This window comes from Heterodontus francisci, chromosome 2 (assembly GCF_036365525.1).
Source record: "Heterodontus francisci isolate sHetFra1 chromosome 2, sHetFra1.hap1, whole genome shotgun sequence".
Taxonomy (NCBI): Eukaryota; Metazoa; Chordata; class Chondrichthyes; order Heterodontiformes; family Heterodontidae; genus Heterodontus; species Heterodontus francisci.
Genome location: NC_090372.1, coordinates 137,702,789 through 137,846,967, shown reverse-complemented (window position 1 = coordinate 137,846,967; position 144,179 = coordinate 137,702,789).

Sequence of the window (144,179 nt, the reverse complement as noted above, 5' to 3'; positions counted from 1 at the left end):
TGTTTGCCTTTTTTTTATATAAAACCTATAATATTGTAGGGCTTTATTGTGACTTTGTCCACCTGCATCCTTCTCAACCTGTCTGCTGCCTTTGACATAATTGTCCACACCATCCTCCTCCAATGCCTCTCCTCCATCGTCCAGTTGGGTGGGACTGAACTCGCCTGGTTCCATTCTTACCTATCTGATCATAACCAGAGAATGAGCTGCAATGGCTTCTCTTTCTGTTCAACAACAACAACAACAACTCCCACAAAGTTACTTCTGGTGATCCCAAGAATCTATCCTTGGACCCCTCCGACCTTTCATCTGCATGCTGCCCTTCGGTGGCATCACTAAAAAACACAACTCAAATTCCACATGTACGCTGACAACACCCAGTTCTACCTCACCACCATCTCTCTCAACCCCTCCACTGTCTCTAAATTGTTGGACTACTTGTTTGATATTCAGTACTGGATGAGCTAAATTTTCCTCTAATGACATTGAGAAGTCTGAAGCCATTTGGATGAAGTCTAAGGGAACAAAATGGACATTAACAGAGGTGTATGGGGGCATAAAATCGGGATGGGACCTGTCCTACAGGAAGTCCAATGCCATTACATACCATCTTAATTTTGTCCATGGAAGCAAAGATAGAAGGCAGAGTTCTGATGGCGACATGGCGGGCAGGTAATTAAGATCGTTAACAGGCCAATTGAATGCAATTTTATGGACCGGATTGAATTTTGTAGACGGCACGCGGTTTCATGGGGTTTCAGAATCTCGCCTCTTTCAAGGAAGTGACATGGAAGCAGTAGGACATGTCTCGCTGCAAGGGGAGGCCATCAGGAGGGCAACCATTGAGGGCTTGGCAGGGCACGAAGGGAGGGCTGTGCTCATCGCATCGGGAGTGAGGGGAAGATTGGTTGAGCTGCAGGGGGGCGCCATTAAAAGAAGGGCAAAAGGCATGTGACATTTGGGCAAGGATCACAAGTGGGTGCAACAAGAGGGGGCCACTGGCAGGGAAGGACCACCTTTCTGGGAGAGGCTGAATTCATCCAAGCTTCGGGGGCCCTGTCAAAGACAAGGTGCAGCTGAGTGGGAGGGAGGTCCAGGCACCTGCAGTGGCACCACAACGGCCTGTGAGGCCACAGGAGAGTCAGCAGTGGTCTCTGGATGCTGGAGAAGGGTGCAGTGGAAAGAGAGAGGAGGCTGCCCCATGCAGAAGGAGGTACCCTCCAGAGAGGGTCTACAGGTCGAGGCTTATCTACCTGCGGATGTCCGAGTGCCAACGAATACTCCACCTCTCCATGAATTCTTGGTGTGCCGTGATGCAGGATGAGCTGTGCCCTGGGGACTTGGTAGGAATCCAATGCCAGTGGCCCTGAAGGTCACCATGGTGCTCAACCTCCACGTCACCAGATCATTCTAGGGATCCGCTGTGGGATCTTACAGTCAGCAGCATATTGGTGCATCAAGGAAGTCACCAGTGCCCTGTTCAGGAGGGCCAGACATCATTTGTGCTTCTGCACAGAACCCAATTCATAAGCTGAGAGGGCCATTAGGTTTGGGGCCATCGCTGGATTCCCCCAGGTGCAGAGTTTCATCGACTGTGGTCATCAAGGCTCCTGCACACCAGCCAGTGGCTTTCATCAACAGGAAGGGCTTCCCCTCCTTCAATGCACAACTGGTCTGCGACTGCAAACAGATCCTGCAGGTTTGTGTACACTTCCCGGGAAGTTGCCACGATGTCTACATTTTGAAGCAGCCCCAGGTGCCAGAGCTTTTCTGACCTCTCTCCTGCCTTCAGAGATGCATCCTTGGGAACAAGGGCTATCCACTGAAGACATGGCTACTGATGCCTGTGAGGAACCCACATGCAGATGTTGAGGGGACCTACAACACCTGCCGCAGGAAACGAGAGTAACCATAGGGCATGGGTCTGCTGAAGATGAAATTCAGGTGCCTGGATGGGTCCTATGGAGCCCTTCAGTATGCTCCAGTTAGGGTCTTCCATATCATCGTGCACTGCACAACCTGGTGCTATAGAGTGGGGAGCCGAAGACCAATGATGAAAGTAAAGAGGGGACTGCCTCCTCAGACCTTGCCGATGTCGAGTAGGAAGATGGGCAAGCTAGGTCAGATGAACGACCCCAGGTGCAAAAGGAGAGTGACTATGAGAGATGCGCAAAGGAGGCTTGCAATGCCCTCATACATTTGTTTCCTTTGATCCTTACCACCCCTTGTAGCTTCACCAATAAAGATCTACCTTCATGCAACCACGTTGTCGCCTTCCTTCCTTCAGGATGCATTGGCTTATTGAACACACAGTGGCGCAGTGGTTAGCACCGCAGCCTCACAGCTCCAGGGACCCGGGTTCGACTCTGGGTACTGCCTGTTCGGAGTTTGCAAGTTCTCCCTGTGTCTGCGTGGGTTTTCGCTGGGTGCTCCGGTTTCCTCCCACATCCAAAAGATTTGCAGGTGATAGGTAAATTGGCTGTTGTAAATTGCCCCTAATGTTGGGAGGTGGTAGGGAATATGGGATTACTGTAGGGTTAGTATAAATGGGTGGTTGTTGATCGGCACAGACTCGGCGCGCCGAAGGGCCTGTTTCAGTGCTGTATCTCTAAATAAAAATAAAAAATAAAAAAAGAGCAGATCTGCTGAGGTCCAGAATCGACACCTAACAGCATGTTCTATCAACTCCAGCCTCTTCATAGAGGCTGCAATGCAGTGAAGGGCCAAATGCTTGGTGAAGAGAAAGGGAGGGAGTCCATGCTTAGCAGAAACAACTTATTCACATTCTTATTGCAGATTACCATTTTGATCCGAAAAATACACTCACCCGTGATAACTACCACTACCAACAAGCCAGGGTATCAATGAAGAGTGCAGGAGGGCAGGCTAGGAGCAGCACCAGGCATACCTAACAATGAGGTGTCAACCCAGTGAAGCTACGACACACGACTACATGCATGCCAAACAGCAGAAGTATTATGCAATAGACAGAACTAAGCAATCCCACAACAAACGGATCAGATCAAAGCTCTGCAGTCCTCCCACATCCAGTCATGAATGGTGGTGGACAATGAAACAACTAACTGGAGAAGGAGGCTCCACAAATATCTCCAACCACAATGATAGGGGAGTCCAGCACATCAGTGCAAAAGACAAGGCTGAAGCATTTACAATCATCTTCAGCCAGAAGTGCCAAGTGGATGATCCATCTCTGAGATCCCCAGCTTCATAGACGCCAGTCTTCAGCCAATTTGATTCACTCCACGTGATATCAAGAAACAGCTGAAGGCATTGGATACTGCAAAGGCTATGGCCCTGACAACATTACGGCAATATTACTGAGGACAAGTGCTCCAGAACTTGCCGCGCACCGAGCCAAGCTGTTCCAGTTCAGTTACAACACTGGCATCTACCAGAGAATGTGGAAAATTTCCCAGGTATTCCTGTCCACAAAAATCTGGACAAATCCAACCCTACCAATTACCACCCCCCTCAATCATCAGCAAAGCAATGAAAGGTGTTGTCAACAGTGCTATCAAGTGACACTTAGTCAGCAATAATCTGCTCATTGATGCTCAGTTTGGGTTCTGTCAGGGCCACTTATTTCCTGATCTCATTGCAGCCTTAGTCCAAACATGGTCAAAAGAGCTGAACTCAAGCGGTGAGGTGAGGTGAGAGTGACTGCCCTTGACATCAAGACAGCATTTGACCGAGTGTGGCATCAAGGAGCCCTAGCAAAATTGAAATCAATGGGAATCGGGGGAAAACTCCCCACTAGTTGGAGTCATATCTAGCACAAAGGAAGATGGTTGTGGTTGTTGGAGGTCAATCATCTCAGTCCCAGTAGATAATTGCAGGAGTTCCTCAGAGTAGTGTTCTAGGTCTAGCCATCTTCAGGCTGCTTCATCAATGACCTTCCCTCCATCATAAGGTCAGAAGTGGGGATGTTCGCTGATGATTGCACAATGTTCAGTACTATTCGCGCCACCTCAGATACTGAAGCAGCTCATGTCCAGATGCAGCAAAACCTGGACATCATCCCGGCTTGGGCTGATAAGTGGCAAGTAACATTCGCACCACACAGGTGCCAGGCAAAGACCATCTCCAACAAGAGAGAATCCAATCATCTCCCCTTGACATTCAATGGCATTACCATTGGTGAATTCCCCCACTATCGACATCCTTTGGGTCACCATTAACCAAAAACTGAACTGGGCCAGCTGAATAAGTACTGTGGCTACAAGAGCAGGTCAGAGGCTGGGAATTCTTAGGCAAGTAACTCACCTCCTGACTCCCCAAAGCCTGTCCACAAGGCACAAATCAGGAGTGTGATGGAATACTCTTCACTTGCCTGGATGGGTGCAGATCCAACAACACTCAAGAAGCTTGACACAATCCAGGACAAAGCAGCCCGCTTGATTGGCACCCCATCCGCCACCTTAAGCATTCACTCCATCCACCACCAATGCACAGTAGCAGCAGTGAGTACCATATACACGATGCACTGCAGCCACTCACCAAGGTTCCTTTGACAGCACCTTTCAAACCCACAAACTCTACCACCTAGAAGGACAAAGGCAGCAGATGCATGGGAACACCACCATTTGCAAGTTCCCCTCCAAGCCACACACCATCGTGACTTAGAACTATATTGCCATTCCTTTACTGTTGCTGGAACAAAATCCTGAAACTCCCTTCCGAACAGCAATGTGGGTGTACCTACATTCCATGGACTAGTTTAGAGATACAGCACTGAAACAGGCCCTTTGGCCCACCGAGTCTGTGCCGACCACCAACCACCCATTTATAATAATCCTACACTAATCCCATATTCCTACCACTTCCCCACCTATCCCAATATTTCCCTACCACCTACCTATACTAGGGGCAATTTATAATGGCCAATTTACCTACCAACCTGCAAGTCTTTTGGCTTGTGGGAGGAAACCGGAGCACCCGGAGAAAACCCACACAAACACAGGGAGAACTTGCAAACTCCACACAGGCAGTACCCGGAATTGAACCTGGAGCTGTGAGGCGGCGGTGCTAACCACTGCGCCACTCTTTGCCGGCGGTGCTAACCACTGCAGCGGTTCAAGAAGGTGGCTCACCAGCACTTGCTCAAGGGCAATTAGGATGGGCAAGAAATGCTGGCCTAGCCAGTGACACCCACATCCCAAGAAAGAATGACAAAAAAACCCTGTGACTCTACATGCACTTCTTAATTCTTTATCATGCCCTCCTATATAGTGCTCCCCCTGCGCTGTCTGCTGAGGTGAAGACAGGCCGCTGACCTTGCTTCCCCAAGGCCACGGGTTACCTTGGCAGTGTCCTCTTGATGTCTTGGGTCTGGAGAGCCTCAGCATGCTGAGGGCCCCCTGTACAGAAGCAGTACCACCCTCTTTCAGCAGGGTTATGTTGGAGGAACTGGCGACACTGGCAGAGGGGCAGAGGAGCTGCTACCTACACCAGAAGCACCCTGAGAGGTGCCCCCAGCTGCGAGAGGCATCCGCTCCTCCACCCTAGCAAGGCAGACGTCTGCTTCCCTGCTGATCTTAGAGGACCCCTCTCCCCCACTTACCTTGCCACTGCTACTTTGAGCCCATGGTCAGGATGAGGGTATGCAATCTGTACGGATATCCTCCAGACACTAAGTGCTCTCCTGGATGTGGCTCTCCATCAGAGCTGGCAGTCTCTCACTGGAGGACGCCACTCATGCACCTCTCCATCTCGCTTTCCTCCTTTAAGTCAATCCTTAAAACCTACCTCTTTGACCAAGCTTTTGGTTATCTGCCCTAATATCTCCTTATATGGCTCAATGTCATGTTTGGTTGCATAATGTCCCTGTGAAGCACCTTGGGATGTTTATTACTTTAAAGACACAATATAAATACAAGCTGTTTTTATTCTGATCTAGTCTACCTGCTTCTACATTTTCAAGGATATGTACTTATACCCCTAGGTTTCCCTGGTCCCTGACACATTTCACCAACTTTTTGCTCAAATATACAATTTATATCACTAACAATCAGGAACACAGGAACACAAATCCTACATTAAACCAACTGCTACGACCAGGTGAGAAAGAGGTCTAGGATTCCCTTTCAGCCTTCACCTGGTCTTTCTGTAATCGGGTTTTATTTTGAAATACACTGTGTTTTTAGCTTCTCCTTGGTGAATCCTTGTTCACTGCTTTCCAATCATAAGTCAAAGAAATGAGCACAAACAGGTTTTCTTAGGTTTAAAGAAGAAAGGTGAAATTTTTATTACATTTAAACTTAAACTTTAATTCGGTCGATGCCTATGGATACACAACGCGCCCACGCTCGCATGCAAATGTGATACACACATGCAAACAGAGACAGAAAAGAGCAGAAGAAAAATAAAGTGAAAGATTTGAGGCAATATCTGAAGACTTGTTGTTACAGTTCTTCAAGCTCACTGTAGAGTCCTTGATTGTAGATAAATCTTATTTTTCATTGGGGCCAGTATTCCTCTTAAACCTTGTTCACTGTAAGAGACTTTTCTTTTGTGGGGTTCATGTGTCTTCAGTAATTTTTTTGGAGTTCCATGAGAAAGAAATGAGAGCAGGCAGACAGGCAGCAGGTCTTCTTCAGTCCAGGAGTAATGAGTTTTCTGCCAGTTCAAACACTGTCTCTCCAATTTAAAACTCTCAGTTCAAACTCTGCAATAGCTAGTTAGTCATGTGACTAACTGATCTGACCACGTCTGTGTGTGGATTGTATTGGAACAGGCAATAGATCCTTTGTTCTAAGCTGTGTCTGTTAATATGCAAAACTGTCTTTCCAGCCAGGGGCCTGGCAACCGCTTGTAACAGGCCTTTTCTTCTTCCCAGCAACAACTTGCTCCTTTTGGACCTCTCTCCCAGCCAAGCCTAGATGTACCTCTTGTCCAGCCTAGCCCCAACTCCACTTTCTCCCTGCATAGCCTCAGATCTTGGTAAATGCTTTTCCTTAAACCACCAGACCTCCTGCCTTTCTGGAGTTAGTGCCAGGATGTCCATTTTCCCACTGTTTGAATTGGACCTGTTCACATTTCTTGCAGGCTATGAACATACAAACAGGAAGCATATTACATCTGGCAAAACCCATTGAAGGCATCACAAATTTGGCCCCTAATCCCCTATATATACCTGGAGGAAACCAACGAACTAATAACTGTACAGGAGCCAGGTGAGTTACACCACCTGCCAGCAATGCTTTCCAGACTTCACCAATGTCTCATTCAGCATTTTCCTAATCATAGATTTAATTACATTCCACTATTCTTCTTCAAAATATCTTTTTTCCATTATATATGCTGTACTTATATTCTACCTTATATTCTATAACACTTCTATTGTTAGTAAACGGTCTCCAACTCATTACGAGCAACACCAATGGAGATCCATCAGTGATAAATCATGGATTAGACTGCCAAGCTGCAGTCTGGACATGAAACTGATATTGCAGATAAATCTCCTGTTATACAAACTTCTCAATTTTTCATTTCCATTGAAATTGATCAGAAGAAAAATAAACTAGTTTCTATAATGGGCAGCAGATCCGTAATGTCAGATTAATACCTCGGCAGAAAATGGAAAATTTTTCCTTGATATGCCATCCAGAAATTAGAAAGTAGCATAAAATGCACTGTGTATGAAACATGAGTTACTGGCTCTCAAAAATCCCTTTAAATCGTATATACCAAAGTGTGGCCTGATGCTTCAGCACTGAGACAGAAATGCGACTTTGCATTATTAAAACAATATGCTGCATCATCTATTGATAGGCTCCTAATGGCATAGGATATGGGCTTTTCTCTCAAACAAATGCACAACTCACTTTCCATGTTTTGAAATAAATCACTTTTCTTTCTATTATAAATATATCCTAAAACCTGTTCAAGATTAAGAAAGAGTTATGGCAAACAGAAAAGGAATGGTATTGACATATGTTTTTCTTTTTTGGGAGAATTCCAATCACAATTTTGCATAATTGGCAGGAGTGAATGTCTAAAAAGGATGTCAACAACTGAAGTGAGAATGAATCATATCGTGAAAAACAGGAATAACATTCAGAATAAATGATAAACAAATGACAAATAAAGCAAAAAGAAAAGGAAAAATTGTGTTAATAGCCTGATATGGTCATACATTTTCTTTAAAGATTCACCCAGCGTGACCTTGGTACCTAGCAAATGGTAAAATGATGAACCAGAAAACTGACAAAGCTATCTCTTAGCTCTTAGTTCTACTTCCAAAGAGCATATGAGAGCTTAGCAGTAGTACATGGTCTCCAAACAAACAAAATGGGGCTGGTTTTCGTGTTGGTTCACTGTTCAAGTACATGGTGGCAATGCAATATTAGCATATGCCCAACAATTGTTGAACTAAACCCGCTTGCATTTTGAGTTCAACTTGAGCACCAAATTGTGGATGAGCTTCAGGCATGAGTAACAATTAGAAACTCACCCATTAGTGAGTGAGATGAATAGACTATTTCTGTATTAAAGCATTCTAGGTATCCATGCTATTTCCTTATTGTACTGTGATGTTATGGACCATGCAGCAAAAGTGCTACATAATATTCTAAATCTCTTTAGGCACCAGTTTCTTTCCTTCACCATATTAATTGACGCACTCAGTGATGACTCGCATGATTTGCCTGCATCTCAGTGTATCTGTGTTTAGCAGATTTACCTGGCTGACGAAGAGTCAGGGCTGTAAAGTGTAACCATTGTATACCTGGAAGCTAAGCTGGCATTTTCTTTCCAGATCCAATAATGTTTGTCTAACAGATTGCCTAAAATAAAAGCATTATGACTTGTTGCTGGGAAAGTAGGAATTCACTGGCATGCACATGGTAACAGACCAGCTGAAGATTGATAGCCATACAGTCCTTAAGGTGATGAATGTAGCAATCCTCGACTCACATAGTGATAATGTGGACTTTGGGAAATCCAACTGATTGGAAAAACCCTTGGATTCTTTCCTGCTGTTACCAGTTGTTCACTGAGAAATAGATGAAGCTCTGGTGTTCAATGCATCAGTAACCTGTTTAATACATATGTAGACTGCAGACTGATGTCGCTGATGTCTACTGTGACAGCCTGAATAAGCTTGAGGTCACCTAAAGTTTCTTCAGTCTGTTACAACAGGCTGTGCCATACTTGTCCTACAGTTTCAATCCTGGTCAGCTCATCATGTACAGCATAGCCTGTCACAATTTCTGTGAAGAAGTGAGAGTTGCCATAGTGATAAGTGTGTGAGTCTGAGGAATCAAAACTTTCATACCTGTTGTTTGGCAGAAAGTCCTCCACTGTTTATTGCTTTGGTGAGTAACTTTAGTCCTCCTAGTCCATAGTCCAGCTTGCCTTGTCCCCTTCCATTCTTCCTCCTCTTCTTTGTCACCCAAGTAGCACAAAAAAGGAATTCCTGCAGGAGTAACCATTATCTCGAGGGGCAGGATGCTTTGAAAAATGGGTGCACTCTGAGCACTTCTGCAAATACCTTTCACCCACAGAAATGAGCACTAAAAAAACAAAATCAACAAGAATATAAAAAAACAATTTTAAGTTAAAAGTTGCTGGTTATCCTTTTCAATGCCTTTCCATTGAAGGCACAGCTGGGCAACTTGAGACAACCAACTTTTACATGTGAAATTAAAAAGCTGTGTACTCCTGCATAAAAGGTATAAAATGGAGTTGCCATCTTCATGACACCTATTTTTTGTGGGCGCTTCCAGTGCTTGAGCTATCACAACTGGAAATGCATCTTGTACACAATAAGCATTACTGATCATTACCCATTTTTTCTGTTCCACTATATCCCATGTCTACCTGTTTATGGGTAGCATTGGATATGGTAATTAAGTTCAGTGGCATTCAGCAGCACCTTCAATCAAGCAATTACTGCTGCCTAAATAGCTGAATCAGGCAGCCCTGGTCAAAAAATTCCAGGCTACATAAAATACATTTGCCCACTAGAAAAATTAGTCACCCCACAAACCTTCTCCTGACAAAATGATTTCAAGTTCATGATCAATTTTATCTATATACACTTGATGCAAATCTTTGTTCAAAACCTGTTAATGAATTAGTCACATTTATTTTTATAAATATTCATTTGTGAATTAAACACTTTCAAAATTTACGTATAAATAAATTACATTTTATTTTTGGAGAAAATGTTCTGCATTGAATTCCATCTTGTTCTCCCTCTTTCCTTCTTGAAAATTAATGTTTTGTTTCTTTGCTGTTTGCTGTTACCTAAAGCAACATTGAAATTGGCCCTAGTTTTCCCAGTGCCTAACTTGACATTTGAAAATAACATGCCCACGACTAATCCCTATTCTGCCAGGAGGAGCAGTAAATTAGATGCTATACATGTGCACCAGTCTCTCTTATATATCCATATTATAGCGAGGGCCAAAACTATTACAAAAACGCATTACAGTTAAACTCATTAGAAATGTCTGAAATTTAATTTCTATAAATCGCCTTAATTACTTGCTTCCACCATTACTTTGTCATTGCCTCTCTCCAAGAAATCTATTGTAATTCCATCATACTGTTGTTTTGTATGGTATGCAATACTATTCGTTTAAATGCCTCAATCCCATTTTAAAATAGCAAATTGAAAGCAGAATCAATGCCAAACGCCTCTTCCCCACTTCTAGCCATTTTCTTGTCCCACCTCCCACTGCACTTTTCATCCTCACCTCAGGCACCAGGGCCAGGATTTTCAATTGCCAGTGAGGTCAGGAAGGGGTCTGGGTGCAATTTGAGTTCCTGAAGGGCGCTACTTGATCCCACCGCCTACAGAACGTGAGGAATCTTTCAAAGGGAGGGCGTGAGGGGGTGGATCAGGGAACCTGATCACCTCCAATCAACAGCCCATTAAGCTCCTTGAGGAGCTTTTAGAACATTACAGCGCAGTACAGGCCCTTCGGCCCTCGATGTTGCGCCGACCTGTGAAACCATCTGACCTACACTATTCCATTTTCATCCATATGTCTATCCAATGACCACTTAAATGCCCTTAAAGTTGGCGAATCTACTACTGCTGCAGGCAGGGCGTTCCAGAAACTACCTCTCACATCTGTCCTATATCTATCACCCCTCAACTTGAAGCTATGTCCCCTCGTGTTTGCCATCACCATCCGAGGAAAAAGACTCTCACTATCCACCCTATCTAACCCTCTGATTATCTTATATGTCTCTATTAAGTCACCTCTCCTCCTCCTTCTCTCCAACGAAAACAACCTCAAGTCCCTCAGCCTTTCCTCGTAAGACCTTCCCTCCATACCAGGCAACATCCTAGTAAATCTCCTCTGCACCCTTTCCATAGCTTCCACATCCTTCCTATAATGCGGTGACCAGAACTGCACGCAATACTCCAGGTGCGGTCTCACCAGAGTTTTGTACAGCTGCAGCATGACCTCGTGGCTCCGAAACTCGATCCCCCTACTAATAAAAGCTAACACACCATATGCCTTCTTAACAGCCCTATTAACCTGGGTAGCAACCTTCAGGGATTTATGCACCTGGACACCAAGATCTCTCTGTTCATCTACACTACCAAGAATCTTCCCATTAGCCCAGTACTCTGCATTCCTGTTACTCCTTCCAAAGTGAATCACCTCACACTTTTCCGCATTAAACTCCATTTGCCATCTCTCAGCCCAGCTCTGCAGCCTATCTATGTCCCTCTGTACCCTACAACATCCTTCGGCACTATCCACAACTCCACCGACCTTAGTGTCATCTGCAAATTTACTAACCCACCCTTCTACACCCTCTTCCAGGTTATTTATAAAAATGACAAACAGCAGTGGCCCCAAAACAGATCCTTGCGGTACACCACTAGTAATTAAACTCCAGGATGAACATTTGCCATCAACCACCACCCTCTGTCTTCTTTCAGCTAGCCAATTTCTGATCCAAAGCTCTAAATCACCTTCAACCCCATACTTCCGTATTTTCTGCAATAGCCTACCATGGGGAACCTTATCAAACGCCTTACTGAAATCCATATACACCACATCCACTGCTTTACCCTCATCCACCTGTTTGGTCACCTTCTCGAAAAACTCAATAAGGTTTGTGAGGCACGACCTACCCGTCACAAAACCGTGCTGACTATCTCTAATGAACTTATTCTTTTCAAGATGATTATAAATCCTGTCTCTTATAACCTTTTCCAACATTTTACCCACAACTGAAGTAAGGCTCACAGGTCTATAATTACCAGGGCTTTCTCTACTCCCCTTCTTGAACAAGGGGACAACATTTGCTATCCTCCAGTCTTCCGGCACTATTCCTGTTGACAATGACGACATAAAGATCAAGGACAAAGGCTCTGCAATCTCCTCCCTAGCTTCCCAGAGAATCCTAGGATAAATCCCATCGTAATATGTCAGAAGGGTGAGAAGGTAATTTTCAATGGTGAGATCGCCAAACCCAAAAAGTCTGGTGCCTGTTAGTGCACAGATGTTGGGTTCAAAGTGGGTAGTTGCTCCTTTAGTCACAATGTTCCTGCCCTCTGGAACTCCCTTTTTCAGTATCTCAACTTTAAGACTTCCCTCCCTGTTTTCAACAACCATTAAAAGCACCGTTGACTGTACGTTTGTCCCTTCTTGACGTTTCAACTCATTCCATCTTCGCTGCCACCGGAGAATCCTTGGCATCAGGTGGCAGGGCCTTATCTCCAATGCAGAAGTCCTTGAGGCGGCCAACATCCCCAGCATATACACCCTACTGAGCCAGCGGCGCTTGAGGTGGCTTGGCCATGTGAGCCGCATAGAAGATGACAGGATCCCCAAGGATGCATTGCACAGCGAGCTCATCACTGGTATGAGACCCACTGGCCATCCATGTCTCCGCTTTAAAGGCATCTGCAAATGCGACATAAAGTCCTGTGACATTGACCAAGTCACGGGAGTCAGTTGCCAGTGATCGCCAGAGCTGGCAGACAGCCATAAAGGCGGGGCTAAACAGTGGTGAGTCAAAGAGACTTAGCAGTTGGCCGGAAAAAAGGTAGAAGTGCGAGGAGAGAGCCAACTGTGTAACAGCCCCGACAACCAATTTTACCTGCAGCGTTTGTGGAAGAGGCTGTCACTCTAGAATTGTCCTTTATAGCCACTCCAGGCACTGCTCCACAAACCACTGACCACCTCTAGGTGCTTACCCATTGTCTCTCGAGACAAGGAGGCCAAAGAAGAAGAAGAAGAAGAAGAAGCCTTTCTTCTGCCACTTGTGCATTATCCTGTAAAGTATTCTGAGATACCTCTCTGATAGAACACCTCTCGAGATATGTACACTGCTGTTGATTACACTTCTTGTGGTAGTGTGATTTTCAATTTATCTCCCACTTAAGTAGTTTGTGGGAGTTAGAACCATGACTTGAATCTCCATCACCTATGAAGGACAGACTTGTATTTATTAAAATACCCTGACACTGATATATATATTCTATATGTACCTACACATAGATATATAGGTACATGTAGAATCATAGAATCAGAAGCATAGAATGATAGAATCATAGAATGGTTACAGCACAGAAGGAGGCCATTCAGCCCATTATGTACATGTCAGAACTCTGCGAGAGCAACTTGTCTATTCCTGCTCTCCCGTCTGTTCCCCGCAGCCCTACAAATCTTTTGTCTTCAGATAATTATCCACTTCCCTTTTGAAAGTCATGATTGAATCTACCTCCACCATCCAGTCAGACAGTGCATTCTAATTCCTAACCACTTGCTGCATTAAAAAGTTTTCTCTCATGCCACCTCTAGTTCTTTTGCCAATCACTTTACATCGGTGTCCTCTGGTTCTCAACTTTTACGCCAATGGGAACAGATTTTCCCTTTCTACTCTGTCCAGACCCCTCATGATTTTGAACACCTATATTAAATCTCCTGTCAAACTCTCTTCTCTAAGGAGAACAGTCCCAACTTCGTCAATGTATCCTCGTAACTGTAGCCTCTCATCCCTGGAACCATTCTTGTAAATCTTTTCTGCACCCGCTCAAATGCCTTCACATCCTTCCAAAACTGTGGTTCCCAGAATTGGACACAATTTATAAACATTTTATGCAGGTTTATCATAGCTTCCTTGCTTTTGTACTCTATGCCTCCATTTATGAAGCCCAGGATCCCATATGCCTTATAACCACTTTCTTAACCTGCCCTGCCACTTTCAATGATTTGTGAACCCATACCCACAGGTCCTTCTGCTCCTGCACCCTCTTTAGAATTATATCCTTTATTTTATATTGCCTTTCCTTGTTTTCCTACCAAAATGTATCACTTCACACTTCGCTGCATTAAATTTTATCTGTCACGTGTCCACCCATTCCACCAGCCTTCACTATCGTCCTTACAGTTCACAATACTTCTAAGGTTTGTTTCAAACGCAAATTTTGAAATTGTGCCCTGCACACCCAAGGCTAGGTCATTAATATAGATTAGCAAAAGCAGTGATCCTAATACTGAAACCTGGGGAATTCTACTCTATACCTTCCTCCAGTCTGAAAAACAACCATTCACCACTACTCTCTATTTCCTGTCACTCAGCCAACTTTGTATCTCTGCTGCCACTGTCACTTCTTTTCCATGAGCTTCAACTTTACTGACAAGCCTATTATGTGGCATTTTATCAAATGCCTTTTGGAAGTCCACGTGCACGACATCCACCATCCTACCCCCATCAACTGTCTCTGATAGCTCATCAAAAAACTCAATTAAATTAGATTATCACGATTTGCCTTTAACAAGTCCATGCTGGCTTTTCTTAATTAATCCACATTTGTCCAAGTTACTGTTAATTTGGTCCCGGATTATCGTTTCTAAAAGCTTTCCCACCACCAAGGTTAAACGGGGTGGCCTGTAGTTGCTGAGTTTATCCATACACCCTTTTTTGAACAAGGGTGTAACATTTTCAATTCTTCAGTCCTCTGGTACCACCCCTGTATCTAAGGAGGATTGAAAGATTATGGACAGTGCCCCTGCAATTTCCATTCTTACCTCCCTCAGTATCTTGGATGCATCTGTCTGGTTCTGGTGACGTATCAAGTTTAAGTACAGTCAGCCTTTCTAATACCTCCTCTTTATCAATTTTTAGCCCATCCAGTGTCTCAACTACCTACTCTTTCACATGTGTAACATGTCCAACCTTTTCACATAAATCTGGTCCAGTAATGACAAGTATAAAAGACTAATGGTTAATGCGGGGAATTAACATACTTCAGTAATGATATTTATGAACTTAATAACCTATTGCATATTCATAGAATGAAAACTTTTACTGCGAAAGTCATTGTATGTATTTTCAGCGGGTGAATAGATAAAGGCAGGTAGTGCAAGTCAAGACATTAGGAAAATTAATGGCAAAGAAAGCCGCTTTGAGAGCAAAATTCTGCATGCCAGATTTTTGTTGTTAAAGTGGAATGACTTTCAGCAGCTGCCATGATGGACTAAGCATCAACATCGATGTCTGTTGGGCATAAAGCATAACATTTTGCCTTTAACTTTAGCTTGAACTAGCACTAAATCAAGAAATTACATTAAATTAATGCTTTTCGCATCTCCATAATACCCCAAAGTGCTTCATGTGATTTATTTTTGAAGGCAGTCCCTGTTGTTATGTGACAAAATGGGCAGACAGTTTTCACTCAGCAAATTCCCAATTACTTTTTTTTTTGTTCATTCATGGGATGTGGGCGTCGCAGGTGGTGGTGAGCTGCCTTTTTGAACTGCTGCAGTCCATTTGGGGTAGGTATACCAAAAGTGCTGTTAGGAAGCGAGTTGCAGGATTTTGACCCAGCGACAGTGAAGGAACAGCGATATGGTTCCAAGTCAGGATGGTGTGTGACTTGGAGGGGAACTTGCAGGTGGTGGTGTTCCCATGCATTTGCTGCCCTTGTCCTTCTAGTTGGTGGAGGTCGCGGGTTTTGAAGCTGCTGTCAAAGGAGCCTTGGTGCATTGCTTCAGTGCATCTTGTAGATGGTACACATTGTTGCCACTGTGCGTCGGTGGTGGAGGGAGTGAATGTTTGTAGATGGTGTGCCAATCAAGCAGGCTGCTTTGTTCTGGATGGTGTCGAGCTTCTTGAGTGTTGTTGGAGCTGCACCCATCCAGGCAAGTGGAGAGTATTCCATCACACTCCTGACTTGTGCCTTGTAGATAGTGGAAAGGCTTTGGGGAGTCAGGAGGTGAGTTACTCGCCGCAGGATTCCTAGCCTCTGACCTGCTGTTATAGCCAGGTATTTATATGCCTACTCCAGTTCAGTTTCTGGTCAATGGTAGCTCCCCAGGATGCTGATAGTGGGGGATTCAGTAATGCCTATGCCATTGAATGTCAAGGGGAGATGGTTAGATTGTCTCTTGTTGGAGATGGTCATTGCCTGGCACTTGTGTGGCGCAAATGTTACTTGCCACTTATCAGCCCAAGCCTGGATATTGTCCAGATCTTGCTGCATTTCTACATGGATTGCTTCAGTATCTGAGGAGTCACAAATGGTGCTGAACATTGTGCAATCATCAGCGAACATCCCCACTTCTGACCTAATGATTGAAGGAAGGTCATTGATGAAGCAGCTGAAGATGGTTGGGCCGAGGACACTACTCTGAGGAACTCCTGCAGTGATGTCCTGGAGCTCAGATGATTGACCTCCAAAAACCACAACCATCTTCCTTTGCGCTAGGTATGACTCCAGCCAGCAGAGGGTTTTCCCTTTGATTCCCATTGATTCCAGTTTTGCTAGGGTTCCTTGACGCCATACTCAGTCAAATGCTGCCTTGATGTCAAGGGCAGTCACTCTCACCTCACCTCTTGAGTTCAGCTCTTTTGTCCATGTTTGAACCAGCGGGAGCTGAGTGGCCCTGGCGGAACCCAAACTGAGCATCACTGAGCAGGTCATTGCTAAGCAAGTGCTGCTTGACGGCACTGTTGATGACACCTTCCATCACTTTACTGATGATTGAGAGTAGGCTGATGGGGCGGTAATTGGCCGGGTTGGACTTGTCCTGCTTTTTGTGTGCAGGACATACCTGGGCAATTTTCCACATTGCAGGGTAGATGCCAGTGTTGTAGCTGTACTGGAATAGCTTGGCTAGGAGCGCAGCAAGTTCTGGAGCACAGGTCTTCAGTACCATTGCCGGAATATTGTCAGGGCCTATAGCTTTTGCAGTATCCATTGCCTTCAGTCGTTTCTTGATATCATGCGGAGTGAATCGAATTGGCTGAAGTCTGGCATCTGTGATGCTGGGGACTTCAGGAGGGGGCCGAGATGGATCATCAACTCGGCACGTCTGGCTGAAGATAGTTGCAAATGCTTCAGCCTTATCTTTCGCACTGATGCGCTGGGCTCCCCCATCAATAAGGATGGGGATATTTGTGGAGCCACCTCCTCCAGTTAGTTGTTTAATTGTCCACCATCATTCACGGCTGGATGTGGCAGGACTGCAGAGCTTAGATCTGATCGTTGGTCATGGGATCGCTTAGCTCTATCGCATGCTGCTTATGCAGTTTGGCACGCAGATAGTCCTGTGTTGTAGCTTCACGAGGTTGACACTTCATTTTGAGGTATGCCTGGTGCTGCTTCTGGCATGCCCTCCTGCACTCTTCATTGAATCAGGCTTGGTCTCCTGGCTTGATGGTAATGGTAGAGTGGGGGGATATGCTGGGCCATGCGGTTACAGATTGTGGTTGAGTACAATTCTGCTGCTGCTGATGGCCCACAGTGCTTCATGGATGCCCAGTTTTGCATTGCTAGATCTGTTCGAAATCTATCCCATTTAGCACGGTGATAGTGCCACACAACACGATGGATGGTATCCTCAATGTGAAGGCGGGACTTGGTCTCCACAAGGACAGTGCGGTGGTCACTCCTACCAATATCATCATGGACAGATGCATCTGTGGCAGGCTGTTTGGTGAGGATGAGGTCAAGTATGTTTTCCCCTCTTGTTGGTTCCCTCATCACCTGCCGCTTACCCAGTCGAGCAGATATGTCCTTTTGGACTCGGCCAGCTCGGTCAGTAGTGGTGCTACTGAGCCACTCTTGGTGATGGACATTGAGGTTCCCCACCCAGAGTGCATTTTGTACCCTTGCCACCCTCAGTGCTTCCTCCAAGTGGTGTTCAACATCGAGGAGTACTGACTCATCAGCTGAGGGAGGGTGGTAGGTGGTAATCAGCAGGAGGTTACCTTGCCCATGTTTGACCTGATGCCATGAGACTTCATGGGGTCCAGAGTCGATGTTAAGGACTCCCAGGGCAATTCCCTCCCTACTGTAGACCACTTTCCCACCACCTCTGCTGGGTCTGTCCTGCTGGTGGGACAGGACATACCCAGGGATAGTGATTGCAGTGTCTGGGACATTGTTCGTTAGGTATGATTCCGTGAGTATGACTATGTCAGGCTGTTGCTTGACTAAACTGTGGGACCGCTCTCCTAACTTTGGCACAAGCCCTCAGATGTTAGTAAGGAGGATTTTTCAGGGTTGACAGGGCTGGGTTTGCCGTTGTCGTTTCCGGTGCCTAGGTCAATGCCGGGTGGTCCGTGCGGTGACTTTGTAGTGGTTAGGTACAACTGAGTGGCTTGCTAGGCCATTTCAGAGGGCATGTAAGAGGTAACCATATTTCTGTGGGTCTGGAGTCACATGGAGGCCAGACCAGGTAAGGACAGCAGATTTCCTTCCTTAAAGGACATTAGTGAACCAGATGGGTTTTTACAACAATCGACAATGGTTTCATGGCCATCATTCGACTAGTTTTTAATACCAGATTTATTAATTGAATTCAAATTCCACCTTCTGCTGTGGTGGGATTCGAACCCATGTCTCCAGTTCAATACCCTGGGTCTCTGGGATACTAGTCCAGTGATAATACCACTACGCCACCGCCTCCAATTTGTGTTGCAATTTCCCTCTTTCACCAGCTAGTGACGTGTAGGTACGATAGTCGACATTTAGGGATTTCATGTCACGCTTGCAATTATCCTTGAAGCGTATCTTTGGATGAAGGGCTACAGAAGATGGCTGCCAAGGGTCAGGTGTCTTTCAGAACATTGGCCCAGACTCAGAAGTATCTCAAGCCTCTGGAAAGTTCCAAATTAAATGATCATGGGTGGAGTACCTCCCTTGAATGGACATACCAAGATGAAACTATTTGTGGAACTCTCACCTCCTACTGTTTGAGGTCTGCCCCAAAACTCAATATCTATGATCCCAGACTCACTGTCTCCAAGCTCGAAACTTAACAAAGAGAGCTTTAAGAATACAGTTCAATCATAAATAGGTGTGAATGGCCACCATCTATCCCCATCGTGTAGCAATGGCTTCGACCTTCAAATCATTCTGGGTGAACAATAGAAGTATCGACGAGGTGGCCATTTGACCAAAACTAATCACAAATAACAAATCTTATTTCCTCCAAGCACCAGGGAGAGACTGAATCAGTCTTCAAACAACAGCTGGAGAGACAGCAAAAAAGGCAGAACACCTGGGCCTTGATACTGGAGACTACAACATCTTAAGATCTCCAAACCTGTTCCTTTACGAGTCCACCAGCACAGAAAATCAACTTCCTAGTATTGAGACAACAAGCAATGAACTTTGTGACCTGCTGAAAATTCATCTCTTTGAGAGAATCCTCCAACAACTTCAATATATGTCTCCAGCTATCGAATCCACCTAACTACCCTTCAGGATTGATAACGGATTCTTCACCGGGCCTGCAACCCATGACTTGCAAACTAATCCTTTGTTTGTAATTGGTAAAAGTGCACTATCCTCTTTAACAGCTTTCTTTCTAGAGCATGTGTGTGTGAGTGGTGAGTGAGTCTTTTGGGGTGAATGTGTGAATAAAAATAATCCTCTTTATTTCAACTCATGAAATGTGTGCTGCTGATTATTCAAATTGGCCATCCACTCAGTGGTTAAGAAACACACCCATCTTCCTTTTCAAAAAACACATTGATTACAGACAATAAAGGGAAGACAACTGGGGTTTCGGTTCTCTCTCAATTCTGTCCATAAGAAGAGTGTGAAAAATACATGTGCGAAAGACACAGATATTATGCAAATAAATATAGGGCAGTATTAGTTAACTGCTTTCAAGATGAGACGCACACATTACTTATCACTGTATCTGAGAAGGTATCTATAGCAGCTGCAAATTCATATCAACACTATTTGAGGAAGGTATCTGATGAGGGGCGTTTAAATACAGATACAGTGTCATAACAAAAATTCCCCCATTTTTAATAAAATCAGTATCACATGATTATAAGGTCGATCATCATTTAGTAGTTTTTGTTGATATCTTTCATAATGTACCATATTTTCATGTGAATCCCATTAAAAGTTAAATCAGTAACAGTATGAAATTTAGTTGCACTTAAAGCTTTCTCCCTGCCCTCGCTTATGCAATTTGCCAAAACGAATTGACTTGCTTATCATCACAGGTTGCAGACTAATCTTTCACTTTCATTACATATGTCCATTACTGCACAAAGGAATGTTACAATGGGACAAAATGCTATCAAGATTGCAGGAGAAAATCTGAAACATTTTTGGTAATTTACATGCTTTTTCATATTATATTTGTTAGTGTTATTGGGGAGGGTTTAAACTGACTTGACAGGGGTGTGGGAACCAGGATAAAATATCAGAGAGGAATACCAAGGTGCACCGAATACTGGGAGAGATCAATAGCACTTCTTTGGCCTCCTTATCTCGAGAGACAATGGGTAAGTGCCTGGAGGTGGCCAGTGGTGTGTGGAGCAGCGCCTGGAGTGGCTATAAAGCCCAATTCTAGAGTGACAGGCTCTTCCACAGGTGCTGCAGAAAAATTTGTTTGTTGGGGCTGTTACACAGTTGGTTCTCCCCTTGCGCTTTTGTCTTTTTTCCTGCCAACTGCTCAGTCTCTTCGAATCGCCACACTTTAGCTCCGCCTTTATGGCTGCCCGCCAGCTCTGGCAAACGCTGGCAACTGACTCTCACGACTTGTGATCAATGTCACAGGACTTCATGTCGCGTTTGCAGACTTCTTTAAAGTGGAGACATGGACGGCCGGTGGGTCTGATACCAGTGGCAAGCTCGCTGTACAATGTGTCTTTGGGGATTCTGCCATCTTCCATGCGGCTCACATGGCCAAGCCATCTCAAGTGCTGCTGACTCAGTAGTGTGTATAAGCTGGGGATGTTGGCTGCCTTGAGGACTTCTGTGTTGGAGATACAGTCCTGCCACCTGATGCCAAGTATTCTCCGGAGGCAGCGAAGATAAATGAATTCAGACGTCGCTCTTGGCTGACATACGTTGTCCAGGCCTCGCTGCCGTAGTGCAAGGTACTGAGGACACAGGCTTGATACACTCGGACTTTTGTGCTCCGTGTCAGTGCGCCATTTTCCCACACTCTCTTGGCCAGTCTGGACATAGCAGTGGAAGCCTTTCCCATGCGCTTGTTGATTTCTGCATCTAGAGACAGGTTACTGGTGATAGTTGAGCCTAGGTAGGTGAACTCTTGAACCACTTCCAGAGCGTGGTCGCCAATATTGATGGATGGAGCATTTCTGACGTCCTGCCCCATGATGTTTGTTTCCTTGAGGCTGATGGTTAGGCCAAATTCATTGCAGGCAGCCGCAAACCTGTCGATGAGACTCTGCAGGCACTCTTCAGTGTGAGATGTTAAAGCAGCATCGTCAGCAAAGAGGAGTTAGCACTAGAGCAGAGAATAGTAAGTTATTGGATGGGATCAGAATAAGGGGGAAAATAGCAAAGTCTAAATCAGGGTGAATGTGCATGTATGTGAATGCACGGAGTGTTGTTAATCAGATTGGTGAGTTACAGGCGCAGATTGATGTGTAGAAATAAGATGTTGTGGCTATAACAGAGACCTGGCTCAAAGAAGGGCAGGACTGAGTGTTGAATTATCCAGGATACATGGTGTTCAGGAAAGATAGAAAAAAATAAAAGGGAGAGGAGTGGTTGCATTGATTAAGGAGATCATTGCACAGCTGGAGAGAGAGGATGTCCCAGAGGGGTCAAGGACAGAATCTATTTCGCTAGAGCTAAGGAACCTTGCTCAGTGTAGTCTATAGACCACCAACTAGTGGAAAGGATGAAACTGATCAAATTTGCAAGGAAATTACAGAGAGATGCAAGAATCATAGAGTAGTTATAATGGGGGACATAATTATCCAAATATAGACTGGAATAGCAATAATGTAAAGGGCAGAGAGGGGTAAGAGTTCCTAGAGTGTGTTCAGCAAAATGTTCTACAGCAGTATGTTTCTAGTCAAATGAGAAAGGAGGCACTGAAGGACCTGGTTCTTGGGAATGAGGTGGGCCAAGTGGATCAAATGTCGGTAGGAGAGCATTTAGGGAAAGTGATCATTGCTTCATAAGGTTTAGATTGGTTATGGAAAAGGAAAAAAAGATCAATCTAGGGTAAGAATAATTACCCGGGGGAAAGCCAAATTCAATGGGATAAGAATGGATCTGGGCCGAATAAATTGGAATCAAAGGTTGAAAGGAGAAACAGTAGCTGAACAATGGGCTACCTTCAAAGAAGAGATAGTTCGGGCACAGTCAAGGTATATTTCCTCGAAGGGGAAAAGTGAGGCAACCAAATACAAAGCTCCCAGAATGACAAAAGAGGTAGTGGTGAAGATGAATCGGAAAAAATGTGCTTATGACAGATGTCAGGTGGATAATACAATGAAGAACCAGGCTGAATATAGAAGGTTCAGATGCAAAGTGAAAAGGCAAATAAGAGAAGCCAAGATAGAGTATGAAAAGAGTTTGGCAGCTAACATAAAAGAGAATCGCAAAGTCTTCTATAGGCATATAAGTAGTAAAAGGGTGGTAAAACGTGGAGTAGAGCCGATTAGGGACCAAAAGGGGCATTTACACGTGGAGGCAGGGGGAATAGCTGAGGTATTAAATGAATACTTTGCATTTATCTTTACCAAGAAAGAAGATGCAACCCTGGCCACAGTGAAAGAAGAGGTAATTAATACACTAGAAGGATTTAAAATTGATAAAGAGGATGTATTAGAAAGGCTATCAATACTTAAAGTCAAAAAAGCACCATGGCTGGATGAGATGCATCCAAGGATACTGAAGGAAGTGAGAGTGGAAATTGCAGAGGCACTGACCATAATTTTCCAGTCTTCCTTAGCCTCAGGGGTGATGTCAGAGGACTGGACAATTGCAAATGTTATACCCTTGTTCAAAAAAGGATATAAACATAAGCCCAGCAACTACAGGCCAGTCAGTTTAACTTCAGTGGTGGGGAAACTTCCAGAAACAAAAATTTGGGATCAAATTAATAGTCATATGGACAAATGCGGGTTAATTAAGGAAAGCCAGCATGGTTAAGGGAAAATCATATGTAACTAACTTGCTGGAATTTTTTGAAGAGGTACCAGAGAGGGTTGGTGAGGGCAATGCTGTTGATGTGGTGTACATGGACTTCCAAAAGGCATTTGATACAATGCCGCACAACAGACTTGTGAGCAACGTTACAGCTCATGGAATAAAAGGGACAGTAGCAACATGGATATGAAATTGGCTGAGTGACAGAGAGTGGGGTTACTGACAGTTTTTCGGGCTGGAGGAAAGTTTGTAGTGGAGTTCCCCAGGGATCAGTGTTGGGAGCATTGCTCTTCCTGTTATATATTAATGACCTAGACCTTGGTGTACAGGTGACAATTTCAAAACTTGCAGATGATACGAAACTTAGAACAATTGTGAACTGTGAGCAGGATAGTGCAGGACTTCAAAAGGACATAGACATGTTGGTGGAATGGGCAAACAAGTGACAGATGAAGTTCAATGTGAAGAAATGTGAAGTGATTCATTTTGGTAGGAAGAGCATGGAAATTAACTGAACAACAGGCCGCCCTCTCCTGCCTTCAGAACACAGCCATTGAAAGCTGCCAGTATCGAGGCGTGGCCTTTGTGCCTTGATGGAAAGGCAGCCATGACTAGCAATGCATAGCGGAAGAGATGGGAGCAGAGGTCATTGCCGGACTGTAATGCTATGCGCTCAGCATGGGTGAGCTGGATCTCGGGTGGCAGTACCAGATGAGCTGGGTTGTGGTTAGCAGTACCGGGTGAGCTGGAATTTGGTTGGCAGTACTGGGTGAGCTGGGTCTTGGGTGGAAGTAACATGTGATCTGGGTTTTGGTTGGCACTACCAGGTGAGCTGGGTTTAGGTTGGTAATACCGGGTGAGCTAGGTCTTGGGTGGCAGTTCTGGGTGGGCTTGGTTTCAGGTGTTCTGCAAGGGAGGCCTGGCTCTTGGATGTTCTGCAAGGAGGCACTGGGTTTTGTCTGGCAGCACCAGGTGCCAATACTGTTGGATGGCAGTACTGACTGTCCAAACAGTTGGGCGAGAGGGTCGGCTGCCCATACTACTGTGGGAGAGGGTTGCCTATCAGCAAGGGTGGGCACTGAGGGTCATTAGGGAGTCTGCTGAGAATAGTAGAAAAGGGAAAGCTGCCAAGGCAGTTTCGTCTGAGCAAGGACAGTGCTCTGGAGATCTTCTTATCATACATCTTGTCTTTTTGGACCCCCGTGGTGTGTGCAGTGCCTCCGGTGGAGGGAGGGCCAGGAGGTAGCTGTGCCTGCCCTGAAGCTCCACAATGAGAGCAACAGCAGCTGGCCATGCCAAGAAGGGCTCACCTGTGCCAGAGAGTGTACCGGACTCAAGTCAGCTACTTCCAAATATCCAAGCAGCATTGTCAGCAAAGACTATGCCTCTCCAGGGATGTTGACACTGACTTGTGCGCCCTGCTGCAGGACGAGTTGTGACCTATGGGATTTGGGGTCACCCTATGCCTGTGGCCTTGAAGATCACCGTGGAACTTAACTTTTTCTGCGTCTGAGTCATTGCAAGACTCCATGAGGGACATGTGTGGGGCCTCACAGGCTGCAGTCCACCGCTGCATCAAGGAGGTGACCAATACCCTGTTCAAGAAGACTGACGACTATGTGCTCTACTGGACCGACCCTGACAGTCAGGCTGAAAGAGCAATCGGATTCTGGGCCAGCGCTGGATTCCCCCAGGTTCAAGGTGTGATACATTGCATACATGTGGCCATCAAGGCTCCAACGGAGCTGCCAGCCACCATCATCAACAGGATGGGCTTCCATTCAATTAACATTCAACTGGTCAGTGAGCACCAAAAGCGTTTCCTGCAGGTCTGCGCCCGCTTCCCGGGAAACAGCCATGACGCCTATATACTTCTACAGTAGCAGGTTCCACCGCTTTTCAGGACTACGCTCGCCTTCAGGGATCAATTCTCAGGGGCTAGGGCTACCTGTTGAAGACATGGCTACTGAGGGCTGTGAGGGACCCTTGCACTGCAGTGGAGGAGAGGCACAATAATGCCACGCTTCAACCGAGTGACCATTGAGCAGGACGTTGGGCTGCCGACAGTGAGATTCCATTGCTTAGATCGATCCAGTGGAACCCTGCAGTATTCCCCAGCGAGAGTCTCACATAGTGCGATGGTCTACTGTGCTCTGTACAATCTAGCACTGCAGAGACGGGAGGCCTTGCATAACGAGGTGGACGGGGAGGAGAGTGATGAGCGGGAGCACTAGATATTGAACCCCTTGCACCGGAGGCCAGGCACAATGAACGACGGGCCGGGAGGCAAGAGACAATCTCATACTCACCCTTTAATAGCCACCATGATGGCCTCTCAGAGTAAAATCAATGAAGATTTACCTCAATGCATGCAGTCTTTCACCTCCTTTCTACTTGTCATCTATGCCTAGTGCCCAGCTTAACCATATCGCGAGTCATAGAGTGTCACAGCACTGAAACAGGCCCTTTAGCCCACCAAGTCTGTGCTGACCAACAACCACCCACTTATACTAATCCTACATTAACTCCATATTCCCTACCGTCTACCTACACTAGGGGCAATTTACAATGGCCAATTTACCTATCAACCTGCAAGTCTTTGGCTGTGGGAGGAAACCAGAGCACCCAGCAGAAACCCACATGGTCACAAGGAGAACTTACAAACTCTGCACAGGCAGTGCCCAGAACTGAACCCAGGTCACTGGAGCTGTGAGGCAGCAGTGCTAACTGCTGCGCCACTGTACTATAGATCATGGGAGACACTAATCAAATGAGGGCTGTGCCATCCACTAAGGGGGAAGGATTAAGGCATGACAGAATAAACACTTTCCACAATGAAAGCTAATTTCAGAAACAATAGAACTTTATAAGAGAAAACAAATGTCAAACGTCAAACAGCCGTGAAACCCCAAGTGTCTCTATGTATTTTTTATATGTTTCCAAGTGGTTCTACGAGGTGTGACCCCTGCAATAGTCGCTGGGCTGGAGGATGATGAGGCTGCTGATCAGACTGCTCCTCGGCCTATGATGACTTTGGTGCCGTTCTCTGGATGCCTCAGGCCTGGAGGGTCTCAACTGCCTGAGGGTTTCCTGCACTGGTGCAGGACTTTCCATAGGCATTGCAGTTGCTGGAGCTGGGTCACTGGCGGAGGGGCTGAGAGCTGCTGTCCACACTGGGAGTGCCCTGTGGGGAGCCCCCAGCTGTGGAGGTCAGCCTCTCCTCCTCCCTTTCAAGGCTCACTTGAACCTCCCTGCTGACCAGAGAAGGACAAGGAACCGGAGAAGACTTCAATTTACATTTAGATTGGGTAAACCTAATCAGCACTAATGTGATGTAAGATGAATTCCTGGTCTTGTGTACGAGATGAGTTTCTGGAGCAGTACGTTGAAGAACCAACTAGGGATTGGGCTATTTTAGATTTAGTATTATGCAATGAGAAAGGGCTAATTAATAACCTTGCTGTAAAGGAGCTTATGGGAAATAGTGACCATAATATGATAGAATTTTATAATAAGTTTGAAAGTGATATAGTTCATTCTGAAACTAGGGTCTTAAATTTGAACAAAGGAATTTATGAAGGCATGAGGGGCAAGTTGGCTACCATGGATTGGGAAAATACAATCAAAGATTTGACAGTAGCCAGTCAATGCCTAGCATTAAAATAAATATTACATGGTCTGCAACAAAAATACAGACACAAAAATCCAACAGGAAAGAAGAATCAACTGTGGCTAACAAAAGAAGTTAAAGATTGCATTAGATCAAAGGAATTGGCGGATAAAGTTGCCAGAAAAAGTGGCAAGCCTGGGAATTGGGAGCAATTTAGAATCCAAAAAGGATGAGCAATAAACTGATAAATAAAGGGAAAAGAGAATATGAATGCAAACTAGCGAGAAACATAATAAAGGGGACTGTAAAATCTTCTTTAGGTATGTGAAAAAGAAAAGATTAGCAAGGACACATGTGGGTCCATTACAAGTGGAGACAGGAGAATTTATAATGGAGAATAGGGAAATGGTGGAGAAACTAAACAATTACTTTGTGTCTGTCTTCGCAGAAGAAGATACAGAAAATCTCCCATAAATACTAGGGAACCAAGCGACTTGTGCAAATGAAGAACTGAACGAAATTGGTATTAATACAGAGGCAGTAGTTGAAAAAATTAACTGGAACCATGCTGGGACCGGTGTTCTAGCGAGTTGCATAACTAGGGAAGGAGAGAGGGTTTTAAACGAAATAGGAGGGGCAAAGGATCAAATTTGGGAAGATGTGGTAAATCAAAGAGTAGAGACAAGGCAAGAGAGAATTGTATTAATATGGGAAAAGATTTTTTTTTAAATGACAGGAAGGGACAGTGATTACAAATCTAAGAGTAAATCAGTAGACAAGGCTGGAGGTTACAAAAATAATTTAAAAAACCCCAAAAAGCTCTGTATTTGAATGCACGTAGCATTCGAAACAAAACAGATGAACTGGGAGCTCAAATAGAAATAAATAAGTACGATCTGATAGCTATTACAGAGACATGGCTGCAGGATGGCATAGATTGGGACCTGAATATTGAAGGATGCATGACATTTAGGAAGCACAGGAAGTTAGGAAAAGGTGGAGAGGTGGCTCTGTTAATTAATGATGGTATTATCACAACAGAGTGGGTTGACCTAAGTTGAGGAAACATAGAAACATAGAAAATAGGAGCAGGAGTAGGCCATTTGGCCCTTCGAGCCTGCTCCGCCATTCATTATGATCATGGCTGATCATCCAACTCAGTAGCCTGTTCCTGTTTTCGCCGCATACCCTCTGATCCCTTTAGACCCAGGAGCTATATCTAACACCTTCTTGAAAACATACAATGATTTGACCTCAGCTGCTTTCTGTGGTAGCGAATTCCACAGGCTCACCACTCTCTGGGTGAAGAAATTTCTCCTCATCTCAGTCCTGAAAGGTTTACTCCATATCCTTAGACCATGACCCCTGGTTCTGGACTTCCCCACCATCGGGAACATCCTTCTTGCATCTACCCTGTCAAGTCCTGTGAGAATTTTATAGGTTTCTATGAGATCCCTCCTCACTCTTCTGAACTCCAGCGAATATAATCCTAACCAACTCAATTTCTCCTCATACGTCAGTCCCACCATCCCAGGAATCAGCCTGGTAAACCTTCGCTGCACTCCCCCTATAGCAAGAACATCCTTCCTCAGATAAGGAGACCAAAACTGCACACAATATTCCAGTTGTGGCCTCACCAAGGCCCTGTATAATTGCAGCAAGACATCCCTGCTCCTGTACTCGAATCCTCTCGCTATGAAGGCCAACATACCATTTGCCTTTTTTACCGCCTGTTGCACCTGCATGCTTACCTTCAGCGACTGGTGTACGAGAACACCTAGGTCTCGTTGCATATTCCCCTCTCTCAGTTTATAGCCGTTCAGATAATAATCTGCCTTCCTGGTTTTGCTGCCAAAATGGATAACCTCACATTTATCCACATTATACTGCATCTGCCTTGCATTAGCCCACCCACTCAACTTGCCCAAATCACCCTGAAGCCTCTCTGCATCCTCCTCACAACTCACCCTCCCACCCAAATTTGTGTCATCTGCAAATTTGGAGATATTACATTTAGTTCCCTCATCTAAATCATTAATATATATTGTGAATAGCTGGGGTCCTAGCACCGATCCCTGCAGTACCCCACTAGTCACTGCCTGCCATTCGGAAAAAGACCCATTTATCCTTACTCTTTGTCTCCTGTCTGCCAACCAATTTTCTCTCCATCGCAATACATTACCCCCAATCCCATGCGCTTTAATTTTATATGCTAATCTCTTATGTGGGACTTTGTCGAAAGCCTTCTGAACGTCCAAATAAACCACATCCACTGGTTCCCCCTCATCAATTTTACTCGTTACATCCTCGAAGAATTCTAGTAGATTTGTCAAGCATGATTTCCCTTTCGTAAATCCATGCTGACTCTGTCAGATTCTACCACTGTTCTCGAAGTGCTCTGCTATAAAATCTTTAATCGTGGACTCTAGAATTTTCCCCACTACTGCGTCAGGTTGACTGGTTTATAATTCCCTGCCTTCTCTCTACCTCCTTTTTAAATAGTGTGGTTACATTAGCTACCCTCCAATCTGTAGGAACTGATTCAGAGTCTATAGAATCTTGGAAGATGACCACCAATGCATTCACTATTTCTAGGGCCACTTCCTTAAGTACTCTCGGATGCATACCATCAGGCCTTGGGGATTTATCGACCTTCAATCCCATCAATTTCCCCAACACCATTTCTCTCCGAATACTGATTTCTTTCACTTCCTCTCTCTCACTAAGCCCTGTGTTCCCCAACATTTCTGGTATGATATTTGTGTCCTCCTTTGTGAAGACAGAACCAAAGTATGCATTTAGTTGGTCAGCCATTTCTTTGTTCCCCGTAATAAATTCCCCTGTTTCTGACTGTAAGGGACCTACATCTGTCTTCACCAATTTTTTTCTCTTCACATACCTATAGAAACTTTTACAGTCAGTTGTTATATTCCCCGCAAGCTTGCTCTCATACTCTACTTTCCCCTTCTTAATCAATCCCTTGGTCCTCCTTTGCTGAATTCTAAACTGCTCCCAATCCTCATGTCTGTTGTTTTTCCTAGCAAATTTATATGCCTCTTCCTTGGATCTAATGCTATCTCTAATTTCCTTTGTAAGCCATGGTTTGGCTACCTTTCCCATTTTACTTTTGCGCCAGACAGGAATAAACAATTGTTGCAGTTCATCCATGCGCTCTTTAAATTTTTGCCATTGCCTATCCACCGTCATCCCTTTAAGTATCCCAATCTGAAATGGCCAACTCGTGCCTCATACCTTTGTCGTTTCCTTTACTAAGATTCAGGACCCTTGTCTCAGAATCAACTACGTCACTCGCCATCTTGATGAAGAATTCTATCGTACTATGGTCACTTGTCTCCAAGGGGTCTCGCACCACTAGATTGTCAATTATTCCTCTCTCATTACACAATACACAGTCTAGGATGGCCTGTTCTCTAGTTGGTTCCTCGACATATTGGTCCAGAAAACCATCCCGTATATACTCCAAGAATTCCTCCTCTATGGTATTGTGACTAATTTGATTTGCCCAATCTATATGCAGATTAAAATCACCCATAATTACACATGTTCCTTTATCGCATGCATCTCTAATTCCCTGTTCCATGCCATTCCCAACATCACCACTGCAGTTTGGGGGCCTATATTACAACCTCCACTAACGTTTTTTGCCCTTTAGTATTTCTCAGCTCTACCCATACAGATTCCACATCATCAGAGCTAAGATCTTTCCTCACTATTGCGTTAATTTCCTCTTTAACCAGCAATGCAACTCCACCGTCTTTTGCTTTTTGTCTGTCCTTCCTAAATATTGAATACCTCTGGATGTTCATTTCCCATCCCTGGTCACCTTGCAGCCATGTCTCCATAATCCCGACTATATCATACCTGTTTACATCTATTTGCGCGATTAATTCATCCAGCAGGATGTAGAAGCAATTTGAGTCAAGTTGAGAAATGATAAAGGCAAGAAGTCACTTGTGGGAGTGGTGTACAGGCCTGCTAACAGTAACTAAATGGTAGGATGGGGTATAAAGTAAGAAATAATGGGTGCTTGTTAGAAAGTTACAGCGATAATCATGGGGGATTTTAATCTACATAGAGATTGGAAAAATCAGATGGCAAAGGTAGCCTAGATGAGGAGTTCATAGAATGTTTTTGGGATAGTTTTTTAGAACAGCACACTCCAGAGCCAAGCAGAGAGAAGGCTCTACTAGACTGGTATTGCCCAATGAGATAGGAATAATTAATGACCTCATAGTGAAGGCACCCCTAGGCAGCAGCGATCATAATATGACTAAATTTTACATTCATTTTTTTTAAAGAGATACAGCACTGAAACAGGCCCTTCGGCCCACCGATTCTTTGCCAACCAACAACCACCCATTTATACTAATCCTACACTAATTCCATATTCCTACCACATCCCCACCTGTCCCTATATTTCCCTGCCATCTACCTATACTAGGGGCAATTTATAATGGCCAATTTACCTATCAACCTGCAAGTCTTTGGCATGTGGGAGGAAACCAGAGCACCCAGAGGAAACCCACGCAGACACAGGGAGAACTTGCAAACTCCACACAGGCAGTACCCAGAATTGAACCCAGGTCGCTGGAGCTGTGAGGTTGCGGTGCTAACCACTGCACCACTGTATCTAGGGAGAGACACTGGCATTTAAACTTAAATAAGGGCAATTATGAGGGCATGAAAGCAGAGCTAGCTAAAGTGAACTGGCAAAATAGTTTAAGGGATAGGACGATAGAGATGCAGTGGCACATATTTAAGGGGAAATTTCAGAATACACAGAACATTCCAATGAGAAAGAAAAATTCCAAACAGAGAACCTACTATCCATGGTTAACTAAAAAAGTTAACGGCAGTATTAAACTTAAAGAAAAAGCATATAATTGTGCAAAGATGGGTGGCAGGTCACAAGATTGGACAGAATATAAAAAGCAGCAAAAAATGACTAAAAGATTAATAAGGAAGGAAAAATTAGAGGACGAGAGAAAGCTGGTGAGAAATATGAAGACAGTTAGTAAAAGTTTCTGTAGTGTTACGGCCAGGTGAGGAGGGGGTCTCAGGCTCTCCTTTCGCCCCTTCTCTGGTTTGACTGCAACAGGGTTTATCCTTTTTTAACACAGTGATTGAACCTACCTCCTCAATGAGCGCTTGCTCCTGTTCCTCTAATGTAATTGCAAAAGAACCAATCAGACAGGTTTTCTTGAGTTTAAACAAGAAAGATGTACATTTATTGCTCTTAACACTCTAAACCAGTTAAAATTACTAAAAAAAAATAGGCTACACATCAATGTACACATTCACATGAGAGTCACATACACACAAATCAATTACAGAGAGAAAGCAGCTTTGGTGGTTGGGTAGAGTCTGGAATAAATGGAATTTAAATATAGTTTTTAAATCTCAAGTCCTCAGCTGAAGTTGTATTCCTGAAGTCCTCGCTGGGCCACGTGTACGATGGTGGGATTGCTTTTCTCAGGGCTCCTGAAGGCAGAAGAGAGGTTCGATCCTTGTCCCCTAGTTGCTGGCTGTGGTGGTCTGTAGGCTTGGGGGGCTTTAACCAACCAATTGCAGCTACGTCTTTTCTTGATCTTTACTGGGGAGAGAGAGAGTGAGACCTGCTTCCTTGTTGGCTTTTCAGTTAATACTGTCTGCTTTCTGTGTGACAAAGCTCACAGTATCTCCAGAGCTGTCCAGGCAGTCACATGACATTATCAAGCACCCGTTGTTGTTTTAATGAGGTTTTTCAGGAATCTTCACTGAGATTCAGAGTGTTACACCTCAAGCTGTCCAGTCACACTTGAATGGGGTTGGCTCTTTCAAAGTCAATGGGTGTAGATGGCCACTGACAATCGTGCTGATCAGGCCATTCCAGGTAATTTAATCAGAGAGCACCCCATTGTTTTGGCCAAGTGCACCTGATATAAAGGTACGGACATACACTGCCCTCCGATACCATTCACTGCACTCTCTGATGGAAAGGTCATGCCTTTTCCCAGCAGAAGGGATCTGGTAGCCCCTGTATCCCTAAGTATGATGATGGGCTTGCTTGCCCTACTCGAGGGGTATGCGGTTACTTTGCCTTTGGATACAACATCCTGATAACCTTCAGGAATCTTTTTAAATTTACCTGCACCCACGGTAGTATTTTTCCTGGGTCTCACTGCTGTTGCAATTAAAGCCACAGCCTGCTCAGCTGTGCTTTCCATCAGGGCCCCTTCTCCTGCACTGGTTGGGTGTGCCCTGATTAATCCTACAGGCTTTCCCTGTAGTTTCCAGCAGTCAGCACGGAGGTGACCTGCCTTGTTACAGTGGAAACACACAAGTCTCCGGGTCTCACTCCTGCTCTTCGCACAGTCTTTTTTGGCTTGAGGAGGGCCCCCTGTGTGTCCAGCCTTCCTCTCTCACGCAGGACTGCTGAGTGCCTGGAACCTGCTGCCGGGGGAGGTGGTGGAAGCAGGTACGATAGCGACGTTTAGGAGGCATCTTGACAAATACATGAATATGATGGGAATAGAGGGATACGGTCCCCGGAAGTGCAGAAGGTTTTAGTTTAGACAGGCATCAGATCGGCGCAGGCTTGGAGGGCCGAATGGCCTGTTCCTGTGCTGTACTGTTCTTTGTTCTTTGTTCTTTGACTGTTTGAGCTCCCAGCACCCTCCCACCTTTTATCCTTTTCAGGTTAGTGGAGATGACTATGGAAGGGTTTTACTTGGGGCACGCACTTATATATGAGAGCAAATTCAACAGCAAGAACTTCAGCCTGCCTGGCCCTTTGAACCTTTGTTCCTGCACATAAGATTTTATGGAAAGGGGGAAGAGAGTTCCTCGAAATGAATCACCTTTCCAAGGTTTTCAGATGTGGGCTGTACCTTAGGGGCCCTTAGCTGCTGGTCAAAAGTCAGCTGCTTACTTCCCTCAAACTCAAGGTAAGTTTGATCAGACTGCTTCCAAAGGATTCAAAATTTCTGTTGGTACACTTCCGGTACTAGCTCATATGCCCCGAGGATAGCATTTTTAGTCAATTCATAATCTGCTGAACTTTCATCTGGCAACAGTGAATAAACCTCATAGGCTTTTCCTGTTAGCTTGCTTTGTAATAGCTGGGTCCAACTCTCAGCCGGCTATTTCAACTGTCTTGCAAGCTTTTCAAACATGGCAAAAAATGCTTCCACATCCCCCTCATTGAACTTTGGAATCAACTGGGAGAACTTTAAGAGCTCAGCACACAGCCCTGAGTTAAGGGTGGCTTTCACTGGGGTTACCTTATCTCCCTAAAATAAAAGCAAAATACTGCGGATGCTGGAAATCTGAAATAAAAACAAGAAATGCTGAAACCACTCAGCAGGTCTGGCAGCATCTGTGGAAAGAGAAGCAGAGTTAACGTTTCGGGTCAGTGACCCTTCTTCAGAACTAGCAAATATTAGAAAAGTCAAAGGTTATAAGCAAGTGAGGCGGGGGTGGGGCAAGAGATAACAAAGGAGAAGGTGTAGATTGGACAAGGCCACATAGCTGACCAAAAGGTCATGGAGCAAAGGCAAACAATATGTTAATGGTGTGTTGAAAGACAAAGCATTAGTACAGATAGGGTGTTAACGGACTGAAGATTGAACAGCAGCAAGTACGAACATGAAAAAAAACAGTGGGTAAGCAAACTGAACAAACTAAGATGAAATGAAATAAACATTAAAAAAAAGGTTGTAAAAAATGTAAAAAAGAAAAAATAACTAAAAACAAAAGTAAAATGGGGGGCCCGTCATGCTCTGAAATGATTGAACTCAATGTTCAGTCCGGCAGGCTGTAGTGTGCCTAATCGGTAAATGAGATGCTGTTCATCGAGCTTGCGTTGATGTTCACTGGAACACTGCAGCAATCCCAGGACAGAGATGTGAGCATGAGAGCAGGGGGGAGTGTTGAAATGGCAAGCAACCGGAAGCTCAGGGTCCTGCTTGTGGACTGAGTGGATTTACTTGTACTTCTTTCAATGTAGTATACTGTATTTGTTGCTGGCAATGTGGTCTCCTCTACACTGGGGAGACCAAACGCAGACTGGGTGACCGCTTTGCGGAACACCTCCGCTCAGTCCGCAAGCAGGACCCTGAGCTTCCGGTTGCTTGCCATTTCAACACTCCCCCCTGCTCCCATGCTCACATCTCTGTCCTGGGATTGCTGCAGTGTTCCTGTGAACATCAACACAAGCTCGAGGAACAGTATCTCATTTACCGATTAGGCACACTACAGCCTACCGGACTGAACATTGAGTTCAATCATTTCTGAGCATGATGGGCCCCCCATTTTACTTTTATTTTTAGTTATTTTTTCTTTTTTACATTTTTTACAACTTTTTTTTAAAGTTTATTTCATTTCATCTTAGTTTGTTCAGTTTGCTTACCCACTGTTTTTCTTCATGTTCATACTTGCTGCTGTTCAATCTTCAGTCCGTTAACACCCTATCTGTACTAATGCTTTGTCTTTCAACACACCATTAACATATTGTTTGCCTTTGCTCCATGACCTTTTGGTCAGCTATGTGGCCTTGTCCAATCTACACCTTCTCCTTTGTTATCTCTTGCCCCACCCCCGCCTCACTTGCTTATAACCTTTGACATTGCTAATATTTGCTAGTTCCGAAGAAGGGTCACTGACCCGAAACGTTAACTCTGCTTCTCTTTCCACAGATGCTGACAGACCTGCTGAGTGGTTCCAGCATTTCTTGTTTTTATTACCTTATCTCCCTCTAGTTAATTCAAGCCACCTTAGCTTCCTTTCCTCCTTTTCCCTCTGGAAAATTCTCTCTCTTTCCCTCTCTTCTAATTCAAGTTTCCTCTGTTCTAATTGTATTTTAGCTAGCATTATCCTGTCTGAGTCTGACTCCAACCCTATTTCTGAATCTTCAGGCTCAAGTGAAAAACAGTTGGCCACAAGTCTTAGGATTTGTCTTCGAATGTGGGAAGGTGGTGACGTAGTGGTAATGTCACTGGACTAGTAATCCAGATGTCCAGGCTAGTGCGCTGGGGGCATGGGTTCAAACCCCACCATAGCAGCTAGTAAAATTTGAATTCAATTAATAAATCTGGAGTTAAAAAAAAAATGCTAGTCTAATATGGTGACAATGAAGCCATTGTTAATTGTTGTAAAAATCCATCTGGTTCACTAATGTCCTTTGAAGAAGGAAATCTGCTGTTCTTGTTTGGCCTACATATGACTCCAGATGTGGCTGACTCTTAAATGCCCTCTGAAGGGCAATTGTGGGTGGGCAATGAATGCTGGACCAGCCAGCAATGCCTGCATCCAATGAATAAAAAAAAAATTGGATTTCTTAGCATTTGTACAGAACATAATCCCAAACTGCCCAGCTACATTCCTCAAGAGATAGGGCCTTTAACCTATCCGAAATTACTTCACCCTGGCTTGGGAAGGTACTGGCTTCGGATGTGGATATGTTAGTACTCTTGCAGCAAAAACACAAGAAAACCTGTATTGAAGGATCTTTTGATGCGGATCAATTTGGTTTCCCACTTCCAATTTCTCAATTGTCTTTGAGTTACGATCACAGACCAGAGCCCTCAAATTTCTGCTGTGGCCAGGTGAGGAGGGGGTCTTAGGCTCTCCTTTTGCCCCTTCTCTGGTTTGACCGCAACAGGGTTTATCGTTTTTTTAACACAGTGATTGAATTTACTACCTCAGTGAGTGCTTGCTCCTGTTCCTCTAATGTAATTGCAAAAGAACCAATCAGACAGGTTTTCTTGAGTTTAAACAAGAAAGAGGTATGTTTATTACTCTTAACACTCTGAACACCCATTTGGCATATAGGGTTTTCATGACAATAGATATTTAAAAAAGAAGAGTTAACAAAGTGAGCGTTGGTCCTAAGGAAACTGAGTCTGGGGAATTAATAGGGGAAAATAAGGAGATGGCAGATGAATTGAACAGATATTTTGCATCGGTCTTCACCAGAGAGGATACAAGTAACATCTCAGAAATAGCTGTAAATCAGGGAATGGAAGGGAGGGAGGAACTCCAGAAAATTACAATCACCAGGGAAGTGGTACTGAACAGATTGTTGGAGCTCCGGACTGAAAAGTTCCCGGGTCCTGATGGACTTCATCGTGGGGTCTTAAAAGAAGTGGCTAGTGAAATAGTTGATGCATTGGTTTTGATTTTCCAAAATTCCCTAGATTCGGGGAAGGTTTCATTAGATTGGAAAATAGCCAATTCAAAAAGGGACGGAGACAGAAAGCAGGAAACTACAGGCCAGTTAGCTTAACATCCATCATAGGGAAAATGTTATAAGCTTTATTAAAGACGTTATAGCAGGGCATTTAGAAAAATTCAAGGCAATCAGGCAGAATCAACATGGTTTTGTGAAAGGGAAATCATGTTTAACCAATTTATTGGAGTTCTTTGAAGGAGTAACATGCGTTATGAATAAAAGGGGATGTAATGTACTTAGATTTCCAGAAGGTATTTGATAAGGTGCCACATTAAAGGTTATTGCACAAAATAAAAGCTCATAGTGTCGGGGGTAACATATTGCCATGGATAGAAGATTGGTTAGCTAACAGGAAACAGAGAGTAGGCATAAATGGGTCATTTTCTGGCTGGCAAGATGTAACAAGTGATGTGCCACAGGGATCTGCTGGGGCCTCAACTTTTTACAACTTATATAAAGGACTTAGATGAAGGGGCCGAAGGTATGATTGCTAAATTTGTTAATGACAAAAAGATAGGTCGGAAAGTAACTTGTGACGAGGACATAAGGGGGCTACAAAGGGATATAGATAGGTTAAGTGAGTGGGCAAAGATCTCGCAAATGGAGTATAATGTGGGAAAGTGTGAAATTGTCCACTTAGGCAGGAAGAATAAAAAAGAAGCATATTAACTAAACAGTGAGAGATTGCAGAGCTCTGAGATTCAGAGGGATCTGGGTGTCCCAGTGTATCGCAAAAGGTTAGTATGCAGGTACAGCACGTAATTAGGAAAGCTAATAGAATGTATTCGTTTATCATAAGGGGAATTAAGTACAAAGTAGGGAGGTTATGCTTCAGCTATACAGGGCATTAGTGAGACTACATCTGGAGTACTGTGAACAGCACTGGTCTCCTTATTTAAGGAAAGATGTAAATGTGTTGGAGGCAGTACAGAATAGGTTCGCTAGACTAATACCTGGAATGGTGGGCTGTCTTACGAGGAAAGATTGGACAGGTAAGCTTGTATCTGCTGGAATTTAGAAGAATAAGAGGCAACTTGATTGAAATATATAAGATCCTGAGGGATATTGACAGGGTGGATGTGGAAAGGATGTTTTCCCTTCTGGGAGAATCTAGAACTAGGGGTCACTGTCTAAAAATAAGGGATCGCCCATTTAAGACAGAGATGAGGAGACATTTTTTCTCTCAGAGGATCATGAGTCTTTGGAATTCTCTTTCTCAAAAGGTGGTGGAAGCAGAGTCTTTGAATATTTTTAAGGCAGAGGTAGATAGCTTTTTGAAAAGCAAGGGGGTGAAAGGTTATTGGGGGTAGGTGGAAATGTGGAGTAATCAGTTCAGCCATGAGCTTATTGAATGGCGGAGCAGGCTCGTGGAACCAAGTGGCCTACTCCTGCTCCTAATTTGTATGTTTGTATGTATGTTCATATGTTGTCATTTATTGCAAGGGGAATAGAACATAAAAGTGAGGAAGTTTTGCTACAGTTGTACAGGGCATTGGTGAGACCATATCTGGAGTACTGTGTACAGTTTTGGTCTCCTTAAGTAAGAAAGGATATGCTTGGATTAGAAGCAGTTCAGAGAAGGTTCACTCAACTGATTCCTGGGATGAAGGGGTTATCTTATGAGGAAAGGTTGGACAGGTTGGAGTTTAGAAGAATGAGAGGTGATCTTATTGAAGCATATAACATCTTGAGGGGACTTGACAGGGTGGATGCTGAGAGGATGTTTCCCCTTATGAGAGAGACTAGAACTAGGGGCCACAGTTTAAAAATAAGGGGTCTCCTATTTAAGATGGAGATGAGGAGAAATCTTTCCATGCAGAGGGTTGTTAGTCTATGGAATTCTCTTTCCCAGAGAGCAGTGGAGGCAGGGTCATCGAATATTTTTAAGGCTGAGTTAGATAGATTCTAGATTGACCAGGGAGTGAAAGGGCATAGCGGGTAGATAGCAAAGTAGAGTTGAAGCTACAATCAGATCAGCCATGATCTTACCAAACGGCAGAGCAGACTTGAGGGGCCGAATGGCCTACTCCTTCCAGTTCTTATGTTCATATGTATGTTTAAATGCTGACAGCTTCATTATCATTAGCACAGCAAAAGCCAGGCCATCAAATCCCAGTCTTGACTAACCATCATGAAGAAATATTAAGTAGCAGTAAGACAGTATTCCCTTGGGAACATGGAACATTGGATCAGTAACAGGCCATTCAATTAGGTCATGGTTGATCTGTATCATAACTCCATCTATCTGTCTTAATTCTGTAACACTTAATAACATTTCCTAGCAAAAATAATTAAAAAATCATTGCAGGAAAAGTCAACCTGAGCCACTTATACATACCACCAAGCATCAAGTGGCTAATGATATCAGTATTGGCATAATCTGTGAAGCAAATCAGTTGTTTACCAATTAACAGTGGAATGGCGGGGGTGGGGTGGGGGGGACAGAAAAGAAAAGAATAAAACACAACTTTTTCTCTTAGGAAAACTGGACCAATTGTCATTCAGAATCCATAATGCACATCAGGTTGGAATTTTACTGGTCCACTAGGAGTGGGGTTGGCAGCGGGGGGATATAAAATGTGATCGGGATGCATTAACTCAGATGTCCGAAGTCGTGTCATCACTTCTGCATTTTACGCGCTGTGGGAACCATGGAGGTTGGACATCTCACCATGAAGCAGTGAGAGATCAATTAAGGTAGTTGAAATGAAAATTACCTCAAATTTTACAGTGCTTTAAGAATATTCTGTAAAGTACATGGGAACCATGGGGCTTCAGCACTCTGTCTGGTTGAAAGAGGAGACAAGGAGGTGAGAGTTCAGTGCTGCCTTTTCCAGTTAGCCATCCAGACAGCCAATGTTTTTTTAAAATTCGTATTTGTGGGATGTGGGTGTCACTGGCTAGGCCAGCATTTGTTGCCCATCCCTAATTTGCCCTTGAACTCAATGGCTTGCTAGGCCATTTTAGAGGGTATTGCATTTTAAGAGTCAATCACATTGCTGTGGGACTGGAGTCACATGCAGGCTAGACCAGGTAAGGATGCTAGATTTCCTTCACTAAAGGACATTAGTGAACCAGATGGGTTTTACAACAATTGACAATGATTTTATGGTCACATTCGACTAGCTTTTTAATTCCAGCTTTATTAATTGAATTTTCACCATCTGCTGTGGTTGGATTCAAATGCATGTCCCCAGAGCATTAACCTGTCTCTGGATTACTAGTCCAGTGAAATTACCACTACGCCACCACCTCCCCGATGGAATGTGAGGTGCGAGGGTGGTCAATGGAGGATGCAATGGAAGCACGTTACTGATCAGGCTGCCCGTGGCTTGCGCTGGCCTTGGCAGCCATCCTCTGTCAACCTGAGGCCTTGAGCACCCCGGCATGCTCAGGGGCTCTTGCACAGATGGAGGACCCTCCTCTGTTGTCACATTTACTGGAGGCACTGGAGTCACTGACAGAGGGGATGAGGAACCACTAACCACACTCGGAGTGCTCTGAGAGGAGCTCCCAGAAGCATAAAGCAACCTCTCCTCCTCCCCTATAAGGCTTAACTGCACCTTCCTGCTGACCTGAGAAGGATGAGCACCTGGTGGTGACCCCAGGCACCTCATTCCCCTCTTGCCTTGCCACTGCTGCATTGAGCTCATGGACAAGGCGATAGTGTGCAGGTCTACGCGCTCCTCTGGCATCCACTAAGTGGTTTGCTGGATTTAGCTCTGCAGGAGGGTTGCCAATCACTTGATGAAGACATGTGCACACATGCCTGAGACATGGCAACATTCATGGTCTGGATTGTCTCCTCCATTGTCCACGCATGGCTGCACACAGCCTCTGGCAGATCTGCCAGATGTTCCCTTACCTCTCTTTGCAACTCTAGCAGGTTTTGTGTTACCAACTCCAGAATCTCGTCATCAGCCTGGGGCTCAGCATGGGCCTGGCCTCCCACAGTCCTCCAAATGTCAGTGGCCTCAGCTGTCACAGCCTCCGTTAGCTGTTCTGACATGTCTGTAATGTGCTCACCAGCTTGTGATGCTGAATCTAATCACGAGCGCATACTCACCGATGTGAGAGTATCTGTGCTCGTGGAAAGTGGGGAGGAATGGTGTGATGCTGCATCCTCTGAGGATCCCGCCTCCTCCTCAGAGGTGGATGGCTGGAGGCCACTCTCTCCAGCTGTGCATCCTTCAGCATTACCGAGACCTGGATGAGAGAACACAAAGAGTTAGGGGTTAAGGGCTTCACATCTCCTCATACCAACCAAGCCTGATGTGGAGTTCCAAGTGTCCAGTGGTGGATGCATAATCACTGTACCTCATTTGTGGGCCAGAAGCACCTTGTTGACTGCACTAGTTCACTCACTCTCCTGTGATGACACTCCTGTTTCATCAAAATCACTCAGCTACCTTCGACCCAGCCAGATCCATGGCCTCCTCCTCTGCCGGGGTAAGGATACACAGGTCAGGGAAGCCTCCACCGGGCTTGGCCATCTCTTTATTGTTGTGTACCTGATACTCCTGCAGGCAGTAGGAGGAAGATGCTTAGTTTCCCCACGAAGATTAGCACAGCACTTATGCTGGTGACAGCCCTTTGGTCCATGATTGGGGGCTCACAAATGCCTCCTCCATACGACTGCTCTCAAGAGACCTTGTGGGAGTCAGCAGAGACAGATGGCCACCTCTCACCAAGATGCATCCATGTATCTGACAAGATCTGCTACTGCCTGACCCCCTTCCACCAGCTGGGTTGTCACACCCTCCTCATCTAGTACACCCCCTTGTCACATGCAAGCCCCAAAGAGGAAAGTGGTATGGAGAACTCACCTTGGCAGAGTGAAGGAGGTCATTGACCCATTTGTGGAACTGCACCCATGTTCGGGGGGTGACCCCATGGTTGCTGACCTCCATCCTGGCTTGCTTGGTCAGGTTGGCCAGTCTCTTCTTCCCATCCCTAGGGAAGTCGACCTCTCCTTTGGGGTCTTCTGCAATGCTGGTCAAATAAGAACTTCAAGCAAGAAAGCAGAGCATGCAGGTTGGCAGCCCTTTAAATATAACAGGAGAACTTGCCTTTGAGTCAGTTGATGCTCACGTTGCCCACCTCCTATCATTAATTGGATGGGCACGCGCTTTCTCTCACTAAATTGGCCGTCGACCGCATGATCGTATTCGACCGGCCACCGAATGATCGCCTTCGACAGGCCACTGCATCAACATATTCGACGGGCCACCGCATGATCATATTCGACGGGCCACCGCATGAACATATTCGACTGGCCACCACATGATCGTATTCGACAGGTCACCACATGATCATATTCGACAGGTCACCACATGAACATATTCGACAGGTCAATACTTGATCATATTCGACAGGCCACCACATGATCGTATTCGACAGGCCACCACATGATCATATTCGACAGGCCACCGCATGAACATATTCGACAGGTCAATACTTGATCATATTCGACAGGTCAATACTTGATCATATTCGACAGGCCACTGCATCAACATATTCGACTGGCCACCACATGATCGTATTCGACAGGTCACCACATGATCATATTCGACAGGTCACCACATGAACATATTCGACAGGCCACCACATGATCATATTCGACAGGCCACCGCATGATCGCCTTCGACAGGCCACCGCATGATCGTATTCGACAGGTCAATACTTGATCATATTCGACTGGCCACCACATGATTGTATTCGACAGGTCACCACATGATCATATTCGACAGGTCACCACATGATCATATTCGACTGGTCACCACATGATCATATTCGACAGGTCACCACATGATCATATTCGACAGGCCACCGCATGAACATATTCGACTGGTCACCACATGATCATATTCGACAGGCCACCACATGATCATATTCGACTGGCCACAGCATGATCATATTCGACTGGTCACCACATGATCATATTCGACAGGTCAATACTTGATCATATTCGACAGGCCACTGCATCAACATATTCGACTGGCCACCACATGATTGTATTCGACAGGTCACCACATGATCATATTCGACAGGTCACCACATGATCATATTCGACTGGTCACCACATGATCATATTCGACAGGTCACCACATGATCATATTCGACAGGCCACCGCATGAACATATTCGACTGGTCACCACATGATCATATTCGACTGGCCACCGCATGAACATATTCGACTGGTCACCACATGATCATATTCGACTGGTCACCACATGATCATATTCGACAGGTCACCACATGATCATATTCGACAGGTCACCACATGATCATATTCGACCGGCCACCGCATGAACATATTCGACAGGCCACCGCATGATCATATTCGACAGGTCACCACATGATCATATTCGACCGGCCACCGCATGATCATATTCGACAGGCCACCGCATGATCGTATTCGACAGGTCACCGCATGATCGTATTCGACTGGCCACCGCATGAACATATTCGACAGGTCACCACATGATCATATTCGACCGGCCACCGCATGATCATATTCGACAGGTCACCACATGATCATATTCGACCGGCCACCGCATGAACATATTCGACCGGCCACCGCATGATCATATTCGACAGGTCACCACATGATCATATTCGACCGGCCACCGCATGATCATATTCGACAGGCCATCGCATGATCGTATTCGACAGGTCACCGCATGATCGTATTCGACAGGTCACCACATGATCATATTCGACCGGCCACCGCATGATCATATTCGACAGGCCACCGCATGATCGTATTCGACAGGTCACCGCATGATCTTATTCGACTGGCCGCCGCATGATCATATTCGACCGGCCACCGCATGATCATATTCGACTGGCCACCACATGATCATATTCGACAGGTCACCGCATGATCTTATTCGACCGGCCACCGCATGATCGTATTCGACAGGTCACCACATGATCATATTCGACTGGCCACCGCATGATCGTATTCGACTGGCCACCGCATGATCGTATTCGACAGGTCACCACATGATCATATTCGACTGGCCACCGCATGATCGTATTCGACTGGCCACCGCATGAACATATTCGACAGGTCACCGTATGAACATATTTGACAGGCCACCGCATGATCATATTCGACAGGCCACCACATGATCAGATTCGACAGGTCACCGTATGAACATATTTGACAGGCCACCGCATGATCATATTCGACAGGCCACCACATGATCAGATTCGACAGGTCACCGTATGAACATATTTGACAGGCCACCGCATGATCATATTCGACAGGCCACCACATGATCAGATTCGACAGGTCACCGTATGAACATATTTGACAGGTCACCACATGATCATATTCGACAGGTCACCGCATGATCATATTCGACAGACCACTGCATGAACATATTCGACAGACCACCACATGATCGTATTCGACAGGTCACCACATGATCGTATTCGACAGGTCACCACATGATCATATTCGACAGACCACCACATGAACATATTCGACAGACCACCACATGAACGTATTCGACAGGTCACCGCATGATCGTATTCGACAGGTCACCACATGATCATATTCGACAGACCACCACATGAACATATTCAACAGGCCACCACATGACATTTTCGACAGGCCATCACATGATCATATTCGACTGGCCACCACATGAACATATTCAACAGACCACCACATGAACATATTCGACAGGCCACCACATGACATTTTCGACAGGCCACCACATGATCGACTTGAATCGGCCATCGCATGATCGTATTCGACAGGTCACCACATGATCATATTCGACAGGTCACCACATGAACATATTCGACTGGCCACCGCATGAACATATTCGACAGGCCACCACATGACATTTTCGACAGGTCACCGCATGATCGTATTCGACAGGTCACCACATGAACATATTCGACAGGTCACCACATGATCATATTCGACTGGCCACCACATGACCGCCTTCGATCGGCCACCGCATGATCATATTCGACAGGCCACCGCATGATCATATTCGACTGGCCACCGCATGATCGCCTTCGATCGGCCACCGCATGATCATATTCGACTGGCCACCGCATGATCGCCTTCGATCGGCCACCGCATGATCATATTCGACAGGTCACCGCATGATCATATTCGACAGGCCACCGCATGATCATATCAACACGCCACCGCATGATCATATTCGACAGGCCACCGCATGATCATATTCGACTGGCCACCGCATGATCGCCTTCGATCGGCCACCACATGATCATATTCGACAGGCCATCACATGATCGCCTTGAATCGGCCACCGCATGAACATATTCGACAGGCCACCGCATGATCGCCTTCGATCGGCCACCGCATGAACATATTCGACAGGCCACCGCATGATCGTAATTTTTAGGTCTCCACATGATCATATTCGACAGGCCACCGCATGAACATATTCGACAGGCCACCACATGATTATATTCGACAGGCCACCACATGATCATATTCGACAGGCCACCACATGATCATATTCGACAGGCCACCACATGATCATATTCGACAGGCCACCGCATGAACATATTCGACAGGCCACCACATGATCATATTCGACAGGCCACCGCATGAACATATTCGACTGGCCACCACATGATCATATTCGACTGGCCACCACATGATCATATTCGACTGGCCACAGCATGATCGTATTCGACAGGCCACCGCATGATCGTATTTGACAGGTCACCTCATGAACATATTTGACTGGCCACCGCGTGATCGCCTTCGAAAGGCCACCGCATGACCGCATTCGAACAGCCACCGCGTGATCGCCTTCGAAAGGCTACCGCATGATCGCCTTCGACCAGCCACCGCGTGATCGCTTTTGAAAGGCCACCGCATGACCGCATTCGACCAGCCACCGCAGGATCGCCTTCGACCAGCCGCCGCATGATCGCCTTCGAAAGGCCACCACATGATCGTATTCGACAGGCCACCGAATGATCGCCTTCGAAAGGCCACCGATTGATCGTATTCGACAGGCCACCGAATGATCGCATTCGACCGGCCACCACATGATCGTATTCGACCGGCCACCGAATGATCGCCTTCGAAAGGCCACCGAATGATCGTATTCGACAGGCCACCGAATGATCGCATTCGACCGGCCACCGAATGATCGTATTCGACAGGCCACCGAATGATCGCATTCGACCGGCCACCGAATGATCGCCTTCGAAAGGCCACCACATGATCGTATTCGACAGGCCACCGAATGATCGCCTTCGAAAGGCCACCGAATGATTGTATTCGACAGGCCACCGAATGATCGCATTCGACCGGCCACCGAATGATCACATTCGACCGGCCACCGAATGATCGTATTCGACCGGCCATCTAATGATCGCATTCGACAGGCCACCGAATGATCGTATTCGACAGGCCACCGAATGATCGCCTTCGAAAGGCCACCGAATGATCGTATTCGACAGGCCACCGAATGATCGCATTCGACAGGCCACCGAATGATCGCATTCGACCGGCCACCGAATGATCGCATTCGACCGGCCACCGAATGATCGCATTCGACCGGCCACCGAATGATCGCCTTCGACCGGCCACCGAATGATCGTATTCGACCGGCCATCAAATGATCGTATTCGACAGGCCATCGAATGATCGTATTCGACAGGCCACCGAATGATCGTATTCGACCGGCCATCGAATGATCGCCTTCGACCGGCCACCGAATGATCGTATTCGACAGGCCATCGAATGATCGTATTCGACAGGCCACCGAATGATCGTATTCGACAGGCCACCGAATGATCGTATTCGACCGGCCATCGAATGATCGCCTTCGACCGGCCACCGAATGATCGTATTCGACCGGCCATCGAATGATCGCCTTCGACCGGCCACCGAATGATCGTATTCGACCGGCCATCGAATGATCGCCTTCGACCGGCCATCAAATGATCGCCTTCGACCGGCCACCGAATGATCGTATTCGACAGGCCACCGAATGATCGTATTCGACCGGCCATCGAATGATCGCCTTCGACCGGCCATCAAATTATCGTATTCGACCGGCCATCAAATGATCGTATTCGACCGGCCACCGAATGATCGTATTCGACAGGCCACCGAATGATCGTATTCGACCGGCCATTCGAATGATCGCCTTCGACCAGCCATCAAATGATCGTATTCGACAGGCCACCGAATGATCGTATTCGACAGGCCACCGAATGATCGTATTCGACCGGCCATCAGATGATCACCTTCGACCGGCCTTCAAATGATCGTATTCGACAGGCCACCGAATGATCGTATTCGACAGGCCACCGAATGATCGTATTCGACAGGCCATCAAATGATCGTATTCGACCGGCCACCGAATGATCGTATTCGACCGGCCACCGAATGATCGTATTCGACAGGCCACCGAATGATCGTATTCGACAGGCCACCGAATGATCGTATTCGACCGGCAATCAAATGATCGTATTCGACAGGCCACCGAATGATCGTATTCGACCGGCCACCGAATGATCGTATTCGACCGGCAATCAAATGATCGTATTCGACAGGCCACCGAATGATCGTATTCGACCGGCAATCAAATGATCGTATTCGACAGGCCATCGAATGATCGCCTTCGACAGGCCACCGAATGATCGCATTCGACAGGCCACCGAATGATCGCATTCGACAGGCCACCGAATGATCGCATTCGACCGGCAATCAAATGATCGTATTCGACAGGCCACCGAATGATCGTATTCGACCGGCCACCGAATGATCGCATTCGACAGGCCACCGAATGATCGCATTCGACCGGCCACCACATGATCGTATTCGACCGGCCACCGAATGATCGCATTCGACAGGCCACCGAATGATCGCATTCGACCGGCCACCGAATGATCGTATTCGACCGGCCATCTAATGATCGCATTCGACAGGCCACCGAATGATCGTATTTGACCGGCCACCGAATGATCGTATTCGACAGGCCACCGAATGATCGTATTCGACAGGCCACCGAATGATCGCATTCGACAGGCCACCGAATGATCGTATTCGACAGGCCACCGAATGACCGCCTTCGACCGGCCATCAAATGATCGCCTTCGACCAGCCACCGCATGATCGCCTTCGACCGGCCATCGAATGATCGCATTCAACCGGCCACCGAATGATCGTATTCGACAGGTCACCACATGAACATATTCGACAGGCCACCACATGACATTTTCGACAGGCCATCACATGATCATATTCGACTGGCCACCACATGAACATATTCGACAGACCACCACATGAACATATTCGACAGGCCACCACATGACATTTTCGACAGGCCACCACATGATTGACTTGAATCGGCCATCGCATGATCGTATTCGACAGGTCACCACATGATCATATTCGACAGGTCACCACATGAACATATTCGACTGGCCACCGCATGAACATATTCGACAGGCCACCACATGACATTTTCGACAGGTCACCGCATGATCGTATTCGACAGGTCACCGCATGATCATATTCGACTGGCCACCGCATGACCGCCTTCGATCGGCCACCGCATGATCATATTCGACTGGCCACCGCATGATCGCCTTCGATCGGCCACCGCATGATCATATTCGACAGGTCACCGCATGATCATATTCGACTGGCCACCGCATGATCATATTCGACTGGCCACCGCATGATCGCCTTCGATCGGCCACCGCATGATCATATTCGACTGGCCACCGCATGATCGCCTTCGATCGGCCACCACATGATCATATTCGACTGGCCACCGCATGATCGCCTTCGATCGGCCACCACATGAACATATTCGACAGGCCACCGCATGATCGCCTTCGATCGGCCACCGCATGAACATATTCGACAGGCCACCGCATGAACATATTCGACAGGCCACCACATGATCATATTCCACAGGCCACCACATGATTATATTCGACAGGCCACCGCATGAACATATTCGACAGGCCACCACATGATCATATTCGACAGGCCACCACATGATCATATTCGACAGGCCACCGCATGAACATATTCGACAGGCCACCACATGATCATATTCGACAGGCCACCGCATGATCATATTCGACAGGCCACCGCATGAACATATTCGACAGGCCACCGCATGAACATATTCGACAGGCCACCACATGATCATATTCGACAGGCCACTGCATGATCATATTCGACAGGTCACCACATGATTATATTCGACAGGCCACCGCATGAACATATTCGACTGGCCACCACATGATCATATTCGACTGACCACCACATGATCATATTCGACAGGCCACCGCATGAACATATTCGACTGGCCACCACATGATCATATTCGACAGGCCACCGCATGAACATATTCGACAGGCCACCGAATGATCGTATTCGACCGGCCATCGAATGATCGCCTTCGACCAGCCATCAAATAATCGTATTCGACCGGCCACCGAATGATCGTATTCGACAGGCCATCGAATGATCGTATTCGACAGGCCACCGAATGATCGTATTCGACAGGCCATCGAATGATCGTATTCGACCGGCCACCGAATGATCGTATTCGACAGGCCATCGAATGATCGTATTCTACCGGCCACCGAATGATCGTATTCGACAGGCCACCGAATGATCGTATTCGACCGGCCACCGAATGATCGTATTCGACAGGCCATCAAATGATCGTATTCGACCGGCCACCGAATGATCGTATTCGACCGGCCATCAGATGATCACCTTCGACCGGCCTTCAAATGATCGTATTCGACAGGCCACCGAATGATCGTATTCGACAGGCCACCGAATGATCGTATTCGACAGGCCATCGAATGATCGTATTCGACCGGCCACCGAATGATCGTATTCGACCGGCCACCGAATGATCGTATTCGACAGGCCACCGAATGATCGTATTCGACCGGCAATCAAATGATCGTATTCGACCGGCAATCAAATGATCGTATTCGACCGGCAATCAAATGATCGTATTCGACAGGCCATCGAATGATCGCCTTCGACAGGCCACCGAATGATCGCATTCGACAGGCCATCACATGATCGTATTCGACCGGCCACCGAATGATCGCATTCGACAGGCCACCGAATGATCGCATTCGACCGGCCACCGAATGATCGTATTCGACCGGCCACCGAATGATCGTATTTGACCGGCCACCGAATGATCGCATTCGACAGGCCACCGAATGATCGCATTCGACCGGCAATCAAATGATCGTATTCGACAGGCCACCGAATGATCGTATTCGACCGGCCACCGAATGATCGCATTCGACAGGCCACCGAATGATCGCATTCGACCGGCCACCACATGATCGTATTCGACCGGCCACCGAATGATCGCATTCGACAGGCCACCGAATGATCGCATTCGACCGGCCACCGAATGATCGTATTCGACCGGCCATCTAATGATCGCATTCGACAGGCCACCGAATGATCGTATTTGACCGGCCACCGAATGATCGTATTCGACAGGCCACCGAATGATCGTATTCGACAGGCCACCGAATGATCGCATTCGACAGGCCACCGAATGATCGTATTCGACAGGCCACCGAATGACCGCCTTCGACCGGCCATCAAATGATCGCCTTCGACAAGCCACCGCATGATCGCCTTCGACCGGCCATCGAATGATCGCATTCAACCGGCCACCGAATGATCGTATTCGACAGGTCACCACATGAACATATTCGACAGGCCACCACATGACATTTTCGACAGGCCATCACATGATCATATTCGACTGGCCACCACATGAACATATTCGACAGACCACCACATGAACATATTCGACAGGCCACCACATGACATTTTCGACAGGCCACCACATGATTGACTTGAATCGGCCATCGCATGATCGTATTCGACAGGTCACCACATGATCATATTCGACAGGTCACCACATGAACATATTCGACTGGCCACCGCATGAACATATTCGACAGGCCACCACATGACATTTTCGACAGGTCACCGCATGATCGTATTCGACAGGTCACCGCATGATCATATTCGACTGGCCACCGCATGACCGCCTTCGATCGGCCACCGCATGATCATATTCGACTGGCCACCGCATGATCGCCTTCGATCGGCCACCGCATGATCATATTCGACAGGTCACCGCATGATCATATTCGACTGGCCACCGCATGATCATATTCGACTGGCCACCGCATGATCGCCTTCGATCGGCCACCGCATGATCATATTCGACTGGCCACCGCATGATCGCCTTCGATCGGCCACCACATGATCATATTCGACTGGCCACCGCATGATCGCCTTCGATCGGCCACCACATGATCATATTCGACTGGCCACCGCATGATCGCCTTCGATCGGCCACCACATGAACATATTCGACAGGCCACCGCATGAACATATTCGACAGGCCACCACATGATTATATTCGACAGGCCACCGCATGAACATATTCGACAGGCCACCACATGATCATATTCGACAGGCCACCACATGATTATATTCGACAGGCCACCGCATGAACATATTCGACAGGCCACCACATGATCATATTCGACAGGCCACCACATGATCATATTCGACAGGCCACCGCATGAACATATTCGACAGGCCACCACATGATCATATTCGACAGGCCACCGCATGATCATATTCGACAGGCCACCGCATGAACATATTCGACAGGCCACCGCATGAACATATTCGACAGGCCACCACATGATCATATTCGACAGGCCACTGCATGATCATATTCGACAGGTCACCACATGATTATATTCGACAGGCCACCGCATGAACATATTCGACTGGCCACCACATGATCATATTCGACTGACCACCACATGATCATATTCGACAGGCCACCGCATGAACATATTCGACTGGCCACCACATGATCATATTCGACTGACCACCACATGATCATATTCGACAGGCCACCGCATGAACATATTCGACTGGCCACCACATGATCATATTCGACAGGCCACCGCATGAACATATTCGACAGGCCACCGAATGATCGTATTCGACCGGCCATCGAATGATCGCCTTCGACCAGCCATCAAATAATCGTATTCGACCGGCCACCGAATGATCGTATTCGACAGGCCACCGAATGATCGTATTCGACAGGCCATCGAATGATCGTATTCGACAGGCCACCGAATGATCGTATTCGACAGGCCATCGAATGATCGTATTCGACCGGCCACCGAATGATCGTATTCGACAGGCCATCGAATGATCGTATTCGACCGGCCACCGAATGATCGTATTCGACAGGCCACCGAATGATCGTATTCGACCGGCCATCGAATGATCGCCTTCGACCAGCCATCAAATGATCGTATTCGACCGGCCACCGAATGATCGTATTCGACCGGCCATCAGATGATCACCTTCGACCGGCCTTCAAATGATCGTATTCGACAGGCCACCGAATGATCGTATTCGACAGGCCACCGAATGATCGTATTCGACAGGCCATCGAATGATCGTATTCGACCGGCCACCGAATGATCGTATTCGACCGGCCACCGAATGATCGTATTCGACAGGCCACCGAATGATCGTATTCGACCGGCAATCAAATGATCGTATTCGACAGGCCACCGAATGATCGTATTCGACCGGCCACCGAATGATCGTATTCGACCGGCCACCGAATGATCGTATTCGACCGGCAATCAAATGATCGTATTCGACAGGCCATCGAATGATCGCCTTCGACAGGCCACCGAATGATCGCATTCGACAGGCCACCGAATGATCGCATTCGACAGGCCACCGAATGATCGCATTCGACCGGCAATCAAATGATCGTATTCGACAGGCCACCGAATGATCGTATTCGACCGGCCACCGAATGATCGCATTCGACAGGCCACCGAATGATCGCATTCGACCGGCCACCACATGATCGTATTCGACAGGCCACCGAATGATCGCATTCGACAGGCCACCGAATGATCGCATTCGACCGGCCACCGAATGATCGTATTCGACCGGCCATCTAATGATCGCATTCGACAGGCCACCGAATGATCGTATTTGACCGGCCACCGAATGATCGTATTCGACAGGCCACCGAATGATCGTATTCGACAGGCCACCGAATGATCGCATTCGACAGGCCACCGAATGATCGTATTCGACAGGCCACCGAATGACCGCCTTCGACCGGCCATCAAATGATCGCCTTCGACCGGCCATCGAATGATCGCATTCAACCGGCCACCGAATGATCGTATTCGACAGGTCACCACATGAACATATTCGACAGGCCACCACATGACATTTTCGACAGGCCATCACATGATCATATTCGACTGGCCACCACATGAACATATTCGACAGACCACCACATGAACATATTCGACAGGCCACCACATGACATTTTCGACAGGCCACCACATGATTGACTTGAATCGGCCATCGCATGATCGTATTCGACAGGTCACCACATGATCATATTCGACAGGTCACCACATGAACATATTCGACTGGCCACCGCATGAACATATTCGACAGGCCACCACATGACATTTTCGACAGGTCACCGCATGATCGTATTCGACAGGTCACCGCATGATCATATTCGACTGGCCACCGCATGACCGCCTTCGATCGGCCACCGCATGATCATATTCGACTGGCCACCGCATGATCGCCTTCGATCGGCCACCGCATGATCATATTCGACAGGTCACCGCATGATCATATTCGACTGGCCACCGCATGATCATATTCGACTGGCCACCGCATGATCGCCTTCGATCGGCCACCGCATGATCATATTCGACTGGCCACCGCATGATCGCCTTCGATCGGCCACCACATGATCATATTCGACTGGCCACCGCATGATCGCCTTCGATCGGCCACCACATGAACATATTCGACAGGCCACCGCATGATCGCCTTCGATCGGCCACCGCATGAACATATTCGACAGGCCACCGCATGAACATATTCGACAGGCCACCACATGATTATATTCGACAGGCCACCGCATGAACATATTCGACAGGCCACCACATGATCATATTCGACAGGCCACCACATGATCATATTCGACAGGCCACCGCATGAACATATTCGACAGGCCACCACATGATTATATTCGACAGGCCACCGCATGAACATATTCGACAGGCCACCACATGATCATATTCGACAGGCCACCACATGATCATATTCGACAGGCCACCGCATGAACATATTCGACAGGCCACCACATGATCATATTCGACAGGCCACCGCATGATCATATTCGACAGGCCACCGCATGAACATATTCGACAGGCCACCGCATGAACATATTCGACAGGCCACCACATGATCATATTCGACAGGCCACTGCATGATCATATTCGACAGGTCACCACATGATTATATTCGACAGGCCACCGCATGAACATTTTCGACTGGCCACCACATGATCATATTCGACTGACCACCACATGATCATATTCGACAGGCCACCGCATGAACATATTCGACTGGCCACCACATGATCATATTCGACAGGCCACCGCATGAACATATTCGACTGGCCACCACATGATCATATTCGACTGGCCACCACATGATCATATTCGACAGGCCACCGCATGAACATATTCGACAGGCCACCACATGATCATATTCGACAGGCCACCACATGATCATATTCGACAGGCCACCGCATGAACATATTCGACTGGCCACCACATGATCATATTCGACTGGCCACAGCATGATCGTATTCGACAGGCCACCGCATGATCGTATTTGACAGGCCACCGCATGATCGTATTTGACAGGTCACCTCATGAACATATTTGACTGGCCACCACATGAACATATTCGACAGGCCACCGCATGAACATATTCGACAGGCCACCGCATGAACATATTCGACAGGCCACCACATGATCATATTCGACAGGCCACCGCATGAACATATTCGACTGGCCACCACATGATCATATTCGACTGGCCACAGCATGATCGTATTCGACAGGCCACCGCATGATCGTATTTGACAGGCCACCGCATGATCATATTCGACAGGCCACCGCATGAACATATTCGACAGGCCACCACATGATCATATTCGACAGGCCACCGCATGAACATATTCGACTGGCCACCACATGATCATATTCGACTGGCCACCACATGATCATATTCGACTGGCCACAGCATGATCGTATTCGACAGGCCACCGCATGATCGTATTTGACAGGCCACCGCATGATCGTATTTGACAGGTCACCTCATGAACATATTTGACTGGCCACCACATGAACATATTCGACTGGCCACCGCGTGATCGCCTTCGAAAGGCCACCGCATGACCGCATTCGAACAGCCACCGCGTGATCGCCTTCGAAAGGCTACCGCATGATCGCCTTCGACCAGCCACCGCGTGATCGCTTTTGAAAGGCCACCGCATGACCGCATTCGACAGGCCACCGAATTATCGTTTTCGAGAGGCCACCGAATTATTGTATTCGACAGGCCACCGAATGATCGCATTCGACAGGCCACCGAATGATCGCATTCGACCGGCCACCACATGATCGTATTCGACAGGCCACCGAATTATCGTTTTCGAGAGGCCACCGAATTATTGTATTCGACAGGCCACCGAATGATCGCATTCGACAGGCCACCGAATGATCGCATTCGACCGGCCACCACATGATCGTATTCGACAGGCCACCGAATTATCGTTTTCGAGAGGCCACCGAATTATTGTATTCGACAGGCCACCGAATGATCGTATTCGACAGGCCACCGAATGATCGCATTCGACAGGCCACCGAATGATCGTATTCGACAGGCCACCGAATGATCGTATTCGACCGGCCATCTAATGATCGCATTCGACAGGCCACCGAATGATCGTATTCGACAGGCCACCAAATGATCGTATTCGACAGGCCACCGAATGATCGTATTCGACCGGCCATCTAATGATCGCATTCGACAGGCCACCGAATGATCGCATTCGACCGGCCACCGAATGATCGTATTCGACAGGCCACCGAATTATTGTATTCGACAGGCCACCGAATGATCGCTTTTGAAAGGCCACCGCATGACCGCATTCGACCAGCCACCGCAGGATCGCCTTCGACCAGCCGCCGCATGATCGCCTTCGAAAGGCCACCACATGATCGTATTCGACAGGCCACCGAATTATCGTTTTCGAGAGGCCACCGAATTATTGTATTCGACAGGCCACCGAATGATCGTATTCGACAGGCCACCGAATGATCGCATTCGACAGGCCACCGAATGATCGCATTCGACCGGCCACCACATGATCGTATTCGACAGGCCACCGAATGATCGTATTCGACCGGCCATCTAATGATCGCATTCGACAGGCCACCGAATGATCGTATTCGACAGGCCATCGAATGATCGTATTCGACAGGCCATCAAATGATCGCCTTCGACCGGCCACCGAATGATCGTCTTCGAAAGGCCACCACATGATCGTATTCGACAGGCCACCGAATTATCGTTTTCGAGAGGCCACCGAATTATTGTATTCGACAGGCCACCGAATGATCGTATTCGACAGGCCACCGAATGATCGCATTCGACAGGCCACCGAATGATCGCATTCGACCGGCCACCACATGATCGTATTCGACAGGCCACCGAATGATCGTATTCGACCGGCCATCTAATGATCGCATTCGACAGGCCACCGAATGATCGTATTCGACAGGCCACCGAATGATCGTATTCGACAGGCCACCGAATGATCGTATTCGACAGGCCACCGAATGATCGTATTCGACCGGCCATCTAATGATCGCATTCGACAGGCCACCGAATGATCGTATTCGACAGGCCACCGAATGATCGTATTCGACAGGCCACCGAATGATCGCATTCGACCGGCCACCGAATGATCGCATTCGACCGGCCACTGAATGATCGCCTTCGACCGGCCACCGAATGATCGTATTCGACCGGCCATCAAATGATCGTATTCGACCGGCCATCGAATGATCGCCTTCGACCGGCCACCGAATGATCGTATTCGACCGGCCATCAAATGATCGCCTTCGACCGGCCACCGAATGATCGTATTCGACAGGCCATCGAATGATCGCCTTCGACCGGCCATCAAATGATCGCCTTCGACCGGCCACCGAATGATCGTATTCGACAGGCCACCGAATGATCGTATTCGACCGGCCACCGAATGATCGTATTCGACAGGCCACCGAATGATCGCATTCGACCGGCCATCGAATGATCGCCTTCGACCGGCCATCAAATTATCGTATTCGACCGGCCATCAAATGATCGTATTCGACCGGCCATCAAATGATCGTATTCGACCGGCCATCAAATGATCGTATTCGACCGGCCATCAAATGATCGCATTCGACCGGCCACCGAATGATCGCATTCGACAGGCCACCGAATGATCGTATTCGACCGGCCACCGAATGATCGCATTCGACAGGCCACCGAATGATCGTATTTGACCAGCCACCGAATGATCGTATTCGACCGGCCACCGAATGATCGTATTCGACCGGCCACCGAATGATCGCATTCGACAGGCCACCGAATGATCGTATTCGACCGGCCACCGAATGATCGCATTCGACAGGCCACCGAATGATCGTATTTGACCAGCCACCGAATGATCGTATTCGACCGGCCACCGTATGATCGCATTCGACCGGCCACCGAATGATCGCATTCGACAGGCCACCGAATGATCGTATTCGACCGGCCACCGAATGATCGTATTCGACCGGCCACCGAATGATCGTATTCGACCGGCCATCAAATGATCGCCTTCGACCGGCCACCGAATGATCGCCTTCGACCGGCCACCGAATGATCGCCTTCGACCGGCCATCAAATGATCGCCTTCGACCGGCCACCGAATGATTGCCTTCGACCGGCCATCAAATGATCGCCTTCGACCGGCCACCGAATGATCGCCTTCGACCGGCCATCAAATTATCGTATTCGACCGGCCATCAAATGATCGGATTCGACCGGCCATCAAATGATCGCCTTCGACCGGCCACCGAATGATTGCCTTCGACCGGCCACCGAATGATCGTATTCGACAGGCCACCGAATGATGGTATTCGACCGGCCATCAAATGATCGTATTCGACAGGCCACCGAATGATCGTATTCGACCGGCCATCAAATGATCGTATTCGACAGGCCACCGAATGATCGTATTCGACCGGCCATCGAATGATCGTATTCGACCGGCCACCGAATGATCGTATTCGACAGGCCATCAAATGATCGTATTCGACAGGCCACCGAATGATCGTATTCGACAGGCCACCAAATGATCGTATTCGACCGGCCACCGAATGATCGCATTCGACCGGCCACCGAATGATCGTATTCGACCGGCCACCGAAGGATCGCATTCGACCGGCCACCGAATGATCGCCTTCAACCGTCCACCGCATGATCGCCTTCGACCGTCCACCGCATGATCGCCTTCGGCCGGCCATCAAATTATCGCATTCGACCGGCCACCGAATGATCGCATTCGACCGGCCACCGAATGATCGTATTCGACAGGCCACCGAATGATCGTATTCGACCGGCCACCGAATGATCGTATTCGACAGGCCACCGAATGATCGTATTCGACCGGCCACCGAATGATCGTATTCGACAGGCCACCGAATGATCGTATTCGACAGGCCACCGAATGATCGCCTTCGACCGGCCATCGAATGATCGCCTTCGACCGGCCATCGAATGATCGTATTCGACCGGCCACCGAATGATCGTATTCGACAGGCCACCGAATGATCGTATTCGACCGGCCACCGAATGATCGTATTCGACAGGCCACCGAATGATCGTATTCGACCGGCCACCGAATGATCGTATTCGACAGGCCACCGAATGATCGTATTCGACAGGCCACCGAATGATCGCCTTCGACCGGCCATCGAATGATCGCCTTCGACCGGCCATCGAATGATCGTATTCGACCGGCCACCGCATGATCGCCTTCGACCGGCCACCGAATGATCGTATTCGACAGGCCACCGAATGATCGCATTCGACCGGCCACCGAATGATTGCATTCGACAGGCGACCGAATGATCGCATTCGACCGGCCACTGAATGATCGTATGCGACCGGCCATCAAATGATCGCATTCGACCGGCCAGCGAATGATCGCATTCGACCAGCCACCGAATGATCGCCTTCGACCGGCCATCAAATGATCGCCTTCGACCGGCCATCGAATGATCGCATTCGACCGGCCACCGAATGATCGCATTCGACCGGCCACCGAATGATCGATTTCGACCGGCCACCGAATGATCGCATTCGACCGGCCACCGAATGATCGCATTCGACCGGCCACCGAATGATCGCATTCGACCGGCCACCGAATGATCGTATTCGACCGGCCATCAAATGATCGCCTTCGACCGGCCATCGAATGATCGTATTTGACAGGCCACCGAATGATCGTATTCGACCGGCCACCGAATGATCGCATTTGACCGGCCACCGAATGATCGTATTCGACCGGCCATCAAATGATCGCCTTCGACCGGCCACCGAATGATCGCATTCGACCGGCCACCGAATGATCGTATTCGACCGGCCATCGAATGATCGCATTCGACCAGCCACTGAATGATCGCATTCGACAGGCCACCGAATGATCGCATTCGACCGGCCACCGAATGATCGTCTTCGACCGGCCATCAAATGATCGCCTTCGACCGGCCACCGAATGATCGTATTCGACCGGCCATCGAATGATCGCCTTCGACCGGCCACCGAATGATCGCCTTCGACCGGCCACCGAATGATCGCATTCGACCGGCCATCAAATGATCGTATTCGACCGGCCATCAAATGATCGTATTCGACAGGCCGCCGAATGATCGCATTCGACAGGCCACCGAATGATCGCCTTCGACCGGCCATCGAATGATCGCCTTCGACCGGCCATCGAATGATCGTATTCGACCGGCCACCGCATGATCGCCTTCGACCGGCCACCGAATGATCGTATTCGACAGGCCACCGAATGATCGCATTCGACCGGCCACCGAATGATTGCATTCGACAGGCGACCGAATGATCGCATTCGACCGGCCACTGAATGATCGTATGCGACCGGCCATCAAATGATCGCATTCGACCGGCCAGCGAATGATCGCATTCGACCAGCCACCGAATGATCGCCTTCGACCGGCCATCAAATGATCGCCTTCGACCGGCCATCGAATGATCGCATTCGACCGGCCACCGAATGATCGCATTCGACCGGCCACCGAATGATCGCATTCGACCGGCCACCGAATGATCGCATTCGACCGGCCACCGAATGATCGCATTCGACCGGCCACCGAATGATCGTATTCGACCGGCCATCAAATGATCGCCTTCGACCGGCCATCGAATGATCGTATTTGACAGGCCACCGAATGATCGTATTCGACTGGCCACCGAATGATCGCATTCGACCGGCCACCGAATGATCGTATTCGACCGGCCATCAAATGATCGCCTTCGACCGGCCACCGAATGATCGCATTCGACCGGCCACCGAATGATCGTATTCGACCGGCCATCGAATGATCGCATTCGACCGGCCACCGAATGATCGCATTCGACAGGCCACCGAATGATCGTATTCGACCGGCCATCGAATGATCGCCTTCGACCGGCCACCGAATGATCGCCTTTGACCGGCCACCGAATGATCGTATTCGACCGGCCATCGAATGATCGCCTTCGACCGGCCACCGAATGATCGCCTTCGACCGGCCACCGAATGATCGCATTCGACCGGCCATCAAATGATCGTATTCGACCGGCCATCAAATGATCGCATTCGACAGGCCACCGAATGATCGCATTCGACAGGCCACCGAATGCTCGCCTTCGACCGGCCATCATATGATCGTATTCGACAGGCCACCGAATGATCGCATTCGACCGGCCACCGAATGATCGCATTCGACAGGCCACTGAATGATCGCATTCGACAGGCCACCGAATGATCGTATTTGACCAGCCACCGAATGATCGTATTCGACCGGCCATCGTATGATCGCATTCGACCGGCCACCGAATGATCGCATTCGACCGGCCATCGAATGATCGCATTCGACCGGCCACCGAATGATCGCATTCGACCGGCCATCGAATGATCGCATTCGACCGGCCACCGAATGATCGTATTCGACCGGCCATCATATGATCGTATTCGACAGGCCACCGAATGATCGTATTCGACAGGCCATCGAATGATCGCCTTCGACCGGCCATCAAATGATCGCCTTCGACAGGCCACCGAATGATCGTATTCGACAGGCCACCGAATGATCGTATTCGACAGGCCGCCGAATGATCGCATTCGACCGGCCATCGAATGATCGTATTCAACCAGCCGCCGCATGATCGCCTTCGAAAGGCCACCACATGATCGTATTCGACAGGCCACCGAATTATCGTTTTCGAGAGGCCACCGAATTATTGTATTCGACAGGCCACCGAATGATCGTATTCGACAGGCCACCGAATGATCGCATTCGACCGGCCACCACATGATCGTATTCGACCGGCAATCTAATGATCGCATTCGACAGGCCACCGAATGATCATATTCGACCGGCCATCTAATGATCGTATTCGACAGGCCACCGAATGATCGTATTCGACAGGCCACCGAATGATCATATTCGACCGGCCATCTAATGATCGCATTCGACCGGCCACCGAATGATCGTATTCGACCGGCCATCTAATGATCGCATTCGACAGGCCACCGAATGATCGTATTCGACAGGCCACCGAATGATCGTATTCGACAGGCCACCGAATGATCGCATTCGACCGGCCACCGAATGATCGCATTCGACCGGCCACCGAATGATCGTATTCGACCAGCCACCGAATGATCGTATTCGACAGGCCACCGAATGATCGCATTCGACCGGCCACCGAATGATCGTATTCGACAGGCCACCGAATGATCGTATTCGACAGGCCACCGAATGATCGCCTTCGACCGGCCACCGAATGATCGTATTCGACCGGCCATCAAATGATCGTATTCGACCGGCCATCGAATGATCGCCTTCGACCGGCCACCGAATGATCGTATTCGACCGGCCATCAAATGATCGCCTTCGACCGTCCACCGAATGATCGTATTCGACAGGCCATCGAATGATCGCCTTCGACCGGCCATCAAATGATCGCCTTCGACCGGCCACCGAATGATCGTATTCGACAGGCCACCGAATGATCGTATTCGACCGGCCACCGAATGATCGCATTCGACCGGCCATCGAATGATCGCCTTCGACCGGCCATCAAATTATCGTATTCGACCGGCCATCAAATGATCGTATTCGACCGGCCATCAAATGATCGTATTCGACAGGCCACCGAATGATCGCATTCGACCGGCCATCAAATGATCGTATTCGACAGGCCACCGAATGATCGCATTCGACCGGCCACCGAATGATCGTATTCGACCGGCCACCGAATGATCGCATTCGACAGGCCACCGAATGATCGTATTTGACCGGCCACCGAATGATCGCATTCGACAGGCCACCGAATGATCGTATTTGACCAGCCACCGAATGATCGTATTCGACCGGCCACCGAATGATCGTATTCGACCGGCCACCGAATGATCGCATTCGACAGGCCACCGAATGATCGTATTCGACCGGCCACCGAATGATCGCATTCGACAGGCCACCGAATGATCGTATTTGACCAGCCACCGAATGATCGTATTCGACCGGCCACCGTATGATCGCATTCGACCGGCCACCGAATGATCATATTCGACCGGCCACCGAATGATCGTATTCGACCGGCCATCAAATGATCGCCTTCGACCGGCCACCGAATGATCGCCTTCGACCGGCCACCGAATGATCGCCTTCGACCGGCCATCAAATGATCGCCTTCGACCGGCCACCGAATGATTGCCTTCGACCGGCCATCAAATGATCGCCTTCGACCGGCCACCGAATGATCGCCTTCGACCGGCCATCAAATTATCGTATTCGACCGGCCATCAAATGATCGGATTCGACCGGCCATCAAATGATCGCCTTCGACCGGCCACCGAATGATTGCCTTCGACCGGCCACCGAATGATCGTATTCGACAGGCCACCGAATGATGGTATTCGACCGGCCATCAAATGATCGTATTCGACAGGCCACCGAATGATCGTATTCGACCGGCCATCAAATGATCGTATTCGACAGGCCACCGAATGATCGTATTCGACAGGCCACCGAATGATCGTATTCGACCGGCCACCGAATGATCGTATTCGACCGGCCATCGAATGATCGTATTCGACCGGCCACCGAATGATCGTATTTGACAGGCCATCAAATGATCGTATTCGACAGGCCACCGAATGATCGTATTCGACAGGCCATCAAATGATCGTATTCGACCGGCCACCGAATGATCGCATTCGACCGGCCACCGAATGATCGTATTCGACCGGCCACCGAAGGATCGCATTCGACCGGCCACCGAATGATCACCTTCGACCGTCCACCGCATGATCGCCTTCGACCGTCCACCGCATGATCGCCTTCGGCCGGCCATCAAATTATCGCATTCGACCGGCCACCGAATGATCGCATTCGACCGGCCACCGAATGATCGTATTCGACAGGCCACCGAATGATCGTATTCGACCGGCCACCGAATGATCGTATTCGACAGGCCACCGAATGATCGTATTCGACAGGCCACCGAATGATCGCATTCGACAGGCCACCGAATGATCGCCTTCGACCGGCCATCGAATGATCGCCTTCGACCGGCCATCGAATGATCGTATTCGACCGGCCACCGCATGATCGCCTTCGACCGGCCACCGAATGATCGTATTCGACAGGCCACCGAATGATCGCATTCGACCGGCCACCGAATGATTGCATTCGACAGGCGACCGAATGATCGCATTCGACCGGCCACTGAATGATCGTATGCGACCGGCCATCAAATGATCGCATTCGACCGGCCACCGAATGATCGCATTCGACCGGCCACCGAATGATCGTATTCGACCGGCCACCGAAGGATCGCATTCGACCGGCCACCGAATGATCGCCTTCGACCGTCCACCGCATGATCGCCTTCGACCGTCCACCGCATGATCGCCTTCGGCCGGCCATCAAATTATCGCATTCGACCGGCCACCGAATGATCGCATTCGACCGGCCACCGAATGATCGTATTCGACAGGCCACCGAATGATCGTATTCGACCGGCCACCGAATGATCGTATTCGACAGGCCACCGAATGATCGTATTCGACCGGCCACCGAATGATCGTATTCGACAGGCCACCGAATGATCGTATTCGACAGGCCACCGAATGATCGCATTCGACAGGCCACCGAATGATCGCCTTCGACCGGCCATCGAATGATCGCCTTCGACCGGCCATCGAATGATCGTATTCGACCGGCCACCGCATGATCGCCTTCGACCGGCCACCGAATGATCGTATTCGACAGGCCACCGAATGATCGCATTCGACCGGCCACCGAATGATTGCATTCGACAGGCGACCGAATGATTGCATTCGACCGGCCACTGAATGATCGTATGCGACCGGCCATCAAATGATCGCATTCGACCGGCCAGCGAATGATCGCATTCGACCAGCCACCGAATGATCGCCTTCGACCGGCCATCAAATGATCGCCTTCGACCGGCCATCGAATGATCGCATTCGACCGGCCACCGAATGATCGCATTCGACCGGCCACCGAATGATCGATTTCGACCGGCCACCGAATGATCGCATTCGACCGGCCACCGAATGATCGCATTCGACCGGCCACCGAATGATCGCATTCGACCGGCCACCGAATGATCGTATTCGACCGGCCATCAAATGATCGCCTTCGACCGGCCATCGAATGATCGTATTTGACAGGCCACCGAATGATCGTATTCGACCGGCCACCGAATGATCGCATTCGACCGGCCACCGAATGATCGTATTCGACCGGCCATCAAATGATCGCCTTCGACCGGCCACCGAATGATCGCATTCGACCGGCCACCGAATGATCGTATTCGACCGGCCATCGAATGATCGCATTCGACCGGCCACTGAATGATCGCATTCGACAGGCCACCGAATGATCGCATTCGACCGGCCACCGAATGATCGTATTCGACCGGCCATCAAATGATCGCCTTCGACCGGCCACCGAATGATCGCCTTTGACCGGCCACCGAATGATCGTATTCGACCGGCCATCGAATGATCGCCTTCGACCGGCCACCGAATGATCGCATTCGACCGGCCATCAAATGATCGTATTCGACCGGCCATCAAATGATCGTATTCGACAGGCCGCCGAATGATCGCATTCGACAGGCCACCGAATGATCGCCTTCGACCGGCCATCGAATGATCGCCTTCGACCGGCCATCGAATGATCGTATTCGACCGGCCACCGCATGATCGCCTTCGACCGGCCACCGAATGATCGTATTCGACAGGCCACCGAATGATCGCATTCGACCGGCCACCGAATGATTGCATTCGACAGGCGACCGAATGATCGCATTCGACCGGCCACTGAATGATCGTATGCGACCGGCCATCAAATGATCGCATTCGACCGGCCAGCGAATGATCGCATTCGACCAGCCACCGAATGATCGCCTTCGACCGGCCATCAAATGATCGCCTTCGACCGGCCATCGAATGATCGCATTCGACCGGCCACCGAATGATCGCATTCGACCGGCCACCGAATGATCGCATTCGACCGGCCACCGAATGATCGCATTCGACCGGCCACCGAATGATCGCATTCGACCGGCCACCGAATGATCGTATTCGACCGGCCATCAAATGATCGCCTTCGACCGGCCATCGAATGATCGTATTTGACAGGCCACCGAATGATCGTATTCGACCGGCCACCGAATGATCGCATTCGACCGGCCACCGAATGATCGTATTCGACCAGCCATCAAATGATCGCCTTCGACCGGCCACCGAATGATCGCATTCGACCGGCCACCGAATGATCGTATTCGACCGGCCATCAAATGATCGCCTTCGACCGGCCACCGAATGATCGCATTCGACCGGCCACCGAATGATCGTATTCGACCGGCCATCGAATGATCGCATTCGACCGGCCACTGAATGATCGCATTCGACAGGCCACCGAATGATCGCATTCGACCGGCCACCGAATGATCGTCTTCGACCGGCCATCAAATGATCGCCTTCGACCGGCCACCGAATGATCGCCTTTGACCGGCCACCGAATGATCGTATTCGACCGGCCATCGAATGATCGCCTTCGACCGGCCACCGAATGATCGCCTTCGACCGGCCACCGAATGATCGCATTCGACCGGCCATCAAATGATCGTTTTCGACCGGCCATCAAATGATCGTATTCGACAGGCCGCCGAATGATCGCATTCGACAGGCCACCGAATGATCGCCTTCGACCGGCCACCACATGATCGTATTCGACCGGCAATCTAATGATCGCATTCGACAGGCCACCGAATGATCGTATTCGACCGGCCATCTAATGATCGTATTCGACAGGCCACCGAATGATCGTATTCGACCGGCCATCTAATGATCGCATTCGACAGGCCACCGAATGATCGTATTCGACAGGCCACCGAATGATCGTATTCGACCGGCCATCTAATGATCGCATTCGACAGGCCACCGAATGATCGTATTCGACAGGCCACCGAATGATCGTATTCGACAGGCCACCGAATGATCGCATTCGACCGGCCACCGAATGATCGCATTCGACCGGCCACCGAATGATCGTATTCGACCAGCCACCGAATGATCGCATTCGACCGGCCACCGAATGATCGCATTCGACCGGCCACCGAATGATCGTATTCGACCAGCCACCGAATGATCGTATTCGACCAGCCACCGAATGATCGTATTCGACCAGCCACCGAATGATCGTATTCGACCGGCCACCGAATGATCGCATTCGACCGGCCACCGAATGATCGCCTTCGACCGGCCACCGAATGATCGTATTCGACCGGCCATCAAATGATCGTATTCGACCGGCCATCGAATGATCGCCTTCGACCGGCCACCGAATGATCGTATTCGACCGGCCATCAAATGATCGCCTTCGACCGGCCACCGAATGATCGTATTCGACAGGCCATCGAATGATCGCCTTCGACCGGCCATCAAATGATCGCCTTCGACCGGCCACCGAATGATCGTATTCGACAGGCCACCGAATGATCGTATTCGACCGGCCACCGAATGATCGCATTCGACCGGCCATCGAATGATCGCCTTCGACCGGCCATCAAATTATCGTATTCGACCGGCCATCAAATGATCGTATTCGACCGGCCATCAAATGATCGTATTCGACAGGCCACCGAATGATCGCATTCGACCGGCCATCAAATGATCGTATTCGACAGGCCACCGAATGATCGCATTCGACCGGCCACCGAATGATCGTATTCGACCGGCCACCGAATGATCGCATTCGACAGGCCACCGAATGATCGTATTTGACCGGCCACCGAATGATCGCATTCGACAGGCCACCGAATGATCGTATTTGACCAGCCACCGAATGATCGCCTTCGACCGGCCATCGAATGATCGCCTTCGACCGGCCATCGAATGATCGTATTCGACCGGCCACCGCATGATCGCCTTTGACCGGCCACCGAATGATCGTATTCGACAGGCCACCGAATGATCGCATTCGACCGGCCACCGAATGATTGCATTCGACAGGCGACCGAATGATCGCATTCGACCGGCCACTGAATGATCGTATGCGACCGGCCATCAAATGATCGCATTCGACCGGCCACCGAATGATCGCATTCGACCGGCCACCGAATGATCGTATTCGACCGGCCACCGAAGGATCGCATTCGACCGGCCACCGAATGATCGCCTTCGACCGTCCACCGCATGATCGCCTTCGACCGTCCACCGCATGATCGCCTTCGGCCGGCCATCAAATTATCGCATTCGACCGGCCACCGAATGATCGCATTCGACCGGCCACCGAATGATCGTATTCGACAGGCCACCGAATGATCGTATTCGACCGGCCACCGAATGATCGTATTCGACAGGCCACCGAATGATCGTATTCGACCGGCCACCGAATGATCGTATTCGACAGGCCACCGAATGATCGTATTCGACAGGCCACCGAATGATCGCATTCGACAGGCCACCGAATGATCGCCTTCGACCGGCCATCGAATGATCGCCTTCGACCGGCCATCGAATGATCGTATTCGACCGGCCACCGCATGATCGCCTTCGACCGGCCACCGAATGATCGTATTCGACAGGCCACCGAATGATCGCATTCGACCGGCCACCGAATGATTGCATTCGACAGGCGACCGAATGATCGCATTCGACCGGCCACTGAATGATCGTATGCGACCGGCCATCAAATGATCGCATTCGACCGGCCAGCGAATGATCGCATTCGACCAGCCACCGAATGATCGCCTTCGACCGGCCATCAAATGATCGCCTTCGACCGGCCATCGAATGATCGCATTCGACCGGCCACCGAATGATCGCATTCGACCGGCCACCGAATGATCGATTTCGACCGGCCACCGAATGATCGCATTCGACCGGCCACCGAATGATCGCATTCGACCGGCCACCGAATGATCGCATTCGACCGGCCACCGAATGATCGTATTCGACCGGCCATCAAATGATCGCCTTCGACCGGCCATCGAATGATCGTATTTGACAGGCCACCGAATGATCGTATTCGACCGGCCACCGAATGATCGCATTCGACCGGCCACCGAATGATCGTATTCGACCGGCCATCAAATGATCGCCTTCGACCGGCCACCGAATGATCGCATTCGACCGGCCACCGAATGATCGTATTCGACCGGCCATCGAATGATCGCATTCGACCGGCCACTGAATGATCGCATTCGACAGGCCACCGAATGATCGCATTCGACCGGCCACCGAATGATCGTATTCGACCGGCCATCAAATGATCGCCTTCGACCGGCCACCGAATGATCGCCTTTGACCGGCCACCGAATGATCGTATTCGACCGGCCATCGAATGATCGCCTTCGACCGGCCACCGAATGATCGCATTCGACCGGCCATCAAATGATCGTATTCGACCGGCCATCAAATGATCGTATTCGACAGGCCGCCGAATGATCGCATTCGACAGGCCACCGAATGATCGCCTTCGACCGGCCATCGAATGATCGCCTTCGACCGGCCATCGAATGATCGTATTCGACCGGCCACCGCATGATCGCCTTCGACAGGCCACCGAATGATCGTATTCGACAGGCCACCGAATGATCGCATTCGACCGGCCACCGAATGATTGCATTCGACAGGCGACCGAATGATCGCATTCGACCGGCCAATGAATGATCGTATGCGACCGGCCATCAAATGATCGCATTCGACCGGCCAGCGAATGATCGCATTCGACCAGCCACCGAATGATCGCCTTCGACCGGCCATCAAATGATCGCCTTCGACCGGCCATCGAATGATCGCATTCGACCGGCCACCGAATGATCGCATTCGACCGGCCACCGAATGATCGCATTCGACCGGCCACCGAATGATCGCATTCGACCGGCCACCGAATGATCGCATTCGACCGGCCACCGAATGATCGTATTCGACCGGCCATCAAATGATCGCCTTCGACCGGCCATCGAATGATCGTATTTGACAGGCCACCGAATGATCGTATTCGACCGGCCACCGAATGATCGCATTCGACCGGCCACCGAATGATCGTATTCGACCGGCCATCAAATGATCGCCTTCGACCGGCCACCGAATGATCGCATTCGACCGGCCACCGAATGATCGTATTCGACCGGCCATCAAATGATCGCCTTCGACCGGCCACCGAATGATCGCATTCGACCGGCCACCGAATGATCGTATTCGACCGGCCATCGAATGATCGCATTCGACCGGCCACTGAATGATCGCATTCGACAGGCCACCGAATGATCGCATTCGACCGGCCACCGAATGATCGTCTTCGACCGGCCATCAAATGATCGCCTTCGACCGGCCACCGAATGATCGCCTTTGACCGGCCACCGAATGAACGTATTCGACCGGCCATCGAATGATCGCCTTCGACCGGCCACCGAATGATCGCCTTCGACCGGCCACCGAATGATCGCATTCGACCGGCCATCAAATGATCGTTTTCGACCGGCCATCAAATGATCGTATTCGACAGGCCGCCGAATGATCGCATTCGACAGGCCACCGAATGATCGCCTTCGACCGGCCACCACATGATCGTATTCGACCGGCCATCTAATGATCGTATTCGACAGGCCACCGAATGATCGTATTCGACCGGCCATCTAATGATCGCATTCGACAGGCCACCGAATGATCGTATTCGACCGGCCATCTAATGATCGTATTCGACAGGCCACCGAATGATCGTATTCGACCGGCCATCTAATGATCGCATTCGACAGGCCACCGAATGATCGTATTCGACAGGCCACCGAATGATCGTATTCGACCGGCCATCTAATGATCGCATTCGACAGGCCACCGAATGATCGTATTCGACAGGCCACCGAATGATCGTATTCGACAGGCCACCGAATGATCGCATTCGACCGGCCACCGAATGATCGCATTCGACCGGCCACCGAATGATCGTATTCGACCAGCCACCGAATGATCGTATTCGACAGGCCACCGAATGATCGCATTCGACCGGCCACCGAATGATCGTATTCGACAGGCCACCGAATGATCGTATTCGACAGGCCACCGAATGATCGCCTTCGACCGGCCACCGAATGATCGTATTCGACCGGCCATCAAATGATCGTATTCGACCGGCCATCGAATGATCGCCTTCGACCGGCCACCGAATGATCGTATTCGACCGGCCATCAAATGATCGCCTTCGACCGGCCACCGAATGATCGTATTCGACAGGCCATCGAATGATCGCCTTCGACCGGCCATCAAATGATCGCCTTCGACCGGCCACCGAATGATCGTATTCGACAGGCCACCGAATGATCGTATTCGACCGGCCACCGAATGATCGCATTCGACCGGCCATCGAATGATCGCCTTCGACCGGCCATCAAATTATCGTATTCGACCGGCCATCAAATGATCGTATTCGACCGGCCATCAAATGATCGTATTCGACAGGCCACCGAATGATCGCATTCGACCGGCCATCAAATGATCGTATTCGACAGGCCACCGAATGATCGCATTCGACCGGCCACCGAATGATCGTATTCGACCGGCCACCGAATGATCGCATTCGACAGGCCACCGAATGATCGTATTTGACCGGCCACCGAATGATCGCATTCGACAGGCCACCGAATGATCGTATTTGACCAGCCACCGAATGATCGTATTCGACCGGCCACCGAATGATCGTATTCGACCGGCCACCGAATGATCGCATTCGACAGGCCACCGAATGATCGTATTCGACCGGCCACCGAATGATCGCATTCGACAGGCCACCGAATGATCGTATTTGACCAGCCACCGAATGATCGTATTCGACCGGCCACCGTATGATCGCATTCGACCGGCCACCGAATGATCGTATTCGACCGGCCACCGAATGATCGTATTCGACCGGCCATCAAATGATCGCCTTCGACCGGCCACCGAATGATCGCCTTCGACCGGCCACCGAATGATCGCCTTCGACCGGCCATCAAATGATCGCCTTCGACCGGCCACCGAATGATTGCCTTCGACCGGCCATCAAATGATCGCCTTCGACCGGCCACCGAATGATCGCCTTCGACCGGCCATCAAATTATCGTATTCGACCGGCCATCAAATGATCGGATTCGACCGGCCATCAAATGATCGCCTTCGACCGGCCACCGAATGATCGTATTCGACAGGCCACCGAATGATGGTATTCGACCGGCCATCAAATGATCGTATTCGACAGGCCACCGAATGATCGTATTCGACCGGCCATCAAATGATCGTATTCGACAGGCCACCGAATGATCGTATTCGACAGGCCACCGAATGATCGTATTCGACCGGCCACCGAATGATCGTATTCGACCGGCCATCGAATGATCGTATTCGACCGGCCACCGAATGATCGTATTTGACAGGCCATCAAATGATCGTATTCGACAGGCCACCGAATGATCGTATTCGACAGGCCATCAAATGATCGTATTCGACCGGCCACCGAATGATCGCATTCGACCGGCCACCGAATGATCGTATTCGACCGGCCACCGAGGGATCGCATTCGACCGGCCACCGAATGATCGCCTTCGACCGTCCACCGCATGATCGCCTTCGACCGTCCACCGCATGATCGCCTTCGGCCGGCCATCAAATTATCGCATTCGACCGGCCACCGAATGATCGCATTCGACCGGCCACCGAATGATCGTATTCGACAGGCCACCGAATGATCGTATTCGACCGGCCACCGAATGATCGTATTCGACAGGCCACCGAATGATCGTATTCGACAGGCCACCGAATGATCGCATTCGACAGGCCACCGAATGATCGCCTTCGACCGGCCATCGAATGATCGCCTTCGACCGGCCATCGAATGATCGTATTCGACCGGCCACCGCATGATCGCCTTCGACCGGCCACCGAATGATCGTATTCGACAGGCCACCGAATGATCGCATTCGACCGGCCACCGAATGATTGCATTCGACAGGCGACCGAATGATCGCATTCGACCGGCCACCGAATGATCGTATGCGACCGGCCATCAAATGATCGCATTCGACCGGCCACCGAATGATCGCATTCGACCGGCCACCGAATGATCATATTCGACCGGCCACCGAAGGATCGCATTCGACCGGCCACCGAATGATCGCCTTCGACCGTCCACCGCATGATCGCCTTCGACCGTCCACCGCATGATCGCCTTCGGCCGGCCATCAAATTATCGCATTCGACCGGCCACCGAATGATCGCATTCGACCGGCCACCGAATGATCGTATTCGACAGGCCACCGAATGATCGTATTCGACCGGCCACCGAATGATCGCCTTCGACCGGCCATCGAATGATCGTATTCGACCGGCCACCGCATGATCGCCTTCGACCGGCCACCGAATGATCGTATTCGACAGGCCACCGAATGATCGCATTCGACCGGCCACCGAATGATTGCATTCGACAGGCGACCGAATGATCGCATTCGACCGGCCACTGAATGATCGTATGCGACCGGCCATCAAATGATCGCATTCGACCGGCCAGCGAATGATCGCATTCGACCGGCCACCGAATGATCGCCTTCGACCGGCCATCAAATGATCGCCTTCGACCGGCCATCGAATGATCGCATTCGACCGGCCACCGAATGATCGCATTCGACCGGCCACCGAATGATCGATTTCGACCGGCCACCGAATGATCGCATTCGACCGGCCACCGAATGATCGCATTCGACCGGCCACCGAATGATCGCATTCGACCGGCCACCGAATGATCGTATTCGACCGGCCATCAAATGATCGCCTTCGACCGGCCATCGAATGATCGTATTTGACAGGCCACCGAATGATCGTATTCGACCGGCCACCGAATGATCGCATTCGACCGGCCACCGAATGATCGTATTCGACCGGCCATCAAATGATCGCCTTCGACCGGCCACCGAATGATCGCATTCGACCGGCCACCGAATGATCGTATTCGACCGGCCACTGAATGATCGCATTCGACAGGCCACCGAATGATCGCATTCGACCGGCCACCGAATGATCGTATTCGACCGGCCATCAAATGATCGCCTTCGACCGGCCACCGAATGATCGCCTTTGACCGGCCACCGAATGATCGTATTCGACCGGCCATCGAATGATCGCCTTCGACCGGCCACCGAATGATCGCATTCGACCGGCCATCAAATGATCGTATTCGACCGGCCATCAAATGATCGTATTCGACAGGCCGCCGAATGATCGCATTCGACAGGCCACCGAATGATCGCCTTCGACCGGCCATCGAATGATCGCCTTCGACCGGCCATCGAATGATCGTATTCGACCGGCCACCGCATGATCGCCTTCGACCGGCCACCGAATGATCGTATTCGACAGGCCACCGAATGATCGCATTCGACCGGCCACCGAATGATTGCATTCGACAGGCGACCGAATGATCGCATTCGACCGGCCACTGAATGATCGTATGCGACCGGCCATCAAATGATCGCATTCGACCGGCCAGCGAATGATCGCATTCGACCAGCCACCGAATGATCGCCTTCGACCGGCCATCAAATGATCGCCTTCGACCGGCCATCGAATGATCGCATTCGACCGGCCACCGAATGATCGCATTCGACCGGCCACCGAATGATCGCATTCGACCGGCCACCGAATGATCGCATTCGACCGGCCACCGAATGATCGCATTCGACCGGCCACCGAATGATCGCATTCGACCGGCCACCGAATGATCGTATTCGACCGGCCATCAAATGATCGCCTTCGACCGGCCATCGAATGATCGTATTTGACAGGCCACCGAATGATCGTATTCGACCGGCCACCGAATGATCGCATTCGACCGGCCACCGAACGATCGTATTCGACCGGCCATCAAATGATCGCCTTCGACCGGCCACCGAATGATCGCATTCGACCGGCCACCGAATGATCGTATTCGACCGGCCATCGAATGATCGCATTCGACCGGCCACCGAATGATCGCATTCGACAGGCCACCGAATGATCGTATTCGACCGGCCATCGAATGATCGCCTTCGACCGGCCACCGAATGATCGCCTTTGACCGGCCACCGAATGATCGTATTCGACCGGCCATCGAATGATCGCCTTCGACCGGCCACCGAATGATCGCCTTCGACCGGCCACCGAATGATCGCATTAGACCGGCCATCAAATGATCGTATTCGACCGGCCATCAAATGATCGTATTCGACAGGCCACCGAAGGATCGCATTCGACAGGCCACCGAATGCTCGCCTTCGACCGGCCATCATATGATCGTATTCGACAGGCCACCGAATGATCGCATTCGACCGGCCACCGAATGATCGCATTCGACAGGCCACTGAATGATCGCATTCGACAGGCCACCGAATGATCGTATTTGACCAGCCACCGAATGATCGTATTCGACCGGCCATCGTATGATCGCATTCGACCGGCCACCGAATGATCGCATTCGACCGGCCATCGAATGATCGCATTCGACCGGCCACCGAATGATCGCATTCGACCGGCCATCGAATGATCGCATTCGACCGGCCACCGAATGATCGTATTCGACCGGCCACCGAATGATCGTATTCGACCGGCCATCATATGATCGTATTCGACAGGCCACCGAATGATCGTATTCGACAGGCCATCGAATGATCGCCTTCGACCGGCCATCAAATGATCGCCTTCGACCGGCCACCGAATGATCGTATTCGACCGGCCACCGAATGATCGTATTCGACAGGCCGCCGAATGATCGCATTCGACCGGCCATCGAATGATCGTATTCAACCAGCCGCCGCATGATCGCCTTCGAAAGGCCACCACATGATCGTATTCGACAGGCCACCGAATTATCGTTTTCGAGAGGCCACCGAATTATTGTATTCGACAGGCCACAGAATGATCGTATTCGACAGGCCACCGAATGATCGCATTCGACAGGCCACCGAATGATCGCATTCGACAGGCCACCGAATGATCGTATTCGACAGACCACCGAATGATCGTATTCGACCGGCCATCTAATGATCGCATTCGACAGGCCACCGAATGATCGTATTCGACAGGCCACCGAATGATCGTATTCGACAGGCCACCGAATGATCGCATTCGACCGGCCACCGAATGATCGCATTCGACCGGCCACCGAATGATCGCCTTCGACCGGCCACCGAATGATCGTATTCGACCGGCCATCAAATGATCGTATTCGACAGGCCACCGAATGATCGTATTCGACAGGCCACCGAATGATCGTATTCGACAGGCCACCGAATGATCGTATTCGACAGGCCACCGAATGATCGTATTCGACAGGCCACCGAATGATCGTATTCGACAGGCCACCGAATGATCGTATTCGACCGGCCATCTAATGATCGCATTCGACAGGCCACCGAATGATCGTATTCGACAGGCCACCGAATGATCGTATTCAACAGGCCACCGAATGATCGCATTCGACCGGCCACCGAATGATCGCATTCGACCGGCCACCGAATGATCGCCTTCGACCGGCCACCGAATGATCGTATTCGACCGGCCATCAAATGATCGTATTCGACCGGCCATCGAATGATCGCCTTCGACCGGCCACCGAATGATCGTATTCGACCGGCCATCAAATGATCGCCTTCGACCGGCCACCGAATGATCGTATTCGACAGGCCATCGAATGATCGCCTTCGACCGGCCATCAAATGATCGCCTTCGACCGGCCACCGAATGATCGTATTCGACAGGCCACCGAATGATCGTATTCGACAGGCCACCGAATGATCGCATTCGACCGGCCATCGAATGATCGCCTTCGACCGGCCATCAAATTATCGTATTCGACCGGCCATCAAATGATCGTATTCGACCGGCCATCAAATGATCGTATTCGACCGGCCATCAAATGATCGTATTCGACAGGCCACCGAATGATCGCATTCGACCGGCCACCAAATGATCGTATTCGACCGGCCACCGAATGATCGCATTCGACAGGCCACCGAATGATCGTATTCGACAGGCCACCGAATGATCGTATTCGACCGGCCACCGAATGATCGTATTCGACCGGCCACCGAATGATCGCATTCGACAGGCCACCGAATGATCGTATTCGACCGGCCACCGAATGATCGCATTCGACAGGCCACCGAATGATCGTATTTGACCAGCCACCGAATGATCGTATTCGACCGGCCACCGAATGATCGTATTCGACCGGCCACCGAATGATCGTATTCGACCGGCCATCAAATGATCGCCTTCGACCGGCCACCGAATGATCGCCTTCGACCGGCCACCGAATGATCGCCTTCGACCGGCCATCAAATGATCGCCTTCGACCGGCCACCGAATGATTGCCTTCGACCGGCCATCAAATGATCGCCTTCGACCGGCCACCGAATGATTGCCTTCGACCGGCCATCAAATTATCGTATTCGACCGGCCATCAAATGATCGGATTCGACCGGCCATCAAATGATCGCCTTCGACCGGCCACCGAATGATTGCCTTCGACCGGCCACCGAATGATCGTATTCGACAGGCCACCGAATGATGCTATTCGACCGGCCATCAAATGATCGTATTCGACAGGCCACCGAATGATCGTATTCGACCGGCCATCAAATGATCGTATTCGACAGGCCACCGAATGATCGTATTCGACAGGCCACCGAATGATCGTATTCGACCGGCCACCGAATGATCGTATTCGACCGGCCATCGAATGATCGTATTCGACCGGCCACCGAATGATCGTATTTGACAGGCCATCAAATGATCGTATTCGACAGGCCACCGAATGATCGTATTCGACAGGCCATCAAATGATCGTATTCGACCGGCCACCGAATGATCGCATTCGACCGGCCACCGAATGATGGTATTCGACCGGCCACCGAAGGATCGCATTCGACCGGCCACCGAATGATCGCCTTCGACCGTCCACCGCATGATCGCCTTCGACCGTCCACCGCATGATCGCCTTCGGCCGGCCATCAAATTATCGCATTCGACCGGCCACCGAATGATCGCATTCGACCGGCCACCGAATGATCGTATTCGACAGGCCACCGAATGATCGTATTCGACCGGCCACCGAATGATCGTATTCGACAGGCCACCGAATGATCGTATTCGACCGGCCACCGAATGATCGTATTCGACAGGCCACCGAATGATCGTATTCGACAGGCCACCGAATGATCGCATTCGACAGGCCACCGAATGATCGCCTTCGACCGGCCATCGAATGATCGCCTTCGACCGGCCATCGAATGATCGTATTCGACCGGCCACCGCATGATCGCCTTCGACCGGCCACCGAATGATCGTATTCGACAGGCCACCGAATGATCGCATTCGACCGGCCACCGAATGATCGCATTCGACCGGCCACTGAATGATCGTATGCGACCGGCCATCAAATGATCGCATTCGACCGGCCAGCGAATGATCGCATTCGACCAGCCACCGAATGATCGCCTTCGACCGGCCATCAAATGATCGCCTTCGACCGGCCATCGAATGATCGCATTCGACCGGCCACCGAATGATCGCATTCGACCGGCCACCGAATGATCGATTTCGACCGGCCACCGAATGATCGCATTCGACCGGCCACCGAATGATCGCATTCGACCGGCCACCGAATGATCGCATTCGACCGGCCACCGAATGATCGCATTCGACCGGCCACCGAATGATCGTATTCGACCGGCCATCAAATGATCGCCTTCGACCGGCCATCGAATGATCGTATTTGACAGGCCACCGAATGATCGTATTCGACCGGCCACCGAATGATCGCATTCGACCGGCCACCGAATGATCGTATTCGACCGGCCATCAAATGATCGCCTTCGACCGGCCACCGAATGATCGCATTCGACCGGCCACCGAATGATCGTATTCGACCGGCCATCGAATGATCGCATTCGACCGGCCACTGAATGATCGCATTCGACAGGCCACCGAATGATCGCATTCGACCGGCCACCGAATGATCGTATTCGACCGGCCATCAAATGATCGCCTTCGACCGGCCACCGAATGATCGCCTTTGACCGGCCACCGAATGATCGTATTCGACCGGCCATCGAATGATCGCCTTCGACCGGCCACCGAATGATCGCCTTCGACCGGCCACCGAATGATCGCATTCGACCGGCCATCAAATGATCGTATTCGACCGGCCATCAAATGATCGTATTCGACAGGCCGCCGAATGATCGCATTCGACAGGCCACCGAATGATCGCCTTCGACCGGCCATCGAATGATCGCCTTCGACCGGCCATCGAATGATCGTATTCGACCGGCCACCGCATGATCGCCTTCGACCGGCCACCGAATGATCGTATTCGACAGGCCACCGAATGATCGCATTCGACCGGCCACCGAATGATTGCATTCGACAGGCGACCGAATGATCGCATTCGACCGGCCACTGAATGATCGTATGCGACCGGCCATCAAATGATCGCATTCGACCGGCCAGCGAATGATCGCATTCGACCAGCCACCGAATGATCGCCTTCGACCGGCCATCAAATGATCGCCTTCGACCGGCCATCGAATGATCGCATTCGACCGGCCACCGAATGATCGCATTCGACCGGCCACCGAATGATCGATTTCGACCGGCCAACGAATGATCGCATTCGACCGGCCACCGAATGATCGCATTCGACCGGCCACCGAATGATCGCATTCGACCGGCCACCGAATGATCGTATTCGACCGGCCATCAAATGATCGCCTTCGACCGGCCATCGAATGATCGTATTTGACAGGCCACCGAATGATCGTATTCGACCGGCCACCGAATGATCGCATTCGACCGGCCACCGAATGATCGTATTCGACCGGCCATCAAATGATCGCCTTCGACCGGCCACCGAATGATCGCATTCGACCGGCCACCGAATGATCGTATTCGACCGGCCATCGAATGATCGCATTCGACCGGCCACCGAATGATCGCATTCGACAGGCCACCGAATGATCGCATTCGACCGGCCACCGAATGATCGTATTCGACCGGCCATCAAATGATCGCCTTCGACCGGCCACCGAATGATCGCCTTTGACCGGCCACCGAATGATCGTTTTCGACCGGCCATCGAATGATCGCCTTCGACCGGCCACCGAATGATCGCCTTCGACCGGCCACCGAATGATCGCATTCGACCGGCCATCAAATTATCGTATTCGACCGGCCATCAAATGATCGTATTCGACAGGCCACCGAATGATCGCATTCGACAGGCCACCGAATGCTCGCCTTCGACCGGCCATCATATGATCGTATTCGACAGGCCACCGAATGATCGCATTCGACCGGCCACCGAATGATCGCATTCGACAGGCCACTGAATGATCGCATTCGACAGGCCACCGAATGATCGTATTTGACCAGCCACCGAATGATCGTATTCGACCGGCCACCGAATGATCGTATTCGACCGGCCATCGTATGATCGCATTCGACCGGCCACCGAATGATCGCATTCGACCGGCCATCGAATGATCGCATTCGACCGGCCACCGAATGATCGTATTCGACCGGCCACCGAATGATTGCATTCGACCGGCCACCGAATGATCGCATTCGACCGGCCACCGAATGATCGTATTCGACCGGCCACCGAATGATCGTATTCGACCGGCCACCGAATGATTGCATTCGACCGGCCACCGAATGATCGTATTCGACCGGCCATCGTATGATCGCATTCGACCGGCCACCGAATGATCGCATTCGACCGGCCACCGAATGATCGTATTCGACCGGCCACCGAATGATTGCATTCGACAGGCGACCGAATGATCGCATCTGACCGGCCACCGAATGATCGCCTTCGACCGTCCACCGCATGATCGCCTTCGGCCGGCCACCGAATGATCGCCTTCGGCCGGCCATCAAATTATCGCATTCGACCGGCCACCGAATGATCGCATTCGACCGGCCACCTAATGATCGTATTCGACAGGCCACCGAATGATCGTATTCGACAGGCCACCGAATGATCGTATTCGACAGGCCACCGAATGATCGCATTCGACAGGCCACCGAATGATCGCATCTGACCGGCCACCAAATGATCGCATTCGAAAGGCCACCGAATGATCGCCTTCGACCGGCCATCAAATGATCGCCTTCGACCGGCCACCGCATGACCGCTTTCGACCGGCCATCGAATGATCGTATTCGACAGGCCACCGAATGATCGCATTCGACAGGCCACCGAATGATCGCATTCGACAGGCCACCGAATGAGCGCATCTGACCGGCCACCAAATGATCGCATTCGAAAGGCCACCGAATGATCGCCTTCGACCGGCCATCAAATGATCGCCTTCGACCGGCCACCGCATGATCGCCTTCGACCGGCCATCGAATGATCGCATTCGACAGGCCACCGAATGATCGCATTCGACCGGCCACCGCATGATCGCCTTCGACCGGCCATCGAATGATCGTATTCGACCGGCCACCGCATGATCGCCTTCGACGGCCACCGAATGATCGCATTCGACCGGCCACCGCATGATCGCCTTCGACCGGCCACCGAATGATCGTATTCGACCGGCCACCGAATGATTGCATTCGACAGGCGACCGAATGATCGCATTCGACCGGCCACTGAATGATCGTATGCGACCGGCCATCAAATGATCGCATTCGACCGGCCAGCGAATGATCGCATTCGACCAGCCACCGAATGATCGCCTTCGACCGGCCATCAAATGATCGCCTTCGACGGGCCATCGAATGATCGCATTCGACCGGCCACCGAATGATCGCATTCGACCGGCCACCGAATGATCGTATTCGACCGGCCACCGAATGATCGCATTCGACCGGCCACCGAATGATCGTATTCGACCGGCCATCAAATGATCGCCTTCGACCGGCCATCGAATGATCGTATTCGACAGGCCACCGAATGATCGTATTCGACAAGCCACCGAATGATCGTATTCGACCGGCCATCAAATGATCGCCTTCGACCGGCCACCGAATGATCGCATTCGACCGGCCACCGAATGATCGCATTCGACCGGCCACCGAATGATCGCATTCGACCGGCCATCAAATGATCGCCTTCGGCCGTCCACCGCATGATCGCCTTCGGCCGGCCATCAAATTATCGCATTCGACCGGCCACCGAATGATCGCATTCGACCGGCCACCGAATGATCGTATTCGACAGGCCACCGAATGATTGTATTTGACCGGCCACCGAATGATCGTATTCGACAGGCCACCGAATGATCGTATTCGTCAGGCCACCGAATGTTCGCATTCGACAGGCCACCGAATGATCGTATTCGACCGGCCATCAAATGATCGCCTTCGACCGGCCATCGAATGATCGTATTCGACAGGCCACCGAATGATCGTATTCGACCGGCCACCGAATGATCGTATTCGACCGGCCATCAAATGATCGCCTTCGACCGGCCACCGAATGATCGCCTTCGACCGGCCACCGAATGATTGCCTTCGACCGGCCACCGAATGATCGTATTCGACAGGCCACCGAATGATCGCATTCGACCGGCCACCGAATGATCGCATTCGACCGGCCACCGAATGATCGCATTCGACCGGCCACCGAATGATCGTATTCGACCGGCCACCGAATGATCGTATTCGACCGGCCACCGAATGATTGCATTCGACAGGCGACCGAATGATCGCATTCGACCGGCCACTGAATGATCGTATGCGACCGGCCATCAAATGATCGCATTCGACCGGCCAGCGAATGATCGCCTTCGACCGGCCATCGAATGATCGCATTCGACCGGCCACCGAATGATCGCATTCGACCGGCCACCGAATGATCGTATTCGACCGGCCATCAAATGATCGCATTCGACCGGCCAACGAATGATCGTATTCGACCGGCCATCAAATGATCGCCTTCGACCGTCCACCGCATGATCGCCTTCGGCCGGCCATCAAATTATCGTATTCGACCGGCCACCGAATGATCGCATTCGACCGGCCACCGAATGATCGTATTCGACAGGCCACCGAATGATCGTATTTGACCGGCCACCGAATGATCGTATTCGACAGGCCACCGAATGATCGTATTCGTCAGGCCACCGAATGATCGCATTCGACAGGCCACCGAATGATCGCATCTGACCGGCCACCGAATGATCGCCTTCGACCGTCCACCGCATGATCGCCTTCGGCCGGCCACCGAATGATCGTATTCGACCGGCCATCAAATGATCGCCTTCGACCGGCCATCGAATGATCGTATTCGACAGGCCACCGAATGATCGTATTCGACCGGCCACCGAATGATCGTATTCGACCGGCCATCAAATGATCGCCTTCGACCGGCCACCGAATGATGGCCTTCGACCGGCCACCGAATGATTGCCTTCGACTGGCCACCGAATGATCGTATTCGACAGGCCACCGAATGATCGCATTCGACAGGCCACCGAATGATCGCATCTGACCGGCCACCGCATGATCGCCTTCGACCGGCCATCGAATGATCGCATTCGACAGGCCACCGAATGATCGCATTCGACCGGCCACCGCATGATCGCCTTCGACCGGCCATCGAATGATCGTATTCGACCGGTCACCGCATGATCGCCTTCGACCGGCCACCGAATGATCGCATTCGACCGGCCACCGAATGATCGCATTCGACCGGCCACCGAATGATCGCATTCGACCGGCCACCGAATGATCGTATTCGACCGGCCACCGAATGATCGTATTCGACCGGCCACCGAATGATTGCATTCGACAGGCGACCGAATGATCGCATTCGACCGGCCACTGAATGATCGTATGCGACCGGCCATCAAATGATCGCATTCGACCGGCCAGCGAATGATCGCCTTCGACCGGCCATCGAATGATCGCATTCGACCGGCCACCGAATGATCGCATTCGACCGGCCACCGAATGATCGTATTCGACCGGCCATCAAATGATCGCCTTCGACCGGCCACCGAATGATCGCCTTTGACCGGCCAGCGAATGATCGTATTCGACCGGCCATCAAATGATCGCATTCGACCTGCCAGCGAATGATCGCCTTCGACCGGCCATCGAATGATCGCATTCGACCGGCCACCGAATGATCGCATTCGACCGGCCACCGAATGATCGTATTCGACCGGCCATCAAATGATCGCCTTCGACCGGCCACCGAATGATCGCCTTTGACCGGCCACCGAATGATCGTATTCGACCGGCCAGCGAATGATGGCATTCGACAGGCGACCGAATGATCGCATTCGACCGGCCACCGAATGATCGTTTTCGACCGGCCACCGAATGATCGCCTTCGACCGGCCACCGAATGATCGCCTTCGACCGGCCACCGAATGATCGCCTTCGACCGGCCATCGAATGATCGCATTCGACAGGCCACCGAATGATCGTATTCGACCGGCCACCGAATGATCGCATTCGACCGGCCACCGAATGATCGTATTCGACCGGCCACTGAATGATCGCATTCGACAGGCTACCGAAAGATCGTATTCGACCGGCCACCGAATGATCGTATTCGACCGGCCACCGAATGATCGTATTCGACCGGCCACCGAATGATCGCCTTCGACCGGCCATCAAATGATCGCCTTCGACCGGCCACCGTATGATCGCATTCGACCGGCCACCGAATGATCGCATTCGACAGGCCACCGAATGATCGCATCTGACCGGCCACCGAATGATCGCCTTCGGCCGGCCATCAAATTATCGCATTCGACCGGCCACCGAATGATCGCATTCGACTGGCCACCTAATGATCGTATTCGACAGGCCACCGAATGATCGTATTCGACCGGCCACCGAATGATCGTATTCGACAGGCCACCGAATGATCGTATTCGACAGGCCACCGAATAATCGCATTCGACAGGCCACCGAATGATCGCATCTGACCGGCCACCGAATGATCGCATTCGACAGGCCACCGAATGATCGCCTTCGACCGGCCATCCAATGATCGCCTTCGACCGGCCACCGCATGATCGCCTTCGACCGGCCATCGAATGATCGCATTCGACAGGCCACCGAATGATCGCATTCGACCGGCCACCGCATGATCGCCTTCGACCGGCCACCGAATGACCGCATTCGACCGGCCACCGAATGATCGTATTCGACCGGCCACCGAATGATTGCATTCGACAGGCGACCGAATGATCGCATTCGACCGGCCACTGAATGATCGTATGCGACCGGCCACCGAATGATCATATTCGACCGGCCATCAAATGATCGTATTCGACAGGCCACCGAATGATCGTATTCGACCGGCCACCGAAAGATCGTATTCGACAGGCCACCGAATGATCGTATTCGACCGGCCACCGAATGATCGTATTCGACAGGCCACCGAATGATCGTATTCGACCGGCCACCGAATGATCGTATTCGACCGGCCACCGAATGATCGTATTCGACCGGCCATCAAATGATCGTATTCGACAGGCCATCGAATGATCGTATTCGACCGGCCACCGAATGATCGTATTCGACCGGCCACCGAATGATCGTATTCGACCGGCCATCGAATGATCGTATTCGACCGGCCACCGAATGATCGCCTTCGACCGGCCACCGAATGATCGCATTCGACAGGCCATCAAATGATCGCCTTCGACCGTCCACCGCATGATCGCCTTCGGCCGCCCATCAAATTATCGCATTCGACCGGCCACCGAATGATCGTATTCGACCGGCCACCGAATGATCGTATTCGACCGGCCACCGAATGATCGCATTCGACAGGCCACCGAATGATCGCATTCGACAGGCCACCGAATGATCGCATCTGACCGGCCACCGAATGATCGCATTCGACAGGCCACCGAATGATCGCCTTCGACCGGCTATCAAATGATCGCCTTCGACCGGCCACCGCATGATCGCCTTCGACCGGCCATCGAATGATCGCATTCGACAGGCCACCGAATGATCGCATTCGACCGGCCACCGCATGATCGCCTTCGACCGGCCACCGAATGATCGCATTCGACCGGCCACCGAATGATCGTATTCGACCGGCCACTGAATGATCGTATGCGACCGGCCATCAAATGATCGCATTCGACCGGCCACCGAATGATCGCATTCGACCGGCCACCGAATGATCGTATTCGACCGGCCACTGAATGATCGTATGCGACCGGCCATCAAATGATCGCATTCGACCGGCCAGCGAATGATCGCATTCGACCAGCCACCGAATGATCGCCTTCGAACGGCCATCAAATGATCGCCTTCGACCGGCCATCGAATGATTGCATTCGACCGGCCACCGAATGATCGCATTCGACCGGCCACCGAATGATCGTATTCGACCGGCCATCAAATGATCGCCTTCGACCGGCCATCGAATGATCGCATTTGACAGGCCAACGAATGATCGCCTTCGACCGGCCATCGAATGATCGCATTCGACCGGCCACCGTATGATCGCATTCGACAGGCCACCGAATGATCGCCTTCGACCGGCCATCGAATGATCGTATTCTACCGGCCAGCGAATGATGGCATTCGACCGGCCACCGAATGATCGCATTCGACCGGCCAGCGAATGATGGCATTCGACAGGCGACCGAATGATCGCATTCGACCGGCCACCGAATGATCGCCTTCGACCGGCCAGCGAATGATGGCATTCGACAGGCGACCGAATGATCGCATTCGACCGGCCACCGAATGATCGCCTTCGACCGGCCATCGAATGATCGCCTTCGACCGGCCACCGAATGATCGTCTTCGACCGGCCATCAAATGATCGCCTTCGACCGGCCACCGAATGATCGCCTTCAACCGGCCACCGAATGATCGTATTCGACCGGCCAGCGAATGATGGCATTCGACAGGCGACCGAATGATCGCATTCGACCGGCCACCGAATGATCGCCTTCGACCGGCCATCGAATGATCGCCTTCGACCGGCCACCGAATGATCGTCTTCGACCGGCCATCAAATGATCGCCTTCGACCGGCCACCGAATGATCGCCTTCGACGGCCACCGAATGATCGTATTCGACCGGCCAGCGAATGATGGCATTCGACAGGCGACCGAATGATCGTATTCGACCGGCCACCGAATGATCGTATTCGACAGGCCACCGAATGATCGTATTCGACCGGCCATCAAATGATCGTATTCGACAGGCCACCGAATGCTCGCCTTCGACCGGCCATCAAATGATCGTATTCGACAGGCCACCGAATGATCGTATTCGACCGGCCATCAAATGATCGTATTCGACCGACCATCAAATGATCGTATTCGACAGGCCACCGAATGATCGCATTCGACCGGCCACCGAATGATCGTATTCGACCGGCCACCGAATGATCGTATTCGACCGGCCATCGTATGATCGCATTCGACCGGCCACCGAATGATCGCATTCGACAGGCCACCGAATGATCGTATTCGACCGGCCATCAAATGATCTCCTTCGACCGGCCACCGAATGATCGCCTTCGACCGGCCACCGAATGATCGCCTTCGACCGGCCATCAAATGATCGCCTTCGACCGGCCACCGAATGATCGCCTTCGACCGGCCATCAAATGATCGTATTCGACCGGCCATCAAATGATCGTATTCGACCGGCCATCAAATGATCGCCTTCGACCGGCCACCGAATGATTGCCTTCGACCGGCCTTCAAATGATCGTATTCGACAGGTCACCGAATGATCGTATTCGACCGGCCATCAAATGATCGTATTCGACAGGTCACCGAATGATCGTATTCGACCGGCCATCAAATGATCGTATTCGACAGGTCACCGAATGATCGTATTCGACCGGCCATCAAATGATCGTATGCGACCGGCCACCGAATGATTGCCTTCGACCGGCCATCAAATGATCGCCTTCGACCGGCCACCGAATGATCGCCTTCGACCGGCCATCAAATGATCGTATTCGACCGGCCATCAAATTATCGCATTCGACCGGCCACCGAATGATCGTATTCGACAGGCCACCGAATGATCGTATTCGACCGGCCACCGAATGATCGTATTCGACCGGCCACCGAATGATCGTATTCGACCGGCCATCAAATGATCGTATTCGACAGGCCATCGAATGATCGTATTCGACCGGCCACCGAATGATCGTATTCGACCGGCCACCGAATGATCGTATTCGACCGGCCATCGAATGATCGTATTCGACCGGCCACCGAATGATCGCCTTCGACCGGCCACCGAATGATCGCATTCGACAGGCCATCAAATGATCGCCTTCGACCGTCCACCGCATGATCGCCTTCGGCCGCCCATCAAATTATCGCATTCGACCGGCCACCGAATGATCGTATTCGACCGGCCACCGAATGATCGTATTCGACCGGCCACCGAATGATCGCATTCGACAGGCCACCGAATGATCGCATTCGACAGGCCACCGAATGATCGCATCTGACCGGCCACCGAATGATCGCATTCGACAGGCCACCGAATGATCGCCTTCGACCGGCCATCAAATGATCGCCTTCGACCGGCCACCGCATGATCGCCTTCGACCGGCCATCGAATGATCGCATTCGACAGGCCACCGAATGATCGCATTCGACCGGCCACCGCATGATCGCCTTCGACCGGCCACCGAATGATCGCATTCGACCGGCCACCGAATGATCGTATTCGACCGGCCACTGAATGATCGTATGCGACCGGCCATCAAATGATCGCATTCGACCGGCCACCGAATGATCGCATTCGACCGGCCACCGAATGATCGTATTCGACCGGCCACTGAATGATCGTATGCGACCGGCCATCAAATGATCGCATTCGACCGGCCAGCGAATGATCGCATTCGACCAGCCACCGAATGATCGCCTTCGAACGGCCATCAAATGATCGCCTTCGACCGGCCATCGAATGATTGCATTCGACCGGCCACCGAATGATCGCATTCGACCGGCCACCGAATGATCGTATTCGACCGGCCATCAAATGATCGCCTTCGACCGGCCATCGAATGATCGCATTTGACAGGCCAACGAATGATCGCCTTCGACCGGCCATCGAATGATCGCATTCGACCGGCCACCGTATGATCGCATTCGACAGGCCACCGAATGATCGCCTTCGACCGGCCATCGAATGATCGTATTCTACCGGCCAGCGAATGATGGCATTCGACCGGCCACCGAATGATCGCATTCGACCGGCCAGCGAATGATGGCATTCGACAGGCGACCGAATGATCGCATTCGACCGGCCACCGAATGATCGCCTTCGACCGGCCAGCGAATGATGGCATTCGACAGGCGACCGAATGATCGCATTCGACCGGCCACCGAATGATCGCCTTCGACCGGCCATCGAATGATCGCCTTCGACCGGCCACCGAATGATCGTCTTCGACCGGCCATCAAATGATCGCCTTCGACCGGCCACCGAATGATCGCCTTCGACCGGCCACCGAATGATCGTATTCGACCGGCCAGCGAATGATGGCATTCGACAGGCGACCGAATGATCGCATTCGACCGGCCACCGAATGATCGCCTTCGACCGGCCATCGAATGATCGCCTTCGACCGGCCACCGAATGATCGTCTTCGACCGGCCATCAAATGATCGCCTTCGACCGGCCACCGAATGATCGCCTTCGACGGCCACCGAATGATCGTATTCGACCGGCCAGCGAATGATGGCATTCGACAGGCGACCGAATGATCGCATTCGACCGGCCACCGAATGATCGTATTCGACAGGCCACCGAATGATCGTATTCGACCGGCCATCAAATGATCGTATTCGACAGGCCACCGAATGCTCGCCTTCGACCGGCCATCAAATGATCGTATTCGACAGGCCACCGAATGATCGTATTCGACCGGCCATCAAATGATCGTAATCGACCGGCCATCAAATGATCGTATTCGACCGACCATCAAATGATCGTATTCGACAGGACACCGAATGATCGCATTCGACCGGCCACCGAATGATCGCATTCGACAGGCCACCGAATGATCGTATTCGACCGGCCACCGAATGATCGCATTCGACAGGCCACCGAATGATCGTATTCGACCAGCCACCGAATGATCGTATTCGACCGGCCACCGAATGATCGTATTCGACCGGCCATCGTATGATCGCATTCGACCGGCCACCGAATGATCGCATTCGACAGGCCACCGAATGATCGTATTCGACCGGCCATCAAATGATCTCCTTCGACCGGCCACCGAATGATCGCCTTCGACCGGCCACCGAATGATCGCCTTCGACCGGCCATCAAATGATCGCCTTCGACCGGCCACCGAATGATCGCCTTCGACCGGCCATCAAATGATCGTATTCGACCGGCCATCAAATGATCGTATTCGACCGGCCATCAAATGATCGCCTTCGACCGGCCACCGAATGATTGCCTTCGACCGGCCATCAAATGATCGTATTCGACAGGTCACCGAATGATCGTATTCGACCGGCCATCAAATGATCGTATTCGACAGGTCACCGAATGATCGTATTCGACCGGCCATCAAATGATCGTATTCGACAGGTCACCGAATGATCGTATTCGACCGGCCATCAAATGATCGTATGCGACCGGCCACCGAATGATTGCCTTCGACCGGCCATCAAATGATCGCCTTCGACCGGCCACCGAATGATCGCCTTCGACCGGCCATCAAATGATCGTATTCGACCGGCCATCAAATGATCGTATTCGACCGGCCATCAAATGATCGCCTTCGACCGGCCACCGAATGATTGCCTTCGACCGGCCATCAAATGATCGTATTCGACAGGTCACCGAATGATCGTATTCGACCGGCCATCAAATGATCGTATTCGACAGGTCACCGAATGATCGTATTCGACCGGCCATCAAATGATCGTATTCGACAGGTCACCGAATGATCGTATTCGACCGGCCATCAAATGTTCGTATTCGACAGGCCACCGAATGATCGTATTCGACAGGCCACCGAATGATCGTATTCGACCGGCCACCGAATGATCGTATTCGACCGGCCACCGAATGATCGTATTCGACCGGCCATCGTATGATCGCATTCGACCGGCCACCGAATGATCGCATTCGACAGGCCACCGAATGATCGTATTCGACCGGCCATCAAATGATCTCCTTCGACCGGCCACCGAATGATCGCCTTCGACCGGCCACCGAATGATCGCCTTCGACCGGCCATCAAATGATCGCCTTCGACCGGCCACCGAATGATCGCCTTCGACCGGCCATCAAATGATCGTATTCGACCGGCCATCAAATGATCGTATTCGACCGGCCATCAAATGATCGCCTTCGACCGGCCACCGAATGATTGCCTTCGACCGGCCATCAAATGATCGTATTCGACAGGTCACCGAATGATCGTATTCGACCGGCCATCAAATGATCGTATTCGACAGGTCACCGAATGATCGTATTCGACCGGCCATCAAATGATCGTATTCGACAGGTCACCGAATGATCGTATTCGACCGGCCATCAAATGATCGTATTCGACAGGTCACCGAATGATCGTATTCGACCGGCCATCAAATGATCGTATTCGACAGGTCACCGAATGATCGTATTCGACCGGCCATCAAATGATCGTATGCGACCGGCCACCGAATGATTGCCTTCGACCGGCCATCAAATGATCGCCTTCGACCGGCCACCGAATGATCGCCTTCGACCGGCCATCAAATGATCGTATTCGACCGGCCATCAAATGATCGTATTCGACCGGCCATCAAATGATCGCCTTCGACCGGCCACCGAATGATTGCCTTCGACCGGCCATCAAATGATCGTATTCGACAGGTCACCGAATGATCGTATTCGACCGGCCATCAAATGATCGTATTCGACCGGCCACCGAATGATCGTATTCGACCGGCCATCAAATGATCGTATTTGACAGGCCACCGAATGATCGCCTTCGACCGGCCATCGAATGATCGCATTCGACCGGCCATCAAATGATCGTATTCGACAGGTCACCGAATGATCGTATTCGACAGGCCACCGAATGATCGTATTCGACTGGCCATCAAATGATCGTATTCGACAGGTCACCGAATGATCGTATTCGACCGGCCATCAAATGATCGTATTCGACAGGCCACCGAATGATCGTATTCGACAGGCCACCGAATGATTGTATTCGACCGGCCACCGAATGATCGTATTCGACCGGCCATCAAATGATCGTATTTGACAGGCCACCGAATGATCGCCTTCGACCGGCCATCGAATGATCGCATTCGACCGGCCACCGAATGATCGTATTCGACCGGCCATCAAATGATCGCCTTCGACCGGCCACCGAATGATCGCCTTCGACCGGCCACCGAATGATCGTATTCGACCGGCCAGCGAATGATGGCATTCGACAGGCGACCGAATGATCGCATTCGACCGGCCACCGAATGATCGTATTCGACCGGCCATCGAATGATCGCCTTCGACCGGCCATCAAATGATCGCCTTCGACCGGCCACCGAATGATCGCCTTCGACCGGCCATCAAATGATCGCCTTCGACCGGCCATCGAATGATCGCATTCGACCGGCCACCGAATGATCGCCTTCGACCGGCCACCGAATGATCGCCTTCGACCGGCCACCGAATGATCGTATTCGACCGGCCAGCGAATGATGGCATTCGACAGGCGACCGAATGATCGCATTCGACCGGCCACCGAATGATCGTATTCGACCGGCCATCGAATGATCGCCTTCGACCGGCCATCAAATGATCGCCTTCGACCGGCCACCGAATGATCGCCTTCGACCGGCCATCAAATGATCGCCTTCGACCGGCCACCGAATGATCGCCTTCGACCGGCCACCGAATGATCGCCTTCGACCGGCCATCAAATGATCGCCTTCGACCGGCCATCGAATGATCGCATTCGACCGGCCACCGAATGATCGCCTTCGACCGGCCACCGAATGATCGTATTCGACCGGCCACCGAATGATCGCCTTCGACCGGCCATCGAATGATCGCCTTCGACCGGCCATCGAATGATCGTATTCGACAGGCGACCGAATGATCGCATTCGACCGGCCACCGAATGATCGTATTCGACCGGCCATCGAATGATCGTATTCGACAGGCGACCGAATGATCGTATTCGACCGGCCATCGAATGATCGCCTTCGACCGGCCATCGAATGATCGTATTCGACAGGCGACCGAATGATCGCATTCGACCGGCCACCGAATGATCGTATTCGACCGGCCACCGCATGATCGCCTTCGACCGGCCACCGAATGATCGCATTCGACCGGCCACCGAATGATCGTATTCGACCGGCCACCGAATGATCGTATGCGACCGGCCAGCGAATGATCGCATTCGACCAGCCACCGAATGATCGCCTTCGACCGGCCATCGAATGATCGCATTCGACCGGCCACCGAATGATCGTATTCGACCGGCCACCGAATGATCGCATTCGACCGGCCACCGAATGATCGTATTCGACCGGCCATCAAATGATCGCCTTCGACCGGCCACCGAATGATCGACTTCGACCGGCCATCGAATGATCGCCTTCGACAGGCCACCGAATGATCGCCTTCGACCGGCCACCGAATGATCGCATTCGACAGGCCACCGAATGATCGCCTTCGACCGGCCACCGAATGATCGTATTCGACCGGCTATCAAATGATCGCATTCGACCGGCCACCGAATGATCGCCTTCGACCGGCCACCGAATGATCGTATTCAACCGGCCATCGAATGATCGCCTTCGACCGGCCATCGAATGATCGTATTCGACCGGCCATCAAATGATCGTATTCGACCGGCCACCGAATGATCGCATTCGACAGGCCACCGACTGATCGCATTCGACAGGCCACCGAATGATCGCATCTGACCGGCCACCGAATGATCGCATTCGACAGGCCACCGAATGATCGCCTTCGACCGGCCATCAAATGATCGCCTTCGACCGGCCACCGCATGATCGCCTTCGACCGGCCATCGAATGATCGCATTCGACAGGCCACCGAATGATCGCATTCGACCGGCCACCGCATGATCGCCTTCGACCGGCCACCGAATGATCGCATTCGACCGGCCACCGAATGATCGTATTCGACCGGCCACTGAATGATCGTATGCGACCGGCCATCAAATGATCGCATTCGACCGGCCACCGAATGATCGCATTCGACCGGCCACCGAATGATCGTATTCGAACGGCCACTGAATGATCGTATGCGACCGGCCATCAAATGATCGCATTCGACCGGCCAGCGAATGATCGCATTCGACCAGCCACCGAATGATCGCCTTCGAACGGCCATCAAATGATCGCCTTCGACCGGCCATCGAATGATTGCATTCGACCGGCCACCGAATGATCGCATTCGACCGGCCACCGAATGATCGTATTCGACCGGCCACCGAATGATCGCCTTCGACCGGCCATCGAATGATCGCATTTGACAGGCCAACGAATGATCGCCTTCGACCGGCCATCGAATGATCGCATTCGACCGGCCACCGTATGATCGCATTCGACAGGCCACCGAATGATCGCCTTCGACCGGCCATCGAATGATCGTATTCGACCGGCCAGCGAATGATGGCATTCGACAGGCGACCGAATGATCGCATTCGACCGGCCACCGAATGATCGCCTTCGACCGGCCAGCGAATGATGGCATTCGACAGGCGACCGAATGATCGCATTCGACCGGCCACCGAATGATAGCCTTCGACCGGCCATCGAATGATCGCCTTCGACCGGCCACCGAATGATCGTCTTCGACCGGCCATCAAATGATCGCCTTCGACCGGCCACTGAATGATCGCCTTCGACCGGCCACCGAATGATCGTATTCGACCGGCCAGCGAATGATGGCATTCGACAGGCGACCGAATGATCGCATTCGACCGGCCACCGAATGATCGCCTTCGACCGGCCACCGAATGATCGCCTTCGACCGGCCACCGAATGATCGTATTCGACCGGCCAGCGAATGATGGCATTCGACAGGCGACCGAATGATCGCATTCGACCGGCCACCGAATGATCGCCTTCGACCGGCCACCGAATGATCGTCTTCGACCGGCCATCAAATGATCGCCTTCGACGGCCACCGAATGATCGTATTCGACAGGCCACCGAATGATCGTATTCGACCGGCCATCAAATGATCGTATTCGACAGGCCACCGAATGCTCGCCTTCGACCGGCCATCAAATGATCGTATTCGACAGGCCACCGAATGATCGTATTCGACCGGCCATCAAATGATCGTATTCGACCGGCCATCAAATGATCGTATTCGACCGACCATCAAATGATCGTATTCGACAGGCCACCGAATGATCGCATTCGACCGGCCACCGAATGATCGCATTTGACAGGCCACCGAATGATCGTATTCGACCGGCCACCGAATGATCGCATTCGACAGGCCACCGAATGATCGTATTCGACCAGCCACCGAATGATCGTATTCGACCGGCCATCGTATGATCGCATTCGACCGGCCACCGAATGATCGCATTCGACAGGCCACCGAATGATCGTATTCGACCGGCCATCAAATGATCTCCTTCGACCGGCCACCGAATGATCGCCTTCGACCGGCCACCGAATGATCTCCTTCGACCGGCCACCGAATGATCGCATTCGACAGGCCACCGAATGATCGTATTCGACCGGCCATCAAATGATCGCCTTCGACCGGCCATCAAATGATCGTATTCGACCGGCCATCAAATGATCGTATTCGACCGGCCATCAAATGATCGCCTTCGACCGGCACCGAATGATTGCCTTCGACCGGCCATCAAATGATCGTATTCGACAGGTCACCGAATGATCGTATTCGACCGGCCATCAAATGATCGTATGCGACCGGCCACCGAATGATTGCCTTCGACCGGCCATCAAATGATCGCCTTCGACCGGCCACCGAATGATCGCCTTCGACCGGCCATCAAATGATCGTATTCGACCGGCCATCAAATGATCGCCTTCGACCGGCCACCGAATGATTGCCTTCGACCGGCCATCAAATGATCGTATTCGACAGGTCACCGAATGATCGTATTCGACCGGCCATCAAATGATCGTATTCGACAGGTCACCGAATGATCGTATTCGACCGGCCATCAAATGATCGTATTCGACATGTCACCGAATGATCGTATTCGACCGGCCACCGAATGATCGTATTCGACCGGCCATCAAATGATCGTATTTGACAGGCCACCGAATGATCGCCTTCGACCGGCCATCGAATGATCGCATTCGACCGGCCATCAAATGATCGTATTCGACAGGCCACCGAATGATCGTATTCGACCGGCCATCAAATGATCGTATTCGACAGGCCACCGAATGATCGTATTCGACAGGCCATCGAATGATCGTATTCGACCGGCCACCGAATGATCGTATTCGACCGGCCACCGAATGATCGTATTCGACCGGCCACCGAATGATCGTATTCGACCGGCCATCAAATGATCGCCTTCGACCGGCCACCGAATGATTGCCTTCGACCGGCCATCAAATGATCGTATTCGACAGGTCACCGAATGATCGTATTCGACCGGCCATCAAATGATCGTATTCGACAGGTCACCGAATGATCGTATTCGACCGGCCATCAAATGATCGTATTCGACATGTCACCGAATGATCGTATTCGACCGGCCACCGAATGATCGTATTCGACCGGCCATCAAATGATCGTATTTGACAGGCCACCGAATGATCGCCTTCGACCGGCCATCGAATGATCGCATTCGACCGGCCATCAAATGATCGTATTCGACAGGCCACCGAATGATCGTATTCGACCGGCCATCAAATGATCGTATTCGACAGGCCACCGAATGATCGTATTCGACCGGCCATCAAATGATCGTATTTGACAGGCCACCGAATGATCGCCTTCGACCGGCCATCGAATGATCGCATTCGACCGGCCATCAAATGATCGTATTCGACAGGCCACCGAATGATCGTATTCGACCGGCCATCAAATGATCGTATTCGACAGGCCACCGAATGATCGTATTCGACAGGCCATCGAATGATCGTATTCGACCGGCCACCGAATGATCGTATTCGACCGGCCACCGAATGATCGTATTCGACCGGCCACCGAATGATCGTATTCGACCGGCCAGCGAATGATCGCCTTCGACCGGCCATCGAATGATCGCATTCGACCGGCCACCGAATGATCGTATTCGACCGGCCATCAAATGATCGCCTTCGACCGGCCACCGAATGATCGCCTTCGACCGGCCACCGAATGATCGTATTCGACCGGCCAGCGAATGATGGCATTCGACAGGCGACAGAATGATCGCATTCGACCGGCCACCGAATGATCGCCTTCGACCGGCCACCGAATGATCGCCTTCGACCGGCCATCAAATGATCGCCTTCGACCGGCCATCGAATGATCGCATTCGACCGGCCACCGAATGATCGCCTTCGACCGGCCACCGAATGATCGCCTTCGACCGGCCACCGAATGATCGTATTCGACCGGCCAGCGAATGATGGCATTCGACAGGCGACCGAATGATCGCATTCGACCGGCCACCGAATGATCGTATTCGACCGGCCATCGAATGATCGCCTTCGACCGGCCATCAAATGATCGCCTTCGACCGGCCACCGAATGATCGCCTTCGACCGGCCATCAAATGATCGCCTTCGACCGGCCACCGAATGATCGCCTTCGACCGGCCACCGAATGATCGCCTTCGACCGGCCATCAAATGATCGCCTTCGACCGGCCATCGAATGATCGCATTCGACCGGCCACCGAATGATCGCCTTCGACCGGCCACCGAATGATCGTATTCGACCGGCCACCGAATGATCGCCTTCGACCGGCCATCGAATGATCGCCTTCGACCGGCCATCGAATGATCGTATTCGACAGGCGACCGAATGATCGCATTCGACCGGCCATCGAATGATCGTATTCGACCGGCCACCGCATGATCGCCTTCGACCGGCCACCGAATGATCGCATTCGACCGGCCACCGAATGATCGTATTCGACCGGCCACCGAATGATCGTATGCGACCGGCCAGCGAATGATCGCATTCGACCAGCCACCGAATGATCGCCTTCGACCGGCCATCAAATGATCGCCTTCGACCGGCCATCGAATGATCGCATTCGACCGGCCACCGAATGATCGTATTCGACCGGCCACCGAATGATCGCCTTCGACCGGCCACCGAATGATCGTATTCGACCGGCCAGCGAATGATGGCATTCGACAGGCGACCGAATGATCGCATTCGACCGGCCACCGAATGATCGTATTCGACCGGCCATCGAATGATCGCCTTCGACCGGCCATCGAATGATCGCCTTCGACCGGCCACCGAATGATCGCCTTCGACCGGCCATCGAATGATCGCCTTCGACCGGCCATCGAATAATCGCATTCGACCGGCCACCGAATGATCGTATTCGACCGGCCATCAAATGATCGCCTTCGACCGGCCACCGAATGATCGTATTCGACCGGCCAGCGAATGATGGCATTCGACAGGCGACCGAATGATCGCATTCGACCGGCCACCGAATGATCGTATTCGACCGGCCATCGAATGATCGCCTTCGACCGGCCATCGAATGATCGCCTTCGACCGGCCACCGAATGATCGCCTTCGACCGGCCATCGAATGATCGCATTCGACAGGCCACCGAATGATTGCCTTCGTCCGGCCATCAAATGATCGTATTCGACCGGCCATCAAATGATCGTATTCGACCGGCCATCAAATGATCGTATTCGACAGGCCACCGAATGATCGTATTCGACCGGCCACCGAATGATCGTATTCGACAGGCCACCGAATGATCGTATTTGACCAGCCACCGAATGATCGCATTCGACAGGCCACCGAATGATCGTATTCGACCGGCCATCGAATGATCGCCTTCGACCGGCCATCGAATGATCGCCTTCGACCGGCCACCGAATGATCGCCTTCGACTGGCCATCAAATGATCGCCTTCGACCGGCCATCGAATGATCGCCTTCGACCGGCCACCGAATGATCGCCTTCGACTGGCCATCAAATGATCGCCTTCGACCGGCCATCGAATGATCGCCTTCGACCGGCCACCGAATGATCGCCTTCGACCGGCCATCGAATGATCGCATTCGACAGGCCACCGAATGATTGCCTTCGACCGGCCACCGAATGATCGTATTCGACCGGCCATCAAATGATCGTATTCGACAGGCCACCGAATGCTCGCCTTCGACCGGCCATCAAATGATCGTATTCGACCGGCCATCAAATGATCGTATTCGACCGGCCATCAAATGATCGTATTCGACCGGCCTCCGAATGATCGCATTCGACCGGCCACCGAATGATCGCATTCGACCGGCCACCGAATGATCGCATTCGACAGGCCACCGAATGATCGTATTCGACAGGCCACCGAATGATCGTATTCGACCGGCCTCCGAATGATCGCATTCGACCGGCCACCGAATGATCGCATTCGACCGGCCACCGAATGATCGCATTCGACAGGCCACCGAATGATCGCATTCGACAGGCCACCGAATGATCGTATTCGACCGGCCACCGAATGATCGCATTCGACCAGCCACCGAATGATCGTATTCGACCGGCCACCGAATGATCGCATTCGACAGGCCACCGAATGATCGCATTCGACAGGCCACCGAATGATCGCATTCGACAGGCCACCGAATGATCGCATTCGACAGGCCACCGAATGATCGTATTTGACCAGCCATCATATGATCGCATTCGACCGGCCACCGAATGATCGCATTCGACAGGCCACCGAATGATCGTATTCGACCGGCCACCGAATGATCGTATTCGACCGGCCACCGAATGATCGTATTCGACCGGCCATCAAATGATCTCCTTCGACCGGCCATCAAATGATCGCCTTCGACCGGCCACCGAATGATTGCCTTCGACCGGCCATCGAATGATCGCCTTCGACCGGCCACCGAATGATCGCCTTCGACCGGCCATCAAATGATCGTATTCGACCGGCCATCAAATGATCGCCTTCGACCGGCCACCGAATGATCGTATTCGACCGGCCATCAAATGATCGTATTCGACAGGCCACCGAATGATCGCCTTCGACCGGCCATCAAATGATCGTATTCGACCGGCCATCAAATGATCGCCTTCGACCGGCCACCGAATGATCGTATTCGACAGGCCACCGAATGATCGTATTCGACCGGCCATCCAATGATCGTATTCGACAGGCCACCGAATGATCGTATTCGACCGGCCACCGAATGATCGCCTTCGACCGGCCATCAAATGATCGTATTCGACAGGCCACCGAATGATCGTATTCGACCGGCCATCAAATGATCGTATTCGACCGGCCATCAAATGATCGTATTCGACAGGCCACCGAATGATCGTATTCGACCGGCCATCAAATGATCGTATTCGACAGGCCACCGAATGATCGTATTCGACAGGCCACCGAATGATCGTATTCGACCGGCCATCAAATGATCGGATTCGACCGGCCATCAAATGATCGTATTCGACAGGCCACCGAATGATCGTATTCGACAGGCCACCGAATGATCGTATTCGACAGGCCACCGAATGATCGTATTCGACCGGCCATCGAATGATCGTACTCGACCGGCCATCAAATGATCGTATTCGACCGGCCACCGAATGATCGCCTTCGACCGGCCACCGAATGATCGCATTCGACCGGCCACCGAATGATCGCCTTCGACCGGCTACCGAATGCTCGCCTTCGACCGGCCATCAAATGATCATATTCGACCGGCCATCAAATGATCGCCTTCGACCGGCCACCGAATGATCGTATTCGACCGGCCATCAAATGATCGTATTCGACAGGCCACCGAATGATCGCCTTCGACCGGCCATCAAATGATCGTATTCGACCGGCCATCAAATGATCGCCTTCGACCGGCCACCGAATGATCGTATTCGACAGGCCACCGAATGATCGTATTCGACCGGCCATCAAATGATCGTATTCGACAGGCCACCGAATGATCGTATTCGACCGGCCACCGAATGATCGCCTTCGACCGGCCATCAAATGATCGTATTCGACAGGCCACCGAATGATCGTATTCGACCGGCCATCAAATGATCGTATTCGACCGGCCATCAAATGATCGTATTCGACAGGCCACCGAATGATCGTATTCGACCGGCCATCAAATGATCGTATTCGACAGGCCACCGAATGATCGTATTCGACAGGCCACCGAATGATCGTATTCGACCGGCCACCGAATGATCGTATTCGACAGGCCACCGAATGATCGTATTCGACCGGCCATCGAATGATCGTACTCGACCGGCCATCAAATGATCGTATTCGACCGGCCACCGAATGATCGCCTTCGACCGGCCACCGAATGATCGCATTCGACCGGCCACCGAATGATCGCCTTCGACCGGCCACCGAATGATCGCATTCGACAGGCCATCAAATTATCGCATTCGACCGGCCACCGAATGATCGCATTCGACCGGCCACCGAATGATCGTATTCGACCGGCCATCAAATGATCGCCTTCGACCGGCCACCGAATGATCGACTTCGACCGGCCATCGAATGATCGCCTTCGACAGGCCACCGAATGATCGCCTTCGACCGGCCACCGAATGATCGCATTCGACAGGCCACCGAATGATCGCCTTCGACCGGCCACCGAATGATCGTATTCGACCGGCCATCAAATGATCGCATTCGACCGGCCACCGAATGATCGCCTTCGACCGGCCACCGAATGATCGTATTCGACCGGCCAGCGAATGATGGCATTCGACAGGCGACCGAATGATCGTATTCGACCGGCCACCGAATGATCGTATTCGACCGGCCATCGAATGATCGCCTTCGACCGGCCACCGAATGATCGTATTCGACCGGCCATCGAATGATCGCCTTCGACCGGCCATCGAATGATCGTATTCGACCGGCCATCAAATGATCGTATTCGACAAGCCACCGAATGCTCGCCTTCGACCGGCCATCAAATGATCGTATTCGACCGGCCATCAAATGATCGCATTCGACCGGCCACCGAATGATCGCATTCGACAGGCCACCGAATGATCGTATTCGACCGGCCACCGAATGATCGCATTCGACCGGCCACCGAATGATCGTATTCGACCGGCCACCGAATGATGGTATTCGACCGGCCATCGTATGATCGCATTCGACCGGCCACCGAATGATCGCATTCGACAGGCGACCGAATGATCGTATTCGACCGGCCAGCGAATGATGGCATTCGACAGGCGACCGAATGATCGTATTCGACAGGCCACCGAATGATCGTATTCGACCGGCCACCGAATGATCGTATTCGACCGGCCACCGAATGATCGTATTCGACCGGCCATCAAATGATCTCCTTCGACCGGCCACCGAATGATCGCCTTCGACCGGCCACCGAATGATCGCCTTCGACCGGCCATCAAATGATCGCCTTCGACCGGCCACCGAATGATCGCCTTCGACCGGCCATCAAATGATCATATTCGACCGGCCATCAAATGATCGTATTCGACCGGCCATCAAATGATCGCCTTCGACCGGCCACCGAATGATTGCCTTCGACCGGCCACCGAATGATCGTATTCGACCGGCCATCAAATGATCGTATTCGACAGGTCACCGAATGATCGTATTCGACCGGCCATCAAATGATCGTATTCGACAGGCCACCGAATGATCGTATTCGACAGGCCACCGAATGATCGTATTCGACCGGCCATCAAATGATCGTATTCGACAGGCCACCGAATGATCGTATTCGACCGGCCACCGAATGATCGTATTCGACCGGCCATCAAATGATCGTATTTGACAGGCCACCGAATGATCGCCTTCGACCGGCCACCGAATGATCGTATTCGACCGGCCACCGAATGATCGCCTTCGACCGGCCATCGAATGATCGCATTCGACCGGCCACCGAATGATCGTATTCAACCGGCCATCAAATGATCGCCTTCGACCGGCCACCGAATGATCGCCTTCGACCGGCCACCGAATGATCGTATTCGACCGGCCAGCGAATGATGGCATTCGACAGGCGACCGAATGATCGCATTCGACCGGCCATCGAATGATCGCCTTCGACCGGCCATCGAATGATCGCCTTCGACCGGCCACCGAATGATCGCCTTCGACCGGCCATCGAATGATCGCCTTCGACCGGCCATCGAATGATCGCATTCGACCGGCCACCGAATGATCGTATTCGACCGGCCATCAAATGATCGCCTTCGACCGGCCACCGAATGATCGACTTCGACCGGCCATCGAATGATCGCCTTCGACAGGCCACCGAATGATCGCCTTCGACCGGCCACCGAATGATCGCATTCGACAGGCCACCGAATGATCGCCTTCGACCGGCCACCGAATGATCGTATTCGACCGGCCATCAAATGATCGCATTCGACCGGCCACCGAATGATCGCCTTCGACCGGCCACCGAATGATCGTATTCGACCGGCCAGCGAATGATGGCATTCGACAGGCGACCGAATGATCGTATTCGACCGGCCACCGAATGATCGTATTCGACCGGCCATCGAATGATCGCCTTCGACCGGCCACCGAATGATCGTATTCGACCGGCCATCGAATGATCGCCTTCGACCGGCCATCGAATGATCGTATTCGACCGGCCATCAAATGATCGTATTCGACAAGCCACCGAATGCTCGCCTTCGACCGGCCATCAAATGATCGTATTCGACCGGCCATCAAATGATCGCATTCGACCGGCCACCGAATGATCGCATTCGACAGGCCACCGAATGATCGTATTCGACCGGCCACCGAATGATCGCATTCGACCGGCCACCGAATGATCGTATTCGACCGGCCACCGAATGATGGTATTCGACCGGCCATCGTATGATCGCATTCGACCGGCCACCGAATGATCGCATTCGACAGGCGACCGAATGATCGTATTCGACCGGCCAGCGAATGATGGCATTCGACAGGCGACCGAATGATCGTATTCGACAGGCCACCGAATGATCGTATTCGACCGGCCACCGAATGATCGTATTCGACCGGCCACCGAATGATCGTATTCGACCGGCCATCAAATGATCTCCTTCGACCGGCCACCGAATGATCGCCTTCGACCGGCCACCGAATGATCGCCTTCGACCGGCCATCAAATGATCGCCTTCGACCGGCCACCGAATGATCGCCTTCGACCGGCCATCAAATGATCATATTCGACCGGCCATCAAATGATCGTATTCGACCGGCCATCAAATGATCGCCTTCGACCGGCCACCGAATGATTGCCTTCGACCGGCCACCGAATGATCGTATTCGACCGGCCATCAAATGATCGTATTCGACAGGTCACCGAATGATCGTATTCGACCGGCCATCAAATGATCGTATTCGACAGGCCACCGAATGATCGTATTCGACAGGCCACCGAATGATCGTATTCGACCGGCCATCAAATGATCGTATTCGACAGGCCACCGAATGATCGTATTCGACCGGCCACCGAATGATCGTATTCGACCGGCCATCAAATGATCGTATTTGACAGGCCACCGAATGATCGCCTTCGACCGGCCACCGAATGATCGTATTCGACCGGCCACCGAATGATCGCCTTCGACCGGCCATCGAATGATCGCATTCGACCGGCCACCGAATGATCGTATTCAACCGGCCATCAAATGATCGCCTTCGACCGGCCACCGAATGATCGCCTTCGACCGGCCACCGAATGATCGTATTCGACCGGCCAGCGAATGATGGCATTCGACAGGCGACCGAATGATCGCATTCGACCGGCCATCGAATGATCGCCTTCGACCGGCCATCGAATGATCGCCTTCGACCGGCCACCGAATGATCGCCTTCGACCGGCCATCGAATGATCGCCTTCGACCGGCCATCGAATGATCGCATTCGACCGGCCACCGAATGATCGTATTCGACCGGCCATCAAATGATCGCCTTCGACCGGCCACCGAATGATCGTATTCGACCGGCCAGCGAATGATGGCATTCGACAGGCGACCGAATGATCGCATTCGACCGGCCACCGAATGATCGTATTCGACCGGCCATCGAATGATCGCCTTCGACCGGCCATCGAATGATCGCCTTCGACCGGCCACCGAATGATCGCCTTCGACCGGCCATCGAATGATCGCATTCGACAGGCCACCGAATGATTGCCTTCGTCCGGCCATCAAATGATCGTATTCGACCGGCCATCAAATGATCGTATTCGACAGGCCACCGAATGATCGTATTCGACAGGCCACCGAATGATCGTATTCGACTGGCCACCGAATGATCGCATTCGACCGGCCATCGAATGATCGTATTCGACAGGCCACCAAATGATCGTATTCGACAGGCCACCGAATGATCGTATTTGACCAGCCACCGAATGATCGCATTCGACAGGCCACCGAATGATCGTATTCGACAGGCCACCGAATGATCGTATTTGACCAGCCACCGAATGATCGCATTCGACAGGCCACCGAATGATCGTATTCGACCGGCCACCGAATGATCGTATTTGACCAGCCACCGAATGATCGTATTCAACCGGCCACCGAATGATCGTATTCGACCGGCCACCGAATGATCGTATTTGACCAGCCAACGAATGATCGCATTCGACAGGCCACCGAATGATCGTATTCGACCGGCCATCGAATGATCGCCTTCGACCGGCCATCGAATGATCGCCTTCGACCGGCCACCGAATGATCGCCTTCGACCGGCCATCAAATGATCGTATTCGACCGGCCATCAAATGATCGTATTAGACAGGCCACCGAATGATCGCATTCGACCGGCCACCGAATGATCGCATTCGACAGGCCACCGAATGATCGTATTCGACCGGCCACCGAATGATCGCATTCGACAGGCCACCGAATGATCGTATTCGACCAGCCACCGAATGATCGTATTCGACCAGCCATCGTATGATCGCATTCGACCGGCCACCGAATGATCGCATTCGACCGGCCATCAAATGATCGTATTCGACAGGCCACCGAATGATCGCATTCGACCGGCCATCAAATGATCGTATTCGACCGGCCATCAAATGATCGTATTCGACAGGCCACCGAATGATCGCATTCGACCGGCCATCAAATGATCGTATTCGACCGGCCATCAAATGATCGTATTCGACAGGCCACCGAATGATCGCATTCGACCGGCCACCGAATGATCGCATTCGACAGGCCACCGAATGATCGTATTCGACCAGCCACCGAATGATCGTATTCGACCAGCCATCGTATGATCGCATTCGACCGGCCACCGAATGATCGCATTCGACAGGCCACCGAATGATCGTATTCGACCGGCCACTGAATGATCGTATTCGACCGGCCACCGAATGATCGTATTCGACCGGCCATCAAATGATCTCCTTCGACCGGCCACCGAATGATCGCCTTTGACCGGCCACCGAATGATCGCCTTCGACCGGCCATCAAATGATCGCCTTCGACCGGCCACCGAATGATTGCCTTCGACCGGCCATCGAATGATCGCCTTCGACCGGCCACCGAATGATCGCCTTCGACCGGCCATCAAATGATCGTATTCGACCGGCCTTCAAATGATCGCCTTCTACCGGCCATCAAATGATCGTATTCGACCGGCCATCAAATGATCGCCTTCGACCGGCCACCGAATGATCGTATTCGTCCGGCCATCAAATGATCGTATTCGACAGGCCACCGAATGATCGTATTCGACCGGCCATCAAATGATCGTATTCGACCGGCCATCAAATGATCGTATTCGACAGGCCACCGAATGATCGTATTCGACCGGCCATCAAATGATCGTATTCGACAGGCCACCGAATGATCGTATTCGACAGGCCACCGAATGATCGTATTCGACCGGCCATCGAATGATCGTATTCGACCGGCCATCAAATGATCGTATTCGACCGGCCACCGAATGATCGCCTTCGACCGGCCACCGAATGATCGCATTCGACCGGCCACCGAATGATCGCCTTCGACCGGCCACCGAATGATCGCATTCGACAGGCCATCAAATTATCGCATTCGACCGGCCACCGAATGATCGCATTCGACCGGCCACCGAATGATCGTATTCGACAGGCCACCGAATGATCGTATTCGACCGGCCACCGAATGATCGTATTCGACAGGCCACCGAATGATCGCATTCGACAGGCCACCGAATGATCGCATTCGACCGGCCAGCGAATGATGGCATTCGACAGGCCACCGAATGATCGCATTCGACCGGCCACCGAATGATCGTATTCGACCGGCCATCGAATGATCGCCTTCGACCGGCCATCGAATGATCGTATTCGACCGGCCATCAAATGATCGCCTTCGACCGGCCACCGAATGATCGCATTCGACCGGCCATCGAATGATCGCCTTCGACCGGCCACCGAATGATCGCATTCGACCGGCCACCGAATGATCGCCTTCGACCGGCCACCGAATGATCGCATTCGACCAGCCATCGAATGATCGTATTCGACCGGCCAACGCATGATCGCCTTCGACCGGCCACCGAATGATCGCATTCGACCGGCCACCGAATGATCGTATTCGACCGGCCACCGAATGATCGCATTCGACCGGCCACCGAATGATCGCATTCGACCGGCCACCGAATGATCGTATTCGACCGGCCACCGAATGATCGTATTCGACAGGCCACCGAATGATCGTATTCGACAGGCCACCGAATGATCGCCTTCGACCGGCCATCAAATGATCGCCTTCGACCGGCCATCAAATGATCGCCTTCGACCGGCCACCGAATGATCGTATTCGACCGGCCATCAAATGATCGGATTCGACCGGCCATCAAATGATCGTATTCGACAGGCCACCGAATGATCGTATTCGACAGGCCACCGAATGATCGTATTCGACAGGCCACCGAATGATCGTATTCGACCGGCCATCGAATGATCGTACTCGACCGGCCATCAAATGATCGTATTCGACCGGCCACCGAATGATCGCCTTCGACCGGCCACCGAATGATCGCATTCGACCGGCCACCGAATGATCGCCTTCGACCGGCCACCGAATGATCGCATTCGACAGGCCATCAAATTATCGCATTCGACCGGCCACCGAATGATCGCATTCGACCGGCCACCGAATGATCGTATTCGACCGGCCATCAAATGATCGCCTTCGACCGGCCACCGAATGATCGACTTCGACCGGCCATCGAATGATCGCCTTCGACAGGCCACCGAATGATCGCCTTCGACCGGCCACCGAATGATCGCATTCGACAGGCCACCGAATGATCGCCTTCGACCGGCCACCGAATGATCGTATTCGACCGGCCATCAAATGATCGCATTCGACCGGCCACCGAATGATCGCCTTCGACCGGCCACCGAATGATCGTATTCGACCGGCCAGCGAATGATGGCATTCGACAGGCGACCGAATGATCGTATTCGACCGGCCACCGAATGATCGTATTCGACCGGCCATCGAATGATCGCCTTCGACCGGCCACCGAATGATCGTATTCGACCGGCCATCGAATGATCGCCTTCGACCGGCCATCGAATGATCGTATTCGACCGGCCATCAAATGATCGTATTCGACAAGCCACCGAATGCTCGCCTTCGACCGGCCATCAAATGATCGTATTCGACCGGCCATCAAATGATCGCATTCGACCGGCCACCGAATGATCGCATTCGACAGGCCACCGAATGATCGTATTCGACCGGCCACCGAATGATCGCATTCGACCGGCCACCGAATGATCGTATTCGACCGGCCACCGAATGATGGTATTCGACCGGCCATCGTATGATCGCATTCGACCGGCCACCGAATGATCGCATTCGACAGGCGACCGAATGATCGTATTCGACCGGCCAGCGAATGATGGCATTCGACAGGCGACCGAATGATCGTATTCGACAGGCCACCGAATGATCGTATTCGACCGGCCACCGAATGATCGTATTCGACCGGCCACCGAATGATCGTATTCGACCGGCCATCAAATGATCTCCTTCGACCGGCCACCGAATGATCGCCTTCGACCGGCCACCGAATGATCGCCTTCGACCGGCCATCAAATGATCGCCTTCGACCGGCCACCGAATGATCGCCTTCGACCGGCCATCAAATGATCATATTCGACCGGCCATCAAATGATCGTATTCGACCGGCCATCAAATGATCGCCTTCGACCGGCCACCGAATGATTGCCTTCGACCGGCCACCGAATGATCGTATTCGACCGGCCATCAAATGATCGTATTCGACAGGTCACCGAATGATCGTATTCGACCGGCCATCAAATGATCGTATTCGACAGGCCACCGAATGATCGTATTCGACAGGCCACCGAATGATCGTATTCGACCGGCCATCAAATGATCGTATTCGACAGGCCACCGAATGATCGTATTCGACCGGCCACCGAATGATCGTATTCGACCGGCCATCAAATGATCGTATTTGACAGGCCACCGAATGATCGCCTTCGACCGGCCACCGAATGATCGTATTCGACCGGCCACCGAATGATCGCCTTCGACCGGCCATCGAATGATCGCATTCGACCGGCCACCGAATGATCGTATTCAACCGGCCATCAAATGATCGCCTTCGACCGGCCACCGAATGATCGCCTTCGACCGGCCACCGAATGATCGTATTCGACCGGCCAGCGAATGATGGCATTCGACAGGCGACCGAATGATCGCATTCGACCGGCCATCGAATGATCGCCTTCGACCGGCCATCGAATGATCGCCTTCGACCGGCCACCGAATGATCGCCTTCGACCGGCCATCGAATGATCGCCTTCGACCGGCCATCGAATGATCGCATTCGACCGGCCACCGAATGATCGTATTCGACCGGCCATCAAATGATCGCCTTCGACCGGCCACCGAATGATCGTATTCGACCGGCCAGCGAATGATGGCATTCGACAGGCGACCGAATGATCGCATTCGACCGGCCACCGAATGATCGTATTCGACCGGCCATCGAATGATCGCCTTCGACCGGCCATCGAATGATCGCCTTCGACCGGCCACCGAATGATCGCCTTCGACCGGCCATCGAATGATCGCATTCGACAGGCCACCGAATGATTGCCTTCGTCCGGCCATCAAATGATCGTATTCGACCGGCCATCAAATGATCGTATTCGACAGGCCACCGAATGATCGTATTCGACAGGCCACCGAATGATCGTATTCGACCGGCCACCGAATGATCGCATTCGACCGGCCATCGAATGATCGTATTCGACAGGCCACCGAATGATCGTATTCGACAGGCCACCGAATGATCGTATTTGACCAGCCACCGAATGATCGCATTCGACAGGCCACCGAATGATCGTATTCGACAGGCCACCGAATGATCGTATTTGACCAGCCACCGAATGATCGCATTCGACAGGCCACCGAATGATCGTATTCGACCGGCCACCGAATGATCGTATTTGACCAGCCACCGAATGATCGTATTCAACCGGCCACCGAATGATCGTATTCGACCGGCCACCGAATGATCGTATTTGACCAGCCAACGAATGATCGCATTCGACAGGCCACCGAATGATCGTATTCGACCGGCCATCGAATGATCGCCTTCGACCGGCCATCGAATGATCGCCTTCGACCGGCCACCGAATGATCGCCTTCGACCGGCCATCAAATGATCGTATTCGACCGGCCATCAAATGATCGTATTAGACAGGCCACCGAATGATCGCATTCGACCGGCCACCGAATGATCGTATTCGACCGGCCACCGAATGATCGCATTCGACAGGCCACCGAATGATCGTATTCGACCAGCCACCGAATGATCGTATTCGACCAGCCATCGTATGATCGCATTCGACCGGCCACCGAATGATCGCATTCGACCGGCCATCAAATGATCGTATTCGACCGGCCATCAAATGATCGTATTCGACAGGCCACCGAATGATCGCATTCGACCGGCAATCAAATGATCGTATTCGACCGGCCATCAAATGATCGTATTCGACAGGCCACCGAATGATCGCATTCGACCGGCCACCGAATGATCGCATTCGACAGGCCACCGAATGATCGTATTCGACCAGCCACCGAATGATCGTATTCGACCAGCCATCGTATGATCGCATTCGACCGGCCACCGAATGATCGCATTCGACAGGCCACCGAATGATCGTATTCGACCGGCCACTGAATGATCGTATTCGACCGGCCACCGAATGATCGTATTCGACCGGCCATCAAATGATCTCCTTCGACCGGCCACCGAATGATCGCCTTTGACCGGCCACCGAATGATCGCCTTCGACCGGCCATCAAATGATCGCCTTCGACCGGCCACCGAATGATTGCCTTCGACCGGCCATCGAATGATCGCCTTCGACCGGCCACCGAATGATCGCCTTCGACCGGCCATCAAATGATCGTATTCGACCGGCCTTCAAATGATCGCCTTCGACCGGCCATCAAATGATCGTATTCGACCGGCCATCAAATGATCGCCTTCGACCGGCCACCGAATGATCGTATTCGTCCGGCCATCAAATGATCGTATTCGACAGGCCACCGAATGATCGTATTCGACAGGCCATCAAATGATCGTATTCGACCGGCCATCAAATGATCGTATTCGACAGGCCACCGAATGATCGTATTCGACCGGCCATCAAATGATCGTATTCGACAGGCCACCGAATGATCGTATTCGACAGGCCACCGAATGATCGTATTCGACCGGCCATCGAATGATCGTATTCGACCGGCCATCAAATGATCGTATTCGACCGGCCACCGAATGATCGCCTTCGACCGGCCACCGAATGATCGCATTCGACCGGCCACCGAATGATCGCATTCGACAGGCCATCAAATTATCGCATTCGACCGGCCACCGAATGATCGCATTCGACCGGCCACCGAATGATCGTATTCGACAGGCCACCGAATGATCGTATTCGACCGGCCACCGAATGATCGTATTCGACAGGCCACCGAATGATCGCATTCGACAGGCCACCGAATGATCGCATTCGACCGGCCAGCGAATGATGGCATTCGACAGGCGACCGAATGATCGCATTCGACCGGCCACCGAATGATCGTATTCGACCGGCCATCGAATGATCGCCTTCGACCGGCCATCGAATGATCGTATTCGACCGGCCATCAAATGATCGCCTTCGACCGGCCACCGAATGATCGCATTCGACCGGCCATCGAATGATCGCCTTCGACCGGCCACCGAATGATCGCATTCGACCGGCCACCGAATGATCGCCTTCGACCGGCCACCGAATGATCGCATTCGACCAGCCATCGAATGATCGTGTTCGACCGGCCAACGCATGATCGCCTTCGACCGGCCACCGAATGATCGCATTCGACCGGCCACCGAATGATCGTATTCGACCGGCCACCGAATGATCGCATTCGACCGGCCACCGAATGATCGCATTCGACCGGCCACCGAATGATCGTATTCGACCGGCCACCGAATGATCGTATTCGACAGGCCACCGAATGATCGTATTCGACAGGCCACCGAATGATCGCCTTCGACCGGCCATCAAATGATCGCCTTCGACCGGCCATCAAATGATCGCCTTCGACCGGCCACCGAATGATCGTATTCGACCGGCCACCGAATGATCGCATTCGACCGGCCATCAAATGATCGCCTTCGACCGGCCACTGAATGATCGTATTCGACCGGCCACCGAATGATCGCATTCGACCGGCCACTGAATGATCGCATTCGACAGGCGACCGAATGATCGCATTCGACCGGCCACCGAATGATCGCCTTCGACCGGCCATCAAATGATCGCCTTCGACCGGCCACCGAATGATCGCCTTCGACCGGCCATCAAATGATCGCCTTCGACCGGCCACCGAATGATCGTATTCGACCGGCCACCGAATGATCGCATTCGACCGGCCACCGAATGATCGTATTTGACAGGCCAACGAATGATCGCCTTCGACCGGCCATCGAATGATCGCCTTCAACAGGCCACCGAATGATCGCCTTCGACCGGCCACCGAATGATCGCATTCGACAGGCCACCGAATGATCGCCTTCGACCGGCCACCGAATGATCGCCTTCGACCGGCCACCGAATGATCGTATTCGACCGGCCAGCGAATTATGGCATTCGACAGGCGACCGAATGATCGTATTCGACCGGCCACCGAATGATCGCCTTCGACCGGCCACCGAATGATCGCATTCGACAGGCCACCGAATGATCGCCTTCGACCGGCCATCCAATGATCGCCTTCGACCGGCCACCGAATGATCGTATTTGACAGGCCAACGAATGATCGACTTCGACCGGCCATCGAATGATCGCCTTCGACCGGCCACCGAATGATCGTATTTGACAGGCCAACGAATGATCGCCTTCGACCGGCCACCGAATGATCGCCTTCGACCGGCCACCGAATGATCGCATTCGACAGGCCACCGAATGATCGCCTTCGACCGGCCACCGAATGATCGCCTTCGACCGGCCACCGAATGATCGTATTCGACCGGCCAGCGAATGATGGCATTCGACAGGCGACCGAATGATCGTATTCGACCGGCCACCGAATGATCGTATTCGACCGGCCATCGAATGATCGCCTTCGACCGGCCATCGAATGATCGCCTTCGACCGGCCACCGAATGATCGACTTCGACCGGCCATCAAATGATCGCCTTCGACCGGCCATCGAATGATCGTATTCGACCGGCCATCAAATGATCGTATTCGACAGGCCACCGAATGCTCGCCTTCGACCGGCCATCAAATGATCGTATACGACCGGCCATCAAATGATCGTATTCGACCGGCCATCAAATGATCGTATTCGACAGGCCACCGAATGATCGCATTCGACCGGCCATCGAATGATCGTATTCGACCGGCCATCAAATGATCGTATTCGACAGGCCACCGAATGCTCGCCTTCGACCGGCCATCAAATGATCGCATTCGACCGGCCATCAAATGATCGTATTCGACAGGCCACCGAATGCTCGCCTTCGACCGGCCATCAAATGATCGTATTCGACCGGCCATCAAATGATCGTATTCGACCGGCCATCAAATGATCGTATTCGACAGGCCACCGAATGATCGCATTCGACAGGCCACCGAATGATCGTATTCGACAGGCCACCGAATGATCGTATTCGACAGGCCACCGAATGATCGCATTCGACCGGCCACCGAATGATCGCATTCGACAGGCCACCGAATGATCGTATTCGACAGGCCACCGAATGATCGCATTCGACAGGCCACCGAATGATCGTATTTGACCAGCCATCGTATGATCGCATTCGACCGGCCACCGAATGATCGCATTCGACAGGCCACCGAATGATCGTATTCGACCGGCCACCGAATGATCGTATTCGACCGGCCACCGAATGATCGTATTCGACCGGCCATCAAATGATCTCCTTCGACCGGCCACCGAATGATCGCCTTTGACCGGCCACCGAATGATCGCCTTCGACCGGCCATCAAATGATCGCCTTCGACCGGCCACCGAATGATCGCCTTCGACCGGCCACCGAATGATTGCCTTCGACCGGCCATCGAATGATCGCCTTCGACCGGCCACCGAATGATCGCCTTCGACCGGCCATCAAATGATCGTATTCGACCGGCCATCAAATGATCGCCTTCGACCGGCCACCGAATGATTGCCTTTGACCGGCCACCGAATGATCGTATTCGACAGGCCACCGAATGATCGTATTCGACCGGCCATCAAATGATCGTATTCGACAGGCCACCGAATGATCGTATTCGACCGGCCATCAAATGATCGTATTCGACAGGCCACCGAATGATCGTATTCGACCGGCCACCGAATGATCGTATTCGACAGGCCACCGAATGATCGTATTCGACCGGCCACCGAATGATTGCCTTCGACCGGCCACCGAATGATCGTATTCGACAGGCCACCGAATGATCGTATTCGACCGGCCATCAAATGATCGTATTCGACCGGCCATCAAATGATCGTATTCGACAGGCCATCAAATGATCGTATTCGACAGGCCACCGAATGATCGTATTTGACCGGCCACCGAATGATCGTATTCGACAGGCCACCGAATGATCGTATTCGACCGGCCATCGAATGATCGTATTCGACAGGCCACCGAATGATCGTATTTGACCGGCCACCGAATGATCGTATTCGACCGGCCATCAAATGATCGTATTCGACAGGCCACCGAATGATCGTATTTGACCGGCCACCGAATGATCGTATTCGACCGGCCATCAAATGATCGTATTCGACCGGCCACCGAATGATCGCCTTCGACCGGCCACCGAATGATCGCATTCGACCGGCCACCGAATGATCGTATTCGACAGGCCATCAAATTATCGCATTCGACCGGCCACTGAATGATCGCATTCGACCGGCCACCGAATGATCGTATTCGACAGGCCACCGAATGATCGTATTCGACCGGCCACCGAATGATCGTATTCGACAGGCCACCGAATGATCGCCTTCGACCGGCCACTGAATGATCGCATTCGACCGGCCACCGAATGATCGTATTCGACAGGCCATCAAATTATCGCATTCGACCGGCCACCGAATGATCGCATTCGACCGGCCACCGAATGATCGTATTCGACAGGCCACCGAATGATCGTATTCGACCGGCCACCGAATGATCGTATTCGACAGGCCACCGAATGATCGCATTCGACAGGCCACCGAATGATCGTATTCGACAGGCCACCGAATGATCGCATTCGACAGGCCACCGAATGATCGCATTCGACAGGCCACCGAATGATCGCCTTCGACCGGCCATCAAATGATCGCCTTTGACCGGCCATCGAATGATCGCATTCAACAGGCCATCGAATGATCGCATTCGACCGGCCACCGCATGATCGCCTTCGACCGGCCACCGAATGATCGCATTCGACCGGCCACCGCATGATCGCCTTCGACCGGAAATCGAATGATCGTATTCGACCGGCCACCGCATGATCGCCTTCGACCGGCCACCGAATGATCGCATTCGACCGGCCACCGAATGATCGTATTCGACCGGCCACCGAATGATCGTATTCGACCGGCCACCGAATGATCGCATTCGACAGGCGACCGAATGATCCCATTCGACAGGCCACTGAATGATCGTATGCGACCGGCCATCAAATGATCGCATTCGACCGGCCAGCGAATGATCGCATTCGACCAGCCACCGAATGATCGCCTTCGACCGGCCATCAAATGATCGCCTTCGACCGGCCACCGAATGATCGCATTCGACAGGCCACCGAATGATCGTATTCGACCGGCCACTGAATGATCGTATTCGACCGGCCACCGAATGATCGTATTCGACCGGCCATCAAATGATCTCCTTCGACCGGCCACCGAATGATCGCCTTTGACCGGCCACCGAATGATCGCCTTCGACCGGCCATCAAATGATCGCCTTCGACCGGCCACCGAATGATTGCCTTCGACCGGCCATCGAATGATCGCCTTCGACCGGCCACCGAATGATCGCATTCGACAGGCGACCGAATGATCCCATTCGACAGGCCACTGAATGATCGTATGCGACCAGCCATCAAATGATCGCATTCGACCGGCCAGCGAATGATCGCATTCGACCAGCCACCGAATGATCGCCTTCGACCGGCCATCAAATGATCGCCTTCGACCGGCCACCGAATGATCGCATTCGACAGGCCACCGAATGATCGTATTCGACCGGCCACTGAATGATCGTATTCGACCGGCCACCGAATGATCGTATTCGACCGGCCATCAAATGATCTCCTTCGACCGGCCACCGAATGATCGCCTTTGACCGGCCACCGAATGATCGCCTTCGACCGGCCATCAAATGATCGCCTTCGACCGGCCACCGAATGATCGCCTTCGACCGGCCATCAAATGATCGTATTCGACCGGCCATCAAATGATCGTATTCGACAGGCCATCAAATGATCGCCTTCGACCGGCCACCGAATGATCGTATTCGTCCGGCCATCAAATGATCGTATTCGACAGGCCACCGAATGATCGTATTCGACCGGCCATCAAATGATCGTATTCGACCGGCCATCAAATGATCGTATTCGACAGGCCACCGAATGATCGTATTCGACCGGCCATCAAATGATCGTATTCGACAGGCCACCGAATGATCGTATTCGACAGGCCACCGAATGATCGTATTCGACCGGCCATCAAATGATCGTATTCGACCGGCCATCAAATGATCGTATTCGACCGGCCATCGAATGATCGTATTCGACCGGCCATCAAATGATCGTATTCGACCGGCCACCGAATGATCGCCTTCGACCGGCCACCGAATGATCGCATTCGACCGGCCACCGAATGATCGCCTTCGACCGGCCACCGAATGATCGCATTCGACAGGCCATCAAATTATCGCATTCGACCGGCCACCGAATGATCGCATTCGACCGGCCACCGAATGATCGTATTCGACAGGCCACCGAATGATCGTATTCGACCGGCCACCGAATGATCGTATTCGACAGGCCACCGAATGATCGCATTCAACAGGCCACCGAATGATCGCATTCGACCGGCCAGCGAATGATGGCATTCGACAGGCGACCGAATGATCGCATTCGACCGGCCACCGAATGATCGTATTCGACCGGCCATCGAATGATCGCCTTCGACCGGCCATCGAATGATCGTATTCGACCGGCCATCAAATGATCGCCTTCGACCGGCCACCGAATGATCGCATTCGACCGGCCATCGAATGATCGCCTTCGACCGGCCACCGAATGATCGCATTCGACCGGCCACCGAATGATCGCCTTCGACCGGCCACCGAATGATCGCATTCGACCAGCCATCGAATGATCGTATTCGACCGGCCACCGCATGATCGCCTTCGACCGGCCACCGAATGATCGCATTCGACCGGCCACCGAATGATCGTATTCGACCGGCCACCGAATGATCGCATTCGACCGGCCACCGAATGATCGTATTCGACCGGCCACCGAATGATCGTATTCGACAGGCCACCGAATGATCGTATTCGACAGGCCACCGAATGATCGCCTTCGACCGGCCATCAAATGATCGCCTTCGACCGGCCATCAAATGATCGCCTTCGACCGGCCACCGAATGATCGTATTCGACCGGCCACCGAATGATCGCATTCGACCGGCCATCAAATGATCGCCTTCGACCGGCCACTGAATGATCGTATTCGACCGGCCACCGAATGATCGCATTCGACCGGCCACTGAATGATCGCATTCGACAGGCGACCGAATGATCGCATTCGACCGGCCACCGAATGATCGCCTTCGACCGGCCATCAAATGATCGCCTTCGACCGGCCATCAAATGATCGCCTTCGACCGGCCACCGAATGATCGCCTTCGACCGGCCATCAAATGATCGCCTTCGACCGGCCACCGAATGATCGTATTCGACCGGCCACCGAATGATCGCATTCGACCGGCCACCGAATGATCGTATTTGACAGGCCAACGAATGATCGCCTTCGACCGGCCATCGAATGATCGCCTTCAACAGGCCACCGAATGATCGCCTTCGACCGGCCACCGAATGATCGCATTCGACAGGCCACCGAATGATCGCCTTCGACCGGCCACCGAATGATCGCCTTCGACCGGCCACCGAATGATCGTATTCGACCGGCCAGCGAATTATGGCATTCGACAGGCGACCGAATGATCGTATTCGACCGGCCACCGAATGATCGCCTTCGACCGGCCACCGAATGATCGCATTCGACAGGCCACCGAATGATCGCCTTCGACCGGCCATCAAATGATCGCCTTCGACCGGCCACCGAATGATCGTATTTGACAGGCCAACGAATGATCGACTTCGACCGGCCATCGAATGATCGCCTTCGACCGGCCACCGAATGATCGTATTTGACAGGCCAACGAATGATCGCCTTCGACCGGCCACCGAATGATCGCCTTCGACCGGCCACCGAATGATCGCATTCGACAGGCCACCGAATGATCGCCTTCGACCGGCCACCGAATGATCGCCTTCGACCGGCCACCGAATGATCGTATTCGACCGGCCAGCGAATGATGGCATTCGACAGGCGACCGAATGATCGTATTCGACCGGCCACCGAATGATCGTATTCGACCGGCCATCGAATGATCGCCTTCGACCGGCCATCGAATGATCGCCTTCGACCGGCCACCGAATGATCGACTTCGACCGGCCATCAAATGATCGCCTTCGACCGGCCATCGAATGATCGTATTCGACCGGCCATCAAATGATCGTATTCGACAGGCCACCGAATGCTCACCTTCGACCGGCCATCAAATGATCGTATTCGACCGGCCATCAAATGATCGTATTCGACCGGCCATCAAATGATCGTATTCGACAGGCCACCGAATGATCGCATTCGACCGGCCATCGAATGATCGTATTCGACCGGCCATCAAATGATCGTATTCGACAGGCCACCGAATGCTCGCCTTCGACCGGCCATCAAATGATCGTATTCGACCGGCCATCAAATGATCGTATTCGACAGGCCACCGAATGCTCGCCTTCGACCGGCCATCAAATGATCGTATTCGACCGGCCATCAAATGATCGTATTCGACCGGCCATCAAATGATCGTATTCGACAGGCCACCGAATGATCGCATTCGACAGGCCACCGAATGATCGTATTCGACAGGCCACCGAATGATCGTATTCGACAGGCCACCGAATGATCGCATTCGACCGGCCACCGAATGATCGCATTCGACAGGCCACCGAATGATCGTATTCGACAGGCCACCGAATGATCGCATTCGACAGGCCACCGAATGATCGTATTTGACCAGCCATCGTATGATCGCATTCGACCGGCCACCGAATGATCGCATTCGACAGGCCACCGAATGATCGTATTCGACCGGCCACCGAATGATCGTATTCGACCGGCCACCGAATGATCGTATTCGACCGGCCATCAAATGATCTCCTTCGACCGGCCACCGAATGATCGCCTTTGACCGGCCACCGAATGATCGCCTTCGACCGGCCATCAAATGATCGCCTTCGACCGGCCACCGAATGATCGCCTTCGACCGGCCACCGAATGATTGCCTTCGACCGGCCATCGAATGATCGCCTTCGACCGGCCACCGAATGATCGCCTTCGACCGGCCATCAAATGATCGTATTCGACCGGCCATCAAATGATCGCCTTCGACCGGCCACCGAATGATTGCCTTTGACCGGCCACCGAATGATCGTATTCGACAGGCCACCGAATGATCGTATTCGACCGGCCATCAAATGATCGTATTCGACAGGCCACCGAATGATCGTATTCGACCGGCCATCAAATGATCGTATTCGACAGGCCACCGAATGATCGTATTCGACCAGCCACCGAATGATCGTATTCGACAGGCCACCGAATGATCGTATTCGACCGGCCACCGAATGATTGCCTTCGACCGGCCACCGAATGATCGTATTCGACAGGCCACCGAATGATCGTATTCGACCGGCCATCAAATGATCGTATTCGACCGGCCATCAAATGATCGTATTCGACAGGCCATCAAATGATCGTATTCGACAGGCCACCGAATGATCGTATTTGACCGGCCACCGAATGATCGTATTCGACAGGCCACCGAATGATCGTATTCGACCGGCCATCGAATGATCGTATTCGACAGGCCACCGAATGATCGTATTTGACCGGCCACCGAATGATCGTATTCGACCGGCCATCAAATGATCGTATTCGACAGGCCACCGAATGATCGTATTTGACCGGCCACCGAATGATCGTATTCGACCGGCCATCAAATGATCGTATTCGACCGGCCACCGAATGATCGCCTTCGACCGGCCACCGAATGATCGCATTCGACCGGCCACCGAATGATCGTATTCGACAGGCCATCAAATTATCGCATTCGACCGGCCACCGAATGATCGCATTCGACCGGCCACCGAATGATCGTATTCGACAGGCCACCGAATGATCGTATTCGACCGGCCACCGAATGATCGTATTCGACAGGCCACCGAATGATCGCCTTCGACCGGCCACCGAATGATCGTATTCGACAGGCCACCGAATGATCGCATTCGACAGGCCACCGAATGATCGCATTCGACAGGCCACCGAATGATCGCCTTCGACCGGCCACCGCATGATCGCCTTCGACCGGCCATCGAATGATCGCATTCGACAGGCCACCGAATGATCGCATTCGACCGGCCACCGCATGATCGCCTTCGACCGGCCATCGAATGATCGTATTCGACCGGCCACCGCATGATCGCCTTCGACCGGCCACCGAATGATCGCATTCGACCGGCCACCGAATGATCGTATTCGACCGGCCACCGAATGATCGTATTCGACCGGCCACCGAATGATCGCATTCGACAGGCGACCGAATGATCCCATTCGACAGGCCACTGAATGATCGTATGCGACCGGCCATCAAATGATCGCATTCGACCGGCCAGCGAATGATCGCATTCGACCAGCCACCGAATGATCGCCTTCGACCGGCCATCAAATGATCGCCTTCGACCGGCCATCGAATGATCGCATTCGACCGGCCATCAAATGATCGCCTTCGACCGGCCATCGAATGATCGTATTTGACCGGCCACCGAATGATCGCCTTCGACCGGCCATCGAATGATCGCCTTCGACCGGCCATCGAATGATCGCATTCGACCGGCTACCGAATGATCGCCTTCGACCGGCCATCGAATGATCGCCTTCGACCGGCCATCGAATGATCGCATTCGACCGGCCACCGAATGATCGCATTCGACAGGCCACCGAATGATCGTATTCGACAGGCCACCGAATGATCGTATTCGACCGGCCATCAAATGATCACATTCGACCGGCCACCGAATGATCGTATTCGACCGGCCACCGAATGATCGTATTCGACCGGCCACCGAATGATCGCATTCGACAGGCGACCGAATGATCGCATTCGACAGGCCACTGAATGATCGTATGCGACCAGCCATCAAATGATCGCATTCGACCGGCCAGCGAATGATCGCATTCGACAGGCCACCGAATGATCGCATTCGACCGGCCACCGAATGATCGTATTCGACCGGCCACCGAATGATCGCCTTCGACCGGCCACCGAATGATCGCCTTCGACCGGCCATCAAATGATCGTATTCGACCGGCCACCGAATGATCGCATTCGACCGGCCACCGAATGATCGCATTCGACAGGCCACCGAATGATCGCCTTCGACCGGCCACCGAATGATCGCATTCGACCGGCCACCGAATGATCGTATTCGACCGGCCACCGAATGATCGTATTCGACCGGCCACCGAATGATCGCATTCGACAGGCCACCGAATGATCGCATTCGACAGGCCACTGAATGATCGTATGCGACCGGCCATCAAATGATCGCATTCGACCGGCCAGCGAATGATCGCATTCGACCAGCCACCGAATGATCGCCTTCGACCGGCCATCAAATGATCGCCTTCGACCGGCCACCGAATGATCGCATTCGACCGGCCACCGAATGATCGTATTCGACCGGCCACCGAATGATCGCATTCGACCGGCCACCGAATGATCGTAATCGACCGGCCATCAAATGATCGCCTTCGACCGGCCACCGAATGATCGCCTTCGACCGGCCATCGAATGATCGCATTCGACCGGCCACCGAATGATCGCATTCGACAGGCCACCGAATGATCGTATTCGACCGGCCACCGAATGATCGTATTCGACAGGCCACCGAATGATCGTATTCGACAGGCCACCGAATGATCGCATTCGACAGCCCACCGAATGCTCGCCTTCGACCGGCCACCGAATGATCGTATTCGACAGGCCACCGAATGATCGTATTCGACCGGCCACCGAATGATCGCCTTCGACCGGCCACCGAATGATCGCATTCGACAGGCCACCGAATGATCGTATTCGACCGGCCATCGAATGATCGTATTCGACAGGCCACCGAATGATCGTATTCGACAGGCCACCGAATGATCGTATTCGACCGGCCATCGAATGATCGTATTCGACAGGCCACCGAATGATCGTATTCGACCGGCCACCGAATGATCGCCTTCGACCGGCCACCGAATGATCGCATTCGACCGGCCACCGAATGATCGTATTCGACCGGCCATCGAATGATCGTATTCGACCGGCCATCGAATGATCGTATTCGACCGGCCACCGAATGATCGCATTCGACAGGCGACCGAATTATCGCATTCGACAGGCCACCCAATGATCGTATTCGACAGGCCACCGAATGATCGTATGCGACCGGCCATCAAATGATCGCATTCGACCGGCCACCGAATGATCGTATTCGACCGGCCATCAAATGATCGTATTCGACAGGCCACCGAATGATCGTATTCGACAGGCCACCGAGTGATCGCATTCGAGCGGCCACCGAATGATCGCCTTCGACCGGCCACCGAATGATCGTATTCGACCGGCCACCGAATGATCGCCTTCGACCGGCCACCGAATGATCGTATTCGACCGGCCACCGAATGATCGCCTTCGACCGGCCACCGAATGATCGTATTCGACCGGCCATCGAATGATCGCCTTCGACCGGCCACCGAATGATCGTATTCGACCGGCCACCGAATGATCGTATTCGACAGGCCATCGAATGATCGCCTTCGACCAGCCACCGAATGATCGCCTTCGACCGGCCACCGAATGATCGTATTCGACCGGCCACCGAATGATCGTATTCGACAGGCCACCGAATGATCGTATTCGACCGGCCACCGAATGATCGCCTTCGACCGGCCACCGAATGATCGCATTCGACAGGCCACCGAATGATCGTATTCGACCGGCCATCGAATGATCGTATTCGACAGGCCACCGAATGATCGTATTCGACCGGCCATCGAATGATCGTATTCGACAGGCCACCGAATGATCGTATTCGACCGGCCATCGAATGATCGTATTCGACAGGCCACCGAATGATCGCCTTCGACCGGCCACCGAATGATCGCATTCGACCGGCCACCGAATGATCGTATTCGACCGGCCACCGAATGATCGCATTCGACCGGCCACCGAATGATCGTATTCGACAGGCCACCGAATGATCGTATTCGACCGGCCACCGAATGATCGCCTTCGACCGGCCACCGAATGATCGCATTCGACCGGCCATCGAATGATCGTATTCGACCGGCCATCGAATGATCGTATTCGACCGGCCACCGAATGATCGCATTCGACAGGCGACCGAATTATCGCATTCGACAGGCCACCCAATGATCGTATTCGACAGGCCACCGAATGATCGTATGCGACCGGCCATCAAATGATCGCATTCGACCGGCCACCGAATGATCGTATTCGACCGGCCATCAAATGATCGTATTCGACAGGCCACCGAATGATCGTATTCGAGCGGCCACCGAATGATCGCCTTCGACAGGCCACCGAATGATCGTATTCGACAGGCCACCGAATGATCGCATTCGAGCGGCCACCGAATGATCGCCTTCGACAGGCCACCGAATGATCGTATTCGACAGGCCACCGAATGATCGTATTCGACAGGCCACCGAATGATCGTATTCGACAGGCCACCGAATGATCGTATTCGACAGGCCACCGAGTGATCGCATTCGACAGGCCACCGAATGATCGTATTCGACAGGCCACCGAATGATCGTATTCGACAGGCCACCGAATGATCGTATTCGACAGGCCACCGAATGATCGCATTCGAGCGGCCACCGAATGATCGCCTTCGACAGGCCACCGAATGATCGTATTCGACAGGCCACCGAATGATCGTATTCGACAGGCCACCGAATGATCGTATTCGACAGGCCACCGAATGATCGTATTCGACAGGCCACCGAGTGATCGCATTCGAGCGGCCACCGAATGATCGTATTCGACCGGCCACCGAATGATCGCCTTCGACCGGCCACCGAATGATCGTATTCGACAGGCCATCGAATGATCGCCTTCGACCAGCCACCGAATGATCGTATTCGACCGGCCACCGAATGATCGTATTCGACAGGCCATCGAATGATCGCCTTCGACCAGCCACCGAATGATCGCCTTCGACCGGCCACCGAATGATCGCCTTCGACCGGCCACCGAATGATCGTATTCGACAGGCCACCGAATGATCGCCTTCGACCGGCCACCGAATGATCGTATTCGACAGGCCACCGAATGATCGCCTTCGACCGGCCACCGCATGATCGCCTTCAACCGGCCACCGAATGATCGTCTTCGACCGGCCACCGAATGATCGTCTTCGACCGGCCACCGAATGATCGCCTTCGACCGGCCACCGAATGATCGTATTCGACAGGCCACCGAATGATCGCCTTCGACTGGCCACCGAATGATCGTATTCGACAGGCCACCGAATGATCGCCTTCGACCGGCCACCGAATGATCGCCTTCGACAGGCCACCGAATGATCGCATTCGACCGGCCATCGAATGATCGCCTTCGACCGGCCACCGAATGATCGCCTTCGACAGGCCACCGAATGATCGTATTCGACAGGCCACCGAATGATCGTATTCGACCGGCCACCGCATGTTCGCCTTCAACCGGCCACCGAATGATCGTATTCGACAGGCCACCGAATGATCGCATTCGACAGGCCACCGAATGATCGCATTCGACAGGCCACCGAATGATCGCCTTCGACCGGCCACCGAATGATCGTATTCGACCGGCCACCACATGATCGTATTCGACCGGCCACCGAATGATCGCCTTCGTCCGGCCACCGAATGATCGCCTTTGACCGGCCACCGAATGATCGTATTCGACCGGCCACCACATGATCGTATTCGACCGGCCACCGAATGATCGCCTTCGACCGGCCACCGAATGATCGCCTTCGACCGGCCACCGAATGATCGTATTCGACCGGCCACCGAATGATCGCCTTTGACCGGCCACCGAATGATCGTCTTCGACCGGCCATCAAATGATCGCCTTCGACAGGCCACCGAATGATCGTATTCGACAGGCCACCGAATGATCGCCTTTGACAGGCCACCGAATGATCGTATTCGACAGGCCACCGAATGATCGTATTCGACCGGCCACCGAATGATCGCCTTCGACCGGCCACCGAATGATCGTATTCGACAGGCCACCGAATGATCGCCTTCGACAGGCCACCGAATGATCGTATTCGACAGGCCACCGAATGATCGCATTCGACCGGCCACCGAATGATCGTATTCGACAGGCCACCGAATGATCGTATTCGACAGGCCACCGAATGATCGCCTTCGACAGGCCACCGAATGATCGTCTTCGACCGGCCACCGAATGATCGCATTCGACCGGCCACCGAATGATCGTATTCGACAGGCCACCGAATGATCGTATTCGACAGGCCACCACATGATCGTATTCGACAGGCCACCGAATGATCGCATTCGACAGGCCACCGAATGATCGCATTCGACAGGCCACCACATGATCATATTTGACAGGCCACCGCATGATCATATTCGACAGGCCACCACATGATCATATTTGACAGGCCACCGCATGAACATATTCGACAGGCCACCGCATGATCATATTTGACAGGCCACCGCATGATCATATTCGACAGGCCACCACATGATCATATTTGACAGGCCACCGCATGAACATATTCGACAAACCACCACATGATCATATTCGACAAACCACCACATGATCATATTCGACAGGCCACCACATGATCATATTTGACAGGCCACCTCATGAACATATTTGACAGGCCACCTCATGAACATATTCGACAAACCACCACATGATCATATTTGACAGGCCACCTCATGAACATATTCGACAGGCCACCACATGATCGTATTCGACAGGCCACCGAATGATCGTATTCGACAGGCAACTGAATGATCTCCTACAACAGGCCACCGAGTGATCGCCTTCAACCGGCCACCGCATGATCGCCTTCGACCGGCCACCGCACAGTGGCTCAGTTGTTAGCACCGCAGCCTCACAACTCCAGCGACCCGGGTTCAATTCTGGGTACTGCCTGTGCGGAGTTTGCAAGTTCTCCCTGTGACCACGTGGGTTTTCGCCGGGTGCTCCGGTTTCCTCCCACCGCCAAAGACTTGCGGGTTGATTGGCCATTACAAATTGCTCATAATATAGGTAGGTGGTATGAATATGGGATTAATGTAGGATTAGTATAAATGGGTGGTTGATGGTCAGCACAGACTCAGTGGGCTGAAGGGCCTGTTTCAGTGCTGTATCTCAAAATAAATAAATAAATGATCGTATTAGACAGGCCACCGCATGATCGTATTTGACTGGCCATCACATGATCGCCTTCAACAGGCCACTGCATGATCGTATTAGACCGGCCACCACATGATTGCCTTTGACAGGCCACCATATGATCGTGTTCAACCGGCCACCGCATGATTGCCTTCAAGAGGCCACCGCATGATCATGTTCGACCAGCCACCGCATGATCGCCTTCGACCGGCCACTGCATGATCATGTTCGACCAGCCACTGCATTATCGTGTTTGACTGGCCACCGCTTGATCACGTTCGAACGGACCACCCCAAGGTTGCGTTCGGGCAGCCTTATGTAGCTCATGCAGCACCCACTTCCAGTGCCGCTTTATGGAAACTGCGGCCTCTGAACAACATTCCAGCCAAAGTGTTGCTGTAAAAGAGTTAATACAATCTCCACTTGTGTAGAAATCAAAGCTTAATCTTCATAAAATGCTAATAAAAATGGTCTAGCTAGAAGTCTGCAAAAGAAAAGGATGCAGTAAAATGTCAGTCTTTCCTTTTACTGTAATAATTTTTTTTTCTGATAAGTAAATGACATTCAGCTGCTCCAAAATGTCAAGCTGGGGAATTGTGCCTTGAACTTCATCTTGAGTACAGGGGAAGAATATGTATGTTGTTGAATCTCTTTCAACATATTCCTGTCACAAGTAAGACTCAGTGCAGAAAATTAAAACTGTGAGGAAACAAATACCTTGAATGTTGTTTGAAAGCAAATTGAAAACAAATTCTGCCTTGTGTTTGTAATTTGTTGAAATTCAAAAACAACTAAGTCAGAATACAGGCAACCACACACCACTGTGTATCATTAGGAACCTGCATTCCATATTGGTACATCAGTAGAAGCTGCTGCTGTACAGTTCCTGTTACTATGGCAATGGAGCCTCTCCGGCATCTCCTGGGCAGCAGGTTTCTTGTGTGTCTGGTCTGTTGCTGAGATTGTCCACAACAAAAAGCACATATGCTAACAAAATACTGCACTGAATATCGATTGTGCAACTGTTTTGTGTTGTACATACATCTCTGACAGACAATCCAAGGCTAGCTCAGTTGGTTAGTCAGGGCCATTCCTTCATTGGAATCTTTGCAGCCCTAATTTAAATATTTATCTGAGGAAAATCTAATGTGATTATATGCAAAAAATGTCAAATTACATGAAATTGTATTCTAAATAAGTCATTTAATCATATGTAAATAAAAGCAAAATACTGCGGATGCTGGAAATCTGAAACAAAAACAAGAAATGCTGGAATCATATGTGTTCATTACACTATTTGTCATCTTTTGATTATAATGTCAAGGTTACTGAAACAATATTGTGGTTTGAACTCACGGGCCATAGTTAGTATACCTGCTGGAGCTTTACCAAGTGGTCAATATTCATGTGTGAACCTTGATAGTTAGAGAGGCAGGACAGTGGCAGAGAATGAGAGAAAATGTGGCTGACTGAGATTTTTCTACCCTTACCCATGCCAGGACTGCCATTGGCCACTTCTTTGCCACCATGTGCGAATGGTGACAAGGGGACAAGTCATGGAGGATTTCCCTCCTGCCTGTTCTGCTATACCACTGCTTCCCAAGGCTGCCATGTGGAAGGTGGTAGCAGACCCTGAGAAGTAACAGTTAAAGCCTTGAGGACCCCCTGGAGAGAGAGGACCTTGTTGTTGTGATCCCTCTCCCTGCAGTCAGTCCCACTTATTGACCGAAGGCCTCTGTCTCAGCTAAACTTGGTGTGCTTCTGCCCTTAACATCCATCGCTGCTTCTTCTGACACAGCAGTGCTGCCCCAAATTCATTTTTGTCTGTCATCACCCTCTCCTCCTGTTGGCAATGTCCTGCCAATGACTGAAATGCCTTCTGAGCCTTTTCAATTGCTGAAAGAACTTAATAGAATTACAAAGAAATTGCAACATAGAAACAGGGCATTCAAATCAATTAGTCTGTGTTAGTGTTTATCCTTCATACCAGTAGTCGTAACTCATATGTCGCTCTGTTCCCATATCACTTTATTGCCCTTTTCTTAAAATACCTAAAGAACCTATCTTTAAATGTTAACTTGAGCCTGGAATTTCCTCAAAGCTGTTTTGGCTCCACTGGAAGAGTAAATTCCACCTGGGTTCCTCTCTGGGGAAAATACACCCATCTATTTTTATCCATCTATATTCTTATAACCCTGCATTATTTTAAATACCTCTATTAAATCAGCCCTAATCTCCTCTGTTCAAATAAAAGCAGTCAAAGTGTGAAACAGGGAATGCGATGCTGGCAGACAAAAAGTAAAGGCTTTCCATATCAGCCACATAAATACCTGGACCATTTTTCTAGCAGGAATGTCAGGATTGCGCATTTCAGTGCTGACACTGTCAGAGTTTGTAGGATCTCCTTTGCAAAGAGCCAACAGGCACATGTGACAATGTAGATACATCTGAGGCAACTGCAACCCCCCCCATGCCCCTCCCCCACCCCGCCATCTCTTGGTGCCAGATACTTCAGACACTTGGGTTCGCAGGCCCTCCCCCGTGTAAGGTGGCTGATCTTTAAATGTTTTTTTTTTAAGACATAATTGACTTCAGCAGTCCAAATGACAATATACTTTTTTATTTAAAAGTTTGCTTTTCCAGTTGCCTCTCACTTGTTATGATTATTCTGTAATTTCTTATATTCTGCGTCTTTAACGTAAAGAATTAATTGGGCAAACTCAAGGGCTGGCACCCATTTTCAAACACATTACAATGGTGACCACACTTCAAAAGTACTTAATTGACTGTAAAGCATATTGGAACATCCTGAGATCATGAAAGGCACTATATAAATGTAAGTTTTTCTTTTCAGATCTGAGGTGGTAAAAGAAGTAAATTGGGGAGGTGTGGATTACTGCTACATTCCCAATGCCAAAAATAATCACCAAAATTCTGCTCAGGAAAACTCACCATACTGATACCGCCCACCCTGCCAGGTGTACATAGGGGTGAGGAGGGAGTGGCCAGGCTCTCACCATGTTTTCCCCCAATTCCTGTTCTCAGTCCCAAGAATTCCATCCCTTCTAACCTTCACTTCAGCCAATAGAACATCCACAGTGCTTCAGAAAACCAAGAGACCCTTTCTGCAGCTGAATCTCATGCAGCAAAGCAACTTAATTCTCCATCTTCCGATGGCAGTATACCGATGGCCAGCATTTTTACCACAGTAACCTTGTTCCTTCTACATAATGAGAGGCACTTCAGAAAGTGTCAGTGGGTTAGCAGTGGGTCACATGGGTCAGTAGAACTCCTGCACCATCACTAACAGACCAATCAAAGCAAAATCTTACCCAAGAGCACTTACTTCTCTTTCAATTGTTTTGATATATTTGTTCGGCATAAAAGTAATTCAAACCAAAAGCAGATTTTCGAGGATTCTGAATAAGCTATAAGAAACCTCAGGAGCAACATTAACCTGCTGCACAATGTATGGGAGAAGGTTGGGGGCAGGCTAAAAAAACGGGAATTTTTTTGTTCGTTCTTGGCATGTGAGCATCGCTGCTAGGCCAGCTTTTATTGCCCATCCATAATTAGCCTTGAGAAAGTGATGGTGAGCTGCCTTCTTAAACCATTGCAGCCCATGCGGTGTAGATACACCCAGAGTTCTGTTTGGAAGGGAGTTCCAGGATTTTGTCCCAGCGGCAGTGAAGGAATGGTGATATAGTTCCAAGTCAGGATTGTCATGCTCGGAAGGAGCCATGATTAAATAAACAATGAACTGGAGGAATTATAAAATGAGAGGCAACTGTTGAACTTAACCACAAGAAAATGGGCACACTTGCACCACAGACAAAATGGAGTAGAGGTCAGGTGTCCCCTCTTGTCTGTCAATCAACACATCTGTCTGTTGGGGATGAAACTCGTTAACCGTGTCTGAATTAGCTCTGGGGAGAACCCAGTGAATTTGAAAGGAGTCCATTACATATTGATGACTCCTTTCTACAGGAATGAACTAACAAAGGTTTTGTAGACACACTGACTCCACAGCCCAAACCAAGATGAATAAGTGTGAAGTAGCACCATGGTAACAGAATGGTCACCAACAGATAGCAATGGGTTCCATATCCTGGACCATTGTGTGATCACATGAGGGGAGAGGGCCCTTTGTCACCTGACATAGACTTAGATGTGATGGATTTTTACCTTAAAATGTAGCTCTCTGGAGAGAAAATGGAGATTAACCAAAAACCACAGAAAGCCAGTTCCAGCCAGAGGCTGTGAGATACAGTCCAGCTAAGCAGAATAATCCTGTTGAATAACAACTTGAACAATTACTGCAGCAGAGAAATTGCAAGGTGACTTTGAGACTCTCCATCTGTGAAAGTAAACCAGATTCACACACCAGCTTTGGGCTAAGTTTCAACCATAGAAGACCACAACACTTCAGCAACTCCAAGAAAAGGAACATTCAGGCCTGCAACACTGTTATAAAATTTCCTCCTGCAATAAACTCTGAAGGTTTTTTGAGCAACAGTAATTTGTGCAGTAACTTGGACTTAAATTACATCCTACCCTTTTCTCTCTTTCTATCTATTCTTGAGTATGCATGTGCATGTGAATGTATGTGTGGGTTAAGTTGTGACCATTTTGGGAATTGTTTAAAAATAGTCATTTTTCTTTTTTTAACCTATGAGAAAGCCTGTTGTTTGTCTTTTTATTTGATCCTAAAACACTGAGGGATTAAAATACAATTTTTTTTTTAACAAAATACTATCTGCGGTCAGTTGGGAGGTGAAAAATGGAAGCCACCCACATCACTTACCTGTCTGTAATAGGATGGTGTGTGACTTGGTGGGGAACTTGCAGGTGGTGGTGTTCCATGCGTCTGCTGCCCTTGTCCTTCTAGGTGGTAGAGGTCATGGGTTTGGAAGGTGCTGTCAAAGGAGCCTTGCTGAGTTGCTGCAGTGCATCTTGTGCCGGTGGTGAAGGGAGTGAATGTTCAAGCTGGGGTGCTGATCAAGTGGACTGCTTTATTTTGAATGGTGTCGAGCTTCTTGTGTGCTTTTGCAACTGCACTCATCCAGGCAAGTGCAGAGTATTCTATCACACTCCTGACTTGTGCCTTGTTGATGAACAGGCTCTGGGGAGTCAGGAAGTGAGTTACTCGCTGCAAAATTCCCAGCTTCTGACCTGGTCTTGTTGCCACATTATTTATATAGATGGTCCAGTTAAGTTTCTAGTCAATGGTGACCGCAGGATGTTGATGGTGGAGGATTCAGCGATGGTAATGCTGTTGAATGTCAAGGGGAGTTTTTTTTCAAATAGTACTGCATGTGAACCAGAAGGTACAGGAGTGCTTCCCCCAACCCCTCAAGCAAACCATCTGCAAATCATGCCCAATCCTTGCTGCTGCAATTGGCCGGCCGTCCCCTTCAATACCCATGATCCTAAGCCTTCTGCCCCGTGATCTGCCTACCTCCCACTTCCACCCCGCGATCTGCCTATCTCTTACTTTGTCCAGTGATTTTTCCTTCCCTCCCAATTGCCAGTCCAAACTCCCCTTATGCCCCACAATTTTTGCTGGATCCCCACTTATGCCCTGTGATCTTTGCCAATTGCCAGGATAGTCCCCCACCATCCCTGGCTATGGCCTTCCACAGTAGGCTTTCCTGCCCGCTGGCCAGCCAGCCTTCAATCTGGGCATCTTCTGGGCAGGAAACAGAATAAAACATTGATGCTAAGTACCTGTAGTTAACTTGGCCCATTGGCCTGGGATTTCCAGGTTTCTCCCCCACAAAATCTCCTGGCACTATTAAAAGAAGAGCAGAGGAGTTCTCCCAGTATTTATCCCTCAATCAACATCATTAAAAAAAAGTTTATTTAGTCACATTGCTAGTTGTGGGAGTTTGCTGGGCAGAATGTTGTGCGGTCATTGAAGCGGGAATGGTGGTGTGGGATAGACAGAGAATCGCGTTGGAAGTGTCTGCCCGAAAATCTGCAATGTCGGTACTGGATTTACACAGTGGTGAGAAAGGAACAAGGCAGAATCGATGCCCCAACGCAATGGGAATGTATTTTAAATTGTAGAACACTTACTTTCAATACATTAGCATCTCATTCGTCATAATTTCATAGGGTCTTGGGATTAAGTGGATAGTGGGCGGCACGCACTTGCCTTCGAGTTGATGACCGTTGATGCCTGGCGGCACCAAGGCCAGCTTCAGTGCCGTGATGAGGCGGAAAAGATGACCAGCACTGCAAAGAGGAAGAGGGGGTCACAGAGGCCATTTTCAGACTGTCGTGCTGTGAGTTCTGCAATGGGGGTGGGGGGGGGGGTGCGTGGAATCAGAGTCATGGGGACTCTGCAAGGGGAGTCAGAGTCTCGGGGGCTCTGCAAGGTGGGACTTGGGTTTGAATGGTTGTATCGGATGGATAAACTGCTGGCTGAGATGTGTGGTTGCCAATACTGTAGGATGAGAAGGTTGCCTATCAGCAAGGGTGGGAATTGAGATCCATCAGGGATTCTGCTGGGAGAAATAGCAAAACCTCAGTTGCAGGACAGACACATCTCTGCATTGATATCACTCTGTAGACCATTGGTCACCTTGCATGACTATCATACATGCTGTCCTTTTAGACCCCCATGGCCTTTGACAGAAGGAGGGCCAAGAGGCAGCTGCACCTGCCTGTGAAGCTCCATGACAAGAGTGACAGCAGCTGGCCAAGCTGACAAGGGCCCACCTGTGTCAGAGAGTGTACCAGACTCGAATCAGCTGCCTGCAAAATGTCTGTGTGGCATTGTCAGTGAAGACTGAGCCTCTCCATGGAGACCGTCACTGAATTATGTGCCTTACTGTAGGACGAGTTGTGACCGATGGGATTTGGGGGTCACCCAATGCCAGTGGGCCTGAAGACCATAGTGGCGCTTAACTTTTACGGGCCTGGATCATACCAAGGATCACTGGGGAAATGTGTGGGGTTTCCCAGCAAGCAGCCCACCGCTGCATCAAGGAGGTGACCGATGCCCTGTTCAAGAGTGCCGGCAACTGTGTGCATTACAGGACCAACCCCGACAGTCAGGCTGAGAGGGTCATCGGACTCAGGAATTTCCCCAGCTGCAAGGTGTGATACATCGCACATATGTAGCCATTAAGGCTCCCATGGACTAGCCAGCTGCCTTCATCAACAGAAGGACTTGCACAGAATCACAGAATTGTTACAGTGCAGCAGGAGGGCATTTGGCCCATCTTGTCTGCACCGGCACTCCAAATGAGCAATTCACCTCATGCCATTCCCCCGCCTTCTCCCCATAACCCTGTACATTCTTCCTTTTCAGATAAGTCTAATTCCCTTTCGAAAGCCTAGATTGAACCTGCCTCCACTACACTCTCAGGCAGTGCATTCCAGACCTTAACCACTTGCTGCGTGAAAAAGCTTTTTCTTATGTCGGTTTTGCTTCTTTTGCCAATCACTTTAAATCTGTGCCCTCTCGTTCTCAATCCTTTCACAAGTGGGAACAGTTTTTCCCTATCCACTCTGTTCAGACCCCTCATGATTTTGAATACTTCGATCAAATCTCCTCTCAGTCTTCTCTTCTCCAAGGAAAACAGCCCCAACAGATTGAATTTTACACCACCCCAGCGGGTCGGGGTGACATGGGGGCGGCGTTAAATTGAACGGGAAGCTCCGGAAGGCCTGCCCGCCCCGCTTCCGCCTCCGGACAAGCTTACAGCGTTGGTATATGTCGATTGAAGCCAATCCTCACTCTCTTGTGTGGAGACTCCAGTCTCTCCATCAGATATGGCGTGTCCGCCCTGCATCCCTGCCAATTCTGACGCCTCTTCCTCGGCTGTGCTGAGAGGCCATAGATCCGGTATGCCTCTGCCTTCTCGCGCTGTCTCTCTCCTGTTGTGGGCCCTCCTGTCCTGCAAGAGGAAAGATGAAGATAGCCAGACTTCATAGAGAGAGCAACATGACAGTTCTGTTAGTGGCAGCCCCTACTGGCCTTTCACATATAGCTCATGCTGCCGTCCGTTCTCATGGGAGTTAAGGGGGCTGAGCTATGAAAGAAGGTGGCCTGTGGCTGAGATGAAGCCATGCATCTGTCAGGATGAGGTGATGCTCAACCCTCTCTGCCATTGCTGTTGTAGAGCCACCCATCCCATGCCCCACTTCCTCCTGCGTAGACACTTGCAGTCACTAAAAAAGAGAGCGGTCTGGAGCAATCAACCGGGAAGAATGCAAGAGGTCATTGACCCTCTTGCGGCACTGTACCCAGTAACCACGGCTACTGACTTCCGCAGCTATCTCCAGCCAGGCTTGCTTGGTCAGGTGGGAGGACCTCTTCTTTCCATCACTAGGGAAGAGAATCTCCCATCTTTCCCTTGCAGCCTGGAGGCAAATCTGGAGGGAGGCATCACTAAACCATGGGGCCACCCTGTGTCTTGTCTCAGCCATCCTGTGGGGCCACCTCAGGGGGTTGGCGGATGCAGAGTCAATGCAAAACAGGTCACAGCTTTGAGCAGCTAGTGGCAAGTGAATGAAAGGTGCAATGCAAGCAGGGCTGCAGGGCTTTAAATGCGGCACCAGCACCTGCTCTGGAGTCATCTGATGCCATATTTGGCGTCTCGCATCCCAAACTCGCTACGTGATCGCAGTGGGATGGCCACCCACAAATGCGACTGGTGCCCATTTCTGGACCTGTAGCTGTCACGGCGGCGGGCTCACTAAATTCAGCCCACCATGTGAAAATTTGCTGCCACATTTCTTACATTACAACAGTGACTACACTTTATAAGTGGCAGCCATGGCTCAGTTAGTCACATTCTTGTCCCTCTCCAGACAGTTGAGCACAAAATCTAGGCTAACACTGCAGTGCAGTTTTGAATGAGTGTTGGAAGTATTGTCTTTTGGATGAGGTGTTAAATTGAAGCCCCTTGGTTCTCTCAGGTGGATGTAAAAGATAAATGGCACTGTTTCGAAGGTGTCCTGGCCAATATTTATCCCTCAATCAATATCATTCAAAAAAACAGATTATCTGGTCATTATCACATTGCCATTTGTGGGAGTTTGCTGTGCACAAATTGGTTGCTGCACTTCCTTCACTACAACAATGACTACACTTCAAAAGTACTTCTTTGGTTGTAAAGCACTTTGAGACATCATGAGGTTTCAAAAGGTGCTATATAAATGCAAGCCTTTCTTTTTATTTCGTTGACTGTAAAAGATTTGAGACATTTGGAGTTCATGAAATCCAAGTTCCTTCTTTCTTTCTTACTTTCTTTATTAGAGATTCCATTATTGTTTTGTAGATAGGTCAAAATAGTTGGAGATAAGAATTACTCCTGACCTGAATTGTGTGATTGCCATGATCCCTTTGGGATGTCTGAATATTATTTTAAATGAACCAACCAAGTACTCAATTTTCAATTTAAAAGCAGTAAAGAGAGCATAGAATAAAAAAAGCCTTCAGTTCATCAAGCCCACTTCTTCCACATACTCTGTGCAATGGCCTAGATTTTCCTTTAGTAGCACCAAAGATAACCCATTTAAATTAAATGGGTTACGGATAGTGTTAAATCTAGGCCAAAGTTTCTTATGAAATGAAATTCCAGAAAATTCATCCATTCTCAAATAGCCACTATTCAATCCTCACTTCACAGACACCAGGAACTCCTATCTTACAGCACAGGGACCACTGGCCTTGATTTTGTGCCTCATTCCCCCACCCGACCCCACCACCCCCTGTGACTGGCAGGCAAGGGTCATGTGAGAGGTTAAAATCTTAAGAATCTGGATGCCGCCCCAGCTCACAGTGTTTCGAGCACTTGTAATATTAACGGTGATGGTTCAGCCCCTGGACAAGGCTCCCACTAAAAGCAACGGGTGCAGCCCGATCATGCATGGGCAGCACAATGTCAATTTAAGTTTAGGCTGTGGTCCTGTGAAATCTGCTACCTGATAGCAACAACATGGTGGATGTAGCCAACAGGCCAAAAGAGGCCCAGGTAATTTTTAAAATTGTTGCCTGCCTTTGAATTCTTTCCAGGCCAGGAGGAGGAGGAGTGCTTGGTCCTCTCTGACCCTATCATTCCCCAGAAATTGAGGGAATGTTCAGGGGGCAACATCCTCACATACTCTTTTCAAGAGGATATCCCAGCCTGTCTCTCTCACCACAAAACCGGGGAACCCCCCCCACCCCCACCCCCACCACCCACCCATGGAGGCTAGATTGGGAAGGGATGCGTGGGAGATCAGTGGAGAAGTTGTGGGCCTCAGAGGTGGGTAGAGATTATTGGCCTGGGTTGGGCATGGGAGGAGAGGAGGCAGAGATCATGGGTCTGCTGGGGCGGTGGGTGGGGGGGGGGGGACGCAGGATGTAGTTGGTGGGTGGGTACAGATTTTGTGCCTCAAGGCAAGAGAGAGGTCACAGGCCTTGATGAGGCTTAAACCTGTGGCTTAAGACGGATATATGGGCAGCTCCTGTCAGTGGCCCATACTCTTTTAATTTAGTTTTGGAAGGAGCACTTCTGCTCTTACTGGCTCCACATTCAGGTGAGGATGGATTGTCCGCTGAGAATTCAGCAAATCCTGAACTTATTTTTCTATCCTGAAAATGAAATATAAATGCAAGTTGTTGTTGTTTTATTTAGCCATTGAAATATCCTTTACTTTGTATACTGGAATTTATATACACTGTACAGCTACGTGATACAGAGTCGATTCCCATCAGCCTGCTTTGTTTCTTTTACCTCTCCTTTTGATTAGTAAGACATACTTGATCACCTACTTCTGTTGAGACTCTGTTTATTTTCAGTAGTACTGCTCTCTCTGATGTTGATGGTCTCTGGTGCATTTTCTAAGGAAATAAGACAGTTGCACAGAAGGCATGATCAAATGTAACACTTAACAGGGGGTTTTAGGGACAGAAATTGATATTTTGTGCATAAAATGGGTGCAAATCTTACCAATTTAGCCAGTTAAATTTATGGGGATCACATTTTAGGCCACCACAGGTGCATACATTAAACAGATGATAAGACCCTTAAATATGTTAATGACGGGCCTAACACCTGCTGACCCCTCCACAAAATTTATTCCCAATGAGCCCGAAAGGTGTTGAATCTGCCACGCTCGCATTTTTTAGCAGCTACCATGGTTGCCAAGTTCAGATAAGTGGTTAAATGTTTAAAATTTTTTATAAAGGCCTGCCCAAATTGAAGGCCAATGCATCGGTAAATGCCTGTAGAGGTGTGACAGCCTTTTACAGCTCACTGGAAATATGCTGATGAGGCCCGATGCGGGCTTTGGGCCTTGGGCCTTGGGCCTTGGGTTTCTTGTGCCCAAAAGTAGCCTAAACAAATTTCCAAGCCTCAACATTTTGTGGGCTTTATCATGATTTTATGATTTAGAGATGGGTCGAAATGTTTATCTGTCAAAATGTTAAGTGACAGAAGTGCTTCAATTTATTATTTGTTTCGTTTAGAATAATAGCTCTGCAGAAATAAAGGGAGACTGAGGTCTTGAAATTAAAATTTATTATATAATTTCTTAAAATATATCCAATTTTGTTTCCTGACATTAAAAACAGAAATTGCTGAAAATACATAGTAGATTGAACCGCATCTGACAGGTTATAACATTTTAATTGTGTATCCTTCATCAGAACAGGAAATGCTGACTGTAGATTTCCAGCATTTTTATTTTTAGTTCTGGTTTCCAGCATTTGCAGATTTTTTTTCTTTTTGTTTTATTGTTTGCACCTTTTATTCCCAATTGTTTTGTTCAAGATAAAAGTCCATCTAACTTCCTTACTTAAAGCTTTAACATGACTTATTCACTGTTTATTAAACCCAGTCATGACAGGGAAATTGGAATCATTTTCAATGAATATGTCTATAATTGAGTTTCCCACGATGCCCTTGTGATTTAGTTGAACAATCAAGTGCCTTGAAATTTGTCTTTTTAAATTTTACCATACAATTACATTGTATATCGTTCACTTGTATAAAATTCCTTTTCTATTATGACCAAGCCATTAAATAGTTTATTTTAAATTGAATGCAATAATAGATTCATAGAATCATACAACGTAGGAGGCCATTCAGCTCTTTGAAAGAGCTATCCAATTAGTCCCACTCCACTGCTATTTCCTCATAGCTCTGCAATTGTTTGTTTTCAAGTACATATATAATTTCCTATCTAAAGTTCCCATTTAGAATGCTTCTTCCACCCTTTCAAATAGTGCATTCTAGTTAGTGCTTCCATTAAAATAGCAAGCATAGGAATTATACATCAATGTGTTAAGCAATCAAATGCTAATATTCAAAGAGTTGAATTTCAAGGCATAATTTAGCAAAACGTTTCCTCACAATCAGCTCTAAGGTTTGTTTACAGCATCAAAATTGACAATATTCAATTTTCTTTTTGTGGGATGTGGGCATTGTTGTGGGCCAGCATTTATTGCTCATCCCTGATTGCCCTTGAACTGAGTGACTAGCTAGGCCACTTCAGAGGGCATCTTAAGAGTCAGACAGATTGTTGTGGGTCTGGAGTCACATATAGGCCAGACCAGGCAAGGACAGCAGATTTCTTTCCCTAAAGGACATTAGTGAACCAGATGGGTTTTTAACAACAATCAACAATGGTTTCATGGTCATCAGTCGACTAGCTTTTAATTCCAGATTTATTAATTGAATTCAAATTTCACCATCTGCCATGGTGGTATTTGAACCCATGTCCCCAGAGCACTAGTCTGAGCTCTGGATTACTAGTCTAGTGACATTACCACCGCTTCCCAGGTCTTTTGTAATGGTAAAATGATGTAGAATAGGAAGAAGGAAGTGTGCCACTTGAGACACCTGAGGCAGAATTTTGCCTTTTGGGTTGGGACCCTGACATCAGGGTCAAATGGAGCTCACAACCCCACACTGTGTGGGTAACAGTCATCTGCCAATGATTTGCTCTGAATAGGCAAGTTCGCCATCCTGTTAAAAGCCAATAGGAGGCCCACCAGCTTGAAAGGAGCAGCCACCTGCAGTTCTTCAGGTAAGGGAGAGAGAGGGTGCCCTCTCTCCAACTTTTTAAACTTCCAAATGAAAAAATGGCCTCAGCAGCCTGTCCACTATTGTGGAGGGGGAGCCCCTGCACGGTGCAGCCTGTGGCCGCAGCTGAGGCCAGGCAGGCAGGGCAGGCCTCAAAGCCTGCCTGGAGCACTGGTCCCCCCACAGTCTGCTGTCAGGAGGCTGCCTCCAGCCAGCTGGCCTAGCACCTGACCCCTCCGGGACCCAGAGGATAACTCTGATCCTCCCTCTGGGAACATGTCTCAGGGGGAAGATGGTGCCGGCAAATCGCCACGCTGGCTGGCAACACACATTTTTGTGCCCATCTGCCTCTGTGCTCACCCCTGGATTCTGGTGGCTGAAACAACAGTTTATAATGGAATCTGAAGTAGGTTGTAGTGGAATCTAGTTTTATTGCTCAGAACTGTCCAACATTGGACCAGACTTTGCAATCAGTGATGAAGCAATGGTGCTTGCCCTCGACTTCAAAGAAAGCTGCCCACAAAGATCTAGCAATTTCTGTGGTGCAGATTTTCCCTTTCCTAACAGCAGTTTAAACCTGGTGTCAAGTCAAGGGGATCTCCAGGCATCTAGCAGCAGTGCTATCAGCAAGCAGGATAAGCAGCCAATCACATTGAAGTATTCTCATTAACAGCTAACCAGGGAATTAAAAGCACTCTTTCTCCTTCGCTTTTAATTTAAATTTTCAGATAGCGAAATAAATGATTATGATTGAAGCTAAAATAAAACAAATACACTTTTAAAAAGTGATTATTATTTCAAAAATATGTGGATTGTTTTTTTATCATAATGGAGAAATTGGCATTCCACAAATATAAAATTAACGTTTCAGGGTCAATGAGGTTTTTTATCAGTAATTATGAAGTTAGTATGCCAATAAAATTCCAGTTATACCTAATTCAACAAGGTGTAACTTTTTCAAGGATTTTTACAGTGAAACTAACAACCTAAGAGTGAAAGTTCTCGTCAATTCATAGATTTCCTGTTGATTGCAGTCTGGGGTTCCTCAACAGCACACCCTGTGGAGGAGTGTAGAATCACTTACAGCATCTTCGACATTTCCACGTTATTCTGCGCATGTGTGAAATCCACAGGTTGCTGTCGGTTTCAGTGGAGTAATGACAGTTGAATTGTAATAGGGCAGGAAACAAAGAAAATTCCATGGTAAAACTAATCACTGAAACTGACTTGTAATGATCAGTACAATTGATAGAAACTCTACAAGTGATTATAAATAGGATTTGGCATGTTTCTTTTAAACATGTACAGAGATAGGTTTAAAATCCCAGGACCAAGCCTGCACCTATACAGTGCGGGGGTCATTCAGACCAGCTTTTTGTAATTGGGCATTGATGCTGTTGATGGAGGAAATTGATGATGGCACATTACAAGCTTGCTCGAGGGACAAAATTATACTGATGTGGATGGGACTGCTCCATCCTTCATTTCATAAGGTTTTGCCTGAGGAACAATTCATCACTCCAAAAAATCAAAGGACGAGTGCATTTTGAAATTCACTTCCTAACCTTTGAGAGAAAATTTTTTCAAAGCTGTCTTGACTGGTTTTGCAAGTACATTTTTATTTTGTATTTTTCAGTTGCTTTTATTTCATTCAGTAAACTTTTTTGTTTTATTTTTCAATTGTTTCTTTCTTGGCCTCTTTTGATTACTTTTTCACCTTTAAGCAATGTGTAAAGTTGAATTCTCTATTTAAACACCTGGAAGTGACCACCTAAAAATCATTGCCACTGTAAAAGCGATGGTACTGAGCCTCAATGGTAGCCCACAAATGGGAGCGGACAGGAAGGCAAAAGTTCACAGAGAAGTGTGATCCTGCAACATAGTTTTGGCCGGGGGTTACTTCAACCTCTTTGAAGATTTCTGGGTATTCGAGCTACTGTCTGAAGCTTATTGAGAATTTAAAGGGGCATCTACAGAGAAAAAATGAATTTCCCCATGGGGATTCCATCATTCCTTTGCTTTTAGTGAGAAAATGATTGGGCATATAGGAAAAAAGGATGGAATCCAGGAGAAGGTGGCATCATGTTCATAAGCAACGCTTAGCCAACAGATGTCCCTGCAACAGGGTTTATAGTACAGAGGTCTTAGTTGACTTTTTCATATTGTCAACATGACCGAGATAAACTAGTTGACTTGACTTGAACCTGACTTGCAGCCTCTTTCCACCAAGGACACAGTCTTGCTTGCAGCTGTGAAGACGCTAGCCCTTACCCTTTATTCATCTAGGTGCTTCCAATCAGCCTCTAGTGACATTAGTAACAGCACAGTTAGCAGTTCATCGCTGCAATAGACACATCATGGATGTCCTGGTCATGCACTCCTTTGAGTTCATTCATTATCAGAAACCAAGGACAAAGGCCAAAACCATGTTCAATGAGCCCCTGGACATTATCAGGATAAACGTGGAACAGACCATTGGAATTCATGTGTCCCAAATTATAGCGACTTGTTGTATTCTCTATACTTCGGCTGGTGCAAAAAGATTGGGTCTTCCAAGTACAGAAGATGAAGAAGGAAGAGACCAATCCCCTTCTGGCAACATCAAATGGGTGTACTGGCAGAGGTTCAGCTTCATTGAGATGTCCATGCACCAATGCCTATGCAGACTGCACCTCTTCAGGGAGGTGGTGTCGGAGCTATGCAGAATGATGGAACAGGAGTTGAGGCCACTCAATGCCTGTTGCCTTAAAGGTGATGCTGACACTCAATTTTGTTTGACAGTAGATCATTCCAGGGATCATCTGGAGATCTCTGTAGCATTTCTCAGTCAGCAGCCCATTACTCATAAAGGAGGTAACGGATGCCATGTACCATCGGACTGGCCAATATATCAAGTTCACTACTGATCAGGCCAGTCAGGCTGAGAGGGTAGTCAGCTTTGGGGCCATGGCTGGTTTTCCCCAGGTGCAGGGGGTCATTGACTGTACTCATGTGGCCATCAAGGCTCCCTCACAGCAGCCAGGCACCTTTGTGAACAGAAAGGGCTACCACTCGTTCAATGTTCCTGTGTGACCACCATAAGTGGTTCATGCAGGTGTGTGTGAGGTTTCCAAGAAGCTGCCATGACTCCTACATTCTTAGACAGTCCTAATTGCCTCAGCTCTTCAGGGCACTCAAGCACCTTTGTGACTGGATCCTGGGAGTCAAAGGGTATCATTTGAAGTCATGGCTTCTGACGCCTGAATGCAACCCCATTGCACAGGCAGAAGACACATACAACCGCTGCTCTTTGATTACAAGGGCCACCATCAAGCAGGCCATCTGGGGGAGTCCTGCAATACTCACCCTCAAGGATATCCCGCATATTTGCCATCTGCTGCACTTTGCACAAGCTGGCACTGCAGAGGGGAGTAGTGTTGGAGCCAGAGGAAGACACTGATTGAGTCGTATCCTCAGAGGAGGAGGGTGATCATGACCTTTCTCAACAGTTGCCAGTCAATGAAGATGACACCAAAGTTGGATGAAGATGGGGGTGCCAGGCAATAGGACAC